The sequence below is a fragment of the Gigantopelta aegis genome, chromosome 10 (genome assembly GCF_016097555.1).
Source record: "Gigantopelta aegis isolate Gae_Host chromosome 10, Gae_host_genome, whole genome shotgun sequence".
In the NCBI taxonomy this organism is placed as follows: domain Eukaryota; kingdom Metazoa; phylum Mollusca; class Gastropoda; order Neomphalida; family Peltospiridae; genus Gigantopelta; species Gigantopelta aegis.
This window is the reverse complement of record NC_054708.1, coordinates 81,492,800-81,630,724: the sequence shown is the minus strand read 5'-3', so window position 1 is coordinate 81,630,724 and position 137,925 is coordinate 81,492,800. Positions and strand designations below refer to the sequence as shown.

At 37.7% G+C, this 137,925-nt stretch overlaps 4 protein-coding genes and 1 long non-coding RNA gene across 6 annotated transcripts in view; 1 reads left to right on the top strand and 4 right to left on the bottom strand.

The window, feature by feature from the left end:
• Positions 1–9,227, bottom strand: part of LOC121383851 (4-hydroxy-2-oxoglutarate aldolase, mitochondrial-like) — a 21,405-nt gene extending 12,178 nt beyond the window's left edge. Inside the window, exons 1-3 of the mRNA XM_041513949.1 lie at positions 9,152–9,227; positions 8,584–8,943; positions 2,328–2,456 (exon numbers count right to left, since the gene is read on the bottom strand). Of these exons, the coding sequence (XP_041369883.1) occupies positions 2,328–2,456; positions 8,584–8,943; positions 9,152–9,227 (565 nt within the window). The remainder of the gene's footprint in view (positions 1–2,327; positions 2,457–8,583; positions 8,944–9,151) is intronic.
• A 9,670-nt stretch (positions 9,228–18,897) lies between these two features.
• Positions 18,898–28,015, top strand: LOC121383850 (histidine N-acetyltransferase-like). Its single transcript, XM_041513948.1, has 3 exons — positions 18,898–19,023; positions 22,181–22,399; positions 27,458–28,015. The coding sequence occupies exons 1-3, from the start codon at positions 18,898–18,900 to the stop codon at positions 28,013–28,015; spliced, it is 903 nt and encodes a 300-aa protein (XP_041369882.1).
• A 2,093-nt stretch (positions 28,016–30,108) lies between these two features.
• Positions 30,109–37,958, bottom strand: LOC121383061. Its single transcript, XR_005959250.1, has 2 exons — positions 32,908–37,958; positions 30,109–32,747 (listed from the first exon to the last, which is right to left on the bottom strand). It is a non-coding gene; the product is annotated as an uncharacterized LOC121383061 (long non-coding RNA).
• Positions 37,959–37,995: 37 nt separating this feature from the next.
• LOC121384292 (serine/threonine-protein kinase N2-like) lies at positions 37,996–88,151 on the bottom strand. Of its 2 annotated transcripts, XM_041514607.1 has the most exons (20): positions 87,949–88,151; positions 72,227–72,536; positions 68,363–68,460; positions 65,634–65,805; positions 64,442–64,596; positions 63,716–63,945; positions 62,802–62,947; positions 61,673–61,782; positions 59,625–59,768; positions 58,876–59,083; positions 58,221–58,357; positions 57,126–57,316; positions 54,449–54,521; positions 51,462–51,641; positions 44,000–44,151; positions 43,469–43,688; positions 42,878–42,985; positions 42,018–42,098; positions 41,003–41,062; positions 37,996–40,509 (listed from the first exon to the last, which is right to left on the bottom strand). In XM_041514607.1, the coding sequence occupies exons 1-20, from the start codon at positions 87,979–87,981 to the stop codon at positions 40,366–40,368; spliced, it is 2,952 nt and encodes a 983-aa protein (XP_041370541.1). In that variant the 5' UTR covers positions 87,982–88,151; the 3' UTR covers positions 37,996–40,365. The 2 variants fall into 2 exon arrangements, with proteins under 2 accessions (XP_041370541.1, XP_041370542.1); XM_041514608.1 differs by lacking the exons at positions 72,227–72,536; positions 87,949–88,151 and adding an exon at positions 70,948–71,002.
• A 9,568-nt stretch (positions 88,152–97,719) lies between these two features.
• LOC121383849 lies at positions 97,720–135,109 on the bottom strand. Its single transcript, XM_041513947.1, has 24 exons — positions 134,965–135,109; positions 131,449–131,540; positions 129,906–129,977; positions 128,376–128,424; positions 127,738–127,869; positions 126,727–126,761; positions 125,853–125,936; positions 124,262–124,306; positions 123,846–123,916; positions 123,313–123,346; positions 122,749–122,886; positions 120,240–120,285; positions 119,330–119,420; positions 118,993–119,043; positions 118,314–118,404; positions 117,044–117,148; positions 115,580–115,670; positions 113,783–113,906; positions 113,083–113,172; positions 112,043–112,145; positions 111,102–111,277; positions 106,487–106,631; positions 104,055–104,112; positions 97,720–101,387 (listed from the first exon to the last, which is right to left on the bottom strand). The coding sequence occupies exons 1-23, from the start codon at positions 135,011–135,013 to the stop codon at positions 104,086–104,088; spliced, it is 1,941 nt and encodes a 646-aa protein (XP_041369881.1). The 5' UTR covers positions 135,014–135,109; the 3' UTR covers positions 97,720–101,387; positions 104,055–104,085.
• Positions 135,110–137,925: the final 2,816 nt, after the last annotated feature.

Genomic DNA, 137,925 nt, shown 5'->3' with positions numbered 1-137,925 from the left:
AATATCGTCTAAGACAAAAAACCATACCATTGATAAACACGTAGAATATCGTCTAAGACAAAAAACCATACCATTGATAAACACCCAGAATATAGTCTAAGACAAAAAACCATACCATTGATAAACACGTAGAATATAGTGTAAGACAAAAAACCATACCATTGATAAACACGTAGAATATAGTCTAAGACAAAAAACCATACCATTGATAAACACGTAGAATATAGTCTAAGACAAAAAACCATACCATTGATAAACACCCAGAATATAGTGTAAGGCAAAAAAGTGCCATGGAGAATTAAAAACTCCACAGTAATCTCCACGACCTTGCCGGTTACTGTGGGCAATTGCAGGGGTTGAAAAGTCCCATGAACATATATATTTCAAACATTTTCCGGATACTTGATGTGCAACACATTGGTATCAAATTGAAATAATACTACCTCACAGCAAAATCAATTTGTTTAAAATATATTTGAAATATCATATTAATACAGAACTGTAATCCAAGTGTGTAAGGTGTAATTCACATTATAACCAATCACATGACAAATCATGTGAACTGAATTCCAGTTGCCTAGTAAGATTTTAAAAATAATATATTGTACTGTTCGCTGGATTATGAACATAGGTGTTTTATTGTGGTGCTCCTGGCGTTATGTACCAGTACAACCACCAGCTAACATATCCTTGTTAACATTGGCAAGTTATATTGTGGTGCTCCTGGCGTTATGTACCAGTACAACCACCAGCTAACATATCCTTGTTAACATTGGCAAGTTATATTGTGGTGCTCCTGGCGTTATGTACCAGTACAACCACCAGCTAACATATCCTTGTTAACATTGGCAAGTTATATTGTGGTGCTCCTGGCATTATGTACCAGTACAACCACCAGCTAACATATCCTTGTTAACATTGGCAAGTTATATTGTGGTGCTCCTGGCGTTATGTACCAGTACAACCACCAGCTAACATATCCTTGTTAACATTGGCAAGTTATATTGTGGTGCTCCTGGCGTTATGTACCAGTACAACCACCAGCTAACATATCCTTGTTAACATTGGCAAGTTATATTGTGGTGCTCCTGGCGTTATGTACCAGTACAACCACCAGCTAACATATCCTTGTTAACATTGGCAAGTTATATTGTGGTGCTCCTGGCGTTATGTACCAGTACAACCACCAGCTAACATATCCTTGTTAACATTGGCAAGTTATATTGTGGTGCTCCTGGCGTTATGTACCAGTACAACCACCAGCTAACATATCCTTGTTAACATTGGCAAGTTATATTGTGGTGCTCCTGGCGTTATGTACCAGTACAACCACCAGCTAACATATCCTTGTTAACATTGGCAAGTTATATTGTGGTGCTCCTGGCGTTATGTACCAGTACAACCACCAGCTAACATATCCTTGTTAACATTGGCAAGTTATATTGTGGTGCTCCTGGCATTATGTACCAGTACAACCACCAGCTAACATATCCTTGTTAACATTGGCAAGTTATATTGTGGTGCTCCTGGCATTATGTACCAGTACAACCACCAGCTAACATATCCTTGTTAACATTGGCAAGTTATATTGTGGTGCTCCTGGCATTATGTACCAGTACAACCACCAGCTAACATATCCTTGTTAACATTGGCAAGTTATATTGTGGTGCTCCTGGCATTATGTACCAGTACAACCACCAGCTAACATATCCTTGTTAACATTGGCAAGTTATATTGTGGTGCTCCTGGCATTATGTACCAGTACAACCACCAGCTAACATATCCTTGTTAACATTGGCAAGTTATATTGTGGTGCTCCTGGCATTATGTACCAGTACAACCACCAGCTAACATATCCTTGTTAACATTGGCAAGTTATATTGTGGTGCTCATGGCATTATGTACCAGTACAACCACCAGCTAACATATCCTTGTTAACATTGGCAAGTTATTGGATTTGTTTTCAGTTTTAGGCAAAATGCTGACATCAGTCTAGTGGACATACTCTGCTTGGTTGATCTCACCCATTGTATGGAATGAGAGGAGGGATCTAGCTCAGTCAGTGGTGCCAGATGACTGGTCTATCAAAGGCTGTGGTACGTGCTGTTCTGTCTGCGGTATGGTGCATATAACAGATGCCAGCTACTAATGAAAAAATGTTGCGAATTTCCCCTGAAGATTGTGTCATAATTACCAAATGTTTGACATCCAAGAGCCGATGTTTAATTAATCAACTGCCCCATGAGTTGTTAAACAAAACAAACTTTATTTATTTTGATGTTTCTCTATCTGGCTGAAATGAGACATTATAATGAATAAATACTTACACTCACAACCCGATCCAGCTATGATGAGTTTGTCGCTCGGTGTCATTTGAAAAACATGTTTCACAAGCTTGATTCGTTCATCTGGATTCAACAAAACATACTCTCCATTGGATCCTTGCACCACATAACCTAGAAACACAAATGAAAAAACATACTTTCCACTGGATCCTTGCACCACATAACCTAGAGACACAAATGACAAAACATACTCTCCACTGGATCCTTGCACCACATAACCTAGAAACACAAATGACAAAACATACTCTCCATTGGATCCTTGCACCACATAACCTAGAAACACAAATAACAAAACATACTCTCCACTGGATCCTTGCACCACATAACCTAGAAACACAAATAACAAAACATACTCTCCATTGGATCCTTGCACCACATAACCTAGAAACACAAATGAGTTTGTAAACTCAAAAAGGATCAAATGAAAGGTCAGTGGTGTCAGATTTTGGAAAATGTGTGAAGTTAAGATAAACAAATAGTTGGTTATCAAACACTGACAGTCTATTACATATAAACCTAGCTGTGAAGAGGGTGTAGTGGTCTTACCCTTTGAGATAATATACGTATATACACTATCAAAAGGAGATAATTACACATACTGTACAGTGTAAAAGAGAGATAATGTACACAATGTATATCCTTGTCACAGACCTTTCCCATTTGTGAAATACTATATTTTAAAAGTATGTGTACGTGTACACTAAGAGGAAATAACTTAGTGTATACACAAGATTAATTATTTATCATGGCAGGGGTATTTTCAACACAGGCCATATACTTGTCAAAGGGAGATCATTTATATATATATATATATATATATATATATATATATATATATATATATATATATATATATATATACTACTCAAAGGGAGATAATCTCACCTCTAAGTGGAATACTGTTCCACTTGGTAATATTTCGTTCCAGTTGGTCCCAAGCTATTGACTCATCTTCGTTGAATGGTGTTGTTATTGGTGGATAGTTTCCACTGATATCAAAACTAATGTTCAAACTGTTACACTGGCGAATGTTGAGAAAACGTTGACATGGTGACACACCACAGATTTGTTTGGTCCCAAGTATAAAGCGTGAAAAGGCGAGCACTGGACGACTCATTCTGAAATGCTAAAAGCACAGGTTCTGGGTGGAGTTCAAATTAAAAATAGACCATATACAAACTTCTGTGAATAAAACATTTGGTAACCAAATTATAGGTTATGCACAAATAAATTCAAGTAACCCATTTCCTTTTTGTATAGCCCATTTCCTTTTTGTACAGCCCATTTCCTTTTTGTACAGCCCATTTCCTTTTTGTGTAGCCCATTTTCTTTTTGTACAGCCCATTTCCTTTCTGTATAGCCCATTGTCTCATTGTAAATACTGTCCTGAAGTTTGCACAAACCAAAAATTACATTTGTGTGAATGAACTGATCGTTTTCGCAATTTTTAGAGGCCTGATATATCTCAGTTTCAGTTATAGGTAATCTTAGTCAGAAAGATGCAAACAGACACAGAGAGAGAAAGACAGAGAAGGACAGGGAAATAGAAAAAGATACAGAGACAGAGACAGAGACAGAGACAGAGACAGAGACAGAGAGAGAGAGAGAGAGAGAGAGAGAGAGAGAGAGAGAGAGAGAGAGAGAGAGAGAGAGAGAGAGCGAGAGAGAGAGAGAGAGAGAGAGAGAGAGAGAGAGAGAGAGACAGACAGAGACAGACAGAGAAAGAGACAGAGAGAGAGAAAGACAGAGAAAGTAAAGTAAAGTAAAGTTTGTTTTATTTAACGACGCCGCTAGAGCACATTGATTTTTTATCTTATCATCAGCTATTGGACGTCAAACATATGGTCATTCTGACACTGTTTTTAGAGGAAACCCGTTGTCGCCACATAGGCTACTCTTTTTATGACAGGCAGCAAGGGATCTTTTATTTGCGCTTCCCACAGGCAGGATAGCACAAACCATGGCCTTTGTTGAACCAGTTATGGATCACTGGTCGGTGCAAGTGGTTTACACCTACCCATTGAGCCTTGCGGAGCACTCACTCAGGGTTTGGAGTCGGTATCTGGATTAAAAATCCCATGCCTCGACTGGGATCCGAACCCAGTACCTACCAGCCTGTAGACCGATGGCCTGCCACGACGCCACCGAGGCCGGTAGACAGAGAAAGAGACAGAGAGAGAGAAAGACAGAGAAAGAGACAGAGAGAGGGATAGACAGAGACTTGCAGCCAGATAAAGCAGCTATCTTAAGGCGTATTTTCTTAATATACATTCTCTATTTCCATAAGTAAAAATTTTAAAAGAACATTGTGTACGCCACCACCTTCTGCTCAACTGTTAAAACACATTATATCTCATACTGATTACATTTTAGTAACCACAGTAACAAACATCTTTCCACATTTCAAAGAAGGAAATCCTGCCTTGTCCGTAGCCATCTCTAAAATCTATACTTCTATTGGACCTTCCATGCACAAAGTATTCACATATTCACATTGGAAAAAATATTATCATCATCAGCAATGTTTAAGCAAGTACTCTCAAGTCCAAAAGAAAGACATATTGAAACACATTAAGTTATGGATGACAACTTGAAAGATACTCATTGCTCTTGTTGTAGTGGAGATGGAGGGTATATAATGTATTTTTTCAAATAATAATAATAATAAAAAAACAACGTTTGTGCTAATATTTTAATATGCATGTGAGAAGCTACATCATTTTTATCATCTGACGGAGGAGTTACCTATTTTGATTGATTCTTCTGCTACATGAATTAGACAGTGATGATCCTTGGTGGACTCATTCTGTGACATTTTTTAGTTCTCATCTCAACCAGTTACCCTATGACTGATATATCAAAGGATGTGGTATGTACTGTCTTGTCTGTGGGAAAAAGCATACAAAAAATCCCTTACTCCCAATGGAAAAGTGTAGCGAGTTTACCATGAAGACTGTGGATCAGAATTGCCAAATGTTTGACATCCACAAGCCAATGATCAATAGAGATTATTATACAAGCTTGTGTGCCATATTGATTTGACGAAATAAGTGTCAGGATTCTTGTATTGCCTTAATGACAGTGAAGGTAATACGTGAATCCTGACACAAATTTCAAACATCAGTACAATTTACACACGAGTGGAATAATTTGTTATTACCAATGTTATCACTATTATTATTTTTATGAATAACAAGCTAGGACCATGTCAAAACCTTTCAAACATATCTAGAACGAGACAATGAAACGTTATTTTCTGAAATGAGATTGTTTTGGTAAGCGATTACACAGAGCCAAGACTGGAGAAGCTGTACCCAGGGCTTCTAGAATTTTTATAAAATCCACTAGCCATGGGATCAGTGATTTAAAAACTTTTACCAGCTACGATTAAAAATTCACTAGCTCTACTTTACTAAATAATAGTAATAATCAGATATGTCACCTAAAGAGGGGGATACAGCTTAAAAACACTAACATTAAGGGGTTGGGGTGGGGATAGGATATTCATATTTACAAAATAGACTTAACTGCAAGATTTGACTTATTTTTTTCACTAGCTGTTGGGCATGGCAATAGTAGATATTTACTAGCCCAACATTGAATATCACTAGCCATGGGAGTGGGGCTACCAAAATCTAGAAGGCCTGTGTACCATGTTATGAATCTATGATGTCGCTGCCCAAATTATGTCATTCGCTGTGCGCATGAAATCATTATGACACGCATGTCCTGTGTATCTTGAACTATGTGGATAATAAATAAATATATGTGCTGTAGTGCCTGTGGTGTTATTTTGTTTTTATTTAGAATTTTTCACACAATGGATATTATCAACTAAACAATTGTTGATGCAGCTAATCAACATATGATAAAAATGACAGGATGTTTTATGGAGAGTAATGTCCATAAATAAATACTGGACATATCATATAAACACTTTTAAAAGAGTAGACTATAATTCAACTAGTATGAGTACCATACTTTGCCATTTGGGACGTAAATAGACAGACATTTGGACGGTTATAATCGAAAGGTAGGAAAATATTCCCACTTTAATAGTAGTAATGCATCAATAATCCTCTGTTTGACATAAAATACCATTACACTGATCATTTTCCAGTTTGCTGATAACACATATTTTACATATTGATAATACACACTACTCAAAGAATACTATCAGCATCCAGAACATTGTTGAAAGGGGGTGCCGACAGGTTTCTTTATGTATTGTGTGTATTAGCGGTTGATATGTGGAGTATTTGTTATATCACCAAACAAGATAATTATCAATGTAATAGACTTTAAAGTCTTATAGCTATAGTTGTGTTAGAGCGGGAATCTTTGCCTACCCGTAGCTCGAGTGTCCTCCAGTGCTTGTCTGTTTATCATCTATTTATTATCCATATGGTTCAACATAACCGAGTTAATAATAATCATACGAAGCACACATATAATAACAAGTGTAATGACGTAGTTTTGGGAAGCAACCTTATAACATGACGTTGCTTCTCCAGTCCTAGCTCAGACTGTGCATTTGAAATATGATGTCATTCCGTCGTCTCTTTCTAGTTGTGGCTGAAATATTTTGAGTTGGGTCTTGTTATTCATAAAGAAAACAACAATAATAATATGGATAATAAAGACATTATTACACCTGATATTCGTTTCGTAGAATCAGTACGACACACAAACTCGTATAATAATCTCTATTTATCTACCAGTGCTAGAGGAGACTTGAGCTAGCCTACCAGTGCTACACAGAAATTCTGTGTTTTCGTTGCGACCGAGAGCGCAATTATAACCGTCCAAATGTCCATCTTGCTATTTATAACCGTCCAAATGTCCATCTTGCTATTTATAACTGTCCAAATTTCCATCTTGCTCTTAAACGGTAGAGTACTTGAGCTATGACTCAAAAAGTTGTTTTACTTTGACAATTTGTAATTTTTTAAAAAGTAAAGTTTGTTTTATTTAACGACGCCGCTAGAGCACATTGATTTTTTATCTTATCATCGGCTATTGGACGTCAAACATATGGTCATTCTGACACTGTTTTTAGAGGAAACCCGCTGTCGCCACATAGGCTACTCTTTTTACGACAGGCAGCAAGGGATCTTTTATTTGTGCTTCCCACAGGCAGGATAGCACAAACCATGGCCTTTGTTGAACCAGTTATGGATCACTGGTCGGTGCAAGTGGTTTACACCTACCCATTGAGCCTTGCGGAGCACTCACTCAGGGTTTGGAGTCGGTATCTGGATTAAAAATCCCATGCCTCGACTGGGATCCGAACCCAGTACCTACCAGCCTGTAGACCGATGGCCTGCCACGACGCCACCGAGGCCGGTATAATTTTTTAAAGTTAAAAAACAGATCAAAATATAAACATGTATAAACATAATTGGAAAATGATATTTTGTATACTTAATCTGCATGTTTTGTTAATGACATATGTAGTGACTTCTATTTTATCGACAAGAATTAAAGATAATTTGGTTTTAGTTCAATGACACCACTAAAGCACAATCATTTATTAATCATCGGCTATTGGATGTTAAACATTTTGTAATTCTGACAGGATTAGAAAGGAAACCCACCATATTTTTTTCGTTAGTAGCATGGGATCTTTTATATGCACCATCCCAAACAGGACAGCACATGCCATGGCCTTTTATATAGGGCCTACCTTTAATTGATATACCAGTTGTGATACACTTGCTTGAACAAAAAACCCCAAAAAACCCCAGCCTAATGGGCCAACAGACAGACATAGATCCTGTTCCAACAAAAATTTAGTATTATTAACAGTTTACAGGGCCGTGGCTAGGATTTTTTTTTCGGGGGGGGGGGGGGGGGGCAATTGAGTAGTTAATAGTCTAAAACTCCTTAAACAGTCAAGAAAATGTTCTTTAATAATGCTTTCCGGATCCCTCACCCCCCCCCACACCCCCCCCCCCAACCCCCTCTCCGCTAGCTACAGCCGTGGTTTATAACGTCGCAAAGTATGTAGTATTTACACTACCAACCTTGAAGACGCGTATAATCGGATCGATAAAGAGTCTTACGAGTCATGACAAACTGTGAAAATAGGTCACAGCAGTATCACGTCGCATTTGTACTGCCAAATAATAATATAAACAGAACGATTAGAGCCTTTTTGTTGAAAACATAATTTGTATGCGTGCTAGTGTTTTCTTCTCTTGTTTAATACCACGGCAGAAAATTACAACTAACTTACGTTTTTTTAGATTCAATCGAATGATTCCAGAATTTACTTCTTTGATACTGGTAACGATTTGGACCATTTCGGCAAAGTCCGGATGTAATCGGTTTGTAGGAACCGGCGGGTGTCCGGCCAGACTCGGGTAGAGTCCGGCTAGACTCGGGTAGTCGGGCACGGGTCGAATCCGGCCAGACTCGGGTAGAGTCCGGCTAGACTCGGGTAGTCGGGCACGGGTTGAGTCCGGCCAGACTCGGGTAGTCGGGCACGGGTAGAGTCCGGCTAGACTCGGGTCGAGTCCGGCCAGACCCGGGTAGTCGGGCACGGGTCGAGTCCGGCCAGACCCGGGTAGTCGGGTACGGGTCGAGTCCGGCCAGACTCGGGTAGTCGGGTACGGTTATATGATCATGCGCTAGTTTCCCTTTTAGATCTGGCCGTCCGTCACAATACTGAATATATCAACCAGTTTCTAAATGCAATACAACGGCATGATTTGGCATCCATATTCAGTGCTGGAATTAAGATGCATAATGCCATTTTACTGCATTCCCTAATCTCATAATCATCTTGTGTAAGTGTCAGGTACTCGGGTCCGGGTCGAGTTTGACCCTCGAGTACTCGGAGTCGAATATGTTGGACACTCGCAGAGGCCCAAGTGACATGCGTCATAGTAATTTCAAGCCACACTAGGTTCATTCTCCAGGTTAGATCTCGTCAACATGGTCCAAAAAAAAATCTAATTACTCTTCAGCAACAAAGCTAGTCCGAGTAGGCTTACTCTGTTGTTTGAGAGCTAGATAAGATATATATCTAAGCTACAATTAAACACACAAATTATAAAAAAAAAATTAAATGTACAGTGAAACCCCTCAACACCAGACCCCCTCTAAACCGGAATCCCCTCAAAACCGGACGTTTTCCGCGGTCCCGTGATATACACATGTTTTAACACTATATTTTACCCCTCTAAACCGGAAATTCCTCTAAACTGAACACCGGACAAACAATTCGGTCCCATTGTGTCAACTTAGTGTAAATCCTACCCCTGAATACCGGACGATCAAACCGATACCAAGCAATATGGCGCCCACCTGTCTGTGAACACCGATGGCTAGTGCAATATGCGCATGCTCGAGATCGCTGTTATCAGTGTAATCACCGCTGCATACAGTACAGGTACCGCTCAGCAGGCAAGATTAGCAACTTGACAATAAACAATTAAAAGGACTGATCGCAAGCTGTGGTATGGAGTTAACTACTGTAAACACATTGATTGTGTTGTAATTATGGTTAGCATTAGCGGAGTTCGGGTTTGGGTTAGATGTCTTTATTAAGTTACGAATGTGTTTTAAGGTCTTAAATGTGATCCTGCACAAACATATCTCATGATTTTGCTTCAAAGATTGACACAAATAACAGGGAATTTAATTTGCTGCCTTCCTATTGTGTGAATGTGTTGGGTTTTGTTTTAAACGTTTGTTTAGCGAAATAAAGAGTAAGCAAAAGTATATGTTGGCTTTGCGTAGTCGAATAGATGTTAGTAGTGTTTCATTTTCATGTCGATTTTCAACATGACGGAACGTCCAGCTAAACATCGCCGTGTTGAACTCTCGCTCGATGATAAATTGTTCAACATATTCTTGTTGTTCTTGTTTTAAAACACTTTAACACTTTCTCTATTTTATGGAGAACGGAAGGTATTTCCGTCCAGGCAGACCCCTGAAAACCGGAATTAATTGATACTACTTTCTTCAATCTCATAACTGCACATTTTGTTAACCTAAAGGAAAATCTGGGCTTGCTTGGATATACGAAAACTTCAGAAGAACCAGAAAACCAATCTTAATCTACAATACAAGTAAATAATACATGCTTCTTTCTCTCTTTTTTAGTTTCTGTTTATCTTTCCTCTTCCCCCTCCCCCCCCCCCCCATTCATTTCATCTGTCCATTCTCTCTCCCCTGTCCCCCTCAGATCAAAACCATTATTGTATTCATATTTATGTATTGTTTTTAAACAATTTCAAATGTATATAATTAGAAGTTGTTTCAGTAGTTTATAAAAACATTGTAAAACCATCAACATTTTAAACATCGCAATTTAAAATGATCTGTTTAGTTATCTGTTTAACAATAATGGAAAAAAATAAATTAATATAATTATTTAATGTATTAATGTAATTGATTAATAAATTTTAACCAGAAGTTGTTTCAGTAGTGTATAAAAACATTGTAAAACCATCAACATTTTAAACATCGCAATTTAAAATGATTTATTTAGTTATCTATTTAACAATAATGGAAAAAAAGTATATTTTAATATAATTATTTAATAAATTAATGCAATTGATTAATAAATTTTAATTTAATATATTCTCTATATTGAAATTAACTCTCATAATATGCGATGTATGAATGTACATATATGTATGTGTATGTGTATGACTATATACATGTATTTTTGTAAGGCAATGATTCAAGGCTCCCCAACCTTGACACTGTCAACTGATCTGGGGGCAATAAACTCATTAAAAACAAAACAACAAAAAACAAAACAAAAAACACACACACAAAATTAAGATGTTGGATTTCCTAAAAACAAATCGCAGAAATAAGTCTGGGCGATATGGAATCAAGATTTGATATTCCAAATGCATGTGACATTTAATTGACAGTGCTATACAGTGTGCCTTTTAGAAAACAATTAATAAACAAGCTACGAACATAAAACACAGTCGATTTGGACTTTAGACCGACCTTTATAAGTAAGCCTGTCGGGGTAAGTTCAGTCAGCGGTGTGTCGCTAATCGCTTGCAAACATTTTTGACTGGTTCCTGAAGTGGTCATTCGATTTAATGTGTAGCGTACTAACCAGTCTTACTAGCGTTCGCGACAAACAGTTGGCGGAACGTACTCTTGGAACATGTAGCCTTGACATCGATAGTTTTCATCAACAGATCAACCAGAATGCCAGTAAAGATGTATATTTGATATTATGTTTTGCGAAAAACAATAAATAAGTTTTGTAACATAAAAATTACTACTTCTATCTTTACAACATTAAAAACTAAGAAATTACACAACATAAAACAGGTAGGTCAAATTGTATTTATTTGGTCGTAGCTGGTCAAAACTGATGAGTGGTAAAGCTGAAACTATGGGGTAGGGTATGGGGCATTAGCCCATAGACATAGCTAGGGGCTGTTCAACAATTTCGTAACAGAGAATTGGACATTTCTATAATCTCAGGAGGTGCAAGGGGCATTTGCCCCCCCCCCCCCCCCCCCCCCCCCCCCCCCCCCCCCCCCCCCCCCAAATTAAAGAAAAAAAATTCCGATAAAAATTATAGAAACTTAAAGAAAATTCTCTTCTTAACCATTTAAGGAGTTTTAGACTATTAACTACTCAGTTGCCCCCAAACAAAAATTCCTAGCTACAGCCCTGTAATTTATCTCGTTTTTATAACGCTAAGTCTAAAATTACATACAATTCCCATTCGTCACAACAATGACATACTTTGACCAATTTTGAAAACATTAAGTAATTCCTGACAAACACCCAGGCCCCTCTCCTATAATATACGCTTCACAACGCTCTCATGATATTTCTCCCCTGGAGCGTTACGTAATTGTTGAACGACCCCTTACATACTTACAACTATAGAACAGAACAGAATAGATTAGAACCTAAATTTTAGTACACCTTAGGTCATTACACAACGGTATACGGGAAACATAATAAGAATACTTTACAGTGACGAGATGGGCTTTACATGAGACACTGGCGTAGGAAACGTGGGGTGGGGGACAAGGGGGCATGTGCCCCGCCCCCACTTTGTAGCAGCAGCGATGATTTTTATATATTTATACATACATACATACATACATACATACATACATACATCTATCTATCTATCTATCTATCTATCTATCTATCTATCTATCTATCTATCTATCTATCTATCTATCTATCTATCTATCTATCTATATATGTATTGATGTATGAATATCTATATATTGTATGTATGTCGAGGTTGACTGTTACATACATAGATATTAACGCACTGCCACAGGGGATAATTAAATCCTTTCTGGCCTCACAAATTGTTCCATGCCGTTGCTGGGACTCGAACCTGTGGCACCGAATCGCCCGCAAATTGCGAGACTAACCACGATGCGCTCTGAGCTATCGAGGCATCCATAAAAGGATGCTCTTTAACTCAATGCATTGGGCCTACAATCTACGCGGTCGATCCCGCTTACGTGCACGAAACAGTGGGCAGACCTGGCACTGGCTAGTATGTATTAATGTATGAATATCTATATATTGTATGTATGTCGAGGTTGACTGTTACATACATAGATATTAACGCACTGGCAAGGGGATAATTAAATCTTCTCTGGCCTCACAAATGTATGTATGTACGTACGTACGTCCGTCCGTCTGTCTGTGTGTATGCCCCCCCCCCCCCCCCCCCCCGCGCTTTTTGGCACCTTCCTACGCCCGTGGGAGATAATAAGATACTGTTTACCGGCCTCGGTGGCGCAATGGTTAAGCCATCGGACTACAGCCCGGTACCGCCTCTAACCCAGAGCGAGCTTTTTAGGCCACTACACCCTCTTCTCTGTTACTAACCACTAACCAACTAACAACTAACCCATTGTCCTGGACAGACAGCCCAGATAGCTGAAGCACGAAAATAAGTTGAAATAAATGACATAAGATACTGTAGACTAATATACTGATAAGTATGCTGTACTGAGCAACAGAAGAGAGACACGCGAATATGGTATACACATATTGATGTGAGCAACTACTCATTGCTTGTAAAAGTAATTCTTATCAAAGTGAAATTGTATTTATATTTTTGCCCATTTCAGGAGTTGTTCAACCATTACGATGATACGTCCCCTATCTACCGTCCGCCGTCTGTTCGCCAGGCTTTCTTTCGTAACAGACATCAAGCACAGGTGATGTGCATTGAGAAATTTATATTATAGCAATGCTTGTTTTACGACGTTCCAACGGACTTGAATCTTCAGATGTTTCAGCTCGGGTCCGTAGGAACGATATATACGTACATGGAGGGGTGGAGTGGGTGTTAGTATTTTTATGGGGGTGGGTGACACAGAACGGTTTTTGTTGTTGTTTATATATGTACCGTTACCAACACCAGCAGACGCCATCGGCTCCTACGAGCCTGACAATGATAATTATACGACATTGTACTTAATCTACAGAAGAAAGAAGGTTAAAGTATAGGGTTTTTTTAACGACACCACTAGAGCACGTTGGTTTATTAATCAGCAGCTACTGGATGTCAAATATTTGGTTATTCTTTTATAGAGATATAAAGAGAAAACTAGCTACATTTTTCTATTAGTTGTAAATCATCTTTTATATGCACCATCAGACAGATAGGATAGCACATACCACGGCCTTTGATATACAGAACACAACGAAAGAAACCTGTAACGACAACATTTGCTCTTACTGGCAAAACACGTGTCCACAGATAAGACAGCGCATACCACGATCTTAGATACCAATTCATCGGACCGAAGGTTGGGGGTGTGGGATTTAGATCAGTCGGTAGTGCACTCGCCTGAGTAGCCCGAGTACTCTGACTGTAAGAGAGCTAGACGGACATTTGGACATAAACACGCTCTCATTACAGTCAGAGACCAACCTATGTCTTTTTTTGGCAATTCCTGACTACCAGACGCTAGGCAACGAGTCCCGCTCTAATACCACAACAATCCTATGTTTGACGTCAAATACCTTTACATCAATCATTTTCGAGTTAAGTGATATAAAAAAATCCACATATTAATCACTAATACACTTACTACAGAAAGAAACCCGACAGCACCCACATTCAGCTACGCTTCGTGACACTCCGTCGCAACAATTGCAAAGCTCGGCGATCTATTTCGAGACGTAGACCACGTGATCGCGCACTGGGCGATTCCGCCTTGTGCAGCAGTTACAGGGGCCGTCTCATATCAAGCGGTTATTATTTTCATAAACAAATCGTCAGTCAAAAAAGAACTTGTAAATCAGCGACAAATATCATTGTCGTACTGTTAACTGCCAATGCGTATCGATGGGTAATCTCATTAATTGTGGCTACATTCTACGCTGAAAAAAGTTCTAAACCTTTTTTTAAAACTCCCACACACCCTCTCGTTCTGAGTACAGTTTGTGGCCCTGATCAGAAATCGTGGTAGCGTACTTGAACATCAAACTGATATAAGCAGGTTAATTCCCGACATCGGACCTGGCAGTCATTTGTGGCCATACATGCATACGGCGAAACTCATCGCCATCGGTCCCTAGGCGTCAGCTTGTCTACTATGACGGAACTCCTGTCTACAACTGATCATTGAGTATTGTGTTACAGAATCGGTCTTTGTTCAGTTGTTGAAAACAATTGGGCTGTGTTCTACGTAGGTTAATTCATTGTCAATAATTATTAACTACCATACATATATGTGATTTTACATTTGCTTGGATAAAACGATCGTTCATATGAAATTAGTTATTAAGCAAACAGAATACTTACAACCAACCCAAAACAAAATTTGAACTATTTTTATTACTTAATTTACTAGTATCCTACCGCCTTTTTCTTCTTTCTTTTTCTTTTTGCTTTTTAATGAGATATTACACCACAGTTTCACATTTGAGTCATTTCCGCATATTTCTTAGGGAGTGGGTTTCAGCTCAGTAATGAGAGCGTGTTTATGTCCAAATGTCCGTCTAGCTCTCTTACAGTCAGAGTACTCGGGCTATCGCCTGAGGTGCTTGGGGTCGTAGAATGGAACCTTCTCGGCGGACCCACTTGATGTTTTCATCTCAACCAGTCCACACGACTGCCTGGTATATAAAAAGGTGTGGTATATGCCGTCCTGTTTATGGGAAAGTGCATATAAAAGATGATAAGATCCCTGGCTGCTAATAGAAATGCAGTGGGTTTTATCTGAAGACTGCATGTCAGAAATGATTGAAAACATTTTATTTTTATTTTTATGTATATATACACAAAAGGACTGGGCACAAGATATCCGCCAATACAAAAGTAACAACAAATAAATAAAATGCTTCCGCACCACGAAAAAAAAAATTCTTAGTGAAATCGTTGTGTCTGTTTAATGTGTTTGTAAACATGTTCAAATATGTGTTTGTTGATATCATCATTAAACGTGTCTCGGCCGTTGTGACGGAGATAGCCGTCTGCACATTAACTTTTGATCGGGGTCTGAAACAACTGGAGTAGCTCTTTAATGATCGAAAGCCATCGCATGGAGTACTTAACCCAAGAAGGTTCCCCTTATTAGTTAGATGGTATCTGTATTGTTGGTAGTTTTAGAGAAATGGTGTCGCTATTATTTCGCCACTCGTCCATAAATGACAGAACTGCCAAAGATAAGGGACCCAGCTGCGAAAACCAAAAGAGGGGATATAAGCTGGGAGTTCTTTCTGTATAGTTGACTTGGGTGGCAACTACGTACAGGCAGGAGGTTGAAACGCTGTCAGCTTGGGGGACTATATTAGTCCAGTTGACATAGGTAACGATGTTTCACTGCTCTGTGGTAACTGAAAGGTATTTTGTTGTGGCATTCAAGTATTATAATTACATGTACGTGTATTCTTGGTTTGCTTAGTGTGGGAAGGACAGCTGGTAATTTAAGTCAGAACGACTTAAGTAAACTGCAGGCTTCTCTTACCCACAAGTTACGGATAGTTATAATCCTAGTATCATGACCTGGTAAATTGTAGGACCTCTGAATAGTGGATGTAGGGAAGACTGAAGATAATAATTAATTATTCTAAGGTTGGGTTATGTTTTAACGGTGAGGGGTAACTATATCCCTAATTGCCAAGTGATTAAGTTTACGAGCGGTGCTCAGCCTAGAGGTGGTTAGCCCGAGTACTCTGACTGTAAGAGAGCTAGACGGACATTTGGACATAAACACGCTCTCATTACAGTCAGAGACCAACCTATGTCTTTTTTTTGGCAATTCCTGACTACCAAACGGTAGGCAACGAGTCCCGCTCTAATACCACAACAATCCTATGTTTGACGTCAAATACCTTTACATCAATCATTTTCGAGTTAAGTGATACAAAAAAATCCACATATTAATCACTAATACACTTACTACAGAAAGAAACCCGACAGCCCACATTCAGCTACGCTTCGTGACACTCCGTCGCAACAATTGCAAAGCTCGGCGATCTATTTCGAGACGTAGACCACGTGATCGCGCACTGGGCGATTCCGCCTTGTGCAGCAGTTACAGGGGGCCGTCTCATATCAAGCGAAGTTACAACATGGAAGAGTTGGCTAATGCCGTTTTGGATGAATTTGGATTTCATTACGTCATTAAACCAAAACAATTACACATTACTGACTCCATTTTGAATTTGAAGGATACATTTGGGGTGTTATCGACATGATACGGCAAAAGTATGTGCTACGTACTGCCTCCTCTTATGAGATGACCCCTGTAACTGCTGCACAAGGCGGAATCGCCCAGTCTCGAAATAGATCGCCGAGCTTTGCAATTGTTGCGACGGAGTGTCACGAAGCGTAGCTGAATGTGGGTGCTGTCGGGTTTCTTTCTGTAGTAAGTGTATTAGTGATTAATATGTGGATTTTTTTGTATCACTTAACTCGAAAATGATTGATGTAAAGGTATTTGACGTCAAACATAGGATTGTTGTGGTATTAGAGCGGGACTCGTTGCCTACCGTTTGGTAGTCAGGAATTGCCAAAAAAAGACATAGGTTGGTCTCTGACTGTAATGAGAGCGTGTTTATGTCCAAATGTCCGTCTAGCTCTCTTACAGTCAGAGTACTCGGGCTAAGAGGTGGTGTGACACCGGTTGTAATTGCCATGTAAGTGCTGTAACACTTACCTGGTATTCTATAATACATATTTGAAACTAAACTTGTGTTGTCTTTTTGGTGAATTTAATGCTGATTAATAGTAAATGTATGTATACGATCTTGTTCCCTGAATACCCCTAGAGCCAAGCCACTCGGGTAGAAAACTACCCGATACAGGGAGATCTATATGTATAGGTTGGAATATTTGGAGAAATACTGTTACACCCATTGTGGGTTTCTGATTCTGTTGCCGGGGGACTGAGTGGTGGGAGCAGTTGCCGGTAACGGCGTTAGAAGCTCTACGACAACCGTTTAATATCAATTGTAGATTAATTGGTTCAAAACTGTGTGGAGATGTTAAAATAATTTGTCTTTGCTGGTTATAAAATTGTCATTCAAAGAAATAATGATCAGTGCTTTCAAAGTAATATCCACAATTACACGAGGGATACATAGTAAGACCACAACGATATAGATCTGCATTTAAGTAAGTTACATGCGTGTCTTAATCTGGTATTAGAGCAGGTCACACATTATGTCACTACTTTTTTTTAACCACACTTTCTATGTCCGTTCGGACTAAATCTGGTACGTAAAACATTTTATTTTCGATTTCCGCATGCAGTTCCGGTGCTATTGCTTTTTATACGCCCGTCTATGATGGGTATTATGGTATGGCGTTGTTCGTTCGTCCGTCCGTTAACTTTTTTTTGTCCGGACCATATCTTACATACAGATGCATACAGGATCATCAAACTTGACATGTAGGAACAACATGGGATGGCGGTGTGTCGCGTACTATTACTAGGTCGCTGTGACCTACTGTTCACGGTCTACTGCACAAAACAGTAAATCCTTGTCCGGACCATATCTTGAATACAGATGCATACAGGACCACCAAACCTCACATGTAGGAACAACTTGGGATGGCGGTATATAGCGTTCTATTACTAGGTCAATGTGACCTACTTTTCACGGTCTACTGCACATAGCAGTAAACCCTTGTCCGGACCATATCTTATATACAGATGCATACAGGACCATCAAACATCACATGTAGGAACAACTTTGGATGGTGGTGTGTCACATACAATTACTAGGTCTCTGTGATACAAGTAAATCAAAATAATCTGTCTATATTCTGAACATCATATGGTTTTCCGTAAAATTTCTGGCGGGCGTATCATGTACCTCGCCGTACTCTTGATTTTAAAATATGAAATTCATCTGGGTCTTGTCTGGCGAGTATGATACCCGTCGAAAATGAAACGCAATAATAATAATAATAATAATAATAATAATAATATAAACATATGCGACAAAACATACAGTGTCTGTGATGGCGTGAACTACAGATCCAACAGCAAACGACATTGAAAATGTTCTATATTTTGAGAGCGCCAGACTCACCAGACCCATCATCAACAGAGAGGCCACGATGGACGACTACCATGACGTCATGGCCATAGCAGATGTCTATAATGGGAGGGACCATCTCCCTTCAATGTATGAAGAATTGCTGGCATCTGAGAAGAGCTACGTCAGTGTCATCGACGGTGAAATTGTAAGCAAAATTTTGAATGTCATCATCTGTAGGCGTCGAATATGCCAGTAACGGAAGGGCTAAGTAGTTATTTTAATAATCCGCCTTTCAACTGGGATAGGGAACATCTTCAGTTACGAGAACTAGTATGACAACCCTGAAAATGGCCAAGGAAAAAACATATGCCGTGAAAAATAATTTCCATGGCATTTTCCACGGCAGTTTTGCGGTTAATATATAATGAGAGAGGAGTTTAGTCAATAAAATAAACAGTTATGCCGAAGAAAAATTTACAGAAAATTTAAAAGTCCACAGCAAAATAAATACCGCTGAAAATTGAAAACACTGCGGTAATCTTCACAACCGATGCAATCGTAATGTTGTCTTGTCGCAATCGGCTATCCTCGTACGAGACACTCGTATCGTGTGGCGGTGCCTTTATCGATAGGCCTACACGTATGCAAGCACAGGCCAGTAGCCAAGGGGGGTGCAACGGGTGCGAACGCACCCCCCTACGAGAATTGGAGTTCCGCCCAAAAACGTATAGGCCTAATGTTTTTTATTTCCTATTATAATTATTTTAACGTTTACCCAAACAGATGGCTGTATTAAATGCTAGTTTATTAGAAACCATTATTGGAAGCCCGCCCTCTTATATTATTTGGCTCGTCTCTGTAGATGATGATGATGATGATAACTAGTTTAACGTGCCCATATACCACTAGGGTTTCGAACACGCCCATCCCGAGTCCGACCTCCGATAAGATCGGTGGCCTGACTCGGGATGTGGGGGGTTAGTGTTGAAAATGGGCAGAATTTTGAAAATAGCAATTAGTAAAAAGGTTAATAGAATAATAAAAAAAAAAAAAATAACAATAAAAAAAAATTACAAGCCAAAAATAAAAAGAATTGACTGCTCGGCCGAATATTTATATAATTTGGAGCATTTTAGAAGGACAGTCCAAAAATAAATAAGAGAAAGAAGAGAGGATCGGACTATTTAATAATATTTAAAAGAAAAGTAATTTCGACATAAAATTTTGACCGAAGATCTAAATGTTTAAAGTCCAATCTATATGTCCACGTGAGTGGCCTCGTTAAGGCCGTTAGGGTGTGGAGGTTGGCCTACGGCGAACTGATGAGCGGAGAACCGGCAAAGGCGGGGATGAAGTGCTTCCATCTCTGGTCGGCGAGGATGGTTATAACACTCCGGTAGTCGTTGCCGAAAAGGGCCTTGACGATCCTGTGGATGGTGTGGCTATCCATCTCTCTAACTAGGACCGCTTGTTTCGCGTGTGCACATTGCACGTGCTTTCGTGTGCTCGACTTGGGGGTCCTTCATTTCGTTGTTTTTGTCAGCGAAATGAAGTTTTCTTCTGGGATGTATGCGGCCATTGGAACTGATTGAACGCTGGAACGCTTCTCGTTTCGACAGCCTGCACCACCAGGTTGGATTCTTTTTAGCGAGATTCCTTGCCTCCACGTCATTTCTCCGTCTGACTGTCGACTTGGTTTTTTCGTGACTCGTATGACGGCCATTCTGCAGAACGCCACGGTTGTTCGCGTTTAGTCTCTACATGTCCGAGCCTGTCCTAGCAGCACTGGAAGATTGACTGCTCCACTCTAAGAAGAAATAGGAAGCGGGGTCGGCCCCTACTACTCTCTTTCTAGACTTTACCTTGCTTTATAGTGATACCACTTCGTATCCTCCGGAGTCGGGCCCGTCCGCACCACTATACCAAACCATGACGACTGGACTATACCCTAGTCTGATACTCTCTCTCGTTCAGACGGATCCGGCTTCTCAAGATCTGTATTTCAGCACAGCATTACACCTTCAACGTCTATCGGCTGTCAATCTAGGGGTTTTCTTGACGGGATGCAACCCATCTCGTCCCTTTAAGCTGTGCACACAAACGGCCTTAACGAGGCCATTCGCGTGGACATATCGATCGGACTTTAAACTTTTAGATCTGCGTTCAAAATTTTATGTCGAAATTACTTCTTTCTTTTTTTTAAATATTATTAAATAGTCCGATCCTCTCTTCTTTCTCTTATTTAATTTTGGACTGTCCTTCTAAAATGCTCCAAATTATATAAATATTCGGCCGAGCAGTCAATTCTTTTTATTTTTGGCTTATAACCTTTTAATTTTTTTTATTTATTGTATTAACTTTTTTACTAATTGCTATTTTCAAAAATTCTGCCCATTTTCAACCCCCCGCCCCCCCCCCCCCCCCCCCCCCTCCATCCAGAGTCGGGCCACCGATCTTATCGGAGGTCGGACTCGGGATGGGCGTGTTCGAAACCCTAGTGGTATATGGGCACGTTAAACTAGTTATCATCATCATTAAAGGCATGTTTTCACAGACCACTGACCTATTTATTGGTCTAACAAAGTATTACCTGAACAAAAATAATTTGATTTGTCCCTAAATGTACTTTATTCAACCATCTTCATAACCATCATACTCCATTTATTAATGACATTTTGTAAAAATAATTGAATTATGTCAATGGTCCATAATTCAAAACCTAAAATTGCCAAGAGGGATGACATGGATTTCACTCCATCATGGTTCAGTTACGGTTATGCGATAGCTAGATTTGGTTTCCAACAATTAATGTAATTTTTATTTATTATCCATTTTTAGAGAAATAAGGTCCTTAAATCTGTGACAGTATGCCTTTAAACGCATAACTACCTTATGCACTTTACGCGATCGTTGCTCTAACATCGCATAGTAGGACGGGGCCCACATATATAATCATCGATGGCACTGTAACTTGTCGAGCGCGTGCGTCCGTGTGCATGTATTTTCGTGTACGTGTGTATGTGGTGTTGGTTGGTTGCTTGGTTGTGTGTGTGTGTGTTGTTGGTTGTGTGTGTGGTGGTGTTGTGCGTTTGTTTGTTTGTTGTTTGTTTTTTTACATTCTTCTTATTCGTTTTTAATTTGTATATGTCCAGAAGAGTGTCAGGCCAAATGTAGTAAATGAATGTGCCTATATATAATAATATCAAATAAATGTTCAAGTATGCTTTTTGTGGATACAACGTCTACATTGGGATAACAAGAAAGAGCTGAGATGAATACTAATGATAATAATAATCGATAGGAGGCTGAAGCAAATTACAATAAAACATAATGAATTGTTGTTGTTGTGATTATTACCACAGGTAGCATATGCAACTTCCGGCACAGTAGACAGTGGTCAGACACTGGTCATCCGTGCAGGTCGAATTAAGGCGAAGTACAGAGGTCAGGGTCTGCACGGCACTTTCATGAAGTACATCCGTAAACAGTTCGCTGCTAGTCGAGTTAAGTACGAGGCATTCTCCACACACATATTAACCGTTGACGTGAAGAAAAACAGAGCCACAGAAACGTGTGTCAAGGCAAGCAGTTATGCAAACAGGATTATTTGATAATTGATGTGTGTGTCTGTGTGCGCGCGCGCGTGCATCGGGGGGGGGGGGGGGGGGGGCTCTTGAATGACAAAATCGGCGCCAAACTAAGGGTGTGGAGGAGAGGAATATATACGATGTAGCCTACCTATTCCTACCAGGGGCCCGTTCCACGAAGCGATCTTAGCCATAACTTCGTGGAAAGGGGCCTAAGGGTTTGAAGTGGCGCCAGAATTCTGTGATAAAGAGGAAAAACGCATGACCTTAGACATTAAGATCACTGGCTTCATATCCACCTTAAGACACTTTTCAACAATACAATTTTAGGCTATTCTGGTCCGCGAAGCGCATATTCAACTTCATTCCTGGTTCAGACCAAGCTGTATTAAGACAAGAATCTCATGCCCCCCCCCCCCCCCCCCCGCCTACATTCTCACTTCTCTCCTGAACACCACACATACACATACCCAGTCTACGTCCTCACTTCTTAAAACTGTCTTTGCCTTGGCTCTTTTGCCCTATGCTATAGGCTAGCCCGAGTACTCTGACTGTAAGAGAGCTAGACGGACATTTGGACATAAACACGCTCTCATTACAGTCAGAGACCAACCTATGTCTTTTTTTGGCAATTCCTGACTACCAGACGCTAGGCAACGAGTCCCGCTCTAATACCACAACAATCCTATGTTTGACGTCAAATACCTTTACATCAATCATTTTCGAGTTAAGTGATATAAAAAAATCCACATATTAATCACTAATACACTTACTACAGAAAGAAACCCGACAGCACCCACATTCAGCTACGCTTCGTGACACTCCGTCGCAACAATTGCAAAGCTCGGCGATCTATTTCGAGACGTAGACCACGTGATCGCGCACTGGGCGATTCCGCCTTGTGCAGCAGTTACAGGGGCCGTCTCATATCAAGCGGTTATTATTTTCATAAACAAATCGTCAGTCAAAAAAGAACTTGTAAATCAGCGACAAATATCATTGTCGTACTGTTAACTGCCAATGCGTATCGATGGGTAATCTCATTAATTGTGGCTACATTCTACGCTGAAAAAAGTTCTAAACCTTTTTTTAAAACTCCCACACACCCTCTCGTTCTGAGTACAGTTTGTGGCCCTGATCAGAAATCGTGGTAGCGTACTTGAACATCAAACTGATATAAGCAGGTTAATTCCCGACATCGGACCTGGCAGTCATTTGTGGCCATACATGCATACGGCGAAACTCATCGCCATCGGTCCCTAGGCGTCAGCTTGTCTACTATGACGGAACTCCTGTCTACAACTGATCATTGAGTATTGTGTTACAGAATCGGTCTTTGTTCAGTTGTTGAAAACAATTGGGCTGTGTTCTACGTAGGTTAATTCATTGTCAATAATTATTAACTACCATACATATATGTGATTTACATTTGCTTGGATAAAACGATCGTTCATATGAAATTAGTTATTAAGCAAACAGAATACTTACAACCAACCCAAAACAAAATTTGAACTATTTTTATTACTTAATTTACTAGTATCCTACCGCCTTTTTCTTCTTTCTTTTTCTTTTTGCTTTTTAATGAGATATTACACCACAGTTTCACATTTGAGTCATTTCCGCATATTTCTTAGGGAGTGGGTTTCAGCTCAGTAATGAGAGCGTGTTTATGTCCAAATGTCCGTCTAGCTCTCTTACAGTCAGAGTACTCGGGCTATCGCCTGAGGTGCTTGGGTCGTAGAATGGAACCTTCTCGGCGGACCCACTTGATGTTTTCATCTCAACCAGTCCACACGACTGCCTGGTATATAAAAAGGTGTGGTATATGCCGTCCTGTTTATGGGAAAGTGCATATAAAAGATGATAAGATCCCTGGCTGCTAATAGAAATGCAGTGGGTTTTATCTGAAGACTGCATGTCAGAAATGATTGAAAACATTTTATTTTTATTTTTATGTATATATACACAAAAGGACTGGGCACAAGATATCCGCCAATACAAAAGTAACAACAAATAAATAAAATGCTTCCGCACCACGAAAAAAAAAATTCTTAGTGAAATCGTTGTGTCTGTTTAATGTGTTTGTAAACATGTTCAAATATGTGTTTGTTGATATCATCATTAAACGTGTCTCGGCCGTTGTGACGGAGATAGCCGTCTGCACATTAACTTTTGATCGGGGTCTGAAACAACTGGAGTAGCTCTTTAATGATCGAAAGCCATCGCATGGAGTACTTAACCCAAGAAGGTTCCCCTTATTAGTTAGATGGTATCTGTATTGTTGGTAGTTTTAGAGAATTGGTGTCGCTATTATTTCGCCACTCGTCCATAAATGACAGAACTGCCAAAGATAAGGGACCCAGCTGCGAAAACCAAAAGAGGGGATATAAGCTGGGAGTTCTTTCTGTATAGTTGACTTGGGTGGCAACTACGTACAGGCAGGAGGTTGAAACGCTGTCAGCTTGGGGGACTATATTAGTCCAGTTGACATAGGTAACGTTGTTTCACTGCTCTGTGGTAACTGAAAGGTATTTTGTTGTGGCATTCAAGTATTATAATTACATGTACGTGTATTCTTGGTTTGCTTAGTGTGGGAAGGACAGCTGGTAATTTAAGTCAGAACGACTTAAGTAAACTGCAGGCTTCTCTTACCCACAAGTTACGGATAGTTATAATCCTAGTATCATGACCTGGTAAATTGTAGGACCTCTGAATAGTGGATGTAGGGAAGACTGAAGATAATAATTAATTATTCTAAGGTTGGGTTATGTTTTAACGGTGAGGGGTAACTATATCCCTAATTGCCAAGTGATTAAGTTTACGAGCGGTGCTCAGCCTAGAGGTGGTTAGCCCGAGTACTCTGACTGTAAGAGAGCTAGACGGACATTTGGACATAAACACGCTCTCGTTACAGTCAGAGACCAACCTATGTCTTTTTTTGGCAATTCCTGACTACCAAACGGTAGGCAACGAGTCCCGCTCTAATACCACAACAATCCTATGTTTGACGTCAAATACCTTTACATCAATCATTTTCGAGTTAAGTGATACAAAAAAATCCACATATTAATCACTAATACACTTACTACAGAAAGAAACCCGACAGCACCCACATTCAGCTACGCTTCGTGACACTCCGTCGCAACAATTGCAAAGCTCGGCGATCTATTTCGAGACGTAGACCACGTGATCGCGCACTGGGCGATTCCGCCTTGTGCAGCAGTTACAGGGGCCGTCTCATATCAAGCGAAGTTACAACATGGAAGAGTTGGCTAATGCCGTTTTGGATGTTGGATTTCATTACGTCATTAAACCAAAACAATTACACATTACTGACTCCATTTTGAATTTGAAGGATACATTTGGGGTGTTATCGACAGGATACGGCAAAAGTATGTGCTACGTACTGCCTCCTCTTATGAGATGACCCCTGTAACTGCTGCACAAGGCGGAATCGCCCAGTCTCGAAATAGATCGCCGAGCTTTGCAATTGTTGCGACGGAGTGTCACGAAGCGTAGCTGAATGTGGGTGCTGTCGGGTTTCTTTCTGTAGTAAGTGTATTAGTGATTAATATGTGGATTTTTTTTGTATCACTTAACTCGAAAATGATTGATGTAAAGGTATTTGACGTCAAACATAGGATTGTTGTGGTATTAGAGCGGGACTCGTTGCCTAGCGTCTGGTAGTCAGGAATTGCCAAAAAAAGACATAGGTTGGTCTCTGACTGTAATGAGAGCGTGTTTATGTCCAAATGTCCGTCTAGCTCTCTTACAGTCAGAGTACTCGGGCTAGCTATAGGCCTACCCGGCCCAACCAGGAACGTCTCATCATGCCATGTCCCCCACCTGACCTGTCCTGTCTCGTCACTTTCCACACCATACACGTGTAGGCCTATTATAGTCCGAATCGGACGTAGAAAATGGGTCGATCATTCTACGTCCGAACATTTTCAAATAGGCCTACGCTATTTTCAGCACGTTTTCAAAACTTGTGGCACCATATTCTAGAATCAATACCCGATTCACCGGCCTCGGTGGCGTCGTGGCAGGCCATCGGTCTACAGGCTGGTAGGTACTGGGTTCGGATCCCAGTCGAGGCATGGAATTTTTAATCCAGATACCGACTCCAAACCCTGAGTGAGTGCCCCGCAAGGCTCAATGGGTAGGTGTAAACCACTTGCACCGACCAGTGATCCATAACTGGTTCAACAAAGGCCATGGTTTGTGCTATCCTGCCTGTGGGAAGCGCAAATAAAAGATCCCTTGCTGCCTGTCGTAAAAGAGTAGCCCATGTGGCGACAGCGGGTTTCCTCTAAAAAAAATCTGTGTGGTCCTTAACCATATGTCTGACGCCATATAACCGTAAATAAAATGTGCTGAGTGCGTCGTTAAATAAAACACTTCTTTCTTTCTTTCTTTCAATACCCGATTCATTGTTATTTTTCGTTCCAGTGGAAGGCAGTAGTAGGCTATGTACTATCATGTCTGTGGGATAGTGTATATAAAGAATATGTCTAGAGCTGGACTGTATTGGAATTTGGAGTTCGGTATCGATATCGGTATTTTTTTTGGTGATTTACCTCGGTATCGTTACGGTATTCGGTATTGACACGATACCGATATCGAGCGCTATTTTCGGTTTAATCGGCTTTAAATGCATGCCTGTGTTATGGCTCGCCCGATAATTTCATCTAAATACAATTAAATTCCATACACAAGGCTCTTGTCTAATTTATACCAACCCATTTTGCGTTCGTCAGATAGGCCTTATTAGAAGTGGTTTCCGGGAAATATTTGTCAATACCGAAATTTCGGTATTTTGAAATTTGCTCGGTACGGTAAATCGGTATTGACATAATACCAATACCGAACGGTATATACGGTATACCGCCCAGCTCTAAATATCTCGACAACAATAGCTGCCTGACCAAATTCCGTGTGAGTGCGAGTGCGTGTGCGTGTGTGGATGTATGTTCAAAAATCTATTATGATTTTCATATTTTTATTATTATTATTATGATTTTCATTCATATATTATTATTTTATTTTCAGAATGTCCTCTGTTATAGATTTAAAATGAAGAATTTGAGATGCGTATCAAATACCACGAACACGGAGCCGAAACGTCTGCAAACGACCGATTTGGAAGAAGTATTTTCTTCAAAACCTACATGTGGACATATTTTTCCACATGGCAAAATGATAGTGAATTGGGTACCGTTTCGAACTTGGATCTCCAACATCGACCGTATAATAAAACCCAATACAATCACCCTGGCGACCAGTGACGCAGACAGGTCGCAAAATGGCGTCATCTACACGTGCCTGACCCACGGCAGTTCTTTCCGCTGCAAAATAGGTCTGGCGTATTCAGTAGACGTGTTTGGCGATGACGTCATAGAAATGCGCAAGCACATACTCGAGCATATGAAATGCATACAAGATCAGGTACAGGGGGAGAACGATGATGTATCGCTGTGCCTTTTTACTTCATCAAGTGTAAATCGTGCGGATATTGACGGAGTCCTCGCCGATACTAACCTGCCCAGACATAATGATAACAAAATGTACCAGAAGATGCGCGTGTTTGAAGGACCTTTCAAAGTTTAAACAGCACGGGTACAGTAATATTATGGTACAATACGGGTATGTTAGGCCGTAGCTCGCATGGAGCTAGAAAGAAAAATTCGGTAAACATTATAGAAACTTAAAGAAAAGGAGTTTTAGACAATTAACTACTCAGTTGCGCACCCCCCCCCCCCCCCCCCAAACAAAATCCTGGCTACGGCCCTGCTACGACATCTTCGGTTAAATAATCAATTTTACGTTTGTATTAAAAAAAAACAAGTCTTGTTATCAATGCTACCGAACAGTAATAAATTACATTAATTACACAGGTCCACTATTAAATTATCCTAGATTCGTGCCTGTTAGTGTTAAATTTGTTGATTTCCAACTATACAGTTGAAATAATAATAATAATAATAATAATAATAATAATAATAATACAGTGTGTATTGGTACGGTTCAAACCTACTGCACATCATTTTACAGTCCACAATCTCGAGCGCAAGGCTAAACAGTAGATATAGGATGTCAGCAAAAATGAATGCCAGTCCCACATCAATAAAGCGTCCAAACGCCAACTTATAAATGCGCAACGCGTCAAAAAGAAAAACGAATCGTAGGCTACTTGAAAACAACACTGTTACATGTCTTTATGTGGTAGCCAGATATATATCTACTACTGGTATTTTCAATCACGTTTCTGATTACTGACCAAGCACTCATGATTATTTTCGGGGCTTTTAGCTATAATCCACCGAATGATATCGTAAATGCATGGATGTTTATGCTGCTGAATAATTCTCCTGTTATTAACCTTTGTTCGTTAATATTTTGTTTTAGTATTGTTTTTCAATAAAACAAAATTTAGTCAATGCTGAAATATTATATTTTTGATATCACAACGGAGGTTTCTGTGCACATCGGAGCAGCAAGCAGCAAAAATTGCTTTTGTGAGATCCAAAAAAGTGACGGTTACGCGCTGCGCTAGGATGGGTAGGCTATTTAATGGGCAATTTATTTAAAGCGATTCTTTTTCTTTATTTTCTTTATTATTTTTTATTTTTTGTAGTCGAGGCGCTACGCTAGTGTAGATGGGCTTTACAGTTAATGAATGAGCCATTTCACAAATGTAGGCCTAAACAAAGAAAGAAAGATGTTTTATTTAACGTTATATTGCGTCAGACATATGGTTAAGGACCACACAGATACTGAGAGAGGAAACCCGCTGTCGCCACTTAATGGGTTATTCTTTTCGATTAGCAGCAAGGGATCTTTTATATGCACCATCCCACAGACGGGGTGGTACATACCACGCCGTTGATATACCAGTCGTGGTGCACTGGCTGGAACGAGAAATGGCCCAATGGGCCCACAGACGGGGATCGATCCCACACCGACCGCTGTACCACTGGGCTACGTCCCGCCCTTAGGTCTAAACAGGACTAACAATTATAAGTGGTTTTCAATGCGCACACCTTTTTTTGTTTTCAGGCGCGTCGTACGCACAAAAAGACCCATACAAAAAATATAATAATAAAAAAAATATATACGAGGCCCATGGGCACGTGAGTAAATGACCAAATTCATGATTGTGTTATTACCCCATGGGTCAAGGAAGCTTGCCACCACTGGTGACCAAATAGTTTGAAATGGACTATTAAGTACTATGAACACTATTCAATTTCAATTACAGCATTTCTGGAAGTAGAGATTTAAATAATATATACTAGTATTTAATTTTCCAATTTTTGCCCCACATCTCATTCCTCAGAGGGTGGAGGGGGGTATTAGAATGACTAAATTCATTTGTTTACACAACATGTACACAATGTTACACTACCTACAATGTCTCGCCTAAGTCATTGGTCTTGGCAAATCTAATTTTATGCCACAGAAAGATACATGCATGTACTTACACAACTAGAGACAGGACTTGTGGGCAAGCGGCTAAAACATCTCCTACAACACTGCAGCCTACACAACACACCCAGACGATTAATATGGCCCAACACAACAACACTCGCCACAAAACTGCATGCAACAATCGGTGAACTAATGAACACCGCACCGCCTCTTTTGTGGGAATGACTGGTATGATGATTTGACTAACGAAGAACGAGAAGAAGAACATAAAATGGCATTCATATATTTAATAAAATGATTCATATGTTTCTGCATACATGTACAACATCATTCAATCAATGCATATAAAATACATATACATATGTACGTAGCTTGCGTAGTACCAGTGACATTAATACCTGTACACAAATGTCCGATCATCGTCCGTTTCTAAAATATACAGCACAGAGTGACTATTTACAGTGTAATATTAATACATCTCTTCACAGATTCCTTCACTATTTCATTTAATTATTGCGGCGCCTCTGGCTCGTGAGGGAAACAAAGTTGAGGTGAGAATCAGTCCTTTGTGTAAAGTGAAATAAAAGCTACTATAGCCATGGTGTTACCATAGCAAACTGATTACTATGAAGAAACAGTTATGTACAAGAGATAAAACTAGTTATCAACGGATCCATAATGCTTTGGGTGGTTCAAGAACTGATCACTTATGGAGATGGGGGTGGGGGTGAGGGGGGAAGACACCAAAATTCTTTTATGCCTGGTAGAAATTGGTGCATTACACCCACCAGTCATAAAACAATTATTCTGCCATCTTCTGTCACCTATTTCCCTAAGCAAACATGATATGAAACAAATTTAATTTTATCGGGCAAATATATAAAACATTGCCACCTCACCCCCACCCCCAAACAATTCTGGGTGGAAGTTTGTAGATGATAAGTTTGGAAGCACTAAAAACAAAAATAAAATAAAAATGCAGAAATATAAATATACAGGTACACGACTGCATTAGTCTGCGTATTAGTGGAGTGATTTCCCAATGGGCTATGTCTCCACCACCCCCATCCCCACCACACACACCAATGTGATCAGTTGTGGAACAATTACAATGAGCATAAAATGCTGGGGGGAGGGGAGAGAGTAAGAAGAAAAAAGACATTACTGCAATACAAATGTGTGAACATTGATCAATCTGTTGTACAGATATTTAAGAAATACCAGTATCTGTCCTTGATTAGACAATGAAAATGCAATTTGTAAATACTGCCTTAGACATAGATTAATATGTCAATTCAGTTACAGAAACAAAAACATGTATAAACTGAACACAAATATTCCGATAAAGGTGCTAATTTGGTTATGGTTTAAGCCACCTTAATACTCTTAATACTATGCTATTCTGTAGCAACAATTAATGTCAGTATTTGTTTAACCAAACTCATTGTTGGAGGAAGCTAAATAACATGTCTGGTTTGGGATTGGGGTTTTTCAGGTTTTGTTGCATTCGAGGAGGATGGTTTTGTTTTTGAAATTAGATGAACATGTGTATCATATTACCAAAAATTAGATATAAAATAGAGCTTCAGAATAATTTGTTCAAAATGGCTAAAACATTTGGACACACATTTTTTGTTACAACTGGTGGACTGGGCTACACAAAACCATAATTACTAACAATGTAGAGAAAATGTACTTCTTCACCATAGAACATTAATAATGTTCCTGCTTTGAACACATTTAACTATTTGCTTGTTGCTTAAGTGTAGAGTCAGGAATTAAAGTTTGTTTTGTTTAATGACACCACTAGAGCACATTGAGTAATTAATCCTCGGGTATTGGATGTCAAATATTTAGCAAGTCTAATATGTAGTCTTGAGAGGAAACCAGCTACATTTTTATTTTCATTAGCAACATGGGATATTTCAATGCTCTTTCCCCCAAATAGGCCATTGATATACCAGTCATGGAGTGTCAAGAGAGGACCCCTTATTACTTGTCACTGTCAAAATTTAAAACATGGGTTGGTTTCGGTTATTTCATTATAAGTATACTGGGGAGACATTGATCGAAGTTTGAACTGAAATAAGGAGTTTCCATTTGGCAGTTCATATATATATACTAGTACATGTATATTGAAGATGTCTATTGGATCTGAACAATACAAGTATTTGATCTACTTGGCAGCAAGCAGAGTACATAATGTTCCTGTTTTGAAAACAACAATCAAGGCTCGTAATTCATGTTGTGAAGTGGGAAGCAATCACTGCATCTAAGATTTTAATCTGGAAGCAGAAGCTAGAAAGTGAGAAGCAGCTCTAGGAAAAGAGTCTCAAAATGTTTACCGATGTGCAGCTTCTTTAACAGCAATGTGGAAGACTTAAGACAAACATTAAGAAAAGATTATCATTTATGTTATCACTCCTAAAAATTAGGAATTCTTAATACATCTGAAATAAGTGTCCAAAGACACAAACACAGACCCCCAGAAAAGATGGAAAGTAAAAGCTGCTTGTGAAAACGGATCGTCAGAAAGCATATTCTGTATTCTGTATGTCAATTCCGAGCCTTGATTATGTTTGTGTTTGAAAAGAGCAATATTGTTTGTGCTTGAAAACAGTAATATTGTTTGTGTTTTGAAAACAGTAATATTGTTTGTGTTTTTAAAACAGTAATATCGTTTGTTTGAAAACATCACCAATGTTCCTGATTTGAAAACGATAAACATACACGGATACTACATTACATGGTTTACATACAATGTCATGTACATGAGGTAAAACATAACACCAACAAAAGTAGCTAGCAGTTTGAGCTGACTAACAGGAAACAAACCTAACTAAAAAAAAAAACCCCACCTCTATTAACTAAAACAGCCACCTGTCTTGAAAGCCCACATAGTAAAATTGACCTGCTGTCATGAAATGCCACCTTAAAGGTACCATTCTGAATCTGTAACCATCAAAGTGACCTAATGTAATACAAATTGACCTGCTGTCATGAAATGCCACCTTAAAGGTACCATTCTGAATCTGTAACCATCAAAGTGACCTAATGTAGTACAAATTGACCTGCTGTCATGAAATGCCACCTTAAAGGTACCATTCTGAATCTGTAACCATCAAAGTGACCTAATGTAGTACAAATTGACCTGCTGTCATGAAATGCCACCTTAAAGGTACCGTTCTGAATCTGTAATCTTCAGTGTCCTAATGTAGTACAAACTGACCTGACATCATGAAATGCCACCGTAAAGGTACAATTCTGAATCTGTAACCATCAAAGTGATCTAATGTAGTACAAATTGACCTGCTGTCATGAAATGCCACCGTAAAGGTACCATTCTGAATCTGTTACCATCAACATGACCTAATGTAGTACAAATTGACCTGGGCCTGATTCACAAAGGTCTCTTAGGCTCTGCTAGACAACAAAGCATCCTCTTTGCAAGTCTTTTAGCATTGCACTGCGAGATCGCAAAGTTGCGAGAGTTTAGTGAATTAGGCCCCTGCTGTCATAAAATGCCACCTTAATGGTACCATTCTGAATCTGTAACCATCAAAGTGAGAAAACTTGCTACATTTTCCCATTAGCACCAAGCTATCTTTATGTGCACTTTCCCAGACAGGACAGCACATACCAAAGCCTTTGAAATACCATCCATGGGATACTGGTTGGGAAAGAGGGGAAAACCCAATCAGAGAATAGGTCCACCGAGGGGACTTGATCCTTTAACCCAAGCACATCAGGTGAGCACTCTACCAACTGAACTAGATAACATAGAAACAGACTGATCTACTTGGTTAATACGTCTACAGTGAGCAAAGCAACAAGAAAGACAACTCAACATAGGTGGCCACACAGATAATTTTCAGTCCGTTTTACAGTGTTAACAATCTAGTCACCACAGGGTCTGTGCTTATAAAACTTAGTCTAGACTTCAATAAAGTCCAGACTTTAATGTAATGCTATTTGAATGGCGTTGCCATGATGTTAAAGTTTGGACTTTAATAAGTCTAGACTTTAAGGTTTATAAGCACAGGGCCCGGTTGCCCAAGGCAACCTTTACAGACTAAAAGGCGAAATTTTAAAATGCTAGTCCAGCCTGTGACTCTGTTTTAAAAAACAACAACAAAAAATATTGGACTGAAAAAGATAATGCGAGTTATAAATTGGCCATTTTGTTTGTGTGTAATTACTAACAAGTTCCTCATTTTAATGCAGTAATTTGAGGGCTATTTAAATTTATTAAGGACCAGTAACACTAATTTATCTGGCCACCATGCTTAAATGCATTTTCAACCCTGATTTTACTGCCTGCTTGAATGCTGTGACTAGTGTAAAATGTAAAATGAGTTAGACGAACCAACACCTCTGGGCTTTAGGAGTTGCCGAATAAACACCGCTGCATCAGTCAGTTCAGATAAAACTAGTTGGCCAATTTATAGTTTCATGTACTAATTACTATATGACTGAGGGGTGATAAAAATGTTCTCGGCCTAACTAGGATTATATAAGACCAATGGCTAACCACCCGGTGGGCATCTTGTAAAAAAAGAAGCGAGAATATTCTGATGGATGAGCTGTCCATGCAGCTTTCACAAAGCTGTGCTGTTCCATGAGGACAATGAACCTGCTGACTACATGATGGGTTTCCATCTTACCAATCATCACTGTATTCCCCAGATCTAGATTTCTTTTTGTTTAATGACACCACTTGAGCACACTGATGTCTTAATCATTAGTAGGAAGGGATCTTTTATATGCACCATACCATAGATAGGATAGCATATACCTTTGATATACCAGTCGTGGTGTACAGGCTGGAAGGAGAAATAGCCCAACTGGCCCACTGATGGGGATTGATCCTAGACTGACCACACATCCGGCGAGTGCTTTATCACTGGGCTACGGTCTGCCCTCATCCCCAGATCTATAATTCTATCTATATCCCAACTTGAACAGACTTATCAGGCAGACATTATGCAACTAAGAATGATGTCATTTCCAATGCAGGAGGAATCCTTTATCAGAGGGATTCAGGCACTGTTGGCAGAAGAGAGTGAACCTTCAAGGCGATTACTTCAAAGAGCAACAAATAATCACAGACCAAGTGGTCTTAGGCCAAGAACTATTTGATCACCCCTCATAAATACCCAAACATGGTACCTAATCAACTGACAAAACCCCCCAAAACATGGTACCTAATCAACTGACAAAACCCCCCAAAACATGGTACCTAATCAACCGACAAAACCCCCCAAAACATGGTACCTAATCAACTGACAAAATCCCCTAAAACCCTGCACTCAATGAGTAATGCCTCAATGCAGAAGAATGAAAAGAACAAATGTATAAATGAACATTGGGAAAAGCTTATTTCAGCATGCAATTTGCAAATGAACATTTGCAGCGAGGGCATGTTAATAATTTATCACAGATTTGTAGCGATCAAAGCCACTTGCATATATATAAAAGTGCCTGGTAAAATAATACAAGTATATACATAAAAGGTCTGTGCATGCACCGAACTGCATGCCCACTGTTACCCAAGCGTAACTCTTTTCATAACTCGGGCATGAATATGTACAATATTAAGATAAGTATATGCTAGTTTCGCTGTGTACCGCGCCATATAATGGCAGTGTTTTGAAAGCGTTATCACATCTACAAGGTTTAACATTCCATGTTCAGACATTAAAAGCAACAACATGAGGTGACCTGATTAACAAAACATACGTCAGTAAAATGTATGATCTCATCCATCACAGTAACGGATGTTACTATACAATGAAGTTAATTAACTCCATATGATCTAAGATCTCAAAGCAAATATGACCAGGTTATATTCATTACTGCAAGGAGTGGGTCAACTAACTTGTAATCAAGTTAAATTCAGTACATCCTACTGCACCGTTTGATCCACATAATAATCACACAAATGTACATGTACCTCTTCAGTTCCATCAAAAGATGATTCAGTGATGAATCTAAATAAATTGAGCTAACTCAAATGAATAATAATGATGCTCTCTGAACCATGTTTACATGGTTAAATGATGAAATGATCTTAATATGAATGAATGATGAAATTAACTAAATAGTTAACATGACTGAATGATGAAACAAACTAAATAGTTAACATGACTGAATTATGACATTAACTAAATAGTTAACATGACTGAATGATGAAATATACTAGTTACCATGACTGAATGATAGCAAGAATTAAATAGTTAACAGACTAAATGATGAAATAAACAAAATAGTTAACATGACTGAATGATGAAATAAACAAAATAGTGAACATGGCTGAATGATGAAATGAACTAAATAGTTAACATGGCTGAATGATGACATTAACTAAATAGTTAACATGACTGAATGATGACATTAACTAAATAGTTAACATGACTGAATGATGACATTAACTAAATAGTTAACACAGCTGAATGATGAAATGAACTAAATAGTTAACAGCTGAATGATGAAATGAACTAAATAGTTAACACAGCTGAATGATGAAGTAAACTGTACATTTAACATGACTGAATTACAAAATTAACAAGACTGGATATGAAAACAACAAAGAATAGAACACCATTTTCTCACATTACAACCATTGATATGGAAATGGTTAACAAACCTAAAACTACTACTAATATTTCCGATACCAGACATTTTCCCCTTCAGTCACTTTAAAAATTATAATGAGCAATCAATAATTCTTGAATCCAAGATTTCTTACTAGAAGTTAGCAAAAACCATATTTCCTTATTAACCACCAAAAGCCTGACAAGTACAAGTATGGTGTTACAGATCACATTAAGACAGATGAAAACAAGTAGAATGGAATTTTCCATGAGTACGTGACATACATGTATAGCTATAATCAGTCTTGAATATGGTTTTTAAAATGAAACAAAAGTACATTTTATTTGATACAATTTATGTATATTAAATATATTAAAGACAAAACACGCTTTGTTTGTCAAATTTACACCTTAAAGCTGCCATTTTTCTTATTTTGACAACCACATAATGCTATAAAGTTTTTCTTCTTATGTACAATACACTTAATGTATAAACATCAGTTATTTTGGCCTTGCAACAAAGGATATAGTTCTGAAACGGGTTGGAGCTCCGAGTAAAGCATGGCACTTCATTAACGGAGTGGGGGTAGAGGTCTATAACAAAAGGTGTCTCTACATACAATGTAGCTCTACAAGAAAGGGTGAACTCTGCACTAGTGTAATGCTTTTTAATAATGGGTGGAGCCAGCTGCTCAGCAATAAAGGGTGGAACTCTACTATAAATAAAGAGTGGAGCTCTACAATAAAGGGTGGGACTCTAAAATAAAGGATGGAACTCTAAAATAAAGGGTGAACTCTGAAATAATTTGGGGAGATCTACTATAAATGGTAAAGCTCTGCAATAAAGGGTGGAGCTCTACAATAAAGGATGGAACTCTAAAATAAAGGGTGAACTCTGAAATAATTTGGGGAGATCTACTATAAATGGTAAAGCTCTGCAATAAAGGGTGGAGCTCTACAATAAAGGATGGAACTCTAAAATAAAGGGTGAACTCTGAAATAATTTGGGGAGATCTACTATAAATGGTAAAGCTCTGCAATAAAGGGTGGAGCTCTACAATAAAGGATGGAACTCTAAAATAAAGGGTGAACTCTGAAATAATTTGGGGAGATCTACTATAAATGGTAAAGCTCTGCAATAAAGGGTGGAGCTCTACAATAAAGGGTGGAACTCTAAAATAAAGGATGGAACTCTAAAATAAAGGGTGAACTCTGAAATAATTTGGGGAGATCTACTATAAATGGTAAAGCTCTGCAATAAAGGGCGGACCCCTGAAAAAGGGTGGAGCTCTACTATAAAGGGTGGAGCTCTAAAATAAAGGGCGGAGCTCTGAAATAAAGGGTGGAGCTCTGCAATAATTTGGGGAGATCTACTATAAATGGTAGAGCTCTGCAATAAAGGGACCGGCATCGATGATGCAGTGGTTAAGCCATCGGACTACAGGCTGGTAGGTACAGGGTTCGCAGCCCGGTACCGGCTCCAACCCAGAGCGAACTCTTAAGGGCTCAATGGGTAGGTGTAAGGCCACTACACCCTCTTCTCTCTCACTAACCAATAACAAACTAACAAACCTCCCACTGTCCTGGACAGGCAGCCCAGATAGCTCAATGTGTGCCCAAGACAGCGTGCTTGAACCTTAATTGGATATAAGCACGAAAATAAGTTGAAATCAATCAATCAATAAAGGGCGGACCCCTGAAAAAGGGTGGAGCTCTAGAACAAAAGGTGAAGCACAAGGTAAAGCAAAATAAATTACTGTTAACATATTTAAGATTTATAACCTTTAAATATATGTGTTCTTAGTTTTTACGAGGATAACAAATGATCATAACAGCAGACTATTCACATTCTAATGACTAGATATAAATAAAAGTATTAGTCAGAAATGTTATAAGAGGACCAAATACTGTGGCATATTTCGGTTATCTTATTTTCAAAGGTGATTAATGATCATCACACACCTGCTGATTAATGCCGACTTGACAGCACGTTGGCAGTAGTATGAAAATGACCACCGCCAAAACACACAAGCCAATTTGACAGTTGTGTCAGCGTAATCCAAGTTTTAATGGAAGATGATTTGACAAAACTGCAGATTAGATACAACTGCCATGTTTTTACCCAGCATAACAATACCCACTTATAAAGCAGGTTGCAATACTGCCAATGTGACTGTCTTGTCAGTAGGTGTGTGATGACCATTAGATACAACCAGAGATAAAAAGGACATCAGAAAACAAATCGGAGTCTTCAAGATTGGGGTCCTGGCATGAAAGTTTTCAGGTGATGATGAAATCTTGAATTGGGGAGAAATCTGGATTATTTTCATCACCACACAAATGGTCAAGAAGATAGTCTTTAAACATTTAAGTTAGCTTGCTTTGTACAGCCCTCAAAATAAGTCACGATCGATTACTCAGGTTTTGCTTCAGTTATGTTTTGATGTTTCGCCCCCGTCACCGATGCTTCAATTGCAATCTGTTTTTGTTCGTTTTGCATGGTTTTCAAGATTTTCACAGGCCACAGCACTTACTATAACAACTAATACCCATACGAAACAATATGGTTCAAATTACAATTGTCTTATTTCTTGTGGTGCTGAAATTTATACGGACACCATTTTAATGGCATTAACATTTTGAGGGAATTAACTGGGTCCTACTAAACATCTAAAGACACTGAAATTTACTGACCAAACATTCTGGTGTTAAGTATGATACATTCATCTGGTGTCCATTCTGTTTGGCAACCTATTTTACCTTCGAGAAAATTATATAATAAAGTAGTAACCGAATTGTTTACAACTGAGAATATCACATAACCTACTAATCAGTTACACTGACATTATTTAAAGGGTTATTCTTATGAAAACTAAAACACCACTGAGCTACGGAAAAGATGTCCTGCTGAATCATTTGTGTTAATTTGGTAGTTCATAATGAATAAATTATAATGAATGTCATCAGATATCATCCAACAGTCATACATTACAAGTCATCAGATATCTTTAAAAGATAACTTTGCATTCTTTTTCTCCAGTCAACATAACTTGCACCTTATTTACCACCTCACCATGTCAGAATACCACTTCCTGTTACTTTCAGAATTACACTTTTTGTGACCATGTTAGATTTAAATCACCCCCACCCCCTCCCTCCACCCAAGTCAAAATTGTTTTACTAACAATGGCAGGATGAAAAAACAACCCTATTTACCCTGTCTATGTCAGGATGTTCGTAATGTTGGAATATTTTTCTAACATTAGAATCCTACTTTTCCATGTCATGTCAGAATCCCTTATCGCCAGGCTCTGGCCTCTGAACACAGAAATCTACAGTTTCTTTGTCCGACGCCCGAAAGTTTACTTTTTCTTTTACATTTTTGTGCGTGAATTAAACTTAGGATGTAAAATGTTAATCAAAATGAAGGATTACCTAAAAAAACCAAATTGGGGATAAGGGCCCTAATATCCAAATGGTTTATGCCAAGTTTCACTTATTAGAGGCCTGTGGTACTGTTAGAATCTAATCTTTCCTGGTAATGATAGATACTATTTTTCCTGGAGGAGTTTGTATTTAAATTCCATACAAATCTCACATGAAGCACACTAGACAAATCTCCAGACCTTCTTTTGGCTGTTTTTCATCTAATGAAGTAAGCACCAGCTGAACACGGAATAACATTCCTTCACATCAATCATCTACAGGAATAACATTCCTTCACACCAATTATCTAGAGGAATAACATTCCTTTACACCAATCATCTACAGGAGGTATTTCGCTTCTTTAAGAAGTCTTTGCGCCAATTACAGGCTGCTTGGTACTGGTCTAGTTTTAGTAACACCAAGAGAAGCTGAGCATTAGTGTTTCTATGGCGACACATTAGCATCACTGGGTTGCTACATTTATTGTCGTACGTTGTCTAGATGTTGCATTCAGCACCAGTCTGCAATGTATGAGAAGTCTTTAAACAGATCGTGTTCCTCAAACGTCAGCAACCGGTGGTCTTTGGCCGGGGTCAGAATTGCTTTCTCGTTGGTGAACTCTTCATCAAAGTTTGTCACGTCCTCGGGTCCTTTCTGAAAAAAAGTTAAAATCCACTCATGATTAGAACACGTCCCTATCGGAAAGGCATATTAGCCTGCTGTCATCCTTCGTACTGCATACAAGAACTGATTATTACAGCAAAGTGAGAACTTTCTAATAAGAGGCCTACTTGTCTCAAACTTTACATTTTTAAATGGCTTCTGCTTTCCCCCCCATTGTTGCATTTCTATACCATATATGGAAATAGATTTTTGAGTTGTGGTAAATTAATTATGTATTTATTTATGAATTAGTTTAAAAACCTTTGTTGGACTGCAACAATAAAAACAATAACTGGTTAATGATGTAGGGTACCAACTTTATCGATTGATATTCCACCTCTGTTAATGTCATATATTTACATTCAACAAAATACTAAAAGCTGTTTCTACATAAACGTCAATAAAAATTATTGTATCTCAGTGACCTAAATATTAGCACAATGAACCAGTGACCTAGAGACTAACATATTAATATACAACATACCAAAGAGGGAACAAATGGGGGTTTCATTTTCTTCATCAACAAATCATTCCATACAAGATTCTGAAAGTTATAAGAAACATTCAAATTAAACTTTTTATTCATCATACCACAAAACTAAATGTTAAACATAAACCATATAGCACATTTTATAAAGCTTAACCTATAAAATATACTGGGATATTTATCAGTCACAAACAGAAAGTATTATTCATATACATCAAGGGTCCAGAGTTTTGAAGCCATCTTAGTGCTATATCGTAATACCACCGTAAGCTGTGACGTTACTATGGCGTTTGACATGGTGATGTCATAGCCTATGATGGGTTTTACGATATTGTAGTGCAAAAATAACTTTCTCAATCTATAGCCAGACAGCTAACTTTATTTACCCAAACATTATTTTTCAATTACAGTTGACACACTATCACAGAACTCGAGTTGTTTCTAATACGCATGTCTGGCTTGAGACCCCATGCACACAGAATGTGCACCGACAAACACCACCACAAATTGTATGAATGACTGAAGTTTGCTGTTAAAACATTTTACATACTTCTCTAAGCATTTTTGGATTACTAGAATATTCCAGATGCAATAATTAAAGAGCTCTATAAATACTAACGGGAAATAAGCAAAGAAGTATTGTTTGTTGAATGAAATTATGGTCTTATGTTATTTCAGATGATAGTTCAGTTAAAGGATAATACTCGGAATGTATTCTAGACATGTACTACACTTTATGAAATCTGCAACATATGGAGACGCAAGGCAACAAGAAATCCCGATATTATAGTCAAACACCCATACAACCGACTCATTTCCCTACGATATAAAATTTTTCTAGGAAATGCTATTGCACTAAATATAATGCACCATGATTCAGCCAGGTTGTCTAATGCAAATAAAGATAAATTAATTTAGGTATAACCATGAGTTGCTGATATTAACGTCCCCTTCCATATGTCCCACTCCTCCCCACAACCACTCCCCTGGTTATTTCTGGAATGACCCTTACCCTAAAGAATGCCTGTTTTTTAACATCTTCTGCATCTCTCTCACTGGAACCAAGTCTACGGTCCGGGTTTCTTCTTAATAACTGAAACACATCAACATAAAAAAATGAATGAATGAATGGATGGATGAATGGATGGATAGATGGATGAATGGATGGACAAATACAAATACAAATGAATGAACAAACAACACCAACATTTAATCACACACATTAAATGTTTGACCAGGGGAGAGAATAACGCTGCAATTTCCATTATATTTTTAATATTTCAGCAGTTTCTTCCCCTGCCATGCCATTTATGTTGGCTGTTATTTCCAACTTAAATCAAATAGAAACACAACAATTATGAAACAATGGAAGGACACATTTGGACTGTCCAGTTGACCAATGTACTAATAAATGGTGCATCATGACAGTTGACGTTTTTCACTGCTAACAAAACACAAGTTTAGTAAAGCAGTAGTTGCAAAAGTTAAACTCTGCATTGCTTGATAACACCACTAGAGCATACTGATTAATTAATTCATAGCTCTTGGATGTCAAACATTTGCAGGGCTTGAACTTAATGGTGGCACTATCAGCCATATCTGCAATTTGAATTCCCATTGGTCAGGGGTTTTACTGATGGCAGTTGTTTTTACCACAGGATAAAAATGATTGCTGTCAGTAGAAAGAGTAATTTGTGGGTTTTAATTTAGTGTTTCTTTCAAACATTACTGGTTTAAAATGCTGTAGGCAGGCTCAAAATTCATACAAAATGTCTGTAAACAAAGTCTTAATTTTGAGCCCTGTGTTTCATAATTGTGACACATGGCCTTCCGAGGATATCTGCTATGTTTTGTGTAGTTACTGATACTGACCCGTCTCATGATGGCGATGGCCTCAGTGGATAGGAAGCGGGGATAGCGCACCTCCTCGTTAACAATACTGTCAAACACCTCCTCTTCATCATCACCGGGGAACGGGGACTGAAATACAACAATCCCATTACTGGCTATATATGAAAACACTCTAAATACACCTTTATAGACATATGCTTTCACCTGGATAGAAAAGGGCAAATATACAACAGAGCCCATCCATATATATTAGGTATACAGCTGAGCCCATCCATTATCAACATAATAGCAAATATACAACCATCCATGTATGTTAGGTATACAGCCTTGTGATGGCAATATGGTAACAGAGTAAATACCTCATAATGAATTATGTAACAGGATTTTGTGGCAGCACTGCCAATTGCGGTTGCGAAATTTAAAGGCTGCAGCATTAATGACCAACATTAAGATGCAGCAGCTAAATTCTACCATATTAATCTAATTCTCTAACAAAAACAAAAAAAGAATTTAAAAAAAGAAAAACTAAATTAAAATATTTTATAATTGAATAGATTAAACTTTAAACTGTATAAAACCTGGATTGAGATGAACTATAAAGCACTGTCTCACCTCTCCAACCATCATCTCGTATATGAGAACCCCGAGGCCCCACCAGTCAACCGATCTCGTGTATGACGTTTCTGTCAGCACTTCCGGGGCGAGGAACTCGGGAGTCCCGCAGAATGTGCTCGTCCGGTCGCCGAAACCCATTGATTCCTTACACAGGCCAAAGTCAGCAATCTTCAAATAACCCTCCGTATCTAGCAGCAGGTTGTCCAACTTTAAATCTCTGGAAGTAAAAACATCAGCCATTCAAACTTATTTTTATTTATATACGTCTCTCTCCCTCTCGCTCACTCACACACACACACACACACACACACACACACACACACACACACATTCTCTCTCTCTCCTGCCTCTATCATTAACCAGTTACTTTTAAATTTCGTATGACCAAAGGAAAGACGTTTATTTGTGAAAGGGATTAACAAAAGAAAAAGAATGATCTTTAATATCACCTCTGGAAATCTAAATCTGGTCATCATATTGTGTAAGTTCCAGTTGATAAATACAGGACAACCATGTTATACCACTCACCTGTACACTATATTATGCTCATGTAAATATTTTAATCCTAGCACCACACAGCCGGCATAGAAGACGGTTCGAGGTTCGGTGAAGACGTCGTTATGAATATGCATCATAAGATCTCCACCACATGCGTACTCCATAACAAAACAAACGTGTTCCTATAAAAACAAGTTTTATTTCATAAATATTTTTATCCACAAAAAGTGTTGAGTGCTAGAAACTGGAAATGTTATTTCTCTTTTATACAATACAAAGAATATCTAAAGGTAACAATTCCTTTAATTGCCATGGCAATCGGCAACACCATGGAGATTGTGAGTTTTTAATTCTTCCCATTTTCTCAATATAGCTTATTTTTCTTAATTAAAGGGACACACCCTATTTACGGCTAGTTGTTAACCATTACGGCGTTGTTTTTCGCTATTAAACCCATTTTTTCACAAATAAAATTGCACTTTACTTACCGTTTATTATTTAGAATATACATTTCCATTCACCTGAAGTGTTTTTTGGTAATCCTGGTGTTTGTAATACCACAAAATACATTTTTCGTATTTCTTAAAAATGGACGCACGTTTGAGAAAAAACCTTGAGCAGACATGGTCTAATCTATTTTTAGAGGGGATATTTCCATTTCAATGTCACAGACGTTGGTATACCACGTGACCGTTATCATTTTGGTTCGGTTTGTTTTCTCGTGCACGGTTCGCACAATCAACATCCGATTTGTTGTTGTTCATTTGTGAGATTTTTCTTCACAGTTCGTGAACATTTTCAGTAACAATAAAGTTCAGACAAGTAAGTGTCTCAATACAAAACGTTACAAACCCTTAAAACCAATAATTTTGCTAAGTCTTACGATATCTGGAGAGGGGATACAACCAGGACAGAACAGTTGGAACATGTCCAGGAGAGGTGAAAGAAACGCACCCCAAGTCTGTGAAATTTGTCGTGACGTAGGCATTGTTGTGCTTCGAGCGACATCTACCGGTGACATCAGAATACTAACTTTCAAAATTATTTTAAGCAATTGGGACATGGCGATTCCCATGGTATTTATCAATATAAAACTGGAGAAAACTTGGAGTGTTTTCTCTTTTATAGATACATTACCTGTCCTCAAACAAGGGCACCTCCCCCCCACGCAAGTGGTCTGGTCCGAACATCCCAACAGCCAATGGGATGGCCTAAATTCTTCTACTGCATACTGCTCTCTAGTTCCGGTCACACGACTGTAACTTCCTTCTTTTTCCCTGAGCGCATTGCACGGAGAACAGGAAGCGGGGAGGCCCGGGCGGGATGAAATCTTGAGGACAGGTAATGTATCTATAAAAGAGAAAACACTCCAAGTTTTCTCCATTTCTATAGACATTACCTGTCCTCAAACAAGGGCAGCATTCAACAGATGGTGGCGGGTGCCGAGATCCGTAGATGCTTGTGATAACTCCCCAAACCGGAAAGAGGCTGACTAGTGGAAGACTGACTAGTAACAACAACCAGAATGGTGGCATCCGTCCCAGAACAAAGGACCAGGACATCTTCCACATCTCATGCTGGTTCTGACAGGGTGGGAAGTCGTAGCCACCAGGGATGCAGGTGTTAGGTAACCCTCACGTATTGAAGTGTTATTTTTGTAATAACAAGCGACAACCTAATGAGTTGCATCAGTCAGAACATTGAACAGAACAAGACCCCCGAGTGTTTTCTGTCTAGTACACCAAAGAACTGTTAGTTCAATAACGACAACAAATAACCACATGCAGTGCAGGGTAAAGGTTATCGAGACAAAAGTTCCGGCACCAGTACGTGAACTGTGCAAAAGAACAAAAGTCTAAGCAATCCTCACCTGTCGATTCGATGGGACATCTCGGTATGCAGCCCAGAATCAGACAGACATCAACGGCAACGAGGACGGCTTGTATTCAAGAGTCTGTGCAGCAACAACCGGACCCAGATGATGGAACCCCTCAATGTCTTCTGTGGAGATATTCCTCAGATAATAGTTGGCGAAGAGTCCATAGCCCAGAAACAACCAGTGATAATGTGCTGAATGGGTGTGTTGAAGTGCAGGGACATTGTGGCAGCCAAGGCACGGAGTTCATGCGGATTAGAAGCAGATGGAGCAGGTAAACCCTCCTTCTGATAGGCGGTCAGGATAGAAGACCGGATCCAGGTGGCCACCGTGTTTTTGGTAATATCCCTCAACCGACTCTGGTTACAGGAAAGGAAAAGTCTTTTGCGATGTTGTCGAAAAGATCTGGTCCTCTCGATGTACTGGTGCAGGGCTCTGACAGGGCACAACGCCAAGTCCTCAATGTCCGCTGGACCAACGATAGAGGAGAGGGCCTGCACAACATACGAACGAGGCGCTTGGTCTGGTAACTGATTCTTTGCAACAAAGTTCATGAGTAACCCCAAGTTGACTGCACGCCGATCTTGGTGAAAACGTACCAAGTCTACATCAAGAGCATGGAGTTCTGAGACACGGGCAGCCGTGGCAAAACCGAGTAAAAACACCGTCTTCCGCGTCAAGTCTTGCAGGGAAGAGGATTCGATTGGCTCATAGGGTGCGGTCGATAACGCTCGTAACACCAGATTCAGGTCCCATCTTGGTGGCCGAAACCGGTGTACTTGATCATCAAGGCGAAACCCTTTGATCATCTTATGGATCTCAGGAATACCCGATAACTTCGTTCCAGTAGCGACATCACGAACAGTAGCGATGACCGAAACGTACCCAGCGATGGTAGACCCCTTTAATCGTAAAGTGGTCCGCAGATACAGCAAAAAACCCCAGCAAGACGAAGTATCTGGATTGTCTGAGGTTTGAGTTTTTGCCGGACACACCATCGGTGAAAGCAAAGCCATCTGACGTTGTAAGCCGCAGTAGTAGATGATCTGTGCGCTTTCAAAATGGCCGCCGTAGACTGTGAAGAAAAACCTTTCTTTCTCAAACTCTTGGAGATAAAGTCCACGCGTGCAGTTGGAACAACTGGACGTGGATGGTATAGTCTTGACGTGGGATGCAGCAACAGATGATCCCAGTCTGGCAGTGGTAAAGGATGTGGATAGGCAAGACGTATTAGATCTCGATACCACATCCTGGATGGCCACATTGGAGCAATGAGTAACAGGCGACAATGGTACAGCTGAAACCTCTGAAGCACCCTTGGAAGGAGGATTGGTGGAGGAAAAGCGTACGAGTCCATCTGTTCCCAGCTGATGGCCAAGGTGTCGAGATCCAGAGCTTCGGGATCCGGCACCGGAGACACGTAAACCCTCAGCTGATGGTTGAATCGTGTGGCGAAGAGATTGATGTTTGGTGTCCAAAGTCTGTCGCACACCCATCGAAACGCTTCGGGATGGAGCATCCATTCCGTCGGCTGTGGAGACGACGGCCGAGACAGTGTGTCGACTAGTACATTGGAAACCCCTGGAATATGGCGAGCCCGAAGTTGCAATGGAATCTCGTCAACCAGCTTGTAGAGACGATAAGTCAACTGCAGCAGACTGCTGGAGTGAGTTCCGCCCTGACGGTTGATATAAGCCACCGCGGTGGTACTGTCTGTGGCTACCATGAGAGAGGCGCCTGACAGCATCTCTCGCCAATGAAGGATGACGTAACTGCCAACATCTCCAACAGGTTGATGTGTAGATTGGCTTCATCTGGAAACCACAGCCACCAACAGCGACTGGACTGCAAGGCGACTGGTAACCGGATCAGCAAATCTGTGTTATTGTACTGAATGCATGGATTCAGAAACAAACTGGATACCGCGACCTCTAAGCATAAAATGTTGCGCCGACGTCAAAATTACTCTTGCAATGATACTTCATGAAACAGTAATAGAGTGATTCAGGAATCAAGACATCGGAAACAGCGACCCTGTGATAAAGGCAAGAGCCAAGACAGCGTAGCAACTCGCTACGCTACATGCCCGATATACCTGGAAGTGAAGCAACGCAAAACAGCAACCGGCTAAAATCCACGGCCGTCACACCACCCGGTGCAAAACAGCAGTAGAGACCATCTAGACAGCATCGGTCACGAACTCTGGCGGTAACAACAGTGAACGTCCGTGAGTTGATAAGCCGCAATGAACCATAGGAAAACGGTGACGGTAAAACCCCCGTACCACGTGATGGCAACTGGATAACTTCCGGAACCAGCGGAAGTAGCGACTGTCTTGTATCGCCACCGAATATAGAGAACGATCTGCCGAATGTCGCTGAACCTTCCTCGAACAAGAGAATATCGGTGCACGGGATCTCCACACAAGTGACCGGACCAGTAGACTGTCTTCGTCACCAACCCGGAACGCTTGTAACGTCGAACCCCTTCACGGCAAAGAGCCGTATGTAGACCACAGGTCTGCCAAGATTACCGGCTTGTGCTGAAAGGCGAGAATGGATCGCTTCAGGCAAGTCGGTTGACGATAGTGTGCAATCGTAGTGCACATCGACGTCACGGAAGATATAAGGTAGACCAACATCAAAGTCGACGGCTAGAACAAGGCATATCCTCTGGCATCCTGCACATCAAATAGGACAGCATGTACAAACAGCATGTACAAACATGTACGCTGAACTGAAGCCATCGACAGGACGTGCCAATCTGTAAGTTCTAGGAAGACGTCTGGTCCCGCCGGAAACAGCGTCATCCAAGGCCGGCGCCACACCGTTGAAGGATAAGTTGAAGACGGGATACGTTCGTTGTGACGAATGGGGAACGGCACAAACGAAGTCTACTCAAGTAAACCTCGACATCGGATCAGTCCTCAAGCGGAAACCTTCTAGAATGGTGCCAGTGGACTGTGCAGTGACGAAAGCATATACACCGCAGCGAGACAATCCGTCACAGCCATGTGGGTCACTGCGTCCAGATCTTCTATAACGGAAGGTGCCGACGCATCATCTGGAAAATCGGTCAGTAACCTGGCACAGGCACTTCGATCCAATGTACTGGCTGCAATCGGAAACACGGACCGTGGACGGTCCCGGTACCGAACGGTGAGCCGATGACGCAATTTTCCAGTTCGTTACAGGGCTCCGTCTGCTTGCTGGAACAACGATCCGCACGGGCCGGTTACTGGTATCCGTGTAAACCGACGGGGGCCTGTGGCAGCCAACAATCGAATGCCGACATCTGCCGGTGGAACCTCTGTGGCGATCATCGAAACCGGACCCTTCTTGGCTGAAACCGGTGGATGGGCCAGCGGCGGTAGCATATCAGATATGACAGCCAGACAATCCCTCAGTGACAGGTGGTCCGCCGCATCCAGATCTTCCAGCACCGCAAGAACCGATACATCATCAGAAAGTCACGTAGCACCCGTGAACAGGCCAGTCGCTCTGGTCATGGCCCGATGGAGATACCGGAGAACCGGACCGTGGGCGGTCCCGTGTGGATACCAAGGAACGGATAACCACATCGTCGTTGGATGTGGCAAGGACGGCAACATGTCGTAGACGGCCGCCAAGCAATCCCTCATAGTCATATGGTCCGTAGAGTCGGGCTCTTCAATGACAGATGCCGCAGGCGCTTCATCACCAAAGTCTCGTAGAACTCGAGCACAGGCCAATCGATGTACCGTAATGGAAGCCACCGGTTAAACCGGACCGTGGATGGTCCCGTCTAGCCCTCGGAGGCCTTGGAAGCCACATCAACTGAAGGTTGGCGCTGACGATCTGTGGAACCCGTAGGGAGCCATACAGGTCATGTGGAACGGCTACGGTCCCGGCCCCGATGCGCCGAAGAGGACTTCCCCGCCGAAGATCGGTGAGCCTTGGAATCCGTGGAGCGTCTATCTGAATGAGCCGGCTTCTTAGAGGGCTGCGTAGAGACCGCAGGCCTGTCATCCGAAGTCTTAGGTATCGGTGGAGCTGAAGAAGCCGCACCCCCTGAAGAGGGGACTGGAACCGGACCTGACCCCGAACCCGCCGGTTTGGGTAAGGTCGCCATTGATGCCATTGTTTCTTCCAGCATGGTCGGTAGAATTGAACGTAACACTTCCGCCACGGAGTCAGCAATCGAAGGCGAAGATTCCACCTTCTTGGTCCTCGCTGACACCACCTTCAGGTAAGCCGCGAACTCGACATCAGACAAGCCCGAACAAAGGTCGCATCTAGAAGTGAGGCCACACGGAACACGACAACCTGGACATAAGTCATGTGGGTCGCCGCCGGCACTAACTTCTTGCAGCGTAAACATGCTCGAACTAGTCGCTGAACATTATCAGATATGATAATAGTAATTTTTCAATCTGTGAAAAGAAAGAAAAACCAACCATAACACAAATACAAAGCCAGTAAATAAAGACGCCACTTTACAAATGGTGTCCGACACGACAACCGGCGATATGACAACATTTCATGTAATTAAAACTTGGCAAGTCAAGCGAAATACGCGAAAGACATATGAAAGCTAACGAAAGCTAACGAAAATTAAGGTGAAAAACATTTCACCCAAACACAAAGCCAGTCAACAAAGACACCATTTTGCAAATGGCGTCTGACACGACAACCGGCAATATAAACAACATTTCATGTAATTAAACGCTTGGAAAGTCAAGCGGAATACGCGAAAAAACATACGAAAGCTAACGAAAACGAAGGTGAAAAACATTTCACCCAAACACGAATACAAAACCAAAGGTCTTATAAAAGTTGACTCCAAACAGAGCCAAGCAAAATGACGTCCAGACCCTTTAGCGAAGAGAAAAAGAAGGAAGTTAGTCATGTGACCGGAACTAGAGAGCAGTATGCAGTAGAAGAATTTAGGCCATCCCATTGGCTGTTGGGATGTTCGGACCAGACCACTTGCATGGGGGGGAGGTGCCCTTGTTTGAGGACAGGTAATGTCTATAGAAACTGCTTTTTCACTCCATTTGATAAAAACGTGATCTAAGTGTGTTACAGGTTTGTAGATTAACCAAATTATAATTTATTTTCTCTGGATGGAACTAGGGTGTGCGGCTTTAAGGGGTTCAGTACAGTACACAATTTAACTGATAACTGACTAATGGATGTGTGTTTCTTTTTTTGTGGGGAACAAACGAAGTCTTGATAGGGCTAAACAACAAGGATAATCCCTTTAACAAGGAATATTTTGAGTGTTTCCCGTTTTTAGAAATCATGCTAAATTCTGACGTGGTCTGCCAAGAAAACCCTCTACATTTTGTCATTAGTAGCCATCATGGGGCACTGGATGTGATTAGGGGAAAAAACAACACAGAGACCGACACACTGATACTTTGTTCATGTCATTGTTCTCATTGTACTGCTATGTAAGTATCTAAATAGCACTCAACTAACACAAATTTAGGTGGTGTAATTTTACTTCAATAAGATTTGGTGGAGAACAAATCAACGTTGTCAACTTCCATGATATCTGGTAACTTCCTGGAAACCTGTAGGACAGTTCTAGACTTTATTTTGATGCCTGTGTTTACAGTGAAGTGAGACTAACCTCTGTCTGGAAACAGGCGAACATATTGACGAGGAACGGGTGTCTCATCTCGTTGATCACCTCAAAGATTCGCTTCTCCGACATGAGGCTCTCGACCTCGTCCCGTGCGATGATGTCGCCCTTCTTTAGCGCCTTGATGGCGAAGTACTCACCTGTCCGACGGTACTCGGACAGCAGCACCTACAAAGATAGCAACAAGATGAGGAATGTTTCTTTACTGTTACCTCAACAAATAGTAAACTACAGATTGTTTATGTCTAACATATGGTTATTTCAACACTTGGTCTACAAAATGTGTTGCCCTTCTTCAGTGCCTTGATAGCGAAATATTCACCTGTCCGCCGGTACTCGGACAGAAGCACCTAGATAAACAGGAAAAGATAAAGAATGTTCGTTCAGCGACACCTCAACAAATGTTAATCACTGGTAACTGGTGTCTAGCATATGGTTATTTTGACAATTGGTTTAGATAGTGCAGGCATTCTAGAATACGGTGGCCCGATGCCCGAGGCAAGTGTTTTTTGGATTCGGGCCAGTAAAAGTTATTTTGTGCAATCCCGATGGCAAGTGGTTAAAAAAAAATACAAAAAAAATACAATGCTACGTCCTATGATCATACAAAAACAAAAGAAACATCTACACGTCACTTCTTTCGATTTGCTATCACATGCAATATTTCACTAACAAATAGTTGGCCACCAGTAATCTCGGACCCATCCATAACATCAATATACCTACTGATATAACTTTATTAAAGTTATAAAGTGGAAACATTGGAAAAACAAGTTCATTGTTTTGCCGCCATTTTGTTTTTTACACTGGAATCCAAAGATTTGTTACTCTAATACTAATAATATGCAAAACGGTAACCAGTCTTTTATTAGTTTTAAAGGTAGCATGTCACTATTTACAAATACTTTAAATGTGTAAATTATTAATTTAATTTATAAAATATGACAAATTGCAAAAAGTTTGTTTTAAAGCTTAGGATTTATCTATCCTATTTATCTATTTCATGATACAAAGTATCCAAATTGAGAAAATTACTAATATGGTGTGTGTGAGTGTGTTGGGGGGGGGGGGGGGGTAAGCCTTAAACTGCAATACATGTACACTTTATGCTAATAAAGGTTAATTCTTTCTTTTCTCATTTTGTTTTTTGAGGGGGGGGTGTGTGGGGTGGGTGGGGGGTGAGTTCCCATTCATAAGTAAGTAAATAATGATGTTAACTGTTGTAATATCTCGGTAACATGGATTATTTTTTATAACTTAGGTGGTTTTAGTGGAAACAATTATTTTAAAAATTTAATAGGTACGGTAACTTTATTCTAAACTGATATATATAACTGCATATTTTTTTAAACAAACCATAAAGCATGCCCAATGAACCTATCTGTTGTGCAACTTGACAAATTGATTAAACATGAAAAATGGACGTTAAAAAGTTAATTATTTTAATTTAATGGGTTTTTTTGTTTCATCAACAGTTAAAATTGGGCAAGTGAATTTTTCACCATGGCCAGTGAATTTTCAAATCCACTGGCCCTATGGCAAGTGAATTTTAAAAATATTCTAGAACCCCTGCAGTGAGAGAAAGGTAAGGACTGTTTAGTGACACCGTAACAAATTGTAAACTATGGCTATTGGAGTTCAACATATGGCTATTTCGACTCTTGGTCTGGAGAATTTGTGATGCAAAATTTTCAAGAAAACACAAGAGAGTTAAGTTTTAGTGTGGCTTTTAAGCAAAATACATTACAAAAATATAAATTAACAAACATTCTGAGAATACTGCTAAAGCAATATATGTTCCCCTCCTAAAAAAGGGTGAAAAATGAGTAAATCCTCATGAAAGTCAAACTTGATCTGTAACAGAACACGATAAAGCTATGCACAAAATTTCAGCTCAATATCTCAAAGCAAAGTTTGATATCGCTCAAGTTCAAGGACCATAAATGTCAAAAATGTATGGTACCTACTGCCAATAAAATTAATTTAAATTTTTTTTTTTAAAGTTCAAGGGTCACAAGTCTGTCAAAAATGGGCAACTTGCAATAAAGTCAAACTTGATCTACAATGATAAAGCTATAAACAATATTCCAGCTGCATATCCGCAGTGTGAAAAAAAAGCATCTCGAAAACTATATGTGGGACAGATGGACAGACAGACAAAAGAACAGGAATGTATGTTTTCTGATACCTCAACAAATTTGAAATCATGGCTAATTGGTGTCTAACATATGGTTATTTTGACACTTGGTCTAGGGAATTTGTGATGCAAAACGTTCGAGAAAACACAAAGTATTCAATATTTAGTGTAACTTTAACTACAAAATATATTACAAAATTATTTATTAATATACCGGCCTCGGTGGCGTCGTGGCAGGCCATCGGTCTACAGGCTGGTAGGTACTGAGTTCGGATCCCAGTCGAGGCATGGGATTTTTAATCCAGATACCGACTCCAAACCCTGAGTGAGTGCTCCGCAAGGCTCAATGGGTAGGTGTAAACCACTTGCCACAGTGATCAATAACTGGTTCAACAAAGGCCATGGTTTGTGCTATCCTGCCTGTGGGAAGCGCAAATAAAAGATCTTTTGCTGCCAATCGAAAGAGTAGCCCATGTAGTGGCGACAGCGGGTTTCCTCTCAAAATCTGTGTGGTCCTTCAACCATATAACCGTAAATAAAATGTGTTGAGTGCGTCGTTAAATAAAACATTTCTTTCTTTCTTTCTATTTATTAATAACACAGAACATTACATGTACTTTATTTTAAGCATTTGTAAAATATTTTAAACAAAATGTTACAAAACTATTTATTAATAGCACTGAACTATACACCTAACTTATTTTATGAATTTGTAAAAAAATAAAATTTATAATTCTAGTATAAAGGGGAAATAACTCTTGATCAGTGGTTTGAATGTGGACTAGCAGATGGTCTCTACTACTTCTCGTTTTAATAATTCAAACTGCGAGCTACTAACCTTTCCGAAATGTCCACGTCCAAGAACACTGATACACCTGAAGTCCTCCATGTTACATGGTTGATTACTCAAACTGAAAAACAAAATAGGTATATATATATATATTCATGGCTGTTAACAAAAGTAAAATGTTGTGACTGAAATTTCAAGGTAGCCTACAGGGCATTACCCTGGTTGGGGGTTTAGATGGCGGATGTCAATGCCATGATTATATCACCATTCAAAATGGTAGTGTTTTACATGACAATTGTAGTCCACTTTAAACATGTATTTCTCCCAACCCAAACCCTGTTATTATTTTTTTTTATTGGACAAAAACATTAATTTGACGAGTCCTGCAGTGAACCTATATTAATAAAAATAGTCCTATTAGGCTGACATTTGCTGGGGTGTTCTTTCACAAGCTAAGGACATTTTTTTAAAAGTTTGCATTATTACTTGATATTATTTATTTAGGCTTGACCGCCAGCTAATGGACGGCAAATCAAATATTCAAATACATTTACATCGGGTCGCCATAGTCTTATTGCAAATTACTTATGGTCGTTAAAAATTGGGGTAAAAGCATTACGCTAACATTGAATAGTCCTCTGTTGATCTTTGTGTCCATTTAACAATACGTAACGCAAAATCTTGCAGTTTTAATACCCCTCTCGCTCGTGTAACGTTTTGTGACCATGTCATATTTTACTTTGGGGTCTTTAGTAATACATATATGTTAAAATAAAACGGCAATGACTGGTTGCATACTTTATTAATTAATATTACGTTGCACAATAAACCCCCCCCCCGCCCCCCAATTACGTTTTGTCACACATCCCATAATTCCTACTCTCCTTAGTGCACATTGAGTAGTTCTCGAATGACCCCATTATTCAATCGTAAATAATAAAGAAGTAACATACCGCTGGTCGGTAAATGTTAATTTTTCACCTGATCAATTTTATTAAGTCTCAATATCTATAATAAGCAATCTAATAATCTCCCAGCAGAACTATTACATTGTAACAGTGTTCAAACTCGCACGTGCTGTTCGTTACATGATGTGACATCGGGTACGGCCATTACTTCAAAGGGAGTGAGTAGCACATTTAAATTAGGGGGTTTTTTTTCACTTAATTTACAGCTACTGTAGTAACGTTTTTTTTTTTAGGAGGGTTTAATTAAAAACATGATTTTATTTTTTTTATAAATAATAATAATAAAATATCTGAAGAAAAAAAGTACGAAACATATGTACACACCTTTTTACAAAATAAGATCGTCTGCTTAAAACAGCACAGCAAATGGTAGTGCAGGATGCACATTAAGTCAATACTTTTACTTTCTACATCCGTAAATAGCGGATTGGACGTGTTGCGATAGATCCCAAATATGTGTTAATGCAAATGGATGGATTAAAACAAAAAGTTATATTCTTCTACCAAAAATATATTATATCAGACAATGTTGGCATTATTACTAAAAACTACGATACAGCAGACTGTATCAAAACAGGATACACCTAATTTGCATATCCAGGTCAGAGGTGTTCGTCACGTGTTCATAATCGATCGGAAAACCAAAACGAAACTTTTTCGATGTCATTTTTAAAAACAATATACAATTAGCTAAATTTGTAAAAAAAATTATGAGTTCAAGTGTCCACGATAAGAGCAACTTTGGGAATCTTTATTGGGAAACTGTTGGGTTGAAGGGAAAAGTTTGATATTGGATTGGGAATTTACGTTAGGGGAATGGGGCCGTTCACCGGCCCCAAAATGTATAGTAGTTTATACCCTGAGATGGGTCCCTAAAAGGGGTCAGTGGGGCAAAGAAAACGTCTGAAGCGATCGGGGTTTGACATTATGGAAACCGAAAATGGCCGAAGTGATTCTCATTTAAAAAAAAAAAAAAACCTGACTGAAAAAATAATTTCCACAATTTCTCTGACGACGGAAATCCGTCTCACGACGGACAGTTAACAGCCATGTATATTATTTCAAATTGTACTTGACACCAGTGTTATAGCAGTTATACTAAAAAATATTTACATTTAACAACATTCTAAATCAAAATGGTTACCCACTATATATTAAATGTAACAGACTATTCCTGAAACAAAAACTTGTTGAGCTTCTGGCAGTTTTGAATTTTCTCACAAATAAAAAACATGGAGGCCTTAAAAAAAGTGCATGAACCACTTTATCAGTCTTTAAAATGTACTGAATTATTGATCATAGAAATGTATCTTTTATTTTAATTTTTTAATAAACAAAAAACCTGATAATTTTTTTAATTTGTAGAAGCCTGACATGGTTTTTCCATGGACAATGGTAATTCTATAATTATTACAGGAAAAACAAGTCTGGTATTTCTCCTGTAACCTAACTTCCAGATCTAATAAGGAAGCATTTTAATTATGGTAATATGGTGATGTAAACATGGTTAATGACCACACAAATAAGAGAGGAAACTTGCTGTCACCAAGCAATGGACTACTCTTTTCCATTAGCAGCAAGGGATTGTTTATATGCAGCATCCCACAAACAGGATAGTACATACCACAGCCTTTGGTACACCAGATGTGGAGCACTGACTGGAATGAGAAATATCCCAATGTGACCACTTAGGTGGATCAATCACCAGATCCAATGAGTAATGAATGTAAAGTAAAACATTTTGGCGTGTTTCTTACTCTAGTCGTCTTGGTGGCGGAGGTGGTTTCACTTTTTCCTGTATGAAATGTGTCGATGTGTTCCGAGGCGGAGACGGTGCTCGCGACTTTTTATGGGAAATAATTTCATTTGTATTCTCTAACTTAATGTCAGAATTGTTTGGAGAACTGATCTGGTCTTCACTCAAGAAGTCGAAATTTGAAAGAGCTTGCTACAAAGAAAAAAACAAAAACATAAAATACTGATTAAAATTGTCAAAATGAAAACAAATGGAGGTAAGGAACTAATGAACCATGTATTTAAGAAATAAATATATTTATTAATAATACGAAGATACTAAAGACGGAAGGTTACAGGGTTGATGGATCTTTTAAAAGAATAAACTAGGAATACTCTGTGAGTTTCACTTTTCAGATATCCTCAACCTGACTTTGCCCTTATTTATAGTCCATACCATCATCCTACTTTTTTTTTCTTTTTCTTTTAAAATAATTTTAGTTTGGTTTGATGTAAGAAGAAAAGTAAAAGTGTTTTGGAAAAAACACAAAAAAACACCCTATTTTTGCATGCAATTTAGAAAACAATTCTCTCAGAAATAAATAACGTGTAGTAAATTCCATAGCATGAAAAAAACACATTCTCTGTGGGAAGGACTATAGATGAGTAGTCAGATTGATGTGTGAAAAGAAAAACTGTTGTAACTGAGGGTCAGCTTCTGGCATAACATTTTTTTTTTTTAAAAAGAGTAACATTACGAAATTCCCATTTTTGAACTGCTGATTTTGTAAGTTTAGATTTAAAATCTCACCATACTCTCCTTAAAGCACACCTATTATAACAGTTGTATATTTTCAATACACTCACAATCTATCTTAATCAGTCAGTACAGATTGAAAATTACAGAAGCACAAATCTACTTATAAATAATTCTTGTTGGTACCCACTGCAAACAACCATGACTAATTTGTAAAAATAAAAAGAAGCAATTTTTATGATTAAAGAAAATCTAATTTCTTAACTAGCTAATGAAAAAATATATTCCAATATGGGTCGTGTATGCTTTGATGTAACCTACTTTTACCAATACGAGTCGTGTATGCTTTGATGCAACCTACTTTTACGTCTTTCTCGGGTGACTCTTCGCTAGCTGGCACGAAACTCAGTCGCTCGCTGACCTCAGTGTCTTTTGACGGTGTGGGCGGCTCGAAGCTAATTTCATGTACGGCTGGACCACGATCAGCGGACATAATACCTGGAACAAACATCACTACAGGTGTGAAAACCTGTCTGTTATAGCCAGCAATACCCAGCAATAAGTTAACGTAAACTTTTAGTCTGTTTAACACCACCAATAGAGTGCATTGATTAATGGTATCATTATTGTAACTGATTAAAGAATTTAAAATATGGGAATAACCTATCAAGTCCAAATATTTTTAAATGTCTAAATATTAAAATACTAGTATACTGGTTCAAAATGCAAGAGATGAAAATATCACTGGATCCAAATGTTTGAATGTACTTGTTGAAAAGTAGAGGGTTTCTGTGTGTTTTATCACAAAACAGGTTTTTTTATTATCTCAAACTAAAATCTGAATTCTGGACAATAGAAACAAGTTTGTTTTGTTTAAATAGCATGCTCTTTAACATACCAGTCGTGGTGCACTGGGCCACCGACGGGCATTGATCCTAGACAGATCATGTTTTATTACTGGACTACGTGCTACCTCTCTGGAAAATATGAAGTTTAATGTTTATCGCTGAACTAACCTGGAGATGTAATATTAGTTGGAGGACTTGAAATGTTGGTGTCTGCACAGTTTGGCGGTAGAGCTCGTTTCATCAATCTTCCCCAGGTGGCCACATTAATATTCATCTGGCCAGGACGCAGGAAGTTTTTGCCCTTGTGCTTCGGAAATATTCTCCTCTGTCTTTGAAGTTTCGGTTTCCGTGACAACGTGGGGTTGATAAAGGTTATCTAAGAAGAAAATATTTTTCAATTTTAGGTCTCTTTAATTGATTTTGTTTGTCGGCTTTTTTCATTTTCTTCCCATTTAGAAAAATCCATTTATCAACGTAACATAGTTTGCTACAATTTTTTTTTTTTAAATCTATTATTTTTATTTTTACCCCCATGTTAAATATATGTAGGTGTATATTATATATGTGGCAAATCAAGCTCACAATGGATATAAATAACTATATTTTTCATAGATATGTACATTAGATTATCCAAGGAAGAAAAGGTTTCTGTGGCCAGCTAAGAAATTGTTAATATATTTAAAACTTAGTATGGTACAATTATGACATCCCTAGTTTTAATTCCTATTATCAATCTTAGAAACAAATTATAAAAACCCCTGATTGCATGAATAGATTCACCAGGTCAAGAGGAGTTCTTTAATCATTTAACTTCATTATTGATGTAACAATTATAAAACATTTTTTAGAAATGTGGAACTGCTCTTCTTATTTAAAATTTCTCTGCTGGAATTATTATCAAAAGCATCAAACCTAACCTCAGCAAATAAGATTCCTTGAGGTTCGAGATGGATTGTTATTCCGTGTCTCTTGTCGATAAGGAAGTCCTCAAGTCGTAAAAACTTAACAGCACACATCTGACGCCAGTCTCTCCAAAGAATAGCAATTTCTAGCTCCCGCGACTGAAACAACAAGCAGTGTTATTATCACATCACTGTGAAAGACGTATTAAATGACATTTGATTACAGGTAGCTTCTCCGCACAATACACACTACTAAAAAATTTAAAACTGAAGAAATTTTTTAAAATTTTCTCTTTTCATGCTGGTTACTCTTTCTTTTCTTCTTTTTTTGACAAAAATTCAAAGATTTCCCCATTACTGTGATACCTACTGCCAATAAAATTAAATTAATCATACTAATCTCTTTTTTTTCATACATAAATTTAAAGATTTATCCTATACTGTAACACCCACAAGCAATGTTTAAAAAGCATGTACAGCAGGATATTAAACAAAACTTCTGCCATCATTCCATGAGATACTTTCTCTAACAAACACAAATACTCAAATGTGTGTCACAAAGTCACTTCTAAAGTATGCATAAAGTTTTGTTTAATGACACCACTAGAGCACATTGATTAATTACTAGTAATCATTGGCTATTGGATGTCAAACATTTGATAATTCTGACATGTTGCCTAAGAGTAAAGCCGCTACATTCTTCATTAGAAGCAAGGAATCTTCTATATACACTTTTCCAGACAGGATAGCACATACCATGATCTTTAATATACCATCATGGATCTCCAAGAACACAACAGGATACAGGACTGAGAGGTTACCTCGTCAATGTCGACCAATGTATGCGAGACTGGAATGAGGTTATAGTCGAGGTTGACCCAATGTATGCGACATAGGAATGAGAGGTTACCCGGTAGAGTTTGACCCAATGTATGTGATATAGGAATGAGAGGTTACCCGGTCAAGGTTGGCCCAATGTATGTGATATAGGAATGAGAGGTTACCTGATCAAGGTTGACCCAATGTATGTGACATATGAATGAGAAGTTACCCGGTTGAGATTAACCCAATGTATGCGATATAGGAATGAGAGGTTACCCGGTCGAGGCTGACCCAATGTATGTGACATAGGAATGAGAGGTTACCCAGTCCAGGTTGACCCAATGTACGTGATATAGGAATGAGAGGTTAGCCGGTTGAGGTTAACCCAGTGTAATACAGGAATGAGAGGTTACCCGGTTGAGATTGACCCAATGTATGTGATACAGGAATGAGGTTACCCAGTCGAGGTTGACCCAATGTATGTGATATAGGAATGAGAGGTTACCTGGTCAAGGTTGGCCCAATGTATGTGATATAGGAATGAGAGGTTACCTGATCAAGGTTGACCCAATGTATGTGACATACGAATGAGAGGTTACCCGGTTGAGATTGACCCAATGTATGCGATATAGGAATGAGAGGTTACCTGGTTGAGGCTGACCCAATGTATGTGACATAGGAATGAGAGGTTACCCAGTCCAGGTTGACCCAATGTACGTGATATAGGAATGAGAGGTTACCCGGTTGAGGTTGACCCAGTGTAATACAGGAATGAGAGGTTACCCGGTTGAGATTGACCCAATGTATGCGATATAGGAATGAGAGGTTACCCGGTCGAGGCTGACCCAATGTATGTGACATAGGAATGAGAGGTTACCCGGTTGTGGTTGACCCAGTGTAATACAGGAATGAGAGGTTACCCGGTCGTGGTTGACCCAGTGTAATACAGGAATGAGAGGTTACCCGGTCGAGCTTGACCCAATGTATGTGATATAGGAATGAGAGGTTACCCGGTCAAGGTTGCCCCAATGTATGTGATATAGGAATTAGAGGTTACCCGATCAAGGTTGCCCCAGTGTATGCGATATAGGAGAGGTTACTCGATCGAGGTTGCCCCAGTGTATGCGACATAGGAATGAGAGGTTACCCGATCGAGGTTGACCCAGTGTATGTGATATAGGAATGACAGGTTACCCAGTCGAGGTTGATCCAATGTATGTGATATAGGAGTGAGAGGTTACCCGATCGAGGTCTATCGTGTATCTGTGATCCCAGCACTGCTGACTACAGGCTTTCCAGCCTGTCTGTACGACCTGCTGATTGTCCAGCTTCAACACAGCCATTACTTCATCTGGCAAACACAAAACAAAACAACCGTTTAACCAGAGGATAACATCAAATATGTGGTTATATATTTTACTGACTCACTTGACTTTTAATGTTACAGTATTTACTGACTCCCTCAATAGTTGAACTTTAATCGAACAGTATCTATTTACTGACTCAATCAATATTTGAACTTTAATCTAACAGTATACATTTTACTGACTCACTTGATATTTCAACTTTAATTGTAAATATTTACAGACTCACTTAATATTTTGTCTTTAATGGTATACATTTACTCGCTCAATATTTCATTTTTACTGTTATATATTTTATTGACTTACTTGATATTTTGTCTTTATTGTTATACATTTATAGGCTCATTCGATATTTCATATTTAATATTGTATATTGTACTCACTCGATATTTTGTCTTTAATACTATATATATATTTACTGACATCTTTAATACTATATCTTTACCGACTCACTCGATATTTCGTCTTTAATGTTGTATATTTACCAACTCACTCAATATTTCGTCTTTAATACTATATATTTACTGACTCACTCGATATTTCGTCTTTAACTGTTGTATATTTACCGACTCACTCGATATTTCGTCTTAAATACTATATATTTACTGACTCACTCGATATTTCGTCTTTAATACTATATATTTACTGACTCACTTGATATTTTCGTCTTTAACTGTTGTATATTTACCGACTCACTCGATATTTCATCTTTAATACTATATATTTACCAACTCACTTGATATTTCGTCTTTAATGTTGTATATTTACCAACTCACTTGATATTTCGTCTTTAATACTATATATTTACCGACTCACTCGATATTTCGTCTTTAATGTATATTTACCAACTCACTCTATATTTTGTCTTTAATACTATATATTTACCGACTCACTCGATATTTCGTCTTTAATGTTGTATACTTACCAACTCACTCGATATTTCGTCTTTAATGTTGTATATTTACCAACATATTTTATCTTTAATACTATATATTTACTGACTCACTCGATATTTCGTCTTTAATGTTGTAAATTTTACTACTGCCTCGTCTAAGAAGACTGCGACTTTCTCCAGGACTTGACATTAGCAGCTGCAACGTATCTTTCCGTCGTGTTGGGAATTCCTCCAACAAACCTTGAACACCCACCAATCTGTTATACAAAGAAAAACAAATAACACACAATAGATTTTTACACCACTAAATATGAACAGTTCTGAAAATAAGCATGTTGACATAAGAAGAGCAATGATATCATGATTATGACATTTCTGTTTATAGAACTTTAAAGTCTTGTTAAGGCTTTCTTGGTACCTATATGCTTTGAATACACCAATTACACCTGCAAACACAATTCAATTGAGAACCTCATGATTCTTATTATGTCTGCTCTTGTAATAAAATGATTCACAATTTTACTCATTTTATTAATAAAATGCCATGACTTTTTAAAACAATTGTCAAAGTACTTTTCTTAGAATTAACTGGCCTCTGAAAATAGCGAGATCGATAGTTTCGTTCACTTGTCGCTCGCATAATCATAGTTTTGTGTAACCCATTTTTCGTTTGTGCACTGAATTTATGACATCATTTACATGATCATGACTGGTTATGTATAAACGAAATGGGTTCCCAGAATTTTATTTTGCGTGACCCATAAATTGTCAGTCTTGATTAATAACATTTTTTCTACGATCTTCAACATCATCTGATTATCAGGTTTAGCTCTTTCACTCGCCAAATTCGCCAATTGCGAATTTTGATAACAATTGGCGAATTTTATTTTAATTTGGCCAAAGAATTTCAAGTATTAATTGATATTTTGTTCCAAAATAACCGGGCATCTATAAAATTTGGAAGTTTAATAGATAATTTGGTGAAATTTTCTGCTGGTCCAGAGCTAGCCCTGGATTATACCAACCTGACTTCCAGTTTTCCTGTCAGTGACGCTGCCTTGGATAGCGGTGAGTTTTTATGCAGTGATGCGTGCGACATCCGCTGGCCCGTGTACGCCGGGTGCATCAGTTCATTGAGCTCCTCCTTGAGCACCTCCACCCTCCCGGAGTACGGTTCCAGCTCCGTCAGACGTTTCTCCAGAGATATCTTCATCAACTCCAGCTTCTGGCTCGACTCACTCAGATTCGTCTGAGCCTGCGCAACAACATGGCAAACGTTACTAAGCACAGTCTATAAAATAAATTCTAGATTTTCAGCCCCTCCCACTCCTAGAATAAAGAACCCCCTCCCACAATCCTCCCAATATTTTGCTCAATTTGCAGTATTTCCAATGTCCTAAAATTATAAAAGAAAAGTTCATCCACACCCAAATTTTCAAAACAATTGAGAGGAAAATCTAGTATTTAATTTACCAGACATAGCACATACCACAACGTTTGATATTCCAATCGTTGTGCATTGGCTAAAACAAGAAATAGCCCAATGGGCCGAACGATGGGGATCGATACTAAACCGGTCGCAATTCAGCCTTACCACTGGGCTACATACTGCCCCTAGACAGATGACAGAGGAAAGGAATGCAAGTTTAATGTTATAACTGCGGGGAGCAGACATGATGAATCTCTAACATAGAATGGAGGTTACAAAAGATGTCCATGTTAATTGTTACTAGTTTACGAGCGTGTCGTACCTCTTTAAGAGCCTTCTTGTCTTCAGATTTATTGTTCTGCAACAAGCGGATCACATTCTTTGCACCTTCGGACACAGCAGCCTCTATTCGCAGATGATGCCGCAGTTCCTCAATTCGCAGCTCTAGTGGAGACAGAACTTCACAGCGATGACCAGCTTAAAAAACACACCATTCTTACTAGTGATAATCTAGAAACATACACAGCAATAACAGACTGAAAACAACCTGTACTGCAAACTAGACAAAGTTCTGAGTTCAATAAATTAAGATAACAATCTTCCATCAAATATTATATAAAAGTTGTGTATTATTCTGCCAATTGTCAAACATATATAAAACTAAGTAGTGACAGAAATAAATATTTTTTGTCAATTATTTTCTAAAGATTCAATTGATTTATACATCATTTGTTGATGCCAATTTAATTAATTTGATCTATTTTGGAGTTTGCTTATTTATGACCTCATTATTTGTAGTTAACATTGTATATAACTATAACAAATCAAGATTAAGACAGGTAACCTATGTGACAATATCATTGTCATTTTTATGCAATCATTGCCATATTCTCCATCTATTTCATGTATCTGGAGTTTCATTTAACTACATGTAACTAGTCAAATTAATTCTTGTAAACAATCAACAAGAATCCAAATTTCTGTTTATTCACTTTAAGCAGTCTGAAATTCCAGTTCTGATGGGGTATGAAGTGTGATTATGTTTGTTGTGGTCGGTCTGGGATCGATCACTGTTGATGGCCCATTTTTCGTTCCAGCCAGTGCACCACAACTGGTATATTAAAGGTTGTAGTATGTGCTATCCTGTCTGTTGGACGGGGCATATAAAAGATCCCTTGTTACTAATGGAAAAATGTAGCGGGTTTCCTCTTGAAGACTATATGCCAACCAGGGTTAACTCTGGGTGATCAGAAAACTTCACCAACTTATCTAAAAAATGAAAAACCTAGAGCTATTTCCCAACAAAATATCAATTATTATACAATTTTTCCCCACCAAATTAACATAAATTTCGCAAATTGTTCTTAAAATTCGCAATTGACAGAGCTAATCCTGCCAAAATTACAAATAATTTGAATCCAATATCCGATGATTAATAAATCAATGAGCTCTAGTGGTGTCGTTAAACAAAAACAGACTAAATAAAGGTTGAAAGCAGTAAACAACATGGATACCATCAGTGTCAGCAATGACGGTGTCCTGTCCCACTTTTATCATTTGCATCCGAATGATCTCAATCTTTGTCTTGGCGTCTATCAACATCTCCTGGGCCTCGGCCAGCAGCTTCTTGTCGCGGGAAGACCCTGTACTGTACATCGCTATCATGTTCTCAGCTCCCTGCTTTACCTGCAATCAACACAAATACCCCGTACTGTACATCGCTATCATGTTCTCAGCTCCCTGCTTTACCTGCAATCAACACAAAGGCCCCTGTACTGTACATCGCTATCATGTTCTCAGCTCCCTGCTTTACCTGAAATCAACACAAAGGCTCCGTACTGTACATCGCTATCGTGTTCTCAGCTCCCTGCTTTACCTGCAATCAACACAAAAACCCTGTACTGTACATCACTATCGTGTTCTCAGCTCCCTGCTTTACCTGCAATCAACACAAAGGCCCCGTACTGTACATCGCTATCATGTTCTCAGCTCCCTGCTTTACCTGCAATCAACACAAAGACCCCTGTACTGTACATCGCTATCGTGTTCTCAGCTCCCTGCTTTACCTGTAATCAACACACTGTACATCGCTATCGTGTTCTCAGCTCCCTGCTTTACCTGCAATCAACACAAAGACCCTGTACTGTACATCGCTATCTTGTTCTCAGCTCCCTGCTTTACCTGCAATCAACACAAAGACCCCGTACTGTACATCGCTATCATGTTCTCAGCTCCCTGCTTTACCTGCAATCAACACAAAGGCCCCGTACTGTACATTGCTATAATGTTCTCAGCTCCCTGCTTTACCTGCAATCAACACCAAGACCCTGTACTGTACATCGCTATCATGTTCTCAGCTCCCTGCTTTACCTGAAATCAACACAAAGACCCTGTACTGTACATCGCTATCATGTTCTCAGCTCCCTGCTTTACCTGCAATCAACACAAAGACCCCGTACTGTACATCGCTATCATGTTCTCAGCTCCCTGCTTTACCTGCAATCAACACAAAGACCCCGTACTGTACATCGCTATCGTGTTCTCAGCTCCCTGCTTTACCTGCAATCAACACAAAGACCCCGTACTGTACATCGCTATCGTGTTCTCAGCTCCCTGCTTTACCTGCAATCAACACAAAGACCCAGTACTGTACACTGCTATCATGTTCTCAGCTCCCTGCTTTACCTGCAATCAACACAAAGACCCCATACTGTACATCGCTATCATGTTCTCAGCTCCCTGCTTTACCTGCAATCAACACAAAGACCCCGTACTGTACATTGCTATCGTGTTCTCAGCTCCCTGCTTTACCTGAAATCAACACAAAGACCCCGTACTGTACATGTACTGTACATCGCTATCGTGTTCTCAGCTCCCTGCTTTACCTGCAATCAACACAAAGACCCTGTACTGTACATCGCTATCGTGTTCTCAGCTCCCTGCTTTACCTGCAATCAACACAAAGACCCCGTACTGTACATCGCTATCTTGTTCTCAGCTCCCTGCTTTACCTGCAATCAACACAAAGACCCCGTACTGTACATGTACTGTACATCGCTATCATGTTCTCAGCTCCCTGCTTTACCTGCAATCAACACAAAGACCCCGTACTGTACATCACTATCATGTTCTCAGCTCCCTGCTTTACCTGAAATCAACACAAAGGCTCCGTACTGTACATCGCTATGATGTTCTCAGCTCCCTGCTTTACCTGCATTCAACATAACACAGGGCTACAAACAGGTCATGTCAGGGATTTAGATGGGTAGCAGGGCATTTCCCCCCCAGTCATTAGTGGTATAAATAAATCCCACTATTATTTTATAATATTTTATGTAAAACATTGAAAACAAACACATGAACACATTCAACAGTCTACATTTAGAGGTTGTTTGTAAGTTGCTTGACGTTTATCAGACATTTACAGGAGAAACAAAACAAGCAAACAATACATAAAACATTTTTAAATGTCATATATCAAAACTGAGGGGGGGGGGGGGGGGGGGGGGAGAAGGGAGGAGAGAGAATATACAAGGGAGGAATTGTCCTGGGGGGAAATGTCCTAGAATCCTTTAAATTGCATCAAAGTCGAGGCGATAAACAGTGCACCCAAAATACATATGCCCAATATAATCACACACAAATTAACTACATACATGTTGACCTGAAAACATTTCCTCTCAAAACCATTGAAATATTAAGTTTAATTAGATTAAAATAGCTTGAAATGCATTTCTGAATACTGACAGTACTGAACTAAAACAACCTTCCTGCGTTCAGAAAAGACAAAAGTCCCTGCTGTGCCCAAATTACTGAGATCTAGAACCCTGCATGTTCATTGATCAATTATAACAACAAAAAAATTATTTGGCTTTACTGATTTAATTATCATTTTAAAAAATCCATGATCAGTTGTGTGGAAAATGTTACCTCTAATTGTTCCTCCAGTTTAAATGATGGAATTGATATAAATGTGTTGGTGTTTGTTTTTCAAGTGTACCTAAATAGTAACTGATCTAGGACTTATACAATGTAAGTTGATGGGTAAAAAACATGTAACTTAATGCTGGAGCTAAAAAGAAAAGTTGATGGTGTCCCTGCAAAATCACTGCCTATTTTGCCTTTTAACTAAGTCAAGACGAGACAAATTGAAAACAACCTTTAATTCAACTTGTATACTGAGTTATTTAAGTGTTGTGTAAAACTGCTGACATTTTGTGTAAAATAATTAATAGAAGCTCACTTTTAATTCTATATTGAGCTGTTTCTGCAAAAGAGTTTTCCGATGATCGATGTTAGACTGTTCGCCATGGCCATCTCTTTCCGGAGATTTTACATGTTCTGAAACAAACAAAAAACATACATATAGTTCTTCATTTTAAGAACTGCAATCAAGTACTTTAAAATCTTTATGAATGAATGCATGAATGTTTAACAACAGACTAGCACAAACAATACATCAGCTTTTGAGTGTCAAAGATAAATATATGAATGAATAGATATAAAAATTTTACATAAATTAAAGCAGTATAAACAGCTGTCCAAAAATATAAATATAAAATAAAGTAAGTAAAATCTACATGTACATATACCATGGATATAAATATTTCTAACATAATGTTTTGTTTTTTAAATATCAATAAATGTCACAACTTGAATAATTAGGACAATACCAACATCCATGATCACACATGTATATCGTTGTGTGTTGGTTGACTTTGTGGAAAGACATACTCCTTATTTTGCCTCTCAGTATTTGGTACCAAAAAATATGTCGGTCTGATATTCACGGGCATTTCCGGTTTTGCTGAACTGATCAAAGTTTTAAAATGATTATTTTAATAACGATTTCAAGATACATGAAAAACAATAAAGATGTTTGTAAAGTGATCGCCTAATGTGGGATAAAAATGTTTTCATTTCCATCTTCATCGAATGAATTGATCACTTTGATATTGCCAGCTGATAAAATATAGTTTCGTTTTTGTAAAGATAGTATATATACTGTTGTGATTAATGAAAAATATATTTATTGGACTTAAAATAACAATTTATGAGAGGAAGCCACTGATTGGTACTTTTGTCTGGGTTTTAATCCTGGTTTTGTTCTGGTTACACATACAATAGCAGAAACACACAAAATGGTGTGAAATGCGTTCACTACATGCTCAATCATGCTGCATGCAATGCACATGAAATGCCAGTATGTGGACACATAAAAGTCACGTAACGGTGTCATATATTCCTCGTCACATTAAGAATGCCACGACTCAGAGAAGAACAAAGCGAGCGTTTGGGCATGGTTCAAGGGGGGACTTCGCAAAGCCAAGTTGCTAGGACCTTCAGAGTCCATCCATCAACAATTGGACGACTTGTTGAACGTCATCAACAGACCGGGAATGTCCGTGATCGACCTTGACCTGGTCAACGTCCAGTTACGACCCCACGCCAAGATCGGCAGATTTGACATCACCACCTCCGTGACCGGTTCAGAACTGCGACGATGACAGCAAGCAACACGATAGGACGTCATGGAAGGACTATCCATCCGATGACGGTCATCCGTGGACTCACAACGGCTGGACTCAGATGCAGATGCCCGTACAATGGTAACATCATGACACCGCGACATCGTGCTGCGAGACTAGAGTTTGCTCTCCAGAATAGTAATCATCCACCATCTTCCTCTCATAAATTGTTATTTTAAGTCCAATAAATATATTTTTCATTAATCACAACAAAATATTGAAAAATATCTGTTTTGCGTTTTCATTGTGTGTCAGTATATATTATTTGGCACCCAAGATAAATGATTTTAATGATAAACAATACCAATACCGTTGTTTTTAAAAGCGGTGATAACTCCCTAAAAATTAAAATTTATAATATTTTATATAAAAATGCTGAATAAACAGAATGACAGAAAGTAAAAATCATGTTACAACCAATTATATCTGCAATTGAGGACAAAATATCAGATGATAGTTAGCGGAAACAAAACACAGAATGACCGTTCTGATCATGTGACAAATTTTGCACCAAATAAGTGGTTTTTCAGTCCGAGATTGCCGAATCCATAAAAAATAAAATGTTTTCATTGCTCAAATAAAATATAACTTTTATTGTGTGTATCGAACATATAAATGGATACACGTATGGGACAAAATAGTAGCTGTTAAAAATACTGTTAAATTACATTACAGTAACTGTCGTAGGTTTTTCGTCAGTTTCTTTTTGTACACACAACCCAGCTTGTTTCCTTTGATGTACAGTGTGCAGACTAATTGTTGTTTTCTTTTATGTGTGGAAAAAAGTGTGCATTTGGAAGTACTGGAAATAGGTGCTGTAAAATATTGTAGGGTGTGGAAAAATAAAGAGGAATGCAAAAAAATAAAGGAGGGTGGCAAAATGTGAAAGGAGGGCGGCAAAATGCAATAGTTGGGCGGGCCGCCACGCTTAAAAGCATGATACTGAAAAAAATCTGGTACTGGATTTAAAAAAGATTTCAATGATACTGCATGTACAACTTGTACTAGATTTCATGATTTCCAGTAGCAGCAAGAGATATATGCACTTTCCCGCAGCCAGAACAGTACATATCATGACCTTTCATATTGAAGTTAATATATATATATATATATATGTTATCCAAACAGCAGTTACACTAATAACCCACATGAAAACATGTATGGTGAGAATGCCACGTTGGCCAGGAGCATGTAAGAGCTGACTTCGTGTAGCTAAACACCCACCCGATAAAGTGACTGGCGAGAATGTTGCATTGCCCAGGAGCATGTAAGAGGTGACTTCGTGTAGCTAAACACCCACCTGAGAATGTGTCTGGTGAGAATGCCGCATTGGCCAGGAGCATGTAAGAGCTGACTTCGTGTAGCTAAACACCCACCTGAGAATGTGTCTGGTGAGAATGCCGCATTGGCCAGGAGCATGTAAGAGGTGACTTCGTGTAGCTAAACACCCACCTGAGAATGTGTCTGGTGAGAATGCCGCATTGGCCAGGAGCATGTAAGAGCTAACTTCGTGTAGCTAAACACCCACCTGAGAATGTGTCTGGTGAGAATGCCGCATTGGCCAGGAGCATGTAAGAGCTAACTTCGTGTAGCTAAACACCCACCTGAGAATGTGTCTGGTGAGAATGCCGCATTGGCCAGGAGCATGTAAGAGCTAACTTCGTGTAGCTAAACACCCACCTGAGAATGTGTCTGGTGAGAATGCCGCATTGGCCAGGAGCATGTAAGAGCTAACTTCGTGTAGCTAAACACCCACCTGAGAATGTGTCTGGTGAGAATGCATTGGCCAGGAGCACACTTCGTGTAGCTAAACACCCACCTGAGAATGTGTCTGGTGAGAATGCCGCATTGGCCAGGAGCATGTAAGAGCTAACTTCGTGTAGCTAAACACCCACCTGAGAATGTGTCTGGTGAGAATGCCGCATTGGCCAGGAGCATGTAAGAGCTAACTTCGTGTAGCTAAACACCCACCTGAGAATGTGTCTGGTGAGAATGCCGCATTGGCCAGGAGCATGTAAGAGCTAACTTCGTGTAGCTAAACACCCACCTGAGAATGTGTCTGGTGAGAATGCCGCATTGGCCAGGAGCATGTAAGAGCTAACTTCGTGTAGCTAAACACCCACCTGAGAATGTGTCTGGTGAGAATGCCGCATTGGCCAGGAGCATGTAAGAGCTAACTTCGTGTAGCTAAACACCCACCTGAGAATGTGTCTGGTGAGAATGCCGCATTGGCCAGGAGCATGTAAGAGCTAACTTCGTGTAGCTAAACACCCACCTGAGAATGTGTCTGGTGAGAATGCCGCATTGGCCAGGAGCATGTAAGAGCTAACTTCGTGTAGCTAAACACCCACCTGAGAATGTGTCTGGTGAGAATGCCGCATTGGCCAGGAGCATGTAAGAGCTAACTTCGTGTAGCTAAACACCCACCTGAGAATGTGTCTGGTGAGAATGCCGCATTGGCCAGGAGCATGTAAGAGCTAACTTCGTGTAGCTAAACACCCACCTGAGAATGTGTCTGGTGAGAATGCCGCATTGGCCAGGAGCATGTAAGAGCTAACTTCGTGTAGCTAAACACCCACCTGAGAATGTGTCTGGTGAGAATGCCGCATTGGCCAGGAGCATGTAAGAGCTGACTTCGTGCAGCTCCTGTTGCAGGTCCTGTAGCTTGTTGTTGGCCTGTTTTACAATGCTGTTCAGACTCTTCTTGTCCTTGGACGCCTCCCGCATCTTCTCCGCTCCCTCCTTTATCTTCATCTCCTTGCGGATCTCCTTCCGCAGCTGTTCACGCACTTCCTCCAGCCGCTGCTGTCTGTCAGCATCAGACACGTCGGCTTCAATCCCATACCGAATGTTGATCTCTCCAAATGAGTTTCTATTAGACATCCCTCCCTGAAAACAAAGAATGAACAAATATTTAAAATTCTGCCAGATTAGCAGGGTTGAAAATTAGCAATATCCCGGTTGCCGAGGGCACCTTTATTGGCACCGACAGACACACACAAACACTCACACATATGACACAAACACACTGATAGACACACACACAAAAACACACTGATAGAGACACACACACACACACAAAAACACTCTGACAGACACGCACAAACACACTGGCAGACACACACACACACAAAAACAGTTGAAAATGTGTCGTGTTTTTGCTTTGCTCAATGCTGGCCCTGGTCTTTGTGCATAGGAAACTGAACCAGTCATTTGAAGTCATTGCCTCATCCACCCAATCACACTACGACTGACATTAAATTGCCTCGCGACTTCTCGTTGACCGTGTTCAACCTGTATCTGACCTACTCCACTGCCCTTCTCAACATTAGTCAAACACGACGCATTTTCAACTGAAGTGTGCGTGAATATGTGGATAGCAATCATGCACACTTTTATACCCATGGTGAAAACACATTGCACGGGCACAACATACAGAATTTCAGACATGAGTGAGTTGAGACAACCCATTTGTTGAGGTGATAGTAGGTACATGTGTTTTACCATTTTGTTGTGGCCTCTAACCGGAAGTACCATTACTCATCTTGAAATCCAAATGCTACTTATGAAACCTCACTCTGGGCCTAATCCATGAAGGCCATACATTCCTTCTTTCATAATTAGTGTGTTAGACGGGCATCGTTAACGTGTAGTACTAACAATAGGAGTGACCCTACAATAGTGACGCTGAGTATATATACTTGTATACAGGCGACTAAGCAGAAAAACAAACAAGAAACGGTGTCTGTTGTCAAGTGCTTACGCTGTCGAGCATTTTCACCAGGTATTTGAAGTCAGGTAGCATGGGCTGAAATGAGGACACATGCACAACAGCGGCCTGACGTGTGATTATAAATACACAAATTACGTAATAGATAGTCGATCAGGACCGACGTGTGATTATAAATACACAAATTACGTAATAGACAGTCGATCAAGACTGACATGTTAAACATAAATTGTCTGTCTTTCTGTGTTCTAACCTGTTGGGTGGGAAAATTCATATTAAAATGACCCTACAACAGGTCAATCCCTAAAGCAAAACCGCAAGCGTGTATATTGAATAGAACCCTTTATAACCAGAAAAGCATACTTTGACCGGAATTATATTCAAACATGGAAATAAACTAAAATCACCATGACACCTCATATATTTAAGGTTATTTTATATTGCATTACAACAAATAGACGACAATAACATTGTGAACTATGTTTAAAAGATGGATTTATGATTATACGTGAAGTAAATATCAATCTGATTAGGGCCATTCCATGTCAAATCAACAAATATTTGAGGTCGCCCACGCACTTCGGTCTCGGATTCACTTGAAATTTGTACCAAATATGTCTCAGTTATCCACATCAACAAATCTCAAATTTGAGTTCTGTATTTCAAATACTTTTGAAGTAATTGACGTTTTCCTAACTATATGGTAAGAGTTAAATTTAGCTGAAAAATGGCCGCTGTAATTTTCCTGCTATATTTCAAGACCTATTATCTCAGGACATAATGGACATAGAGCTCTGAAATTTTGCATGGGCTGGTGCTTTTCAGTCATCATACTGAATGACTGGATACAAATGAAAAATGTTGAAAATGCAACTTATTTCACGAGCACCCATTTTCCTGACTCTAAAACGGTATGTTACATTCACTGCATACACAAAATTGTTTTTGTCTATGAAGTACACCCCAATCACTGTATAATTGTAAAGTTTTACATCTATGTAGTGCTTAGTTATGGAATAATACCCTTCCGAAATAAAAAAAATGTCACTTGGGGAACATTTTCAATGACTAAAAACCTAATGTGGGTTAACTTAAAAAATCCTAAAACTGAGCTCAATTTATAGCTAATGTGATGTAGTCTGTGTGTGCCAAATTTCATTATCAATATAGAAGCCCCTCTTGGGAAATTTATCTTTGAATTATGCATGACCTCAGCATATGCAAAGCATTTCGGAGGATATAACCAGTTAAAACATACATTGTTAATATATTTTCTCATTATAAAATAGCCACATTTCAGTAATTTTGCTACTTGTATAGATTTAAGATTAGTAATTGTTTACAGGATGAAATATTTTCTTCAGTAACACCAAAAACATTAGCTCATTTAACCCCTTGGAGCTGGGATCGGTGAAGTAGTTTTACTGTTGCTTGTATAGTATGACGAGTACAAAACAGTTGTTTAGAAACCTCACAAACTGAAAGTATATATCAGGAAATTTCCCAAGACAGCACGTCCAAATATTCAAAACTGACATTGGTGAAATGTGGGTGGGTTTTTATTTTTTATTTACCAAGAACATTAGAAATTAATGATTAGTATCATTTGGCAAGTATGGCTACATGTTTAGCTTCTTGTACTTATGGATCTGAAGACAATGAATGTCATCAAACTAAGTAGAAAACAAGAACTCCTGAAACTTTCTGATCTAGATGATGATACCAAAGAACTTTTGCGACTCTGAACAGGAAAAAAAACCCAGTGGTGGCTTGGTCATATAAGAGATATATCCAAGAAACATGAAGATTTTAAAATTTCATTCATGCATCCTCATGGTCCAGCAAGATCATTTCATTGGCTAGAAAGAAAAAACATCTGGTACGTGTCATTCCAGTGTATTCTGTGTCTACTAAATGCACCAACCACAACAAATGGCCACCAGTATTATCTGGATAAAAAGGATGAAAGACATAACAAATCTGGCATGAACTGTAGTCACAACACTGTTTCTAAGGATAAATTGCTGGCAACTTAATAAAAACTACATGACTCTTACATGGTACTAAATACATATACATCCATCCATTCATCCATACATACAATAATAATATAACAATAAATATTATTTCGCCTTCATGTAAAATTCGCCTTCATGTAAAATTCTTTAATCTCATTGGTTGTTTGCCGTTGGACAAATCCCTTGTACCCCTGTGGGCGGAGCCAAATTCTCTTATACCCCGTCTGTAATTTCCAACAGTTTCCAGCCACCCCAGTTAATGCTAAAGCAATGATTAGATTATAAATAAATCAAGTTGTTTTTTTGTTTATTAATATCCGTTTCAGACAATTTCGTATTACAAACATTTGAAGTTAAAAACTCGTTTATCGATGGAACTATTTTTCGTCACTGGCAAGTGGTTTCGTTCGCGTCCACGTGGTACGGCTCCGTTAATAAATTGTTAAGAATTATTGTCTGGCGTTATTTTGATTATTTGGCTATATGGTTTAACATGTCGGCAAGATAAATTCGTTGTATCTCTTGGGGTATATGGCTTTTTATGTACCCTCTGTGTGCTCTTTTACCACCTGCCTTCGGCTTGGGGTAAAAGAACACACAGAGGGTACATAAAAAGCCATATACCCCTCGTGATGCTTCTACAACTTATAAAATACTGTATACACATGCAAGCACGCATGTGCACACACACACACACACAGACAAACATGCCATTTGATCAATCCATTATATTTTTGAAATGTCAGCAGTTTTACAATGAGAAAATATTTTAATAATGCAACTAATTATACCCTCAGCAATGCTTTGTGGATGCTGAAATCATGCATAATTGAAAATCATATTTCCCAAGAAGGGCTTCTATATAGATGACATTTGGCATGTACACAAACTACATCACACTAGCTATAAAATGAGCGGTTTCAGGATTTTTGAAGTTAACCCACACTGGGTTTTTTTGTCATTAAAAATGTTCCCAATCTGACATTTTTTTCTTTTTTCGGGTGTTATTCCATAACTAAACAGAATATAGATGTAAAACTGTACAGTTATACAGTGATTGGGGTGTACTTCATAGACAAAAAAGGTTATTATGTGTTGTGACTGTGTGTGCAGTTAATGTAAAACATTGTTTTAGAATCTGGAAACTTGCATTTTCGACATTTTTCATTTGTATCCAGTCCTGACACCATATAACCGTAAATAAAATGTGTTGAGTGCGTCGCTAAATAAAACATTTTTTTTTTTTTTTTTTTTTGTATCGTCATTCAGTCCGATGACTGAAAAGCACCAGTCTGCTATAAATCAGTCCTTTATAACCTCCTTAGTGTCCATGCAAAATTTCAAGACTAAGTCCATTATGTCCTGAGATACAGTAATAGGTCTTGAAATATAGCAGGAAAATTACGGAGGCCATTTTTCAGCTAAATGCAACTCTTACCATAGTTAGGAAAATGTCCATTACTTGTTCATGTGAATAACTGAGGCATGTTTGGCACAAATTTCAAGGGAATCTTAGACCAAAGTGCGAGGGTGATTAGTTGATTTGACATGGAATGACTCATTAAAATAAGGTACTCTACGTGTGACCAGTATAAATATTAAATTCTTGTATACAGGTGACTAAGCAGAAAAACCAACAGGAAACATTTCAGCCTGTGATACCTGTGATACCCGACCTCCCCCTCCCTCCTCTTCCTCTCTCTCTTGAATGTGTCCTCTCATACATAATTAACATTTTAATGGTATATCTATTAACGAAATCAGCGACAGTCAGTTGAGTGTAGTCAAAAATGAATGTACAGCTGATTTAAGAGAAACAGATATTTGTATGTCTGTGAAATATAGTGTTTGTATGATATATAGTGTGTGCGTGCGTATGTGTGCAAATTTATGAATTTGTGGGGTGTGTGTGTGAATTTATGTGTGTGTGTGTTTATGTGTGTGAACTTGTATGTGTGTGTGTGTTTTCGCTTCTGTTTTATTTGTATGAATTTGTGTGTTTCTATGTGTGTTCGCGTCAATTTGTTTGCATGAATTAGTTGGTAAATCATGCTTTCTTTGGCATAAATAGTCCACAATTGCAGATTTCAATTCAAACATATATCACCTTATTAAAAATGTGGCATGACCAACACGTTATTCTGGTGGACCCTTCATACACACACACACATGTATATATTGTAAATTCATCTGTGACGTCACGGACTCAGGTTATTCTGGTGGACCCTTCATATATGCATACACATGTATATATTGTAAATTCATCCGTCACGGACACAGGTTATTCTGGTGGACCCTTCATATACACATACACATGTATATATTGTAAATTCAACTGTGACGTCACGGACACAGGTTATTCTGGTGGACCCTTCATATACACACACACATGTATATATTGTAAATTCATCCGTCACGGACACAGGTTATTCTGGTGGACCCTTCATATACACACACACATGTATATATTGTAAATTCAACTGTGACGTCACGGACACAGGTTATTCTGGTGGACCCTTCATATACACACACACATGTATATATTGTAAATTCAACTGTGACGTCACTGACACAGGTTATTCTGGTGGACCCTTCATATACACAGACACATGTATATATTGTAAATTCAACTGACGTCACGGACACAGGTTATTCTGGTGGACCCTTCATATACACAGACACACGTATATATTGTAAATTCAACTGTGACGTCACGGACACAGGTTATTCTGGTGGACCCTTCATATACACACACACATGTATATATTGTAAATTCAACTGTGACGTCACTGACACAGGTTATTCTGGTGGACCCTTCATATACACAGACACATGTATATATTGTAAATTCAACTGTGACGTCACGGACACAGGTTATTCTGGTGGACCCTTCATATACACACACACATGTATATATTGTAAATTCAACTGTGACGTCACGGACACAGGTTATTCTGGTGGACCCTTCATATACACACACACATGTATATATTGTAAATTCAACTGTGACGTCACGGACACAGGTTATTCTGGTGGACCCTTCATATACACACACACATGTATATATTGTAAATTCAACTGTGACGTCACGGACACAGGTTATTCTGGTGGACCCTTCATATACACACACACATGTATATATTGTAAATTCAACTGTGACGTCACGGACACAGGTTATTCTGGTGGACCCTTCATATACACACACACATGTATATATTGTAAATTCAACTGTGACGTCACGGACACAGGTTATTCTGGTGGACCCTTCATATACACACACACATGTATATATTGTAAATTCAACTGTGACGTCACGGACACAGGTTATTCTGGTGGACCCTTCATATACACATACACATGTATATATTGTAAATTCAACTGTGACGTCACGGACTCAGGTTATTCTGGTGGACCCTTTGGACTCACTACACAGTTGACTTCCAGGTGAGAGTTGATTGATCATGGTACACTATAGTTCCTAATTGTGACTCATTATGGTTCACATATTCACTTCCAGGAAATGGTGAAGAATTAAAACAATATGCATGTTCAATGGTAATCCTTCTGGCTGTATTTTGCAATATAGTGCATTGACCTTTTGGGACATGGGTGTATAGTGCAAGAGCCAGACAGAGTGAACTGGTTAATGAACCACTTGTTCGGACCAGTACTACAGCCAGATGAGATCATATAACAAAAAACTGAGATGGAAATGTTCTCAATTTTGGAGTGAAAATAAATGCTTATATAGTGTATGTTTGCAATGGTGTATGTTGTTAGTGCCAACAAGAAACTGTTCTATTGGCAGTCTTCATTTGAAGTTGGGCAATTTAACATGGGTTTCAATGGCAGATGACATCTTGTGTAGTGAGACCTAAACAAAATCTTTCTGCGAAACATAGCGTAGTGTAATGTGACGAGTTGTTCCAATTGTAACTAAATAGAAAGTAAAGATGGACTTGATCAAGGTGTTCCGATTGAACCTACAAACCCATTTACATGGCCGAGGTTTTCCGAATACATAATCAAAACCGGCAGAGGCATTCCGAATGGTTTTAGACTGTTCGATAGACTGGGGAAGTAATCGCTATTATGTAGATATCTTACAAACATTAGTTATTTCCATTTTGATACATAATACAATATGCAGAAATTTTCAGTCACCATGTGGGCAACACGTGATACGGTTTTGACTTGCCCGACGCTATTTTGACTCGCCATGGGCAATCAGGTGACCGTAAAGTGCACACCCTGGTTTGTTATAAAATAGCTTAACATTTATCTAACGAATGTCATGATTATTGTAAACTAATTTCATTAGTGGACATGTTTCTTTAATTTTTGTAAACATAACACTGATAGTGATACATGACTCCTCTCGACCACATATACAAAATAAACAAAAGACTGTAATAAATATACAAAATTACAGTTACGTATTCACTGATCAATGCAAAAACTACTGTTCTTCACAAATTTACATCATGATGCAATTGATCAGTGTTTAATCAAAGTGACTTCTTTTTTTTATATTGTTTATTTGCTGTCAGTTTTTGCAACAAACTGCTGGTATGTTTTCATACATATTGAACATGTGCCGTTAATAAATGTTGATTAAAATTTAAAGGTTAATTTTATGATTAAATTATGAACTAGGATTTTACTGAATTCCTTGTATTCCCAATTATAACGTGCAAAAAGTGTCATTCCTACTTTTGCTTTCACATGTTCTCCAAAGCATGTTACAATTTAATACCAGACCTTGATGTTTTTCACTGGTAGACCAGCTACCAGGTTATAAAATCTGGTAGCCCTCAGTAAAAGTTGATAGCCCCATAATTTTAATAAATTAAAACACAGAGAGTAAAAATCAAAATCATTTATTTTAATTTAAACATGTTGTTTTAGGTGGGGCTTTTACGTGTTTAAGTGGCTTGATGATTGCGGAGTAACTGGTTGTGCAAAAGAATTTTTTTTAATCTAGTAGCCCAGTGGACTGTAGCCTGAGCAACAAATTGGTAGCCAAAACAGCCCGGGCTACTGCTAAGGTGGAGCTCTGCTTCCAAACTTGAATTGAAAACAAGGACGTCTACTAAGTGACATAATTCTAAAGTTAAAGTTTGTTTTTGTTTAATCATCGGCTATTGGATGTCAAATATTTGTCTACGTTCGAAATAAGCACTTGTCCGTTTGTCCCGACAATTTACTCGCACAAGCATAATTTACCTTAGTGGTTATCCGGCGGACACGTAAAATATATTTTTACAAACCAGTATCATAATTTTTTTAGCAATTTGTTGTATTTAAAAAAAAAAAAAAAAAAAAAAAAAATCCAATGAAATAAGCGGTTTCTCATTGCAAAATGTTATACAAATATTGTGGTTTGAGAGTTAAATAAACACAGTCTTAGCTCGTGAATATTCGGAATACCTTTGAGTTGCGATTGAGTTCCGAATTCCCCACTTGGAACATCTCGGCTGACATAAATAACATAAATAATTTATTTGTTTGATGATGAAAATACACACCCACCTCCCAAGCTAAGTGTTTTTAAATTGCATCCGCCAAACAATTATTTCCAGGCCTTCTGCTGAAAGTGAAAGTTGAAAACCAGTGATGTGTCCGAAAAACACTAATTTTTTTATTACTTTTGTTTTACGTTTTAACTATCTTGACAGTAAAAAATTCTACAATTTGATGTAGTCACCTGAGTCACGAAATTACATGCAATCTGAAGTGAAGAATAACAAGCGAATTGGTTTAAAAAGAAAAGTCCAGGGTTTTAACTTTTCCTTCTGCATCCACTTTCTGTCCTACATAGATAGACAAGTGGAAATGTTGGTAGACAAGTAGATTTTGTGGTATACTTGTCCAGTGGACAAGTGAAATTTTTTCTTATTTCTATCACTGATTTGGTAAAGCTGCCGTAGTCTTAGAAAGGAAATCCACTACATTTTTCCATTAGTAGCAAGGGATCTTTTGTAAATAATATGCACCATCCCACAGAGAGGATAACACATCCCACAGAGGATAACACATACTACAGCCTTTAATGTAGTGGTGCACTGGTTGGAATGAAAAATAGTCCAATGGGCCACCAACAGGGAACATCATTCTAAATCATTTATAGTATGTACTCTATACAGCAGATCATTGGGAAAATCATACACATTATGTCACTATTCAAGCAATTAATTAATCAATGTGCTCTAGTGGTGTCGTTAAATAAAACAAAACTATTCAAGAAAATTAATTAGAGTGCCTTTTATCCTTCTTCCAAAAAGCAATTTTAACATAAGATTTTTTATTTTTGTTTACATAAAATTAAAATGGCCTTTAAAGGAAGGGACAATTAAGGCATTTGGCCTGGTATGCATATTCAACATTATATAATGCACATTATTGCTTAATATCAACAAGTATAATCATATAGTTAATTAATAAAACGGTTAAATGTGATGGCTATTATATATAACGGGCACAGCCATTTTGTACCATCTCAGCGAGTACGTCCTCTGGCGAGCTGGTGGTTATGTAACACTTAACGCCAGGCCCCCTTAGAACTAGAGAAACACAATCTACCTGATTTTTGCGGGATGATAAATAGTCATACATTGCAATGTTCTGTAATAATACACATCCCACTAAGCCAGCAATAAGTATATCCAGCACTATACATATTATTTTTCAATACAAAATAAAATACCATTGTCAAAGTGGTTACACAAGTCGAAATAATTAACAATGTTTTGTCCATGCATTAACCTACGTACTGAAATGATACACGGAGTGTTTTCTTAGTTAATTGGTCTTTGCTGTTAGTTGCTTCTACCTGTGATTCCTGATTGGCAGGTGTGTATTTGATTGGTAACCAGACAAGCCAATTAATTGACACTGTCTAGATACAAAAATACATACCGGTATTGTGGAATATTACCTGTCGCCCCTAAAATGGTAATGGACATGGTTTATTACTGTAAATAGTTCTGTAAAACTATTGATCAAGTAGACTTTTCCACCTAAAACCACAGAACTGAACAATTACGTAGTCCCAAAGAAAATAAAATTATCACTTGGGTATCGTGGGTTGTCGTTTTTGCTCCAACGTAGCATATCAATACATAAGGCTCTTGTTTGAGTTGACCCTACCTTTAAAGGCTTTATTGGAAATGAAAACAAACATGTACATGTATCAGGGCTTAAACTTAATAACGGCAATTTCCGCCGTTGTGTTAAATTGCCATACATCGGGAGCATCACTGACAGCACTTTTCTGCCACTGGTTAAATATTTCTGCTGTGGGTAAAGATCCTCAATGATGGCAAACTGTATATATGTATATATATATATATATATAGTAATATATTTGTTATCACTATTGGACATAAAGTGCTCAACACAATGTTAGTGGAGCAGGTACACTAAATTTTTAGTATTCACTAATAACTCATTACTCGGAGTTTCAGGCTCCTCGCCTTCATCAGATGAGTGTTTATAATTGTGACAGTTAAGGTGACGTCACGCTGTGTGTACGCGGCGGTGCGCTCCTGACGTCATGGCACGTCAGTCGTGAGACTCTCGGCTTGTTGCTGTGGCGGCATTTTGATATGAGTTCTGTCCTTTTGTTGAGTAGCTTGTCTCCTTTTTCAAATAGTATTGAGAGCTTCTCCTCGATGCACAGGTTGCATTGTCCCGAGCTGCGTTTCCGTGTGTCCGATTTCCTGACGATTTCCCAATTGATGTGATAGGCGGTTTTTTTTCGTTTGAGTTCCCAGATGTATTTTGACAGTTCTGTCTCTTTTTCATAGCGTTCATATTTCCCACCACCCACCCGCAATCACGAAGCAAATACCAAAATCAATCGGCAAACGAATTTCCCTTCTGTCTTCCCATGAAGACTACTTCGCGGAAGCTGCACTAGGGTACAACAAAGCGCTGAGGGCAAGTGGCTACACAGTAAACATCCAATACGACCCGCCTAAACATAGAGAACAACCAGACACAAAGAAAAGGAAAAGACCCAGAAAAATCACATGGTTCAACCCCCCATTCAGCAAGAATGTGAAGACAAACGTCGGTAGCGTGTTCATCAAATTGATATCCAAGCATTTCCCAAGTAATCACAAGTACCACACATTGTTCAACAGAAACAACCTGAAAATCAGCTACAGCTGCATGAAAAACTTCGGAGCAATAATCAAAAGCCACAACACGAAAATCACCCAGAGCTCAACCGATCCCGCACAAAAAAAGCCTTGTAACTGCAGACAGAAGAACGAATGCCCCATGAACGGCAACTGCCAAACTAGCTCCCTCGTATACCGGGCAAACGTGGCATCTGGTAAGACTGTCAGATCATACATAGGTCTTGCTGGAGGTACATTCAAGGAGAGGTTTAACAACCACACTAAATCTTTCAAATATGAACGCTATGAAAAAGAGACAGAACTGTCAAAATACATCTGGGAACTCAAACGAAAAAAAACCGCCTATCACATCAATTGGGAAATCGTCAGGAAATCGGACACACGGAAACGCAGCTCGGGACAATGCAACCTGTGCATCGAGGAGAAGCTCTCAATACTATTTGAAAAAGGAGACAAGCTACTCAACAAAAGGACAGAACTCATATCAAAATGCCGCCACAGCAACAAGCCGAGAGTCTCACGACTGACGTGCCATGACGTCAGGAGCGCACCGCCGCGTACACACAGCGTGACGTCACCTTAACTGTCACAATTATAAACACTCATCTGATGAAGGCGAGGAGCCTGAAACTCCGAGTAATGAGTTATTAGTGAATACTAAAAATTTAGTATATATATATATATATATATATGGGCTATTTTCACAAAAAGGGGCAAATCATGGTAAAGAATTTTAGCAAATATAAAATGTTGTTTTTCATGTCTTTAATAGTAAAATCTAATGCAGATATGTTCCGTGGTGCATAATTTCAAGTAGCGAAAGACAGGGCTAGCTCTGGGTGATCAGAAAAGTTCACCAAATTATCTAAAAAATGAAAAACCTACATAGCTATTTCCCAACAAAATATCAATTATTATACAAATTTTTTTCAACCAAATTAACATAAAATTCGCCAGTTGTTCTTTAACTTAAAATTTGCAATTGGCTAATTTGGCGAGTGGTGGAGCTAGCCCTGGAAACAAGAGATGTATAATTTGTTAAAATGTACATTAAAATATTTTTGTGCTTCTGTTTTTACCCTTAATCATAAGCCATAATAGTATACAATGACATGGTATTTCTGCCATCTGCAATGTACTTCTGTGATGCAATCATGCAAATGGATTTTAAAAACAGATTTACTGAATGAAAAAATATAAATAGTGGGTGTCTCATGTTTCCAGGATACTTTAGTAAATTAATGGTAAAGACAGACAATAAGTGTGACTGAAAAAGTTTTTTAAGAATTAAAAATAACTTGCCTATAAAAGAAAGAAGTGTTTTATTTAACGACGCACTCAACACATTTTATTTACGGTTATTTATGGTTATATGGCGTCAGAGATATGGTTAAGGACCACACAGATTTTTTCTGATTTTTTTTTTAGAGGAAACCCGCTTTCGCCACATAGGCTACTCTTTTACGACAGGCAGCAAGGGATCTTTTATTTGCGCTTCCCATAGGCAGTATAGCACAAACCATGGCCTTTGTTGAACCAGTTATGGATCACTGGTTGGTGCAAGTGGTTTACACCTACCCATTGAGCCTTGCGGAGCACTCACTCAGGGTTTGGAGTCGATATCTGGATTAAAAATCCCATGCCTCGACTGGGATCCGAACCCAGTACCTACTAGCCTGTAGACAGATGGCCTGCTTACGCCACCGAGGCCGGTAACTTGCCTATAAAGATACCAAGCTAGTAATAGTATTCATGTACTTAACGTGTCAATCTAAGCTTGTAACAGTGGCATCTAATGGATAACTTTGAAACTAATAAAAATGTTATTCTTTTTGTAGATAATATAATGGTAAAGACAATAAAATAGGTGCAACTTAAAGTTATATGCAGTGTACTTATTTTAATATTTAAAATTGAAATTTAAGAAACTTATAAATGTATAAAATTTGTGAGTGGTTTACTTACATTTTGCAGTTTAAAGGCAATTCCATGACGAAGTGGACAAAGACTCAATATTTAAATATCAATTATTTTGTTTTGTGATCAACAATATGCTGAAGTTCAAGAATAAAAAAAAAAATTGTCAATGAGGTTGTTGCCAAAAAGATATCGCATGCTGAATAGGTGCCTATTATTTTGACAAATAAATACAATAAAAGCATATTTTTTAAGGCCATAATACATAAATTATGCTTTATACAATCAAATACAGGTTGCATATTTGTAATAGCATATCTAATACCTACATGTTACACCCACTGCAGTTACATAATATGATGTTATGTTTGTAATTCTTGGTCAAATAGACCACCTAGTACAATGTAACGCGAGTAACCGAAATAGTAATTTTTTCCTCTCTATCATTTATTTCTTGTTTCTAACAAACGACACTTGATATTTTCCTACACTAATACATACTACAGGTAGTGAAACCAAAAATGTTTCACAATAGTGACATGAAACACGACACGGATACATCTAAAATTGTAATGCGAGTAACCAAAAAATATGTAAGGCGACATTTTATTTTAATAGAACAATACCAGTGTATGAATAATTATGCCAACATACTTCTTACTAACACCAAGTTAGTTTTTGGTGCCAATTACTGTCTAATAAGCCTAAATATATATGTGCAATTCCAGGTTACTCGCGTCAAATTTCAATATCCTAAAAATTGATGTTAATTCCCGAAAATGGTTAATTTATTCATTGTTTACCTTGTTGTAAGTTTAATTTGTTGGTAATATTTACTCAGTTGATATATGTGGCTTTCTGATGTTTCTCTCAATAAAAGTTAACATTTAAAAACTGTTATGTTTCTTTAAAATCTATTTTTTTTAGCCATTACCAAATAGCGGACAAATTGTAACGCGAGTAACCATAACGCGAGTAACCGACTATTTTGATAACCTAAAAAGTATTAATTGTACAATTTCAAAACTCTTATCATATAAAGATACCTAAACATCATAGCTATACACCAATATATCCACTTTTATCATAACTGTTACAGTATGAGGAGACTTTGGATTGTAAGTGTTTATTTTTTGTCATGTCCTTTTTTTGTAACGCGAGTAACCGATGTTTACACATTCACAGTACGAAAACTAATCATCATATTTCCTTTTTCTTTTTTTTATAATATACATTGATTATTTAACTAATCAAATATAAAATATAATAAAGAAAATAAGTGTTGAATGTATAATTATTAATCCTGACAAAATCAAAAGAATTAGTATGGTAAAAATGTAACGCGAGTAACTGTGGAATTGCCCGTAGTATTTTAGAGATTTGCAATTCCATAACAATAACATGTGCTTTTGTACACAATAATTCTCAGCCTCAGACCGTGACAATAACAGAGTGGACATTTTGGGTACCGGTATATAATTTTAACCACAAGCTTTTCTAATGCATCTACATGGCTATGTCTTTACCGTTATTTGCTCCTTTTTGTGAAAATAGCCCATATCATGCATATCCGGATGTATATTAATATTATTTGCTAGTATTTAACATAATTAAATTTGTGCTTTTGAAATATGTCTACATACAGTAAAATAACCTTTTAGTTATGTTGATTTATGCAAAAGTAATCATGAAAAAAACCAACCTGCTGTAGGCAGGCTCAAAATAGCTGTACGTAAACAACCATTTTTACGTTGTATTCTAAATGACACTGTTATTTTGTTAGGAACTGTTTGTGATATACAATGATCGTTCTAAGTATTTGATGAGTTGACATTTAGTGTCGGACGGATTATGCAATCATTCGTTCAAATAGATCTAAAAATGAAAACAGATGTAAGAAAAACTTTTAAGACTTATGTAAAAATTAGCCAATGGCTAATTTGACTATGAACATGAATCATGATAAATTTTGTGGTGAACTGCACCAATGACAATACAGTATGGCAAGACTTCCCATAGTTCCAGCCTTCAGTTTATTCAGGCTTCGGTTTAGGGCTAGTGATAATATTAGTATGCTGGAACGTTCAGAACTCTTTTCAGGAGTGTAGTATAATGGACATTGACAATGACCTGTTTTCGACTTCTGCATTTGTTTACATAACACAAAGACAATAACAACATTACAGATATTCTATTTTTAAAAGTTCCAACATCAATACTATGTGTGTTATATGCTAAATCTACTGAAATATAGTACCGAGCTTATGAAACAGATTTTAATGAGTAACAAGTTACTTGACTGAACTTAGCAAGTTTGAAGCATTTTGTCCAAACAGGAACTTATTATGTTGACGTAAAAAGGTCATAACCATCGTTAACATAGTCTGGGCTGCAAATGTGACTTTATGAATTTAATGAGAAACACGCTCGCCGACAACCTGACTAAACAAACAAAACGGATGTATTAGTTTTCGAGTTTAAATACACACCTGATAGTAGGAGGTGCCACTCTCACTCGCCATTTTATTGTCGGATCCTCGCCACTTAATAACTTTAAGGCCAATACGGCGGCGACAGGCTATGGTTCAAAAAGACCGCATGTTTTTTGCAACATTACTTTACTAATAAAGAAATAAAAAAACATGAATTCCTTTGCAGTGACACACTTTGTTTGATCGTAATGACACTTAAGACATCCCACACAGTGCGCTGACATTAATGTAGTCACGTGATATAAATAACCAATGACAAGTCATCTTACAGTTTGGTATAATGTTCACATCTGCCACCAACGTCGTATTTTATTGGTCACTTTTAACAGTAGTAAATAGAGCTTGACCGAAAATGGATTACTATTAAATTAAATTCCAGTGCTGTTTGGCAACATCTAAAAAATCTTTTAGTTATATTGCGTTTAACTTAAAATTAACATAACTATTTGTATGCCTAGGCATCGGTAGCTGGGCATGGGGTGGGAGTCACTGCCACGGTGCCACCTGCTTTTTGGAAAGGGAAAACAAATATTTTTGATACATGTAGCTATAACACATTTGAACTGTCTGACAACATTAATTCCGCACGTGGCTTATAAATAAGTTTCGAACCAAATATTTTTTTTTTTTTAGCGTGTTTATCCTAAATATTTATGTAGTGTTATCATATAGGCCTACGTTCTTTTTAGGACGCTGAACTAATTTGATTATTGTCTGAGAACGAGAAACAATTGAAATCTTTAAATTTTGTCTAATTCAAAAACTCCCGCTACTGGATGTGAAACATTTGGTAGACCTAATATGGAATCTTAGTCTCTTCAAAAGTTTGATTTGTTTAACGACACCCCATTGATTTATTAATCATCGGCTACTGGATGTCAAACATTGGTAATTTGAGGGATCTTTATATGCACCATCCCACAGACAGAACAGCATGTACCATGACTTTTAATATACCAGTTGTGGTGCACTGGGTGGGACGAGAAATATCCCAATGATCCTAGACCGACAGCGCTTTAAGCAAACGTTCAATACTGAAAAAGCAAAGAAGTGTGTTTTATCCTAGACAAAAAAAAACACACCAAAAAACTCCAAACAAACAGACAAAAAACAACCATAACAACAACAAAAAACATCTAAACTTTTTGCAAGTCGACCATCATTGGTAGGGACTATAAGTTATAACATTATTGACATCAGGAGCAGATCCAGAAAATATTTAGGGGAGGGGAATAAAGGAAAACGGGCACACGGACCAACTCGGGGGGGGGGGGGGGGGGGCAACTCAATTAAATAAAACATTTTTAAAGAAGAAGAAGGGGGCACTTGGATAGACATTTGTAGGCACGTGTCCCATCACCTCCTCCCACACACACACTCTTTAATCCGCCTCTGGACATACATTTTTGTACCATTTTAAAAGTGGAACGTTTTTCGGTTTGACCACCCAGCAGGCTACTAGCCTATACATTTGGAGGGTAAACTGATCTCAAGTTTTACACTTGAGGTGATCTGGTCGCAGGATCGAACCTCAACGATGGACCTATTCTTTAATTAGGGGCGGGACGTAGCCCAGTGGTAAAGTGCTCGCTTGATGGTTTGGGATCGATCCCCTTCGGTGGGCCCATTGGGCTATTTCTCGTTATAACCAGTACACCACGACTGGTATATCAAAGACCGTGGTATGTGCTGTCGGGTTTCCTCTCTAAGACTATGTGCCAACATTACCAAATGTTTCATCCAATAGCCGATTAGGCTAATAAATCAATGTGCTCTAGTTGTGTCGTTAAACAAAATAAAATAAAACAAAACAAATGTTCGATATTGTTCCCCCCCCCCCCAAACACTGCTCAAGATTGATGAAATATCTCATTTTGCTATGGAACTGTTATACAGTTGTTGGAATCGTGATCGTTTCCATCTTAATTAAACGTCTGATCCTCACAGATCGTCGTGAAATATTAAAGGGTATTGCATGCTGCTTATCACGGTGGGTATGGATTATAAGGAACTGTGCACGTGCTAATACAACTTTAGACTACATTCAAATCTTAGTCCTAAGATCACCTTAAATGCATCTTTGTGGACCGGGGGTGGGACGTAGCCCAGTGGTAAAGCGTTCGCTTGATGCGCGGTCGGTCTGGGATCGATCCTTGTCGGTGGGCCCATTGGGCTATTTCTCGCTACAGCCAGTACACCAAAGGCCGTGATATGTGTTATCTTGTCTGTGGGATGATGCATATAAAAAATCCCTTGCTGCTAATCGAAAAAGAGTAGCTTATGAAGTGGCGACAGCGGGTTTCTTCACTCGATATCTGTGTGGTCCTTAACCATATGTCCGACGCCATATAACCGTAAATAAAATGAGTGCGTTATTAAATAAAACATTTCCTTTCCTTTTCTTTCTTTGTGGAACGGGGTTCAGACATTTTCAGCCTAATTTACTTTATACCAGAAGGTTGATTGAAAGTCCGTTCCTCACAGATCGTCATTGACGATAGCCTACGTACGCGTGTTGTTCATCAGGGTATACGTGCAATATTACAACTGCAATTGCCGTTCTTATAAAACTTTAGAGACTTTACAGGGCCTAAAACTAATAAAAGGCTGATTTGTGCCCGAATTAAACGACAATGCACTATTCTGAAGTTTGTTTTGTTTAACGATACCACTAGAGCACATTGATTTGTTAATCATCGGCTAATGGATGTCAAACATTTGGTAATTATGACATACGGTATGGTCTTAGAGAGGAAACCCGCTACATTTTTTCCATTAGTAGCAAGGAATCTTTTATATGCACTATCCCACAGACAAGATAGCACATACCACAGAATTTGATGTACCAGTTGCGGTGCACTGGCTGGAACGAGAAATAGCCCAATGGGTCCACCGACGGGGATCAATCCTAGACCGACCGCACATCAGGCAGGCACTTTACCACTGGGATACGTCCAGTCCCTGTGCAATTCTGAATAACATCATTTATTTGTGTTAGCATTACTAGCTTATATAGGGTGCCAGACAAATCACTAGACATTTTTTACATGGATTACAACTAATATATGAAGTAACATGATGGATTATATACATGTACATGGTTAACAGGTTTTAAGCAAGTTCAGTTTTCCCGAAAACAGGTCTATCTTTTTTGTCCCCACCCCCTACCCCGTCTCGTACTATGGCAAAACTAGATGCAGCTTTATACCATCATCCGGGAATGCTGTGATTTGGGACGAGTGTCATCTTCGAAATATGGATGAAATTTCCCTGTCATCAGAGTTGTTTTTGTACAGTCTTCTAGACTCCATAGCTATCGTGGCTAGTAATTTGGGTCGAAACAAGTATTAGTTCGAATCAAAAGTGGAAAATTGAATACACGTGTACCTTTCACTAAAACCGGCAAGTTTACAAGATGTCAATTAAGAAAAAAACTGTTATACATATACCTCTGGTTTGTATTTAGCATATATATAATGGGTTTCAATCCATTTTGTACAACTATTTTGCATGTAACATTGCACAGTATATCAAACAAGCAATTTATATTACGGGCATAGGACGGTGCCAAAAAGTGTGTGGAGGGTGCACACATATATATAAATATATAAAAACCATCGTTGCTGCTAGTGGGGGGGGGGGGGGGGGGAAGAGGGAGAGACGCTTCTTACGCCAGTGTATACAGTTACAGCCATTGCCCTCCCCCTCATTTTTTGTTTGTTTTAACAAGTTTTGAATTTGGCACAGCTGCTATATAAAACAGTTTCTATGAACTATTTTGCTCCGCAAAGTCCATTCATACCATCTTGAAAACGATTTTTCATCTCCCACTCTCATACCATCCCTGAAAAGAAGCCAGCATCTCATTGAAGGAATGGGTTACACCATCAAAGGGGAGTGAGTGGGGACAATATCACAGAAGAATGTAACATGGAAAGGCAGTTAGGACACCATGGAACTGGGCTCCAGTGAGAACAATCAATGCTGTGACCCATTGCACCTTAGGATCAAGCACAATAGAAAGAATGGGTTACACCATCAAAAAGGGGGTATGTGGGGACAATACCACGGGAGAAGGTAACATGGAGGGAAGGAAATGTTTTATTTGACGACACACTCAACATATTTTATTTACGGTTATATGGCATCAGACATATTGTTAAGGACCACACAGATATTGAGAGAGGAAACCTGCTGTCGCCACTTCATGGGCTACTCTTTTCTATTAGCAGCAAGAGATATTTTATATACACCATCCCACAGACACTTTAGCACCGAGCTACGTCCCGCCCCTGTAACATGGAAAGGCAGGACACTGTGAAACAGGGCACCGATAAGAATAATCAATCCTGTGACCCACCGTACTTTAGAATCAAGCGCAAAAGACAGTTAAACAAGACAACACAACATAGAACTAAAACTGTTATCATTTATTATTACATGTTCATACAAGCCTGTACAAGACTGAAACCACCCAGAAAGACAAATCACAAATGACAGTAACAGTAACAGCAGCAACAGCAGCAGCAGCAGCAGTAACAAGCCAAGGTCTCAGCTCTGCCATTAGTATAATATTCACACATCTTCAGTCATGTAGCTACATCATAGTAACATGCCTGCTAATGAACCACACAGTGCTAATGCAGTGGTGGTACCAATGGGAGTGTTCAAGAGAGCGAGCAGCCGTGTACTATTTGACTTATTTCCACCTGTATTTTATCCTACAACATTCATTTAACGTTAGTTGCAGAAACCAGTCAAGAGAATGACCAGGAGTGCCTGGCCTCCTGAACATGCCTCAGCTGTCTGTGAAAATATGGTTAAACATGTTATGTCAATCATCACAATGTTGAGATTTTGATTCAGATGCTAAATTAAAATTAAACTATGTCACTGTCAAGGCAATTAGGGATTGATAATAGTGTTCGAACATAATGATTTCAATCGTCATGGCTCAAAACTTAAGAGGTTTAGAGTCAAAACCAACAGTCAAAGTCTAGACAAAATTAATTTAAGTTGGTCAGTCTTGACCAAGATAGAGCCACAGTCTAGACCTTGTTAGAACTAGAGTCTAGGAGTGAGAGCAAGTCTAGACCGAGTTATAGGCAGTCTAGACGCAGTTAGAGCCAGAGTCCGGACTGAGTTAGAGCCTCTAAACTGAGTTAGAGCCAATGTCTGGACTGAGTGCAAGACTCTGGACAGAGTTAGAGCCAATGTCTGGACAGAGTTAGAGCCAATGTCTGGACAGAGTTAGAGCCAATGTCTGGACTGAGTTAGTGCAAGACTGGACAGAGTTAGAGCCAAAGACTGGACAGAGTTAGAGCCAAAGTCTGGATAGAGTTAAAGCCAGAGTCTGGACAGAGTTAGAGCCAGAGTCTGGACATAGTTAGAGCCAGAGTCTGGACAGAGTTAGAGCCAGAGTCTGGACATAGTTAGAGCCAGAGTCTGGACAGAGTTAGAGCTAGAGTCTGGACAGAGTTAGAGCCAGAGTCCGGACAGAGTTAGAGCCAGAGTCCGGACAGAGTTAGAGCTAGAGTCTGGACAGTGTTAGAACCTGGACAGAGTTAGAGCTAGAGTCTTGACTGAGTTAGAGCCAGACTCTGGACAGAGTTAGAGCCAGCCTGAACTGAGTTAGAGCCAGAGTCCGGACTGAGTTAGAGCCAGAGTCTGGACTGAATTAGAGCCAAAGTCTGGACAGAGTTAGAGCTAGAGTCTTGACTGAGTTAGAGCCAGACTTTGGACAGAGTTAGAGCCAGCCTGAACTGAGTTAGAGCAAGACTCTGGACAGAGTTAGAGCCAGAGTCCGGACAGAGTTAGAGCCAGCATGAACTGAGTTAGAGCAAGACCCTGGACAGAGTTAGAGCAAGACTCTGGACAGAGTTAGAGCCAGAGTCCGGACAGAGTTAGAGCCAGAGTCTGGACTGAATTAGAGCCACAGTCTGGACAGAGTTAGAGCCAGAGCCCGGACTGAGTTAGAGCCAGAGTCTGGACAGAGTTAGAGCTAGAGTCTGGACAGAGTTAGAGCAAGAGTCTGGACAGAGTTAGAGCAAGAGTCTGGACAGAGTTAGAGCCAGAGTCTGGACAGCGTTAGAGCCCAGTCTGGACAGAGTTAGAGCCAGAGTCTGGACTGAGTTAGAGCCAGACTCTGGACAGAGTTAGAGCCAGAGTCTGGACTGAATTAGAGCCAGCCTAAACTGAGTTAGAGTGTGAGTTTAAACTGATTTACAATCTGTAATTAACACAAATTTAATGTTAATCACCTAAAACATAAGGTTATGTAGGTTTTGATTCAGACATATATGTATGTTCAACATGATTTCTTTGGATAAAACATTTTAAAGTTAATAATCAGTTAAAATGGTTGTAATAGCCCCTGCATATCTGACACAGTCTGTACGAGTCGCAGCATTTATAGTGTGCATTCACAACACAATTATCAGCAAAAGATTGTTGTGACAGTCCTTAATTATGAATTTTCTCATAAAATATTTTAATTCTGAAGTCCAACAACACTACAACAAAAGGGATTAGAATTATGATTTTTTAAAATAAAATAAATTAAAACTTAAAATCAATTAATTCATTGGATTTTAAAACTTTTAAAAAATATTTCTTTGTCAATGTATTCACACTGATCCATTCAAAACCAAGTTTGTATTGCCAGAGAATTTGGGTTTTTTGCTGCTTTGATCTGACAGTGATGTTGATGTTAAAACAAAAACTCACCACAGATCTGACTGGTACTGAATTCTAAGACAGTGAGAGAAAAAACACCTCTCCATCTGCCTCCACACCCCCACCCCCACCCCCCAAAACTACCTTCACGACAAGCTTGGCAACACATACATGTAGATACACAATCAATATGAAAACCATTAAAGGTCCATGGTCCATTTACAACACTGTACAGTATTTCTGGTTCAAACTCACAGCTTCCAGCTTAGTACATCATTTCTCAAAACAGTCCCGAAGTGGTCATTTGGCACACACCAGGATTCTGATGATATTCCTTTTTTACAAATATCTTTTAAAAAAGTAGTTTTGTTTAATGACACCACTAGAGCACATTGATTAATTAATCATCAGCTACTGCATGTCAAACATTTGTTAATTCTGACACATTTTTTTATATTTTTTTTTACAGTGGAAACTGCCATTTTCCCCATTAGTACAAAGGAGGGCTTTTTTTAAATATCCATCCCCCCCCCCCCCCCCCCCCCCCAACAGAACAGCATAACCACAGCTTTTGATATACAAGTGAGGGATTGGTTAGGTGCCATTTAGAAACACATCCTAAGGTATAATGTTTGATAATTCAGAATACATAAACACACTCATTTTTACACTAGTCATGCATTTTACATGACTAGATGTCAAAAAATTATTATGTAAAGCAAGAAAGAAACTCTTTTAGGGTGTATACCACCAAATCAAATATGAAAATAGTAGCACATGTGGCTAAAACTCTTACCTTATCAATCGACATATACAACACAGATACAAGCACTACTACCCCTCACCCTTAAAGTCAATCAGAAAAATGGGGGTGAAGCGGCTGATTTCAGATATAACTACCCTAGTTCTGGAAAAAATTTGAGTATTTTTTTCTTCTTTTTTACAGGTACCCTATACTTATTTCAAGCACAAAGCTACTTGAAACAGTGGTACTTGATGAAATAAAATTACATACAATTTTTGCCCAGATGAAACTAATTTTTGTAAAAAAAAATTTACAACACACTCCCATTTATCACCAATCACAGGACTTGTGGTGTTAACTGCTTTATCAAAAGTTGGGTGCACCTCAAACTTTTATCCAGCCGGACATTATTTGCTATTTAGCAAGAAATACTGTACATGATGTAAAAGGACCTAGTACGTTCAGCATCAAGCTGCCAGCCAGTTGAAACAACTTACAATTCCACTAATTTGTGATGAAACATCCTAGAAAAACATACAGCAAATTGTAAAATTTTATTGAATATACAAAATATTTTAGTTATGCTTAAAGATACACCCCACCCACCCGACAAAAAAGAAGAAAAGATAAAAAAAGAAAGAAACTTTCAGCGTGTAAATACATGTGTAATACTGTTGAGAGAATCAGTTTGTACATTCCTTACATTTACTGCCTGCTAAACAATTTTTGCATCCAAAATGTCGGACAGATATGACAAAGGAAGACAGATCAGTGAATTATTTTGCCATCATATTCCATCTACCAGTATATATATATATATATACATATATATATATACATGTATATATATATATATATATGGGCTTTTTTAAAAGGAGTCCTAGGCTAAATTCAGCCTGGCTGAGTTGAAAATGTTTCACTAAATTGGTTTATGTTCATCAAATTAAACCAAATGACCACATCATGGACCAGTCAAATAGTTCATGGGACTGGTACACCGGTTTCCTCTGAATCTGCCCCCGATATTTTTAATAGTCTATTTGAAATATTTATGAATTTAAAACAGATCACCCAGTTTGAGTTCTTATTTCCTCCCAGTGATCTGCAATTCTTATACCTGGATATTCCATTATAATGAATACCGCTATAACAAGAGTTGACCATATATACGCATGTATGTGTGTGTGTACTCTTCAAAAAAGTAGGGGAACCTAAAATATTAAAGTATACGTTTTGACTACAGACATCCTAGTAAATAACGTTCAGGTCTGCTTATCAACACACCGAAAAACATTCCATAGTTTGCACATGCATCACATAGTTGCCCCGTACATGTGCGTGGGGTGTCATTCTCGATTTTGACAATTTCCAGGAAGGTCAATTAATCACTGTGGAACATTATTTCTGTCAATCTTTTTCATTCTGTTGATCATACATTTGTTATTGTTTTGTTTTTAGTCATTTTTGTTGTTTGAATTTGTGATTTACTGATAAAAAACCCGTCAACTTTCAAATTTCACTTCTGACCCCAATCGTCCTTCAAGATCTTTGGTGGTCATAAAACCTACTGTAATACTAACTACTGGTTGTAATGTTTGCCCAATTAATTCACTATTATCATATAACCATTCCCCACAGCTAATATAACTTACAATTTTGGCAATTGTAAATTCTTATTAGAGTTCCCCTACTTTTTTTGAAGAATGTATATATATATATATATATATATATATATTTATCATATAATATCTTACATTTTCAGTGCAATCAAAGTATGTGATATTTTTCAGATCACATACTTTAAGAATTTGATAACTTTGCAAATTAGATGTAAATTAGTTGAGGTCTCGGCACTAGGTTTATTGACATTTAAGCAAACGTACTTCGGTGACACTCCATGATTGACGTATGCATTCATAGTCATCAAATAAAAACATTTTAATGGCAATTTGACACCGAAATCTGTCCAGCGTTCAGAAAACAAAAAACGTTAGGCATAACTTTATTTTGATGTAAGGACATCCAAAATGACGTCATTAGAGTTTGACGTCATTTCCATTCAAAAATACACCACGCCACATATTCTTACGTCATTTGAATATCTAGTAATGGCGAACTGGAATTAAAGTTGCGTGTACAGTTTACAAAAACACGTTGTATTAAGCTTGAGCTTATATGATAAAGAGATATTACCATGGTGTATTTCGGTATCATCAATATCATATATTAGGAATAAAAATAATGTATTATGCTCGCCTGAGGCTCGCATAATACAATTTTTCTTCCTAAAATATGATATTGACGATACCGAAAAACACTTTGGTAATACCTCTCTCTCTCTCTCTCTCTATATATATATATGTGTGTATGTGTATGTGTATGTGTATGTGTATGTGTATGTATATATATATATATATCTATATCTATATGTACATGTACTGGCTTCTGGCGTCTGGCTTCTGGCTTCAATCTAGATTACATAAAAATACTTGGGTATTATAAAACGATGAGAACAACCAGATTCTTAGCTTTGGTTGTGCAGTGTGTTAAAAACGATGATTAGACAAGACATACATGTTGCATCAAGGCAGTTAAAGTTGGTTTTGTTTAACTAGAGCACATAGATTTATTTGTCATCGGCTAATGTAGGTCAAACACTTGATAATTCAGAGGAAACTTGCTAGATTTTTTCATTAGTTGTAAGGGATCTTTTATATATGCACATTTCCACAGACAGGACAGCCCAGGCTGGATAAAGCCACCTGAGAATAAGTCTTCTGAGGGGATTTGATCCTACAATCCACGAATCTCAGGTGAGTGCTCTACCCACTGAACTAGATTCCACCCACCACATCAAGACAGCTTGCTACATCTGTTGATGTAAAAACTCACGAGTTTATTTAAAACTGGTAAATGAAGTTACAGGACGGATTAGTAAAAAACCCTATAGTTTGTTTTGTCTAATGACACCACTAGAGCACACCAATTTATTAATCTATTGGTACACTGGTTTCCTCTGAATCTGCCCCTGATATTTTTAATAGTCTAATTTAAATATGCCAAAAATAGGATATTAAACTCGCTACCTGCTATCGGAAGTCAAATAGTTACTAATTTTGGACGAGAAGGTAAGAGTGCGGCCCTAACAAACGTGTAACCTTGAATTTGCCAAGGATTAGTGACATGTCAGTTCAAAAATGTAGTTATAAATTACCTAGCACTGAAAGAAAAACAACAACATATCCCATACCCAAATGAGTACTATCCATCTATTAATCAAATTTACATATTATAATATTATAGTTGGTTTAGAAATAGTATGAACATAGTACTGGATGAAAAATATCAATATAATATCCCAGACCCAAATGAGTGCTATATTAATCAAATTCAAATATAAAAATAGAATGTTGTACCTTGTGCTGAATGATGTGTTATAATGTGGATCTATTTTTGAACACTACAGTTTCCCAGGTTTCCCAGGGAGGGACATCACATTCCCCTGAAGGAGACCGTATATTTTATAATCAAGGTCAAACTGTAAGTGGACTATCCAGAGTTTGTAGCCACTTAAAAAGGTTTCAACATATGAAATATTTTTACATTATTATATTTACAATTGTCTTGCTTAGAATACATTTCCGGACATCGTAATGTTTGTCAACATCTCAATATTGATTTTTGTCTAAAATAATTTCATACATAACAACTGATTATTTCTTCCAATAGTCAAATGAAATTTTAAATAATTTGGCAGAAGTTAATTTGAAATGTATTTATCAATATAAAATATATTTAAAACTTGTCAAGGTTAGACATTTTAAAAAGCAGGATGTGTGTTTATTTTGTTGGGGGAACAAACAGAAGTCATTCTAGGGCTGAAAACCCAGGACAGTCCCTTTAATAAACAATATTTCTGTCTGTCCGTCAAAACATCAGAAAGTAATCATAATGAAAGTAATTGTAATGAAGAAAAGTGATTATGTTATCATTAACTTGCCCTATCTCGGATATAATTACTGTAATTAAATAAGGTCTGGTGAATTATGAGATCTGTCCATATCTGAATAAATGCAATGTCAAAGTATTTAGGCATGTGACTATTAAGTTATATGTGTTCCTTTACCAATGACGTACGAGTATGAAGTTAGCTGAACTTGCATTGATGGGATCTGAGAATAAAAACAAAATAAAGCCTCAAAAGAAATCTAAATGCATGGAATTATCACCACTGTAAAGTGAAATCTTTGCCTCGTTTTGTTATTTTGTCATGACTGAGAAACAAAATGGACAGCACTGGTCTGTAAGCATTACAAGAGTAAGACAATTATTTGAAATGGAATGAACAGGAGAGGAATATAGTTGGACAATTTTGTCAACTGAATGAAGCAAGGTGCTTCAAACACTCAACCCGGAACAATAGATTGTATGATATTATGAACAGTATGTTGTTAAAAAAGACATTCCTAAACCAGATATACAATGTTTCAGCTTCCTGGTTAAGTACACATCACTGCCTACTACAGACTTAACTACATGTATCAACAGGGTATTAAGAAACTCTGGAGTGAGACCCAAGACCCAGCTTGGTTCCCACTAGCAACAAATCTGTCCATTTAAAAAAAAAAAAAAAAATTGTTTTCAGGAAAAACCACTGAAACTGTTATGTTCAATGAGAAAAATTCTGAAATATTCTATGAGAAGCAAGTACAAACTTAATAACACTGTTGTAATGATGTTAATATCAGAACAAATTTGTTTAATGATATATCAAGATCAAATTAGGTATTTTTATAATTTCAGTAACTTAAACAGTGTTAACAGGCCCCTAATAAATGTGTGTGTGGGGTGGGGGTGGGTCTGTGTCCAACCCAATTTGAGGACATTTGTTTCTTTCTACTCCAAATAAAGAAAGATAAAAATCTAGCTTGTGTCCCCCACTAGAGACTGCCACTCCCCTCCCAATAGAGATTGTGCCACCCCCTGCCAATAGAGATTGTGCCACCACCACCCTTCCAATAGAGACTGTGCCACCCCATCCCAATAGAGATTGTGCCACCCCTATTCCAGATATTATTTCTATGGGCCTGGGTCCAGTTTTTTTCGAGGCCATCTTGGTGCTTCGATATCATAAAACCATTGTAGGCTATGATGTCACTATGGCTTGTGTTGTAGTGACATCATAGCCTACAATGATTTTAGGATATGGTAGTGATATGATAGGTTCAAAAATCTGTAGCCAAGTTAATAAAGTGTCAACCAATTATTGGTACAAAATTATTTGACAACAAAAGCTACTGCCTGAAATTTTAACCCACTGCTTGAAAAACACAAACAAAACAACAAAAACCCCAATAGATAAAAGTTCCAAAATTAAAAAAATTGTGCAGATGGCTGCTGCCCAGACAACCATCCCAAGTTTCGTATATCTTTGGTAACAACCACCTGTTATTACTGGACGTGACACACAACTCTCTATCATAAAACTGCAAGTGCTTTAACCTGTGATATAACAACCAACTGTTTCCAACAGTCATGACATTTATAGAGAAGCCTCTTGACCGATCAGACAAGTACTTATTTACAGAGATAATAAAAAAACAAATAAAAAGTGCTTGGTTACTGCTAAAACAAAACAATCTCTCAGATTATATCAAACTGAAATAATTGTTTTTCACTGAAAACATGATTTAATAACCCACAGCAGAAAAATACGTCTTATATTAGTAATATTTCCACTATGAGCTGAAGTCCACGCGCCATACATCAAAAGCATCACATTTTGTTTATAAATTGGATTCAAATCCTCTTTCAGCAAATAAAACATGATTGTATATATGAAAACATATAACAAGAAGTCTTTCTTAGTAATAAATCCATGAAGAGTTATTTCAGTCAATGTCTGTACTCAATTTCATTGGTATTTCAAAGCCAAGCAAGGCAACATGTGGAGGAAGGGAGAGTACTCTTCACAAGGGAGACTACTCAGATTCTGACAGCTGGCAGAGAATATAATCTGAAAAGATTAAGAATGATTGAATGTAAATACACTTCTGAAATAGGGTGTCAGCCAAAGGTAAATACATCAATATGATTATTTACATTAAAGATATAAATTTATATAATTATGTAAAAACAGTGTAAAGAGCTGTTGATAAAATATAAAACAATATAAAAATGAGGGCGAGTATAATTTAAAACTTCATATAGTAATAAAAAAATATATATATAAAAAACAATTAATTCTGGATGGAATTTCAAAGATTTTAGCACATTTTTGTTACTAAATACTGAATAACTTTTCTCGTACCATGCCATACCTTACACCATACCTGTATGCAGATAGATGAAGTAAATTCCATTTAAATAACATATATTCCAGATTTGACATTGCCATTAGGCAGACTAGGAAATTTGGTAACATAAATGTGAATTTTTACAACTGAAAGTACATCAAAACATATTTTCTTTTGTTTCCATACTAAGAATAAATTCCTTCCAAGAAAATTAACATATACATGTATATACAGCAAAATATACTTACAACGGACATGCTTAGAACGAACTACTCCATAAAACAAACTAGTTGTAAAGTCTTGCTTTATCACCCTATACATTAATAACAAACTTATGCAAATGTGTACAACGAACTACTGCTATGACGAACTATCATGGTCCCTTCCAGTTAGATATATCTTTATCTTTATATATTAATTTTCATGTTATACAATGGGTTTGCTGAATATGCAAATAGGGATTGATTTTAGGAAGCTACAGAGATTGTAATGTGGAAATGACTGTCAGAAAACACAATTAACTTCCTGATACTGTGGATGAGGGTTTTGTTTGACTGTCAGTAACACAGTTAACTCCTGACACTGTGTATGAGGGTTTTGTTTGACTATTAGTAACACAGTTAACTCCTGACACTGTGTATGAGGGTTTTATTTGACTTGACACTGTGTATGAGGGTTTTGTTTGACTGTCAGTAACACAGTTAACTTCCTAACACTGTGTATGAGGGTTTTGTTTGACTGTCGGTAACACAATTAACTTCCTGACACTGTGTATGAGGGTTTTGTTTGACTGTCAGTAACACAATTAACTTCCTGACACTGTGTATGAGGGTTTTGTTTGACTATCAGTAACACAGTTAACTCCTGATACTGTGTATGAGGGTTTTGAACGACTGTCAGTAACATAGTTAACTTCCTGACACTGTGTATGAGGGTTTTGTTTGACTGTCAGTAACATAGTTAACTCCTGACACTGTGTATGAGGGTTTTGTTTGACTATCAGTAACACAGTTAACTTCCTGACACTGTGTATAAGGGTTTTGTTTGACTGTCAGTAACATAGTTAACTCCTGACACTGTGTATGAGGGTTTTGTTTGACTATCAGTAACACAGTTAACTTCCTGACACTGTGTATACGGGTTTTGTTTGACTGTCAGTAACATAGTTAACTCCTGACACTGTGTATGAGGGTTTTGTTTGACTGTCAGTAACACAGTTAACTTCCTGATACTGTGTATGAGGGTTTTGTTTGACTGTCAATAACACAGTTAACTCCTGACACTGTGTATAAAGGTTTTGTTTGACTGTCAGTAACAGTTAACTCCTGATACTGTGTATGAGGTTTTGTTTGAATGTCAGTAACATAGTTAACTCCTGATACTGTAGATGAGGGTTTTGTTTGACTGTCAGTAACATAGTTAACTCCTGACAGTGTGTATGAGGGTTTTGTTTGACTGTCAGTAACAGTTAACTCCTGATACTGTGTATGAGGGTTTTGTTTGACTTTCAGTAACACAGTTAACTCCTGACACTGTGTATGAGGGTTTTGTTTGACTGTCAGTAACACAGTTAACTTCCTGATACTGTGTATGAGGGTTTTGTTTGACTGTCAGTAACACAGTTAACTCCTGACACTGTGTATAAAGGTTTTGTTTGACTGTCAGTAACAGTTAACTCCTGATACTGTGTATGAGGGTTTTGTTTGAATGTCAGTAACACAGTTAACTCCTGATACTGTAGATGAGGGTTTTGTTTGACTGTCAGTAACATAGTTAACTCCTGACAGTGTGTATGAGGTTTTGTTTGACTGTCAGTAACACAGTTAACTTCCTGATACTGTGTATGAGGGTTTTGTTTGACTGTCAGTAACACAGTTAACTCCTGACACTGTGTATAAAGGTTTTGTTTGACTGTCAGTAACAGTTAACTCCTGATACTGTGTATGAGGGTTTTGTTTGACTGTCAGTAACACAGTTAACTCCTGACACTGTGTATGAGGGTTTTGTTTGACTGTCAGTAACACAGTTAACTTCCTGATACTGTGTATGAGGGTTTTGTTTGACTGTCAGTAACACAGTTAACTCCTGACACTGTGTATAAGGGTTTTGTTTGACTGTCAGTAACAGTTAACTCCTGATACTGTGTATGAGGGTTTTGTTTGACTGTCAGTAACACAGTTAACTCCTGACACTGTGTATGAGGGTTTTGTTTGACTGTCAGTAACACAATTAACTCCTGATACTGTGTATGAGGGTTTTGTTTGACTATCAGTAACACAGTTAACTCCTGATACTGTAGATGAGGGTTTTGTTTGCAGTCAATACTTGCTGTTAATATTTTGGTGTTTTCTTATTTCTTTCTATCAGTTTATTAAAATCATACTTACATATGTTGTTAGCAGAGAGAAGACCAAATGCTTATTCCAGACTGTCTAATGTATCCGACTGCAAAGAAGGGGAAAAAAAGGTGGTTTGACCAAATGCTAATGTTATTAATTCAAATTAACAAATATTAATTTTTATTAACATTTAGCACATAAATGAAATAACACACAGTTTTTACAATATACAATTTATAAATGCACACTGAGCTAAAATAGTGAGGTTATTCACTACCTGAAATTTATTTCAATGTAGGTAGGTCGGACCATTTCAAAATATAACCATGTCAATAAAAAATGCGAATGTGATTATTCTGAAATACCGTATACATATAACTGGGCCAGTTTGAACCACAACTATATATAGTCTGTAGTATCATACTGATATGAAATTATTTGCATTAATGATGTAATTTGATTAGCCATAATGTTCATGATACATAACATTAGTTAATTATTATTAAATTATTAAATGATGTAAATCATAATTTTTTTTGAATTAGTTCCAGTTCCACTTTAAAACGTTTTCCACCTTGCAGCAAAATAGCTCATTACAAAAAGATTGAAGATGTAGTCAGATTAACAAAGAGTGCAGAAAACTTGCATTATAATTTATAAACAGTAAAAATAGAGATAGCAAAATGTGCCACATTCTGAGAATAAAGAAATACTGTGCTAGTAACAGCATCGTTATATAGTCAAATAAACAAACCCACACCAAATACAAAAACAAATAAATAAATAAAACAAAGGAATAATAGCTTGAAAAAAGAAACAGCTAAGATACTATCCTCATAATGTGCTTTAATAAACTGATCCTCATACCACATACCACTGACACAGAGCACAATGATAATCATTATTATAATGTGCTTTAATAAATTGATCCTCATACCACATACCACTGACACAGAGCACAATGATAATCATTATTATAATGTGCTTTAATAAATTGATCCTCATACCACATACCACTGACACAGAGCACAATGATAATCATTATTATAATGTGGTTTAATAAACTGATCCTCATACCACATACCACTGACACAGAGCACAATGATAATCATTATTATAATGTGGTTTAATAAATTGATCCTCATACCACATACCACTGACACAGAGCACAATGATAATCATTATTATAATGTGGTTTAATAAATTGATCCTCATACCACATACCACTGACACAGAGCACAATGATAATCATTATTATAATGTGCTTTAATAAACTGATCCTCATACCACATACCACTGACACAGAGCACAATGATAATCATTATTATAATGTGCTTTAATAAATTGATCCTCATACCACATACCACTGACACAGAGCACAATGATAATCATTATTATAATGTGCTTTAATAAATTGATCCTCATACCACATACCACTGACACAGAGCACAATGATAATCATTATTATAATGTGGTTTAATAAACTGATCCTCATACCACATACCACTGACACAGAGCACAATGATAATCATTATTATAATGTGGTTTAATAAATTGATCCTCATACCACATACCTTTGACACAGAGCACAATGATAATCATTATTATAATGTGGTTTAATAAATTGATCCTCATACCACATACCACTGACACAGAGCACAATGATAATCATTATTATAATGTGGTTTAATAAATTGATCCTCATACCACATACCTTTGACACAGAGCACAATGATAATCATTATTATAATTTGTTCTAGCAACACAGCATGTATCAAAATATATCAAAATAACATAGTAGCCAAAGGAGAATCAGGGGTCCCAGCCGTCCCACACACTCGCCACTTTTTTTCTTCACAATACTTTAGTGGCTAAAGAAACTCGAATGTTGAAAACTAAAATGACATTAATACTTCCTACAGTCCTAATAATATTAACAAAAATTAAAATTACACCAATGGAGTAAAATCATAGTTTTACCCTAATGGATAGCAATGTAGGGTCAAAACACTATTATATTTGGTTTTAATTTTCATAATTATTGTTTTAGGAACATCATAATTACCCTTGTTCAGACATGTATGTATTTTAAACACTGCCATATACAAAAACAAGTCTGGTTAAATTCAGAGAATAGATCTACGACATGTAAAACAACAAGCTTGGTTACAGTTTGAGAAATGTGTGTAATCTTATTTTAAACAAATTTTTCATTACACAATAATACATGTATTACTATTTTTCTACAATTTACAAATTTGCTATCTTTACATATTTAATTACCCATGCCTTTTGAAAATAGACGTTTCTCCAGCAAAACAAATGTTCTGTTTTGGTGATTTTTTAAAAATATAAAATATTTGTCTGATACAGTTACGCCCAATATTGTTTAGAATTGCTGCATTTACTGTCAGAATGCCATTAGCGGACCCAATCCTTTTTTTTTTGAGTAGTCATGGTGATGATTAGCCGCTAAGTACCTTTTGCCACGGTTTTTTATCTACGCCCTTGTGTTGAGGTTCGTGTTTAAAATGACATTTGTCCCCATATATACATCCCGTTGTTCTCCAAAAATAGCATTCGTCGCCATTCACGGGCCCAGATTGCTTTTGCTGTGTCCGAGCCCTACAAAACAGAAAAACAGAGCCATCTGGTGTGCTGCAGATACACCGACCCCTGAACTCAAATATCCCCACCCCCTCCCCAATTATTTCAGTTATCATCATTTTTGGCTTATATATTTATCAATTATTAGTTCATGCAAATATATGCTGTGTTTGAAAAAAGTATGCCCAACCTAATTCAGGAAAGCTTGGCATGACCTCAGAAGATCATATGGAGTGAAAATTCAGGAGATTACGGAAGGTATAAATGACCCATGTATGCTTCAAGGAAAGGAATGTTCAACAACACCCCAGCACATTGTTTAACTACCATGTAAACATGATCCATGGTGGTAAGCATTACGTCGTCTAACTTTGAGCTACAGTGAATTAAACAGTTTGCCAATGCAAAATCAATGTCATCATTGATTAAGTGCGGTTTTAAATAAATAAACATGCAACAAAACAAACAGAACAAAAAGACAGACAGACCAAACCCACAGACGCTAACGTACCCTACAAATACAAGCACACAGATGAACAAACCAACATACCCAATAAATACAGACAACTGACAGATGGACAGAAAGACACAGACAGACAGAATGACACATTTTCTCTACAATGTATGATTTAACTTAAACTTAAATATAGGCTAAGTCTGTTGACCAATCCCATTGTAATGTCTTGTTGCATAAATACTGTGTAAACCAAATAATCTTCACTTCTGTTAATCATGACCCAGATACTATCAATAATGGCTGCATAGCATGTTATATTGTTGCTTCTGTGCCCATGCTTATAAAACTTAAAGTCTAGACTTTAATAAAGTCCAGACTTTAACGTAATGCTATTTGAATGGCGTTGCCATGACGTTAAAGTCTGGACTTTATTAAAGTCTAGACTTTAAGGTTTATAAGCACGGGGCCTGATTATTATCTAACAAACTCTGCAAATAACTTATACCGAAACAATGGTCAGTTTTGAAATGCTGGATCAAACTAGAATAACCTACTTACCAGTACCACACTAAATTGAAAATCAACACCTTAAACAGTGTGCTCTTCCTGGTTCCATCTGCACCACCCCTACCCTCATTTCATCATACTAATCTATATATACTGAGAGGCATAAATAATTCCATGGAAATTGCACTGAATATTTTATTATAGAAATGCCATATCACAATACATTAAGCATGGTAGTATGATGTACTGGCTCAATTAACTAAAAAAGGATATTACATGTACTCAGATCAGAAACAAATGAAATAAAAAGTGTTTGAAGCTAAAAACGCAGCTTGATGCTTTTTGTATGTGCATCACCTGCACTTACCTCGCTATAAAAACAAGGTTTTTTTCTTGTGTCTTTCCTCAATATGCCATAATTAAGTAATACTGAGAAAATGCATTAGTGCTCCAATATAATAAAATATTCATTAAAATGCCCAATGCATTATTTGTGACTATCAGTATACATCCAGGTCTGTGCTTGTGACATATTTAAACTCTTGATGCAAATGCATTTAGCCTTTGCTTACAACACTTTAAAACCCACACTTTAACTACATGCTGTTTTTATGGCTGGGATTTGCTCAAATCCTTGAATCTAGACTTTAAAGGTTTATAAAGCACAGAACTTAAAAAAAACCTTTTTCATGTAAGCATGGAATATAGTGATCATACAATCTTAAAGTGGCAGACTCTAGTTTCAGCACGTGAAAATAAACACCATGTTTGATTAATCTACAAACCTGTAACACATCTGGATAAAGTTACAATGTAGTGAAACAAGTCTGCAACATTGAAACGGAGAAATACCCTCTAAAAATAGACTAGAGCTTGTCTCCATAACTGTTACTTCTGAGAGGTACATGAGGTTTAAAAAATAAGAAAAATACATTTCGTGGTATTAGAAACACCAGGATGACCAGAAACACTTCAGATGTATACAAATTAATAATCTAAACAATAAAATCTTAAATAATGTCTGATTTCAATTATCAAAAACGGCTCTAGTAGTGAAAACTATGTGTTTAAAAACTAAGGTCTGTCACTATAAGTCTGGACCCAAGATACAAACTACCAGTTTAGTAGCTTAGTGACTAACGATGTGATTCCATGTGCACAAACACACACACACACACACACACACACTTTACGCACTTCACGGTATATCCTCACTGTTCAAAATTCTTATACTAACTCCAGTAAGTTTTAACAGCTATGTGGATGGAGTATAAAGCCAATAAACCCGGCATCTATCTCAGTAACAACAATACCAACATTAACCACTGACCTGACAGACAGCCCAGACTGTAAAATCATACAACTTGAATGGCTAACTCTAATACAACAGCAGTTTTGTTAAGTGTATCTGTACTGGGAATATTTTGTTTTCAATTTGTTTTATTAGCAACAGTTGTAAATTGATTGAAAATTGATTAGCAACTACTAATTAATGTTTAAAATCGTGTATTGATCTCTAAAATTTGCATAGCAAACCACGACCTGATACTGAACAAAATGTACCCTGCTATAGGGTCTGGATGTTTTTCTAAATGAACAAAACATCAAGACTTCTTTGTGGGTCATCTTTAAGTAAATATTAGTGTGCTGTGTGCAAAACTACAATTTGCACAGGCCATCCATCCACAGACATATTTTTTGTTACTGCTTTACTTTTTAACAAATATTACAATAAACAAAAGACCAGGGTCACAAAGGTCTCTTAGGCTCTGCTATACAACAAAGCATCCTCTTTGGAAGTCTTTTAGCATCGCACTGCAAGATCACAAAGTTGCAAGAGTTTAGTGAATTAGGCCCGTCAGGCTAAACAGCCCTTCAACTTTTTTTCTCTCTCAGTTTTTTAAAATCAGAAAATTTGATAGTTGACAAATGCTATTATGCTTGTATACAGATTTTTGCTTAACATTTATGAAAATCACTGCACTGCTTTTATTAGGGAGAATGTGTTCCACAACCTGCTTTTTATTAGAGAAAGTATCCAACATTAGTATTCCGTACTTATGCATTTAAAAAAAAAAGAAGGCAAAAAAAAAAAGAAGGCAAAAAAGAGTAAGTCTCTCTGTAATTCTGTACACACTGTCCTCATGAGTCTCTGCATCAAGTTTAAGAAATGTCCAATTAAAACTTTAAGCTAATATAAACACTGAAATATTCAATGTAAAACTTAAGTTCAAATTATTTTAAAATTAAAAATGTAAAAATCTCTATTAGGTTTGAGATAAGTAGAACAATCCAATTAAAACTTTACGAGATAAACTTTAAAAAAGTCAAAGTTCAATATAAATTTTTATTTTTAATTTAATACAAACTTAAAACTTCTAAAATTTAGAAATCTCTCTCTTTGGTTTGTAGAAACTGCTCCAAAGAATCCCTATATCAAGTTACAGAAACTGTATAAGGGGATAAACTGCAAAATGTTCAATGCTAAAGTTTCAATTTTAAATATTTTAAATTCAACAAACATTAAAAAAAATTTAAAATCTCTCTCTATTAATTTGTAGACACTGTCCTGGCAAATTCCTGTACCATGTTTCTGAAGAATCCAATAAAAAGTCAAGGAGGTAGAAATCAAGGCACAGGCTGACAGAGGACAGATACAGTGCAAATTGGTATAAAAAAAACCCTCCACTGACGGATATCGTAGCAAAGCTAAAAACAAAAGCAGTTCTGAATTATTTTTAATACCTGGCCAAATTATGGTATAGCATATTTTGTTAAAGGTTATCAATATTTACCATAACGCAATACAAGAGTAGAAATCACTAATTATTTTTAAAATAAATAAAACCTTAAAATGTATTTTTAAAAACACCCATTCCAAAGCGTTGGATCATTCACCATAAAAAGCTACTTGGTATCGGTACTAAATTGAAAATTACAAAAATTACAAAAGAAAACAAGAAACAAAAAATCTGCAGAATGAAATGTCTCAGATACCATAAATGATTTCGGTGAACTGTGATGAACATGCAACTATCAACTAAGTTTCACTGACCAAGAACTTTTTGAGAAACTGATCTAAATGTAAAATTTAATGTCGGTCTTCGCCATGATCAAAATCAAGACACGCTGAAGATCATTCTCCTGAAATAATGCCAGCGAGCAACCACATGAAGTTTCAAATAAAATTTATTATACATTTTTATTTCAAGGCGATCAATTTTCAGCTCTCCTAAAAGAGGGATAGAGCGTAAAGGTGAGCAAGAGTGATCACTTGCATGTCCTGATGAAGACTGAACATTAAACGTTAACTCCGCCATTGGAAAAGTAATACCTATATCTCGCCTTTTCAGTTTCTAAAGGTGAGACAAAAAAAACCCCCCAAAACCCTATAAATGATAAGATTAAAAATGAAAACTGTTCCTGCTTCGTGTCAAACACCTTGCGACCACTGTAGATGACTACCACACACGTGACTGAACTAACATCCCGATATGCAATACATTCTCAATGTTCCCTCTTACCCAGAGGTTTTACTTGACTGTTGAGGCTGCTGCTGCTGCTGTTGTTGTTGTAGCAGCTGGTGTTGTGAATGCAAGGGTTGTGACTGCTGGGAGGTTTTTCTTATCATCACATTACCATTGCAGATTGGGTTGTCGGGAAATTTTATTAATAATCTCTGACCTTCACATTCAACTCCCTGAAAAAGCCAAAGAAAGGAATGTTTCATTAGTGTCACATCAGCACAGTGTAATTTGAGATCATTATGTGTCTTTAACATAAAAGTAGAATTCTGCTTTGTTTAAACACAACTTGACAACTTGAAACACAATGCTTTATTTATCATCATCTACTGGATGTAATTTGTTAATTCTGACACAGTGTCTTTGGGCGAGACCTGCTACACTTGTTCAGTAGCAGCAAGGGATCTCTTCCAAGCACACCCACCCTATGACCTTTGATAGATCAGTCGCGAAGCACTAGCAGCAAGGGATCTCTTCCAAGCACACCCACCATATGACCTTTGATAGATCAGTCACGAAGCACTAGGTCTGACAGGTGGGCGAGGTGGTTGATTCTACAACTCAAGCACTTCAGACAAACATTCTACCGAATGAGCCAGATCTCACCCCACTTTAACATATTCAGTACAAAGATTTTGTTGTTTAAATACACCACTAGAGCATATTGATTTAATTATTGGCTATTGGATGCTATTTGTTTGGTAATTCTAATATCCTGTCTTCTGAGGAAACCCACTCCATTAGCACAAGGAATCTTTATATGCACTTTACCACAGGCAGGGCAGCACACACCACAGCACACACCACATACTTTGGTATAAAAGATAACACAGGAAAACCCTCCGATGGGCTTTAATCCTATGATCCAAGCACCATCTAAACTAGATCCCACCCCTCAATAGTGTATTTTTAACATATTAAACCTTTCAACTTATACTCACTTGTAACTGTTGCATAGCTTTTCCAGCTGATACAGGGAATTTAAAATTAATGAAAGCACAGTATTTTTCTGGTAGAAGCCTCACACTCGTGACTTGACCATATCTAAGAGAAAAAGAAACAGAATGAATGTGTCATATTGTAATAACATCACAGCATGAGGTATATGACATGCCTGTCCAAAAATTGGTTGTATTGACCTAACTATTGTATGCAACACACCATCATTCCAAGTTATACTTGAAATGTTTTATTTAACGACGCACTCAACACATTTTATTTACGGTTATATGGCGTCAGACATATGGTTAAGGACCACACAGATTTTGAGAGGAAACCCGCTGTCGCCACTTCATGGGCTACTCTTTCTGATTAGCAGCAAGGGATCTTTTATTTGCGCTTCCCACAGGCAGGATAGCACAAACCATAGCCTTTGTTGAATCAGATATGGATCACTGATCGGTGCAAGTGGTTTACACCTACCCATTGAGCCTTGCGGTGCACTCACTCAGGGTTTCAAATTTCACTTCTGACCCCAATCGTCCTTCAAGAACTTTAGTGGTCATAAAACCTATTGTAATACTGAACAGGTTGTAATGTTTGCCCAATTAATTCACTATTATTATATAACCATTCCCCACAGCTAATATACCGTACAATTTTGGCAACTGTAAATTCTTATAGTTCCCCTACTTTTTTTGAAGAGTATATATATACAGAGGTGTCAAATATGACCGTATATGACCTTTTTTCTTTTCAACCAAGAGATATGTAAGTAATTATATACAAGGTATAAATCATGCTACAGTGTTTACGTACTAGACAGAAAACGATCAAAACATCAATCCAAACAAATGCACTGCCAGCAAAATGGCTCTTGAACTGAATAAATGGGATCTTTATAACCACATGCTGATGTGGTCACATGGATGGAATATGTATTACATACAGCCCCCCCCCCCCCCCCCCCCCCCCCAAACAAAACAACAAAAAACCCCACAACCTGAAAAAGAACTAAAAAACTTAAAGCAAATTAACTTACTTTTGAAACATTTGTGTTAATTTTTTTTCTGTAACTTGAGGTAAAACATTGCCAACCCACAATGCTGTCAGACCTTCCGGATTTTGTGGGCTGCAAGTAAAACAAGAAACCAGTCAGAAAACAGATCAGTGTAAATCTACAGATTAAAGTAAACTTCTTTTTGTTTAACGACACCACTAGAGCAGATTGATTTATTAATTATCAACTATTGGATATCAAACACTTGGTAATTTTGACATATAGTCTTAGAGACGAAACCCGCTACATTTTTCCATTAGTAGCAAGGGATGTTTTATATGCACTATCCTACAAACAGAATAGCACTTACAACTGTCTTTAATATTGGCTGGAATGAAAAATAACCCAACTGTCCCACTGACGGGGATCGATCCTAAACTGACCGTGCATCAAGTGAGCGCTTTACCACTGGGCTACGTCCTGCCCCCAAGAGGATCAAGTCAAAATGGCTAGGTTAACAAGCATTCAGAGAGTACTGCTAAAATAATATGTTCCTCCTACCAGGCCCAAAACATTTTATCTTCTAAGATCAAGGGGCATAATTTACCAATCGTTATGTACATCAAAATTGACCTGTAACTCTCCGTGATAAAGGTACACCAAGGAACTACATTATAATGTGTTGTTTAACAAGCACTGTATCTGACAAGAAGAAGGAAATAAAGAGCAAGTAAAGACTTACTCCATCTTCCCATCCGGTGGGGACTGTTGTAAGGGTGTTGGCTGTGGAATCACCGGAGTGGGTGTTGTTAAAAACTCATCTTCGTCAGACATGTACACTTCAGATGACAAGGAGTTGTCAGCTACTGAAAAAAGAGAAAGACATTTTTATGTAACAAGACCCCAGCACATCTAAATTGCAACTATGTTGTTAACAACTACAATAAATTACTATCCTACCTTTATTTATAGTTAAATTTCGCCCACATTTTGTCAAAACTGAAATTTAAAAAAATATATATTACAATGACACTAAGTCCACATACTAGATGATATCTATATCACCTATATTTCATAGGGAAAAAAGCATGCAATTTTGTACTGGCTGTCAGTTTTACTTTGTATGAAATACTCTTCAACAGGGGTGAAAGGATATGACATAATCCTAACAATGTCATAACGTGTTATGATATAAAAGCAAATGTGATGATGTCATATTAATTATGTCACATATTTCAGAAGCTTCTACCCCTCTTGAAGAGTATTCCACAAAAAAATAAAATGGCAGACAGTGAAAAATTGCATACTTTTTGTCCTAGGATATCTTAGCGAAGTCGAGATAGATGACATGTTTATCATGTAGTACATGGAATTTGTATGATTGTAATATGTTTTTCTTCATGATTTATGGTCTGGATAAAATGTGGCTAAATTTTATCAGTAATTAAAAGTAGGAGAAAAATGTACTGTAGTTGTTAACAATGTGGTTCACACTTTAAGTGTGTTACATGTGGATATTGATTGCTTTAGATTGCACCAAAGCTAAAGTGGTAAAGGGTGTGCCCAAAATAGTATGCCACACATAAACAAGCTCAAAGTACATACATGCTAACCTCAAAATCAATGGAATGTTAAGCTGTAATCAGATTAAAATAACTTGAAATGCAATTCTAAATATGTTCACCTCTTTACCAGCTATTATTAACATTACAGCACTAAAAACACCTTGGTGTGCTTAGAACAGACAAAAAGCCTGTTGTGTCCAAATCAGTGAGATCTAAAGTCTTGTATTGGTAAGCTAAAGAATGTTTGCTAAAAACACATCAACAATTGAATTATGACTATTATGTATTTACCGTAACATTACTGGAAATGAAAGCAATTTTTGTTACTGACACCTTAGCACATCTAAATTAAAGCTTTCAACACAAGAACCTTGAAACCACAATAACCAGTGTCTCTTAAAGGTTTTAAACGAAGTCTGATAACATGGATCTATGATGTGTAGAAATGTTTTATTTAACGACACACTCAACACATTTTATTTACGGTTATATGGCGTCATACATATGGTTAAAGACCACACAGATATTAAGAGAGGAAACCCGCTGTCGCCACTTCATGGGCTACTCTTTTCGATTAGCAGCAAGGGATCTTTTATATGCACCATCCCAGAGACAAGATAGTACATACCACGACCTTTGTTACACCAGTTGTGGAGCACTGGCTGGAATGAGAAATAGCCCAATGGGCCCACTGATGGGAATCGATCCTAGATGGATCATGCATCAGGCGAGTGCTGTACCACTGAGCTAGGTCCCGCCCCTCTATGATGGGTATACATACATCATTTCCATTCTGTAGAGGTGTTAGTTTGAAAATCATTTAAATGTTGCAAAATCACAAGACAGCAAATCTAGGTATGCGTAACCCATGTTTTGTTCACATATTAAATTTATGATATCACTGACATGGTCATGACAGGTTAGACGAAAATGGACCCAGATGTTAATTTGACATGCGGTGTGAACACACTTACCCACACCTGCTAAAAGTGAATCTAAAGCAGCTTGCACAGACCCATATTTTTTTATCGCAGATTCAGCTTGATGTCGGGAAAATCCCATTTCCTGAAATAAACAATGAACAAGTAATTATCTACTGCAACTATCATATGGGTTTGCACTTAATTTCGTAATGGAAACTGAAATACATTTTGTTATGGTGAATTGCTATAAACAATGTTCATACTTTATTACCATGTCACCATCTGTCTTGGGCAATGGAGTCATGTGCTTAGAACAACAATCTTTAACTTGAATTAGATGCAAGTATGGAAATCAATCATATGTGATTGTGTCTATGAAAAAGAGTACAGATAAAATAGTTGTATTTTTGTTTAGCATAACTGAATAGCCAGTGGCTGAATGATATATGTGACGATTAAGCATAAAAGAGCAGAATTTAAGTTTTTCTTAAGTACAGGTGTTTACGTTTTGTAATAATATGTAGTGACACACATTGCAAAAGTTGTCTCTATTTTTAAAATATTCTGTAAGCGTTCCATATCAAGAGCAAAACATTTCTGTATAATTACAAAGTTACCGCTGTTACGAAAGAAAGAAAGAAATGTTTTATTTAACGATGCACTCAACACATTTTATTTACGGTTATATGGCATCAGACATATGGTTAAGGACCACACAGATTCTAAGAGGAAACCCGCTGTCGCCACTACATGGGCTACTCTTCCGATTAGCAGCAAGGGATCTTTTATTTGCGCTTCCCACAGGCAGGATAGCACAAACCATGGCCTTTGTTGAACCAGTTATGGATCACTGGTCGGTGCAAGTGGTTTACACCTACCCAATGAGCCTTGCGGAGCACTCACTCAGGGTTTGAAGTCGGTATCTGGATTAAAAATCCCATGCCTCGACTGGGATCCGAACCCAGTACCTACCAGCCTGTAGACCGATGGCCTGCCATGACGCCACCGAGGCCGGTCCCGCTGTTACGGTACACAATTTATTCAATTCTGATTGGACGACATCACTAAACAATTAAATGTTATCCTTCGAAAAACCTCAGAAAGTGATGTCATTACGTCAAATGGGATGTCATTAGGTAAAACAGGTAATAAAAAGGACACTAGAAACTGATTTATGTGTATTTTTTAATAAATAAGTCGTGTTGTTTATAATTATAAGGATTGTTTGCCATTTTTGTGAATTTATCTATGTATAACAGTCACAAATTTAATATAAAATTACACAAATCTTATTTGTTCTCTGAAATACGATCATAAACCTCTTTATACTGTGGCTCATAACATTTCAAACAAATAGGCGTCTAAACATAGGCCACATTGAAATTGCACATAAAGTCATTTTAAAGAATGACGTCATGTAGCATCTGTACTTTTTTAACGCATATGATCATGTTATAGTACTAAAATACCGTCTGAACAAATGCTGGTAGACAATCCAAGTGAAAAGCCACTCACTGTCAGTTGATGTGTTCGTACACGTAAAAGTTCTTGCACAGCATCTTCACAATTTTTATCCAACTTTAAAACCTGCATAAAGGATTTTTCTGCCTCGGAAAATTGCTGAAAGTGAAAAACAAACAAACACCCAATAATATGACCTACATGTACATATTTTTAAACTATCGCTATTTGCTGCCTAACATATGGTTATTTTGACACTAGGCCTTGAGAGAGAGGGGAAAAAGCTGCTGCCACCATAGAGTTGAGACGTAGCCCAGTGGTAAAGCACTCGCCTGATGTGTGGTTGGTCTAGGGTCAATCCCCATTAGTGGGCCCATTGGGCTATTTTTCGTTCTAGCCAGTGCACCATGATATGGCATGTGCTACTTTGTCTGTGGGATGGTCCATATAAAAGATCTCTTGCTATTGATGTATGTCATGGATCAGTGGTTAGACATCCACTAAGACAGGCTTTCTGCCAGAGGGTAAAATAGGTATGGCACCTATCCAAATGTTTTTCACATTTTATTTTTTTAAGTTAACCTTTTCACACAATTATGATCCAAGCCCATTTTCTTTCTGGGGGAGGACCCCCATACCCCGTCGACTGCGGTTGCATTCAGCATACACACTGTAAATATTCCATTGCACCATACCCAAAACTTTCTTTTTCGGCACAAAGCATGTAAGAGTAATTGATATGATATACAGACCTTCACTTACTATAGGAATACATTTATAACGGAAACACAGCATCAGACAGACTAACAACAGTAATTATAACAATAAAATTGACCAGTGTACGTTGCCAGGGTGCACAACCCTCAATCAAACTTCACAAATTGGTACTAACTGGCACTACACAACGTATATTTAATTTTCGCGCTAGATTGATTTAAATAACTGAAAATAAGATATAAATGTTATAGGTTGTTAACCATGAGATTGTAGTAATACTGGTATACAATGCTCCCACTGGCAGTTGCTAATGGGAATTTCCCTAGTAACTAAGATGTAGAGCACTGGTTTCTCGTACTGACAGTCCATGGTTTGAATCCCCTCAGTGAAGGTTGATTTTTCTCTTACACTATGGACATGCTCTGTATAATGCATGTTAGTGTACTTAGGAATACTCTAGGTGCCTTGTTTGCATGTTGTTTGTCCTCCTCCTGAAAAACCCTGTAACTGCTCCTGAGCTACCACAGTAAAAACAAATTAAACACGCAAATAACATCAGAACAATACATTTTTTATTAACAAGCCAGCGAGCAGCTAAATTATTTACCTTGAGACCCGCAAGAGCTCTGCCTTTTCTAAAATAACCTTTGGCCCAATCTTTTGCCAGTAATATAGCTTTTTCCGCATCTCGCAATGCTCTGAAAAACAACACACAACACATTACAACAATGGTACATGACAATTCTAGTGTGAATTCTGAAGGGCAGGGATCCATATATCAGTGTTAAGGAAACAAGGCTGAATTCGTAAACAACAAATGGTGTGTTAAGCACTCACAGTGAACACATTTGGTGCTTTGAGATTCAGACTAAACTGCACATTGCTAAATGAAAAATTCTCTAAGGTCAAACGTGACAGTTTGTTTGTAAATTTATCAATTTCTGCAACTAGTACATTACATTATGTATCCACAACATGACTAAGGCCAGTCAAAGAAAAACATTGTTTCTTTTAACCTGACCATTTTTATTAATGTAAGTAAACTATCTACTAGGTGACCACGTGAATTATGCTTAGAAAAATCTTGGAAGGTAGTTTCTGTTACTTAACAGTGAGTGAGTGCACCAGAAAGTTTCATCATGGTTTATCGTCTGTGCTTACTTGTTTTTAGAGTTTGTATTTAAAACAAAGTCAAGCATTAGTAAATGTTGTAGTTAACATCTGGTTGTCATTATTTCACATCTTAAACATTTATAATCCCCAGTAAAATAGAAAATAATACATACTTTTCATATTGTAGTATTCTATCGAAACAGTAAGATCTATTTCCAAAAAATCTGAAACAAACAAAGGAAACAAATCAGTCAATTTGTAAGTCACTGAGATGATCTTAAACATTCTGGAATGTTTTGCTGACAAAGTAACCAAAATTCAGTATGGTCCAATTCCATAGGTTTTATAAACAATTTATTACTAATGCAAAATATGAATGTCAAAACTGTTATTGCAATCAAAATAATATCTCAAAACAAGGCGTACTAAATAATTTCTTGAGTCTGTTCTGTAAACAATAACTTACTAATATTTTTTTTTTTAGGGTATAATAATTTACTTATAACAAACCTAAAATCCCTAGGATCAAGTTTAATAGCTTCTGTAAACAATTCTATTGCTGGCAAGTAGTGCCCAGTTTGAGCCATTTCATTTCCTCGTACTGAAATAGAAAGAACACATTTAATTTTACACAAATGAAAAAGACTGCAAAGTGTTTAGAAAGTTTGTTTTGTTTAACGACACCACTAGAAAACATTGATTTATTAATCATCGGTTATTGGACGTCAAACATTTGGTAATTTTAATACACAGTCTTAGAGAAAAACATTGCTACATTTCTCCATTAGCAGCAAGGGATCTTTTATATGCACCATCCCACAGACAAGATAACACATACCACGGCCTTTGATATACCAGTCGTGGTGCACTGGCTGAAATAGCCCAATGGCAAGGTTTCTAGATTATGGTAGCTCCACTCCCATGGCTAGTGATATTCAGTCGTGGACTAGTAAGTAACTACTACTACCAAAAGAGTCTATTTTGTAAATATTAATATTCTGCCCCCCACCCAACCCCCACTGTTAGTGTTTTGAAGCTCTGTCTCCCTCTTTAGGTGACATATCTGATTATTACTATTATTTAGTAAAATTGTATTAACTTAAAGTAAAGTAGGGCTAGTTAATTTTTAATTTTGGCTAGTAAAAATATTTTAATCACTGATCCCAATGCTAGTGGATTTTATACAAATTCTAGAAGCCCTGCCAATGGGCCCACTGAGAGGGATCTATCCCAAACCGACTGCGCATCATGCTTTACCACTGAGCTACGTCCTGCCCGTAAGATGTTTAAGACATACATTTAACACACTTGTTAGAATGGGGGGTCAATAGGGATACTGTGGGTGAGTATTAATACATGTATCTCTCATACTTGATATGGATAATGTAAAGGTAACAGAGAAACAATTGTAGAAACTCACTTGCTAGTTGCCTGCTTCGCAATACACATGGATCGAGATCTTCCACCTACAATACAACAGACTTTTATCAGTGTCGTAGGAAAAATACACTCAAACAAAAGCAGGGTCTATATTTTCAAAACTGTCTTAGCACCATACCCCATCTAAACATTCCCGTGTGTATCACGGGTAACATCTGGTAGTCAATAGTCAATAACTGAGAGGACCATGACAATGAATTCATTCTCACCTCCTCCTCACTCTTCCCACCACACCCCATCTAAACATTCCCGTGCGTATCATGGGTAACATCTGGTAGTCAATAGTCAATAACTGAGAGGACCATGACACTGAATTCATTCTCACCTCCTCCTCACTCTTCCCACCACACCCCATCTAAACATTCCCGTGCGTATCATGGGTAACATCTGGTAGTCAATAGTCAATAACTGAGAGGACCATGACACTGAATTCATTCTCACCTCCTCTTCACTCTTCCCACCACACCCCATCTAAACATTCCCGTGCGTATCATGGGTAACATCTGGTAGTCAATAGTCAATAACTGAGAGGACCATGACACTGAATTCATTCTCACCTCCTCCTCACTCTTCCCACCACACCCCATCTAAACATTCCCATGCGTATCACGGGTAACATCTGGTAGTCAGTAACTGAGAGGACCATGACACTGAATTCATTCTCACCTCCTCCTCACTCTTCCCACCACACCCCATCTAAACTCCCGTGCGTATCATGGGTAACATCTGGTAGTCAATAGTCAATAACTGAGAGGACCATGAGACTGAATTCATTCTCACCTCCTACTCACTCTTCCCACCACACCCCACCTAAACATTCCCGTGCGTATCATGGGTAAACTCTGGTAGTCAATAGTCAATAACTGAGAGGACCATGACACTGAATTCATTCTCACATCCTCCTCACTCTTCCCACCACATCCCATCTAAACATTCCCATGCGTATCACGGGTAACATCTGGTAGTCAGTAACTGACAGGACCATGACACTGAATTCATTCTCACCTCCTCACTCTTCCCACCACACCCCATCTAAACATTCCCGTGTGTATCACGGGTAACATCTGGTAGTCAATAGTCAATAACTGAGAGGACCATGAGACTGAATTCATTCTCACCTCCTCCTCACTCTTCCCACCATACCCCATCTAAACATTCCCGTGTGTATCATGGGTAACATCTGGTAGTCAATAGTCAATAACTGAGAGGACCATGAGACTGAATTCATTCTCACCTCCTCCTCACTCTTCCCACCACACCCCATCTAAACATTCCCGTGCGTATCACGGGTAACATCTGGTAGTCAGTAACTGAGAGGACCATGACACTGAATTCATTCTCACCTCCTCCTCACTCTTCCCACCACACCCCATCTAAACATTCCCGTGTGTATCACAGGTAACATCTGGTAGTCAATAGTCAATAACTGAGAGGACCATGAGACTGAATTCATTCTCACCTCCTCCTCACTCTTCCCACCAAACCCCATCTAAATATTCCCGTGTGTATCATGAGTAACATCTGGTAGTCAATAGTCAATAACTGAGAGGACCATGAGACTGAATTCATTCTCACCTCCTCCTCACTCTTCCCACCACACCCCATCTAAACATTCCCACGCGTATCACGAGTAACATCTGGTAGTCAATAGTCAATAACTGAGAGGACCATGAGACTGAATTCATTCTCACCTCCTCCTCACTCTTCCCACCATACCCCATCTAAACATTCCCGTGTGTATCATGGGTAACATCTGGTAGTCAATAGTCAATAACTGAGAGGACCATGAGACTGAATTCATTCTCACCTCCTCCTCACTCTTCCCACCACACCCCATCTAAACATTCCCATGCGTATCACGAGTAACATCTGGTAGTCAATAGTCAATAACTGAGAGGACCATGAGACTGAATTCATTCTCACCTCCTCCTCACTCTTCCCACCATACCCCATCTAAACATTCCCGTGTGTATCATGGGTAACATCTGGTAGTCAATAGTCAATAACTGAGAGGACCATGAGACTGAATTCATTCTCACCTCCTCCTCACTCTTCCCACCACACCCCATCTAAACATTCCCATGCGTATCACGGGTAACATCTGGTAGTCAGTAACTGAGAGGACCATGACACTGAATTCATTCTCACCTCCTCCTCACTCTTCCCACCACACCCCATCTAAACATTCCCGTGTGTATCACGGGTAACATCTGGTAGTCAATAGTCAATAACTGAGAGGACCATGAGACTGAATTCATTCTCACCTCCTCCTCACTCTTCCCACCAAACCCCATCTAAATATTCCCGTGTGTATCATGAGTAACATCTGGTAGTCAATAGTCAATAACTGAGAGGACCATGAGACTGAATTCATTCTCACCTCCTCCTCACTCTTCCCACCACACCCCATCTAAACATTCCCATGCGTATCACGAGTAACATCTGGTAGTCAGTAACTGAGAGGACCATGACACTGAATTCATTCTCACCTCCTCCTCACTCTTCCCACCATGCTGGGCCTTCTCTCTTGACCGGTCCTTTTTAGATGTCTGGGAAGATTCTTGTGTCGGGGTTTTCTTTTTTTTATTTACAACTTTTGTGAAAAATGCAGATGTGGGATCAAAACTCTGAAAGAGAAACGTTGGTTGTCAGAACAAAATGCAAAACAACAAGTACAAATTTTACTAAAGTTACATTAACAGAAAATATGTCAGTGTTACATGATATTGGAAAGATAAATAAAAAAATAATTATCATTTAACAATACTGAATACTGAAATTAAAAGGAATACAATGGGGGAAAAAAGGTTTTCTGACATTGGTACACTGAAAAAATAAATGAATGAATGTTTAATGACAGCCCGGCATGAAACATACATCGGCTATTGGGTGTCAAACTAGGATCAATGCGTAAACAAAGTGATGATCAATATAAAAATTCAAGAGTTAAATTAAAACACAGTGTAAAGAACTGTTCAAAAATACAAATATCACAGATCGGTAAAATTTACAATAAAATTCAGTATCACGACTGAAAAAATATTCAAACTCACCATTTCTCCTTCAGAAGACGTACCACTTGGGAGTCTATAAATAGAAAAAAGGTTATGTTTTGTAATATACACATCCAGAACATTGCACTGTCAACTGGCCATCCATCTTTTTCTACCACAGTCTATAATGTTTTTCTCTATGATAAAATGCACTTCCTTACTTCAAGAGTTATCTTTCCCCAAACATTTTGAAAGTTTGTTTTTTTAAGTCTCCCAACTGCAACCTTGTGGACAATTCAATATGGGAATTTTTTCTCTGAGAAAGTCAACTGTGGCTGTGTGGATAAATTCATAGTAAAATAACTTAAAAAGGACATAATGAAATGCTCCGAGGAAGTAAATAAGTTTATTTTGTCCAAAAATAAATTCCCAAGGGATATATACTCAGAATTGCAAAGCTAAAGACATGCAAAATTCAGACATAAAAATTAACAAATATAAATATATGTTAAAAGTTATTTTAAAAATAACGAAAAAAAAGTAAGAAAAAAATCCCAGGAACAAAGAAATATTAGTCAAAAAGCAATACATACTTTTTATCACTTTTCTTCCCTTTTTCTGTTTCAGAAGACTTTCCTTTCAAAACAGTTTTTTCATTTTCTTCCTGAAACATAATACATACTCAATTCTTAATTTCTGTGATAACAGAATTTAATTGCAGTTAGGTATTTCATGGAAATATCTTAAGAGTTTCAAGACAAGATTCATATATTATTTATAATTATCTCTAAATGTTTTACTACTACTGTTTTTGTGTTCTTTAAAATTTATAGTCTTATATAGAAGTTCACTGCAGTTTATTGATTAATGGCACGATCAAATATCACTGCCGTTTGAAGTTCTACAATTTTGTATCTCTCTACTTCAACAATTCAATTATTCAACACAGTTAAGCACAATTTCACTAATGGTACCTTAAATTTACAACAGTTAAAATTCAAGGCATTACCTTAGGATTTTCTTGTTTTTCTATTTTCTTTCTTTCTCTTCTTCTCTGGAAATAAAAAAGACAGAACTCAAATTATTAGAGAGTGAGAACAAAAAAACAACAAAATGTTCATTAATATTAATAAAAACAGAAATGCAGAAAACAATAAGGGTACAAGGAAAATTGAAGATAAATTCAGAATAAGTCTGAAATAAAGCTATAGAGACATGCTATTTTAAATTGAAGATAAATTCAAAATAAGTCTGACATAAAGCTATAGAGACATACTATTTTCAATTGAAGATAAATTCAAAATAAGTCTGACATAAAGCTATAGAGACATACTATTTTAAATTCAGGGCTCGACCTTAGCAATAGCCCAAGGTGTTTTGTCTACCAATTTCTCACTCAGACTGCCAGTTGTCTAAACCCGGTAGTTCACCGGGCTACTAATCTTTTTAGCATGTTCAGTCACTCCATAATCAACAAAATGTTTAATTCACAAAATAAAAACCCCCAAATATTTTACTTTTACTTTTTTCTTTATTAAAGTTACGGGGCTACCAATTTTTACTGAGGGCTACTAGATTTTATAACCTGGTAGCCCGGTGAACTACCACTGTAAAAAGGTAAAGTCGAGGCCTGCTATTCATCTCATTACTGACATTCCTCCCAATTCTATTACAGCATTTAATCATTCAAACATCAATAGGATATCAACTGTAATGATGTAACATAGACTAAATGATGAAATATTAAAACATAGTTCATACACTTTGTTACCAATCGAAATATATGACTTTTTTTAAAGGCATTTTCCAGGAACTTTTCATAGGATTTTCAACATATTTTTCTATGATCAGCAACATACAAGTAATCAAACGAGACATTAGAAATACTGCAAAACCCCTCAGTTTCATGAAAATTGGTTAAGAAATGAATTACCGTAGGTCTACATATTTTTTTTTTTTTAGTAACTTTTGATGCAAAAGCAAATTTTATGTCAGCTTGTTCAAGATATCATGATCCTATTCTTACATCAGAAGCTTTATGCAAATGAATGCAGATGACAATATTTCAAAATCTTAGGTAACCAGTAGTCAGTTCACGTGACTTTTATTTGCGTAACCGATTGTTAAGTTACGTGAACATAGTTCTCGTAACCGATGAGTTAGACCTACCTAATCCTAAAACACTTGAACTACAGTTCCGTGCTACATTGGTGGTTCAAGAACAAACTGATTTTCACTTTCATTACTGATATATGGTACTTTTAATTATAGAATGTAATTGTACACCACGTAACCAATTGGCGGTTCTCGTGATTTTAAAGTTGTGTAACCGACACGCGAACGAAACAACGGTTCTCGTGAAATATTGTGACCTGTGAATGAGCAATGAAGGGAATAATAAAATTACAATCTTCTGATGCAAACTGCAACTGTTTTCTTCTCTTATTTTAAATCAGAATTTCTATCACTTTACATGACCTAATTCAAATTCCATGACCTTGCAGGCCTGGAAAATAACATTTTCAAATTATAAGGTGTTCCAGGATGAATCTTGTAAAACATAGTCGACACCACAGCGTTGGACATGTCTATTCACTCACTTTCTTTTTGGCTCTTCTTTTCTCAGCTCTCTTCTTTTCTTTTTCTTCTTCCGTTATTAATTCTTCTGCATTTCTTGATATTTCCTAAAAACCAAATACAGATAAATTGTGTTCTAATACAAAACAACAAAACTATAATAAAAGATTAAATAAAAAATATTTCCTCAATAAGAATCTATTTAGCATCTCAACATTTGGTAACTGTCGCATTGAGAATTAGTGAAAAAACCCTGCTCTTACACGTGTAGGCTATCAAGTTGGAATGAGAAATAAAGCGGACAGATCTTATAACATGGGGGCACCAAACGAGCTCTATCTGGCTCTGTGTACATGCAATTAAAAGCTATCCACCTGATATACGGGTGTATTTGAAAGAGCAGGTATAAATTCTGTGTTTACCATGTCAGTTTAAGTTGATGAGAAATTGACCCAGCTCCTTTCAACGGTCTATCTATTTACAACACAGACTAGTGTTGGGAATCGGCTGGAATTTCATCAGCGATCATTGGTTATAACTGGTTTGTACCAGCTTTCGATTACACAATCGGTTAGAATTATATAAACATAATAAGGATTTGAATTATATGTACTGTGAACCTATTGTTGTGTTCACTGAAACAGACCCTACAAATTGCTACTTTTACCTTTAATAACTATTTTAATATCATTTTACTTTATGTACACATCAAAACAGTTTACACCAGTCCCAACATATTTATATCGATTGCATCATCTGAAGAGGAGGAACAAAATTTTACAGTTAAAGACACAATCGATTATGGACTTTTGTAATTGATCAGCACATAGGTTGAGCCAAAGTGATCAAACATGAGTTATAATCTCTGTAACTAAGGGTAAGATAACAATAGCCTACCTCTGAAGTTAGATGTCTTGATGTTGTGTTTATTGCTGAAAGTAATAAAACACGTAAGTATACCAGTGTTGTAAATTGAATACCGGCTTTGATGGCATGGTGGTTAAGCCATCGGACTACAGCCTAGTAGGTACAGGGTTCGCAGCCCGGTACAAGCTCCAACCCAGAGTGAGTTCTTAAGGGCTCAGTGTGTAGGTGTAAGGCCACTACACCCTCTTCTCTCTCACTAACCACTAACCAACTAACAACGAACCCACTGTTCTAGACAGACAGCCCAGACAGCTGAGGTGTGTGCCCAGGACAGCGTGCTTGAACCTTAAATGGATATAAGCACGAAAATAAGTTGAAATGAAATGTAAATTCAGTACAACTGATAACAATATGGTAATTTAAGACAGCTGGCTGCTCAATAAACAGCTAGTAAATGTATCATATGACAGGAATATCACTGCAATGACATGCCAGCACATTTTAAACCATGATCATGACTCACATAACATATGGTCTACTAACATTTATATGGTGTCCTAAATCTTGAATGAACAATAAATAGGTTATGTAAAATTCGATTGCACGAACAACATGCGAACAAAATTATAATTCTCACAATTTTCAGAGGTCATTTCTTCCTCTTCTTGCAGCTAATCTTACCTTTCAACATCACATGCCGTCCACCTCCACATCCCAATCCTTGTCTCTCCAAAGCAACAGGTGATTTTCTCTTGTGGCCACCTATGCCACACCCACCTGTTACATCTGTTTAGTGTGACAACTGACATTATTGTGCTTGAGTCAGCTGTAACTACTCCACCACCAATGGTGGGCTGCCAAAACCCATAACAAACAGCAGAAAAAGAGCGGACTTTCCTACACAGGACAGCACAAACCGGCCTTCAATAAGTCAGAGTGGACTTTCCTACACAGGACAGCACAAACCGGCCTGCAATAAGTCCGTCATATGGCACCTCTTGGCAAATCACCAATAATGATAATTAAAAATTAATTGCATACCTTGTTTTTTCTTGAGTTCTTGTTTCATTTTGATTTTATCTCCGAACGCTCTGTACAGCAAACCATCATCATCATCAGAATCATCATAATCATCATCATCTGATGTGTTGTAACCAGAGCCGTTCAATGTACCTGTAGCAGAGTGGGGAAATATTTTGTTATTAATTATATAAAAACAAATAGAAATATAAAAAATTATATAAACATAAACATAAACATAAAAATAAAATTAAAATAAATGGGATATAGTAATTCAACTGTAGTATGTTTAATTGATACTGATTTCTATGACACAACCTATACTTAATTTGCTGCTAGATCTGAGAGTCCAAGGTTCGAATCCCCACAATGGATATTGATTTTTCTGTTTCAAAATCACAGACTTCACATTTATGTTTTGTATCACTGTAGTCTTCCTAGTTTCAGAATAAACAAATTAAAACTTTAGGATGGCATAAACTTAAAATGTTCAAGTTTAACATGAATTTTAATTCCCCCCCCTCCCCAATAGAACTACGAACCAAGTTACAGAATAATCAAACAATAACTCTAGGAGCGGATGATGGGTGTGTGGACAAATCGAGATTAGAAACATTCAGCTGCCAAATATCATGATCAAATGAGCATCTTTGTCTTACCAAGTGTACACGAGAAGAAGACTTCTTGAAATAGTCGCAGCATTTCTGGCTAAAAAACAACAAACACATGAAGAATCAGTTCTTATTAGCTGTGACAAACGTATACACAATTTTACATAAATTATCACCTACACATTTAATTCTCTCTTTTATTGCATACAAAATCAAATATTTGTCTACAAGAAACTGAAAGGAATGTGTGTGTAATGAAACACCTGCATATTTTAAAATCATGGCTATTACAAGGCTAGATCTGTGTGAGGAGAAAAATCCGCCAAATTATCTATTAAATGTCACAAATTGCAGAAACCCCATTATTTTCCAAGCAAAAATATCAAACATTACAAAATAACTATTTCATCAAATTAAAATACAATGCAGTTAATGAGTTTGGTGAGTGATGGAGCTAGCCCTTCTATTAAGTGTCATTAGCAGGGTTCATACACTTAAAGGAAGTCAAAATTCAAGGGTTTTTCAAGCACTTTCCAGGTCAACTTTACCAAAATTCCAGGACCTTACCGAGTTAATGGTGGACAACTTATGACTAAACTTTACCTCCGTTATACATGTACATCCTTAAAATCTGATAGGGGTATTTTTGTTTTGTTTTTTAATTTAAGTTAATGTGATTTCCAGAACAAATGTCTTTTAATGACCCTTAATGCTTGTGTTTGTTGTTGTTTCATTCAAAAACTCCCCAAGGCGTTGTTTATGCTTCACTCCTTCGTTGTGACTCACTAGCGCCGATTCCCCCATGTTCGCCACACTGAAATTGCGAGTACAAAAGGTGCATCTTGTGCTGTGTTTGTCGGGTCCACGCATCAACCAGTCCTTATAATTCACTGCCTGTATCCACAGGTCGTTAAACACGCAAGTGCCAACCATCTTTGTGGGTTTACAATAGATTCATTAACTTGACACACTCCCTGACAAACCTTCTTTTCCAATATGGCGACGCTGTCGCTTGGATCTCGTGGCTGCGTGATTCTCGCATCACGAGATAAAAAAAACAAAAAAACATTCACACGTCAACTGAGCCGGTAAACATCGATTGGCATTTGATTGTGCCGCGGAAATTAAACAATTAATTTAATGTTAAATAAAGTAAATAAAGCCTCCGTTTTAGGCGTTTATATTTTATTTGACATCATCAACGCAAGATGATTTTCAAGGGTATTCAAGCACTGGAATATATTAGTTTATTTTCAAGGGTTTTCCAGGCGCGTACGAACCCTGCATTAGACAAGAATTGTAACAGGGGAATTACCGTCCAGTGGAGTCCCATCTAACCCTTTTTAACATGTAGTTTTATGCAATCATAATCCCACTCCTCAGCATCTGTAATTGATATCCGGCCCAAAAGCATATTAATTATTACAATATACATTCTCCCATAAACTGACTAAATTACAAATTACAAGTTTTGTTCTCACAGGGTAAGATGAGATAAGGTGGGAGTTTTAGGGTGTGAAATGTGGGAATTTACAGAATTAGATGTTAAGACGTTTTTAACCACACCGTGAAGCTTACCAAAGTCATATCCTTGGGATTACTGCTATCTGAAGCCAGACATTTGTAAGCTCGACTTACTTGCTGAAATTTCTGAAGAAAAATAAAAGTGTATATGCACACGTTACATATTATCTAGACAACAATGTTATATGCATGTACATGTAGGTGTATTTTAATGTACTAGTAAAACAAAAGAAGGAGATTATTGCCCCAACTTGTTTTAAAACAATTCTCACAGCAAGGAATAGAACATAAATTTATTTATCTCTTTCCCTTCTATTTTTGACTGCAGTTGACATGTATAGTATAATATTAACGTAAAAACCCCATTCTCCACTAAAGTAGAAACACGACCGGTCTTCGTAAACAGATGAAAACATACACATGAGTTACATTGTATAGATAGTTCCATCTTGATTCTGTGAATGCTAGAACAATTAAAGTTTTTTTGTTTAACAACACCACTAGAGCACATTAATTTATTAATCATCGGGTATTGGATGTCAAACATTTGGTAACTTTGACATAGTCATAGAGAGGAAACCTGTTGTGCTACATTTTTCCATTAGTAGCAAGGGATCATTTATATGCACCACCCCACATACTGGACAGCACATACCACAGCCTTTGATATACCAGACGTGGTGCACTAGCTGGAATGAGAAATAACCTAATGGGCCCACGGACGGGGATCGATCCCAAACCGACTGCACATCAAGCAAGTGCTTTACCACTGGGCTATGTCCTGGCCCCTGCTAGAACAAAGTAGAATAACAATCGAACATATTCAGTGTAGGCTTTTTTACACTGATGTTCATAGTCAAGTTAAATCACAATATTGAAAAGAAAAAGAAAGAACAATTCAAATTTTTGTAAATGTTATTGTTGATGTAACTTGCACATACGTTGTTTTAGAATATGTTGCATTTTATTATTTAATGAAAATTGAAGATGTTTTATTGGATATACAGTGTTTCTGCCAGAAAGACATTTTTGGGTATAGTGCTATGAAATTTAATATTTACAATGTGTGTGCTGAATAAATATGGGGTATGGAAGGCCTCCCCCAAAAAGAAAATGGGTTAGGTTTAGGTTTAGGGTTAAGAAAATCATACAGTAATGATGTAATTAATTTTTTCAAAAGGTCAACGTAAAAAAATAAAATCTGCAAATAAATTTGGGTATGGTGCCATACCCATTTTACCCTCTGGAAGAAACCCTGACATATATTCTCAGATAATAACCGATGATACAGACTGAAGATGATGATGGTTGTGATTACTCCTGGAGTAAAAGTCACTAGGATGTCCCCTAAAATATTAAACACAACAAAATAGTGTTTTTGCAATTCGAAGATAAAAAAAGTAGGTTCAAAATGACAAACTTCTCTTTGGAACCTTGGTTCAGTGATGACCGTTTCGTATTGTATGTTAGACACTAAACTGTGTCATTTGTAAGATAAAATACTACAACCAGTATTTTCCCGAAAATATGTAAAAATAGCATGTTCCTCACTGCTTAAAAAAAAGAAAAAAAAAACAACCCATAAAATCAACGTTACCTTCACTGACTCTGGCGAGCTGCTGTGTTTCTCGGGATGCCATTTCAGGGCGAGACGCTTGTAACTTGTGCGAATTGAATCTTGATCAGCACCTTGAAAATGAGGTCATAATCAGTTTAGTTTCTTATTACTAAAGGGTGTTCCAGAATTAATCAACCAATTACACTTTGCCTTTTATAGCGTTATTCGGGAGCATACAAATTCTAAAAATATCGGGTGAGACTATAGGCGAACTTGTTGGTCTATTTCAACATTGAAAAAACAGGGGTAAAGTACAGCAATAAACTCTGGATTGTATACTAGTATAACAAGCCTTAAAATAAAAAAAATTGGTGTACCTGACACAATGTCCTGCACCAATCAATTTGTGCCTGACATAAAAGAAACTATACCTGTCACAAAACATTGTAAATAAAAATGAAATAAATTATGTTTTATGTTGTTTAATCATTGATGTATTTAATTACTAAATAACCAATGCAGCAATTAAGACAATAGTCACCAAATGATGACATTTATTATTGTTATGTACTTACTAGTCTATGATGCATTAATATATGTCCTCTGGTAAAGCTGTATCCTAACCAGCCGTGAGCGACGTGAGCTATAATTTTAGAAATCATGGATTTCAACTGTCGTATCCTAACCGCATGCGTGTCATCAGTGTCTTGTTTGTGGTAATATTCTAAATTTTTGGTTCTTTAGCATTTGATACACGCAGATTTGTGGACTCTTTGATCCACGCGTCCGAAAAATTGTGATTATACTGCATTTCTGCACGTCATAAGTATAACCTCGCCTTCAAACTGTAGCCACAAAGAGGCATTTGTTTTAACTAAATCCTCCTTTTGCCATTTTAATTCAGTGCTAGATATCTACGGGATATTCGTTTTGGAATTTTTGGGGCAGGATTTAATTGGTGGCTGCCCGCCGCGGATACCGGGAACAGGGACAATTGATTTGTCATTATCGGTACCTGTCTGTTCTTTTACAGCAAAGACTGAAATTATTTTGTTCAACATCCTTTAATTGTTAACCACGAGGCAATTTGAATTGCAAACTTTAAACGAAAACGCCACAGGAAGTATACGCTAAGTACGAAAGGTCAATTACTAATATACAATGTAAGTTCCCGCAAAATCGAGACTATGAAAAATCCTACTAAACAGGTACGCGGACTGTAGATGAACTTCGTGTTGGACTGTCAAGTGCCCCGTGAACTGGTTCGAATCCCACTGGTACACATTTGTGTTTTTTCATTCGTAATCAATATTTTTTTTAATCGGTGCATTAAGTGTATTCGACTCCAAAACAGCCGGCTTTTACTACAACGTGAGCTTCGGACATGATGACCGGCGCAATCGACATTGTTACTGACAAGTTACAAATTTGTACCGGACAATGACCGTGACCGGCCGCTTATTTCAAGGCTTGTATAAACAGATTTTATGACTATACCGTCACATTTTTTTTTTCAGTCTTAAAAAAGAATTTTATATTGCAATTAGTTTCCAGCATACTTTGTAATTCACCCGAATCATTTCGTATACCTTCAGCATAATCCCGAATGTTTTCAAATTCTTTTCAAATTACAGGCATGATTTTGCAAGTAATGTTTTGATTGGTTGAATGAAAAGTCAACTGGACATGACCCCAATGGGCTGCTGTTAGATCCACATGTAATAGTGGAGCTAATTTTAATTAGATTGGTATTCAATATGCCCTTTAGTTAGTGGGATAAACAAATAAGGTCAATTCCGGTAATTAATAATTAAGTAACAAGAAGTTAATCACCATCTGCTATGATTACTATTAATATATACACAACTTGGTCAGCCTAGATCAAAGGTCCTTTGATTTACATAGCATCTGTTGTGTTACAACTATAGTAGGCAAGCTCTCATTTCAGCTCATTAAAACCTGCATTACATACACTAATATATGAATATTAATACAGTGTACCATTGATTTATTGTCCCCCATCCCCCGATTTAATGTCAACCCTGCCTACTTCTTTTCGATCTCAGTGATGAGCAGATTACTGAAAGTGTCATGATAACTTGTGACAAAACGTGCGATGTCCAACAATGAACTGAAGCCCACTCCTTCAGTGGCCATGCAGTGCCCAGGATGCCATTAAAACTTTTGGTTTTGGTTTTGGTTTTGTCAAAGGGAATAAGCATTGTGACTTACCATGTTTATAAATACATGTATATATAAAATATAATTTTACCTGATTGTTAGTTTTATTTTATTTTTGTTACTGTCTGTTAGTTTTATTTAAAATACATGTCATTCTGTTGACATTTATCAACTTCAAACAAAATATGTTTGGTAGTAAACCCACTATACCACTAACTCGATATAATGTCAAAATTGTATATTAGTGGGTGTTAAATCAAAGTTATACTGTATATGTTTTAAATTTAAAGAAAGGACTAAAATGTAATTTGAATTTCTTTTTACCTGAATTTGAATTTCCTGCCACTATTAAATGTCAATAAACAATATGGCTGTCAGTAATCAAACATAATGATCATAATCTGAATCATAAATTTAGATTTTTCTTATTGATATTAAAAAATGGACACACCAAAGACAAACTGGGATTTTTTGTAGGGACGAAGTGGTACATTGAGAGCCAAATGAATTTTTTTTGTTGGGTAGACGAAGTGGTATGGGGCAAACTGACGTTGGGGTGGGGGGGGGGGAGAGAAAAAACGGCTTGTGGTGAACTCATATTTAAGACTTACTCGTATGGGGGAAAATGCAGTGAACTCGTAACATGACACGAAAATAGGTGACCATGGGTGACACGAAAATAGGTAACTGTGGTTGACGCACAAACTGCGGTTGACACGCAAATAGTTGACTGATGGTGACATAAATAAGAAGCATGTATACAAAACAAGTGTCGAAATGCACATTTAAGAGAAATAACTATATCTGCATATCCATACATCCCCATACAAGTTTACTGTTATTTTTTACATACGAGTTCGTTTTCCATTCATACGAGTTAGTTTCCATACGAATTCACCGTATCCCAGAAAAAACATCCGATCATCAGGTATTCCTTGTAATAAAATACTAATATCACTACTACTACACTAGGCCTATTATTATCAAGTCTATATTAATTAATAACATCCACTGATAGCAAAACTGTTGTTTGTAATTTGAATTTGTTAAAAAAATTATTGGATAAGATTGTCATTTTATCTGGATCAATCAATGACTGACCGTGAGTCGTGACATTGAGTCTGACAAAAAAATTAAGTTTATGAAACTGAAAGTACAGCCTAGTATCACAATTTAATGCAATACGATAGAGGGTAGTGACAATATTAATATTAAAACATAATCAACAAAACAGTTAAAATAATTTTACATGTTGTGGCGCATGTGTTAGAACAAACAGCAATTAAAAAAAATTGTAACGAAACTTGACAGATTGAAATTGACGTGAACCGGCGAGTAAGCACAATTTAAAAACGAAAGAAACCAAGTTCTTACCAACAGGTAATTCCAAAACATCATATGCTTCTTCTTTTAACATAACCATACTTCAAAGTAACAACAGATACTGAAATAGTTCTATATTTTTAACACAGATTGAAACAAATAACATTCAAAGTTCAGTAGGGACCCTTGTTACAGGTGGCCGCCATATTTATTTGTTTTAAATTGTATTTTCCTCCTTTTGGCTTACAAGTTTTTACGAGTTACATCCCTTGACATAAAAAGCATGACAAGGAAGGAAATGTTTTATTTAATGACGCACTCAACACATTTTTATATGTTTGTAATTGACTTAAACAAAGTGATCCACTTTGAGTTATTTAAAAACATTCTTCGAATCCATGTACATTTCAATGCGGTTATAAAATTATTTATGTTTATCATTTTAATACCACCCCTTTCATAATCTTGCGTTATTAAATTTCGTTTAAATTTTTCAGTTTTACTCTGCCAGGTAAATATAAAAAGTAATGTATTTATATGTTTTATCAGAATTTCATTTGGATTCGGTAAAGCTATTAATTATATAGGTGAGTTAGCTTTGACATTATTAACGTTTTCAATTCTATTATTCTTCCTAAAACCGTCAGTCTACTGCAAGACCATACTCTCATAAATTTTTGTACTTCTAATATTTGTTAATCATAATTCATTTCGATTATATGTTCCATGTTCACTGAAAAGTTGATACCAAGCAAATTAAAATGAGTTTGACCCCATTCTAACTTCCATCTCGTATGATGGAATACATCCGTAGAAAACTTTTTCGTTCCTATCCAAATAGCTTTAGATTTGAAAAAGTTTATTTCTAGGCCCGATATATATGCATAGTAGTCTAAAACCGAAAGTATATTGTACAGGGACTCGGAAGAACCGTCAAGAAGGAAACTTGTATCATCTGCATATTGCATATCATCAGAATATTTTATTTCACCTTCTAATTCTTCAGCTTCTTCATTATTTAATTTACTGACACTAAAGTGAGATAGTTTTCAATAATGTCATCATCATTTTGTCAAGATGGTGCAGAGTAAAGATTTTGGTAAAACGTCTTTGTTTCTTTCTGACCCGTAACCTCTGTTCCATTGTCCAACTTAATTTGTGATATTAATTTGCTAAAATAATTCCGAGATACTAAATTGCAGAAATACTTAGTTGGCTTTTCGCCCTCTTCTATCCACTTTGACTTTGAACCATAATGACCTTTGAGTTTTTCTTTTCGCAGCCCCATCAGGATACATCTGCGCTGGATGAGAAGGTGGGCGTGTCCTCCGTGATTCGTCGCTGTCCCGGATACCAGACTTCTTGTCAGATGCGAGATGGATTTTTCTGAAGATAACAAAATGTTAAATGTTAGGAAAATTAATAAATTATTATAACCTACCAATATAGAGTAAAATCCATATTGTATTGTTATTATTATTATTAAGTGACTTAGTGTTATATATTGAGGTATATACCTTCATGACGTTTAGCGTAATATTTTGTATTCTAAAGCAACTGTTCAAAAATCAATAATAATAATAAAATAATATCATGGGAACAATTCCTGATTTTAAGCCATCAGAATATAACCCAACAAACAATATTGGAACAAATTATAACAATATTGACGCTATATTATAAAGGATTTAGGTTAAGCATGTCAGAATACTAATCTAATGCATTACCTAATTGTTGAATTTTCGAAACAGCTTTCTCATGTGATACTAGTAAACTTCTGAGCTTAACAGAGGCTTCATAAACATCCATTATGAACAGTTTCGAATTGCAGAACTATTTGAAAAACGCTTTGAGACAGATATCAACACTTGGTGCAAAATAAAATGTAATATTTTTTAAAAAGACCACACTGCTATTTTATACGATTTAGGCTGACTGAGGCCCCCGTCTAAAACAAACACAATTAGTCAGTGCGGATTAATTGAGCGCTAATAGGGAAGCGGCCAACTGATCAACATTGTGGGCCAATTAGCAAAACCTTTGATCACGTGCTACTATATATTATATAGTTATCAACAAACGCTGCTATTTTATAATATTCTTTGATGTCCTTCATGTAAATCGAGTGAGAAGTGATGTTCATGGGTATTATGAATCAAGTTGTTACTTTGATGTTTGATCGTTCATTATTATATTTCAATCCTTTGATGTTCTCCAACTTCCAAGATTAAAGAAATATGTTGGTTATGGAATTAACCCCACCCACCCCTATCTGCACCCACCCCGGATGTACACACCGGCGAAGGAATCTAGCTCAATCGGAACAGCGCTCGCTTGACGTGTATGGATCGGAGGATCGAATTCACCCAGTGCACCTATTCTCTGATTGGTTTTTCCGTCCCAACCAATGCCCAACGTCTGCTAAATCCAGATGCCCTTCGTAATACTAAAATGTTGTACATTCTTTTGTAATAGAATATGTTACAAGAGCGTAAATTATTATTTTATTATTTTCCCATGAATCATCGATTTTAAAATATATTTGTTGGTATTGTATGTATTTACTTAATTTGAATTTTATCTACCGTATCTGGTTATTATTTTCTATAACATTTTTGGGATTTACAAAAATACAATATTTATGGTCAGTATGACATATACATGGTATCTCCAGAAGTTTGACAGTCTTGGCTAAAAGGGAATAATAATACGAAAACCTGGAAAAAAGATAAACGAGAAAAGATGGTTTTTAACATATTTTGTTAGTCTACTTTGAACGTAATGATTAATTTTCCTCAAAACGTTTGCTGAAGTTGTAGACGGATTTAGGGTGGGATTTAGTTCACTCAGTTGAGTGATCGCTTTAGGTGCTTGCGTCGCAGGATCGAACCACCTCAGAGGATCCATTCAACTGATGGAAAGTGCATATAAAAGATCCCTTGCTGCATTACGACAAAATGTAGCGGGTTTTCTCTGATGACAACGTGTCATAATTACCAATGTATGATAACC

What these genes read in the sequence shown, in the direction of transcription:
- LOC121383850 (XM_041513948.1), top strand. Translation starts at nt 18,898, where the DNA reads ATGGACGACTACCATGACGTCATGGCCATAGCAGATGTCTATAATGGG. An exon ending in GTGTCATCGACGGTGAAATT is followed by an intron (nt 19,024 to 22,180) that starts GTAAGCAAAATT and finishes TTATTACCACAG; the next exon opens with GTAGCATATGCAACTTCCGG. An exon ending in CCACAGAAACGTGTGTCAAG is followed by an intron (nt 22,400 to 27,457) that starts GCAAGCAGTTAT and finishes TTTTATTTTCAG; the next exon opens with AATGTCCTCTGTTATAGATT.
- LOC121384292 (XM_041514607.1), bottom strand. Translation starts at nt 87,981, where the DNA reads ATGGCGAGTGAGAGTGGCACCTCCTACTATCAG. An exon ending in CACCCGAGAAAGACGTAAAA is followed by an intron (nt 57,317 to 58,220) that starts GTAGGTTGCATC and finishes TTTTCTTTGTAG; the next exon opens with CAAGCTCTTTCAAATTTCGA. An exon ending in ACGAGATGATGGTTGGAGAG is followed by an intron (nt 42,986 to 43,468) that starts GTGAGACAGTGC and finishes GTTGTATTTCAG; the next exon opens with TCCCCGTTCCCCGGTGATGA.
- LOC121383849 (XM_041513947.1), bottom strand. Translation starts at nt 135,013, where the DNA reads ATGGTTATGTTAAAAGAAGAAGCATATGATGTTTTGGAATTACCTGTT. An exon ending in AGAATACTACAATATGAAAA is followed by an intron (nt 118,405 to 118,992) that starts GTATGTATTATT and finishes GTTGTTTTTCAG; the next exon opens with AGCATTGCGAGATGCGGAAA. An exon ending in TTCACTTTTAGCAGGTGTGG is followed by an intron (nt 113,907 to 115,579) that starts GTAAGTGTGTTC and finishes CTCTTTTTTCAG; the next exon opens with TAGCTGACAACTCCTTGTCA.